General features: G+C 41.1%; 1 protein-coding gene and 1 long non-coding RNA gene across 2 annotated transcripts; one reads left to right on the top strand and one right to left on the bottom strand.

Moving 5' to 3' along the window:
• The first annotated feature begins 34650 nt into the window (after positions 1–34650).
• On the top strand, positions 34651–118212 carry LOC122464548. Its single transcript, XR_006288696.1, has 3 exons — positions 34651–34915; positions 95922–96022; positions 115677–118212. It is a non-coding gene; the product is annotated as an uncharacterized LOC122464548 (long non-coding RNA).
• Positions 53782–56260, bottom strand: LOC122464547. Its single transcript, XM_043540137.1, has 2 exons — positions 55856–56260; positions 53782–55304 (listed from the first exon to the last, which is right to left on the bottom strand). Exon 2 carries the CDS (start codon positions 55286–55288, stop codon positions 54485–54487), a length of 804 nt encoding a protein of 267 aa, XP_043396072.1. The 5' UTR covers positions 55289–55304; positions 55856–56260; the 3' UTR covers positions 53782–54484.
• Positions 118213–144179: the final 25967 nt, after the last annotated feature.

Here is a 144179-nt window from a genome sequence, read left to right as displayed (position 1 = left end):
TTAGGACTGAATAATTTATTTCTCAAGTGCTCTTGCACTGTCATTTGCAGAGAGCTAGACTGCTGTAACTTTAAAAGGTACAGTAGAGTTTGATAAGCCCTACTGTAGGCCCTTGCCATGCTCAGTCCAAGAATGGCTACCAAGTTTCAAAGCTCACACATATTTCTGAGGGGTCTGGCAGCAACCCAAAACAGCAGCCTCTACTAAATCAGCCTGGATTTGGCAAACATGGATTGATCCTTTCTTGTTATGTGTGAGAATCAGTTCCCCCAGCATGACCACTGCTTTAATCATGTACTTTAAACATAAACAGAATGACAGCTTTTACAGTATAATCTGGTAGGCACAGCAGCCTTTTAGAAGAATGGTTCATTAACCTAGAAGCTATGTTTAAGTAAAAAAAGACAGACAATAAGAAAGGGAGAGAGAGAGATTAGTTTTGTTCATGATTTAACACACAACTGTGATCCACTGAGCCACTCTCCTCTAGAATGTATTTCTGTGTCACAAAAACCGCTGCAAACAGTAAAGGGGGGGGGAAGGTTTAGCTAAGCTTGGGGAGAAAAGTGACTTTAAAAAGTCTCTCTCTCTGTTTCTAAGCTTAAACTCAATTTTTGAAATGAAAAATATTTGTTATAAAGAGGAAACAAAAATGTTATTTTCTCTCTGTGTTGAAGTAAACTGGAGCTCAGTTATTAAAACAAAACTTCATATTCTTAAAATAGTTCATTTTTGATGGGGGGAATTACCATAGCTAACACTGATATATTAATCAACTTGCATTGAGAGTTTCTGGGCCATGTTTTCATTTACACTAAGGCTATGTTTACTGATGCAGCTGCGTTGTTGTAAGATCCCTCGATGCAGCTTTCCTTCTCCTTGATTGCAACTAGGAAGATGTTAAATTGACCCATTGTCATTATTCAGGGTTTGTGCTAACAGCTGCATTTCAAAGTTTGAGCTCCTGAAAAGAAAGCCTGGAGAAATATGGACCTGGACTTAATTTTCAGAAGTGTAATTGAAATGCCTAGTGCCACAGAACATAGAGGATTTGTGCTGCCTAGTTGTTTACTACAAAGTTGGTGCTCCCAATTGCAGATACAAGCTATGGGATCAGCACATTTTCAGCCAATTCAGGAAAGTGACTTTACACTCCCCTGTCACCAGCAATGGTTAAAGTAGATCAAAGTAGGGTGGAGGGGGAGTTCACCCATTTTGGTGACAACTGTCGCGTGTCTAACGCTATGTTAAATCATCTTAGGCTGTCTTACCGTAAATGCTGCCGTGGGACAAGCGCAGCGCTGCAGCTGCACTGCTGTAGCTCTTGAGTCTGGAGACCACTACAGCAACAGGAGGGATTCTCCCATTGCTGTAGTTCATCCACCTCCTTGAGAGGTGTTACCGAGGTTGACAGAAGAATTCTTCTGTCAGCCTAGCACTGTCTACACCAGGGGTTAGGTCAGCTTAACTACGTCACTCAGGGGTTTAGATTTTTCACACTCCTAAGAAACGTAACTGGGTCAACCTAACTTTTTAGCCTAGCCCTGCCTAAGAGTGAGAGGATCCAGCAAAAGGAAGAGAACAGTCTGGAGGGAATTCACATTCCCAAATAGGCTTAGAGAGAGCCAAACAAACCTATGTGTGAAAGGCTGTCTTAGGAGAAACACCTGGTGCTTCCTACACATGTCTATAAAGGGTATCATTTAGATTTGACTAGAATGGATGACCTGCCTATCAGCATCACTGAAGTTTTCCATTTGGTCTATGACTAACGGCTCCTTTTACTTCTTAATTCAAACTATGGCATTTGTTTAAAAAAAAAAAAAAAGAAGATTTTGTACCAGTTAGAAACTTATTTTTAATAATTCAGTGACCAGATTGTTATTTAACCCCTTCACCTGGAGGCACCACACATCAGGAAACTTCCAAGTTGGTTAATGTTTGCACTGCGCCTGGAAACTGTAAAGTGGTAATTATTTTTATTTTTTCCTGTTCTCCCTTTGACCTATAGCTGCTTGTCTCCCAGTTGTTAAACACGGCGCTCTAAATGGATCCACCACACCCCAGGCACTAGAAGTCTTATCCATTGTACACATAACTTCACCTTGCATACCTCCCTACTTTTCTTCTAAACAACCTCGCCCATGCCCCCAAAGAATTGCAGGGTAAAAGAATTAACCTAAAAAAAGGATTTTTTCACCCACTGAATATTCTTTAATTCCTTACAGGTATTTGTTATATTTTGTCACACCTGTGCTTCTGAGAGGCTTGCTGCTCTGAAGGCATTCAACAGCTAGCCCTTTCCTGTAGCAAGGTAAAGATGCTTTCCTTCCTTTATTCTCATTTTCTCAAACATCTGCTGAAAACCTAGCAGAATCCTGGGCCTATAAATTAAATTCAGGTGTCTGTCTTTTTAGAATAAAGTGTTATCTGAATAAGTAAGTATTGGTTGGTCAGGCACAGGTAAGATGCCTGTGTTATAAAGACTGTTAGGCAGGACTTCCATTTCTTTTGTCTTGATTTTATATAGTTCACTTTTATTATTTAGGGTTTTTCCCCCCCTTTATAGATGTTGTCATACATGACCATGCTTTTGTTTGTAAGCCTTCAATTCAAAGGAAGTATTCCAAGACAAAAAAACCCCTATCTAACCCTATCCCAAATAAACAAAAAAAATGTTATTAAAAAGGTGGAGTTAAAAACTAAAATGTGCATAAAGGCCTCAAGCAGCAAAGCACTTAAACATATGCTTAACTTTAAGCATATGGATAGTCTCCCCTTAAAATCTGTGGCTGGGAACCATATTTGAAATAATTTAAAAAACACTCTTGTGACCAAAGAGGTTTGCAACAAAATTTTCATTCAAGCACATGATTAACAACCATTTTAAAAAACCAAGCTAAAGACTTGTTCTGGGTTGCCTAGAGAAGGGATTTAAAAATATTTTTTTTTAAAGGAAAAAAAATCCCTTTCCAAATTGGGTAAATCATGCTAAGAGTATGTAAGCTAAGAACCCAGAAATATGTTAGGAAATAGCTGTCTGGTATTTATAATTCTCACGGAACCATACTTGACAACTATTTCTGAACACAACCATTATAGCTAATATGGCTCTGCTGACACTGTGGACAAGACCTGAAAGGCTAGAAGGAAAGGAAAGACCTTAGTACTATAGCTTGTAGTAAACTATAATCAACCTCGGTCTGGCTGTTTTCTTATCTTAATTTCCTTTCGAATTAAATCACAACTGACAGAATAAGGAAAAGATTAACACATTTGGAGTTCGGGAGCAGAAAGTCTGACTCATTCCTATTTATGGCGCCTTCCTGAGTTGTGAATTGGAACAAAAGAAAAAATATCCCCTTCGATTTTTCAGGCACATACGAAGCACAAAGGGCGATCTGACTTAAACCATCCTCTGTGACATCATTCTGAACGACTCTGTAAAGTTCCCTGCAGCAAAATATCTACAAAGGTCATGGCAGTTTGGTTAGGCAGTTGAAATCTGTTTGCTGTCCTCGGCATAGGCTATTTGGATGAGAGTTTACTGTAATTTTCTGACTTCAGAATTGGAAAAGTTCTCAAACTAAGAGCTGAAACTTGATAAACATTGAAGAGGGATCGCTAGGAAGATTCAAACAAACCTGCAATGTAACGTTGGTTGGATTGCTGAGCCCAATGATGGTTTTCTTTCTTCCAAAAGGACTTGTGATCTGTTAGAAAAAACATGCCCGTGATCAAAAAGAGAGTACATAAAAATGGCATCTTTACACTCCACACAGATCTATCTGCTCCCTCTGTGCCCCACGCTCAGAATTATATTGTATCTGCTTACTTTTCTGAACTACATATATTTATTTCTATTGGTGTTGCAGAGCCAGTGCACCTACCAAGTGGGAGTGGGAACTTGATTCTTTACCATCTTGCGGATCAGCAAACTGTAAACTAAATTCCAAATGCAGAGCCTTTCATATTATTGATGATGCATATGCCTGGGGACGTGTTCTGCTATGTCACTTAGATGCCTTTGCAAATCCTAACAGTGATTAAAATAAAATGTTAATACTTTGTACTTCTCTAGCACCTTCCACCCAAGGATCTCAAACACTTAAAAGTGGGAGGGGGGAAAAATGCACATTTTCTTACTGAGCTTTATCAAATCACTTTGTTGTTGTTGATAAGGACTCTTTTTTAAAAATACAAACTTATGGTAATAGCAACTATACTCCATGGCAGGTACAAAGAGGTTTACACAAACATATATAAAAGCGCTTTATGCGCTGTGCTGAGAGTTGTTTTCCTTAGAACATCTTATAGAATACTGGCAATTGTCATTTACTGTTTCCAACATAAAAATATATAGAGATACCTATTCCTTCAAATTTCTGACGGTGACTAATATTTAGCTACATTCTGGGTTAAGTATTCCTACAAACATTCTTTTGACTTGCAGATACAAGTTAGGTTAAATAATGAGGAGAAAGCATTTTCTCACACTGCTTTTTTTTTCCAAGTGTCATCCAAAATGGTGTTGCCATTATCCGCTACAGTGAATTTCCTCATATGTTCATAGTGCACAGTGGGAATCTCTAAAATTGTCCCCCATAGGTTCAGGTTCAGATTCAGCCCCTGAAGGTTCACTTGAGTTTAATTTCACCAATCACACAGGGATAGTTATTTTTGTTCTTGCTCAGCCTCTTTTTCACTCTCTGACCATTGCACTTAAGTCCACATTAGCTCTGACCGTTCCTGCAAGCACAGAGCAACACAAACACCACAATCCGTAAGACCTTAGGTGGGTCGCTTGTTTCAAGCCAATTTATTCACATTTGCAATGGTAAGATTGATTTTTATCCTGCACTTCCTAGTTTATTTAACTGATTTCAGTAACTGCCACAGACATGGGGGCTGAGAACGTCTTCAAGGTTGCTGTCATTTGGAATTTTATGTCCTTCATTTTCTTTCACTCTGTATGCCTGTCACATCAGCTTAACTGTGAGTAGCATACTAGCCAGTACCTCTGGCATACTGTATATTAATAGAATATTGATATAACCCAAATACTGTTGAGGGATTCATCATTTGGTAAATCCTCTGCCGTCTGCAGTTTTACAGAGTCATTTAATTAGCAATTTTACAACCTCCTATTCTGTCATTAAATTAATTAATAATTAAGTTCAAATATAGGCATCTTTAATGTCATAATTATATTTCAGTTTTATGGTCACCAGAGTTTAGCTCATTAGGCTGGGTACTCATAAACCATAGCTCTGTTTAGGGGCTGAGGCACTGCTACCCAGGTAGACGGCTTCCATTTGGTATTTTATTCTCTTTCCCCTCCCTCTCCTCCTTACTCCCACGCACTATAGCGGCAATGGTATTTTCCTGTGACAGTTCTGTCTTTTTTCCGTTCATATATAAGGTTTTGGAGTTTTTTTTAAAGCCAACCACTAACAATACACACGTCCTCAGAGGCCCCCTATTACTCATCATTGGAACAGCAGTTTGATGATGTCCTATAGTTCCTCTGCTCCCTTGTAGGCATGAGGGACTACCACGTTCAATCTTTGGCATTTAACACACACAAAATATCTATAGCATACTATCTAGCGTATAGTACTTCCCATTTGACTGTATGATTTACAAAGGCAAAGGCCTTAGTAATGGCATTTCACACAGTATGATATGTTGCACATCGTTTTATATGTAGTGGATTTATTTCAGTCATTATCACTGATTAAACCAGCTTAGTTGAAAAGGCAAAGAAAAACTTGGCTTTGAAATTGTTCTTATTTAATTTTGTTTGCCTTCACATAACCCAGGACAACACTAATTATCTCTTTAGTGTAGCTCATATTTCTAATGTAATTCATATGTAAATTGTAATTTAATTCATATGGGAATGTTTGTGTTCCTTGCATATTCTCAGTGAAGAGCACAACAGTGAATTAAAACTGTCTGGAAATGAAAACTTTATGCTGCCTTTTTTGTACTGTCATTGATTTGTTTCAGTTTGCTGTTTCTGTAACAGATCTCATTTCAAATCGGCCAGTTAAGGCCAACACTTTCAAACTCCAATGCCTAAAGTTAGGTGCCCAACTCCATATTTAGACACCTTGCCCTGCTTCTCAAAAGGCACTTAGAACTGTGGGTCTTCTCTGCCTCTAAACATCAGGTCACTTTCATTTAGGAACCTTACCAAGTTGCGTTTAAAATCTTGACTGACATTTTCAATCTAGTAGTTTTTACTCCCTTAAAAAACAAACCAAAAAACAAAAACACCTTTTTTGAAACTGTGAAAGTGATCTCTGGACCAATCCTATTTGCAGTCCTGTAAAATCCTATCCTTCCTAAAGCAAAATGATCTTTTTGATGGACAAGTAAAATCTCATTCATGTTTTCATTATCAGAGAAAGGGCAGGCAAGAAGATATTGTGCTTGGACTGATACATTTTGATGGCAATTTTGCAATGCTGCCCTATTAAACCATACATTTAACTCCATTGTATCTTCCTCTAGTACTCACCGAAAACCCTTCTGTTTTAAATAAACTCAGACTCACAAAGAAGAACTTCAAAACATTTTAAGTATGTTGACCAATATATGCGGACTAGCATATATACATATTAATATGAGATATGTATTATCCATATCATATATATGCATTCAGCATCAACAACATTCAGCACAAATATTGTAGCAGCAATATATAGCCTAAACTAGCCTATACCATAATCCTGTTCACTAACATAAGAACGGCCATACTGGGTCAGACCAATGTTCCATCTAGCCCAGTATCCTGTCTTCTGACAGGAGCCAATGCCGGGTGCTTCAGAGGGAATGAACAGAACAGGACATTTTATCAAGTAATTTATGCTAAGTATCCCAGAACTCTTTGCATTTGCTGAAATAAACATTTGACATAAGCAGATACGAACCTTGTCAAAAATCAAGCTACATTATGAGATAGGGAAGTACCTTTATGGACCACTACCTGAAATTTAGTATCCAAAACAAAGATAAGGAAGGAACAGAACAAGTTAAGAAACTGGGACAAAATGATAGGTTGGATTTTAATGATGTGTAAAGAGAGGTGTTGCCTGTAAAAGCATCATATAAATGATACCAGCTGCAATGTGTAACTCTGGGGAGCCCACCTTTTGCATGAGGTGAACGTAGCAGTGTGCACAAGATGGCTTCCTGGATACTGGTACTGTATAGAACCTTTTCTCCTGCACTATATTAATAAACCTGACTGACATTGGTTCATTATGAAATATACCCAATGGACCAAATAACCAATGCGTGGTCAAACAACTGACTATACAATTTATCAGGAAGCAATATAGATTAAGTACACATGCAGCCATCGGCTAACGTAACTGGTAAGATCAGGCACAGAAGCATGAAAGGCACAGCTAGACTTTCGAGCTCAAATTAAAGAGTAGTTTACATTGAACGGAGGAGTTGCCATGAGTTCATCTAATTTACAATGTCCAAGGTAAAAGTTAAAGCTGAAATTGCCCTTCATAGTCCACAAGCAAAGCCTCACTTACTCGATCAACAAATTAATCAAGGAAGATATCTGGTTTGTACCCTCAGTGAAAGTCCTTCATGTCTGCACCAGCACTGCCCCCCACCCCAGAGCAACCACAGCTATGGAGGAAGGAGAGAGGTTAGATCAGAATAATTACTTTGCCCTACTGAGTTGTCATAAGAGCTGCCGGGGGGCTGCACAGGAATGTATGTGGGGTGCCTCATCTCCTGTTAGGGCCCACATTGCTGAAGAGTGTGGTATTCATGGCAATGTGAAATGAGAGGCTATAGAAAACTATGCTAGAAGCCACATAAAAAAGAGGCCTGTTGAGAGTGATCTGCTACCCAGGACAATACTAAAACCTTTCCTGGTGGAAATTCTTTAATTCGTCTGTTTGCTCTTTGCTGATCTCATATGGTGTTGCAGCTAGGAAAGAGGGGAATTTTTTATATATTAAATATTGGTTTATTGCTCTCTAGTGGTCATCAGTGGTTATATACATGAGTTCTTGGTCAGTTAACCATAACCACGGGGAGAAAACACGCGTCCCTCATTGAGGCAAGTCCAAGGCTTGTAGTTATGGATGGACACATCAATCCCCAACCACCACTACTCTCTTTATGTTTTTAATGCAATATCTAGTCACATAAGATTTCTTTACTCTTTTCTCTGATGCTGAGACACTTTTATAGGAATGCAAAGAAACTCAGACCAGGAAGGCCAAACAGCATAGGATTGTTTAAAAAATAAACCAGAGAATGCACAAATGCAAAGGGGAGGAGGTGGAAAGGAAAAGCAGCTGATCAGGTTTTTGCTGCAGTCAGAAGGGACTTCATAAGTGGTGTACCCTACACAGACTGACATTGTAACATCTCGGGCATAATTGCACTTATATTAAATATGCACGCACACACATCATGACGACATAAGAGCTGTCCGAAACTATTTTCAATAATTGATTTGCTGTTTAATTGAACAGCATGACTGACTAACATAGCTCATTACTTTACTCATTAGTTAATTATCGAAGAAAGTAGGACAAGTCAATAAAACAGAAGGCTGTAAATTCCAATACTAATTAGCACCATTTCCTCAGAGACATATTTAAGGGCAGATTGGCTACTCAAATGTCCCAGGACCTTGTAGATGAAGGGAAAGGGTAGATTTACCATAAATCTAGATTACAGGCAAGTAGAGTAGTAGGCAGTAAGCAGACAAGCAAACAGGTGCCAAGCTACTGCTTAGTTTCCTGTTTAAACTAAAATATTGGAATGTATTCCAAGTATGATTTTTAGTTTAAAGGAATAGAGTGAGGATCCATATTTAAAAATGAACTATCCAAATTAATCTACTGCAGAGCACGTTTGTCTCTCCTAAGCTCTCCCTCTCTTCATTTTTCCAGTTCAAAGTTTTGGAGCATCTTTATATTCATTAGAAAACTTTGTATATGTCTGGATTCTAAAAGTAAAGTATTTTATGGAAAATGGTAAGCTAGTCCATTGATGGCAAATGTATCCAGTCCCCTTATTATTTATTTGTACTGCTCTTATAAAAAGTCTGAAAAACTTTTTGGGGCATAATTTTATGATTCAAGTAGATCTTCAGTTAAACCAAAAAAAGTGATATAACCCCCACTCCCCCCCCACACAAACACAAGTAGTTCAAAGAGACTATTGTTTGCTCACTAAAAAAAGTTAAGTCTCAACAGTTGCCTTTTAAAAACCAGTTAGAAAACAGGGATTACAAAAAGGTTCTCTTGATATACTACAGTTGGAAAGTTTGGGCAAATTTGATTACAAGCAACTTACAGTCATTGAGGGATAAAGAAGCATGACTGTTTTTCTTTTGTGTTCCACAGGTAACAACATGTCTTGTGGGTATTCCTTGAAGAGGCTATGTTTGAAAATCTGATTTTCTAGTTAGATAATGCTTTTGCTATCCATTTTTATATATCTAAGATTAACTAAACAAAAATCACCTTTTAAACAAAGCTTTCATTTTAGATCTTCACTTTAAACTGTTAGCATTTCATTACTCATTGTAAAACCACAACAAACTTCTGTTCTTTGACATACTGGGTTTTTGCCTGCAATACTTATTTTCAAGATACAAGCTGTGATTTTTTTAAAAAAAGTACGAGTACCAAGCCAAAATATTCTCGAGATTGTGTGTTTTTTTTTTTTAAATCAGCATACTTGAGAATCAGGCCTCTGGTGCTAATAAACTAAGACTGAAACTTTTGGGAGAGGTGGGGGGAATGCAGTTGTGTTGTTTAATGGAAAGCTCCTGGTTAGAATAATAAAACAAAAATTCTCTAATGATTTCAGTAAAACTTTAAAAAAAAGAATTGTGGTATTTTATTATTCATGTTTGTATGGCTGTGTGTGTGTGTATGTTTCAATGTGGTGTTCATGTTAGCGAAGTGGTGAAGTTACCCATGCAACATAAAACCGACCTGGGAGAGAATTGAGAGAAAAACGTTCCACAATTAGAAGCTTTCTTAATGTAAGCAAGCGCCACCGTCTGCTGTTCCCAGGCATTCAGAAATAGAAATACAGTGCAGATGAAGTGGGAATATGTAATGCGCACCAGCAACATTTGAAAGTTATAAACGGGAAAACAAAGAAAAAGAGGGATATGCTTTCTACCTCTGCTTGACCAGGAACAATACAGGACAACTGTACAAATATTTACTTAAAAAAATAGAAGGCAAAGATTTTCAAAAGCGATTAGTGATTTTGGGTGCCAAACATGACATACCTTAAAGGGGCCTGATTTCCATAAAGTGCTGAGCATTCATCCTGTTATAATCTGGTCCCTTCAGAAATATCCAAAGTTGCCTCACTTTTTGAGAAGCTACCTATATCAGTAGTCACTTGTGAAAATCTTGGACTGGACAAAATAGGAAATAGGAAAGAAAAAAAATGGAACATGCACTGTACTGAAAATCCTAGTGTCATCTAAGGCTATGACTACAGTGCAGTGGGAGGTATGGTTGCACATGTGTAGACATACCTGAGCTAGCTTTAATCTAGCTAGTGCAAATACCAATAGCAATGAAGCCATGGCAGCACAGAATAGCCACCCGAGTAAGGGTCCCAGTCAGGCTTATATGGACAGACACTGAAGCACTGGCTAAGAACAGGCTATTGGTACTTGCATGAACTAGATTAAAGCTAACTCAAGTAGGTCTACATCTGCTGGAATCACACTGCTTTTGCAGTGTGGACATACTCCAAGTGTGCAGTCCTGCTGGCTGCACTCACTCAGGTGAAGCCACCTCTGACAGTAGGGTTGGTAGGATTCTGCAAACAATTATGCACGGAGATCTCCTTACTCAAGAGGGTAGTCCTACTGCTGTCAGTGGGATTACTCATGAGTAAAGTTACCCCTGAGCATACATGTTGGGTAGGAGAAGGTTAGTACTATAGGGTGCCCTATGTTTTTTGGAAATTGAAGCAGTCTGGTGGTTGCTGATCTTTTCTCAAGCTCTGATGGCCTATTTCCTCATGATTGCCTGAGTTCTACTCTCCTTAGTGTAAGCGGGGGGAATAGTCCCGCTATTGTGGGGAACTTTCCTGGCTTCTGCACTACCCCGGTGAAGTGGGCTAGCAAAAGGATCTGAGTCCTCGCTCCCACTTCCTTTACCCAGTGGCCTCCCTGCCCTTGAGGACTCCCCTTCCACTCTCCTGTCTGGCAGAGTCCTCGTAACCCCAACAAGGCTGGGCCCAGGATTCCTGGGGGACTCGAACCCCAACCCTGCTGTGGTCACCTAGGACAGGGGCTAGGGTGTCCCCACTCCAGGGTACTCTCTCTGCACTGGGTACTTCTCTGACCCACTTACCATTACATACAAGTTAAAGCAAATGCAAGTTATTTAATCAACAATAAATTTTAAAAAGAATAAGAAAAAATGGGAAAGGTTAAAGGAAACACATCAACCCGCTCTGTGGCAGGGAACATCACAAACAGTGTCTCTGGAATGTCAGGGCAGTTCACAGTCTGTTCCTTGTAACTCCCAGGCCTTCTTCTCAGGCCCTGGCTGTGCTGCAGGGACGCTGTGGGTTGGACACTTGCTCTGGTGGTGGCCTCAGGCTCTCAGTGGTAGGACCCTTCTTCCCAGTGTCTCTCCCGCCCTGTCGGGGTTATGATCCAAGCCTGGCCTGCAGAGACTCTTGGCTGAGGCGTCTCCCTGTGCTGGGCCCGCTGCCCAGGGTCCCCCTCACTGTCCCCAGCTGCTCACCGCACCCAGCTCCGGACTGCTCCAGCCCCAGCTCCACCATTCTGTCACAGCACTGCTGTTGCTCTGCCTCCAGCTCCCTGGGCTGCTTCTTTGGCCCCTCTGCCTCTGGTTGCTACAGCTCTGCTCCCAGGACAGGGCCTGCTCTCTCTGGGCTGCTTTCCTGGTCCCTCTGGATCTGGCACAGCTCTGCTCCCCAGCTTAGCTTGGGCCCCTGCTTTCTCCTTAGCTCGGCCCACTCCGTCTGTCCCAGGCAAATCCAGGGCCCGTGGAGGACGGGACCTCCCTGGCCTCCTGACTCCCTGATTAGCCTGCCCGCCCTGTCAATCAGGCTGACCTGGAGCATTGGCCTCTCTCCATTGTTCCTGGGGACTGTCAGTCTCAGGGTCTTGATTTCCCATAGACCCTTCCCCTTTTAGTACGGGGAGCTAGCCAACCAAAACACCCCACTGAATGTTAGTAAGGGGGCAACAGTCCCCTTACATTAGCACTGGCGTGTGTGTGTGGTCTTTCTGTTGTTTGTCCAGTTTTGACCTGCGTGGTGTTTTGTCAGTGACTCGTATTTAAGGGTTTGTATTCTGATGACAACTGTATATGATCTTTATTTTATGCTCTGATTATAATCACATATGAATTAAATTGTATAGAATGTTTTACATGTATGTTGCTTCAGTATGTTTTTCTGCTGTTAATTACAGATTTAATTACAGATAGGAGCTGTTATGATATGAGCTGTATAGAAGTGATAACCCAACAGTGGGCCACACTGTATTACAATAATCACTAAGACTTACAGTGAGGATTTGCTAAAAATACTGTACAACTATAAATAATGCAGTGTTGTTTGTTTCACTTACCATTCCAACACATCTATAAGACTTTTCCTTTTGTGACTTTCATATACATTTAACAAGCATAATTTTTTTCTCATTTTAAACGCTTCCAGTACTGGATACACAGCTGATTACCTAATACAATAACTAGAGTGTTCCACTCCAGCCTATGTACACGACATACGCAGGCTTGAAATGCTTAGGTGAATTTTCAGTGGTCCTCGTTTAGAGATGGGGCCCTCAGGCCTCTGCAGCCTTTAATCAGCTGTAACTGGAGTGAAGCTGTCAACTCCTGCTTGTACTCTGTCAGCTTTAGTACCATTTAAGCATCACTGACAAACATACAGCACAAATTTAACAGTCAACCTGTGAGCTAGCAAAGCAGCTTGTGGACCAAACTTTTTAGAGTTACAAGCCATCCATTGTAGACGGTGTATGTTCTTAAAGAGTAAAATGAAGCACAACATTTTCTATTTGAAGAAAAAAATTGTTGCCATTATTTCCTACCGATAAGATTAGAATTCTGTATGTTGGTCCAGAGTCTTTCATGCATCAAATCCCTCTCAGCACAGGACACTCACCTCCCGGATTCCATGGACTGATCGGTGCTAGTCACAGCATAAATTAGAACAGCCTATTATTGTGGTCATGTCAATTATTCATTCTGAGACATTTGCTCAGCTCTAGACTCTGCCAAAGTTTCCCATTCAGAATTTAAAATTTCAAAAAAATAAAAATAAATTTCACAAAATGATGGCAAAGAATATTTCTGGCACTGGATTTCAAAAATAAATCCCTCCCCCTCTCCTCCCTATTTTAAAAAATCTGTTTAAAAATGCTTACCCATTTATTTCCTTCAAAGTTTTCTGGGGCAGCTACTGATGACACTGGGTCTGCTGTCCCTGTTGTAAATGCATTGCCATTTTAGGTAAAGGTGAGAAAAATAAGGTGGATCACATTGTATGTGTATGTCAGAAGGGTGTAGGGGAAGAGACAAGTAAAGCTTCTTGTCAAGTCAAAGCAATCTCTAGCACTCAGTTTACTCACACTCTCTAGGATAATGTCATTGTAGTAGGGAAAATATTGTAACATTACAACACTGAGCTCCAGTAACTGCACTGACTCTTTGGGACTTCATTGCTTGCTGCCCATAATGCAGAAGACTCACTGAGCAGGGTTCCTCCCTAACTGCTGCAAACAACTTTCTCAGGCAAAGGGGAGGAGCTTCCTGAAGGTCACTCCAGGTGACAACCATAATATTTTAAGCTTTACTGTGCCTTGGTTCCTAATCTGTAAAATGGGACTACTACTCCTTCTCTCCCTCGCGGGGGTCTTCTGAGGATCATGGAAACCATAAAAGAGTATCCAGATAGACATTTAGTATTTCTTTAGCACTTAAATAGGTTCAAGGTGCTGTATAAATATTAATAGTTGATTATTAGTATTGAGATAAAGCCTCATGGACCAGCAGCTCATTGTGATAGGTGCTGTACAAACTCAGAACAAAAAAGATGGTCTCTGCCGCCAAATAATTAATGACCAGGGGCCAGGTTTACAAAAGTTTCTGTGCCTAGAGATGCAGAAAGTTGCGCTTGTGAATTGCAGTAGGTGCCTCGGCGAATTAGGGGCCTACCTCCCATTAAAATCTATGGGGGTTAGGTGCTTAACCTGCTCAGGTGCTTTTGAAAAATCCCACCGTGCACCCATCTGCACATTTAGGCACCAAAATACTCTTATAAATCTGGCTCTGTTACTATAATGATTAATGACAAGGGATGTTGACCAGCAAACTCACTATTCTATGGAGTGAAGCACAGTTTCAGAAAAGCCAGGGAGAAACATTTACAAACTTCAAAGTGCGAATATTTCAGGAAATGTTTACAAAGAGAACGTTTAAAACATGCACATGGTGCCATGCCCACCAATTTTCAGAAGAACAAGGAAATGGTCGAGTGGGGTGCCAGAAGAAGAGCCAGTGATGGCCCTACCCACAGCCACTACTCACAGAACATAGGAGAGCTAAATGAGGAAGAAATAAACATTCATATATATTTCCATTTTGGAAAGCTTTATATTCTGCACCTAAGGATCATAAATTCTTACTGTCTCTCCCAATCAATTCTCCCCCTCAATTAGCTAATAAATCAATCAATCAGAAGAAAAAAATAAAGTCAATCACTCTATAAAAAATTAACCACCTCACAATCAAATCAGTTCGTCCTTCTCTCCCCACTATCCAATCAATATGCCCTCCTTCTGCATCTCTTCAATAGCCAGCAGATCCATAGGAAGAAGCCTGGAAGGCATCCTTCCTCTTCATTAACTCACCATGCCTGTGGGGAGCCACCATGCGGAACTTCAGTCCTTTCTCCCCATAGCTGGGGAGAGAAGCCCCAGTGAGAGCATCTCTTTTCTCTCTGTCTGTCTCTCTCTCACACACACACAGGCAGCCACTCTTCTCCTTCCTCTTAAGTGAGGAGGCAGGCAGTGGTGTTCTGTCTTGATACACATCCCAACCTGAAGGCAGTGTAGTAATGAGAGTTGTTCCCATCTCGTGTCAGATCTATTTGAATCCTGGGCCTAGGTCCAGGCCCACCTAGAACAAAAAGACCAGCACCCTCAACCAACAGGAGGGGTCAGAGACCCCTCAATACAACGAATTGCAGAGGATAATGAGTAAAAAGACAGGGGGGAAGGGTGATTGGTGCCCTTCTTTTGACTCAGAGGGACAACAAGCAAAAAACCACAGACAACACCCACTGTTCCACAAAGGAGTCAGAGGAGACAAATCGGTGCCACCCAGAGGAACACTGACCAGATACATGAGACAATAAAGGAATGAAATTAGGCCCCACAGTCTGAGAACAACTCCCCATCAAACTTCTCTGTCCTGGTGAATGGCAGTCTTGGTCAGTACCAGGAGGAAGTTGATTAGCAGGGCTTAAGACTTAGCGGGTCTGTGGAGGGGGTGTGCTAACTGGAACAAGTGTGGCAAAAATGCAGCCAGAACAGAGTCTGCAACCTGGGACACTAAATGACATGTGACAGAGGTTCCCTCTTGCTGCGAAGTGAGCAAGTATTGGGATACACTGAACTGTTCCAGCCACGCACCCCGCTCTGCAGCGGAACTACCAACTTATGTCCCTGGTTGTCTGTGGAACCAGGGTGTAATAAAGGCTAGCCTACCATGTGGCCTCAGAAAATGTGAAAAACAAGAATAAGAGAAGCATGTAGACAGCTCCTGCTACTGGTGCTGAAGTCGTGAGAGCGCTGATGAGGGACTGAGCAGTCTCCTTCCTCTTATCCATGGCAGCTGCAAGCACCAGTGGCTGGAGGGAAGAAGAGTGTGTTCTTCTGGCCTAGGCTCCATGTGCCTTTACATGGGGCACATTGCCATAGGACCAGGTCTGCTTGCATACTAGTACTTTATGAATATACAAGCCTGGAAAAGTCATTTCAAATGACGTATCTGGAGAATTATACCCTCAGACTGAAGATGGAAGGACCTGAATTCTACTGTCTTGGGTGCATCTACACTACGAGCTAGGGGTGTAATTTCCCTGCTCATATACTAATTCATACTAGCTGGGACAAGTGTGAAACACCTCCAGGACTTGTGAATTACAGCAGCCTCAGGAATATTCATGCATAATGACCCCATGATTATGTTGATTTGGACAATTCATTCACCAATGTATATATCAATCTGTTCTGTCATTATTTGATCCTCTCAACATAATAGTAGCACGTAGGGCTAGATTTTCAAAAGATATTTTGCAGATAGGCACCTGGTGGGATATTCAAAAGCACTCAATCAGTTTAGGCACCTTGCTCCCATTGAAATTAATGGAAATCCCACTAGGCACCTAACTGCAACTGCAGCTGCCTTAATACCTTTGAAAATTTGCCCCTTAGTCCCCAACTGCGTCAGGTTCCATGTTGCTAGGAACTGGGCAAACAGAAACTATTCCTTCCCCAAAGAGCTTACAGTGTAAGGTCCCAGTCCTGCAAAGATTTACGCATGCAGTTAGCTTTAATCCACTGTGAGTAGTTACCACAATGAGCTTTCAATGGGACTACTCCCAGCACATCAAGTTAGGCATGTTGATAAATCTTTGCAGCACCAAAGTATTCTAAAAGACAGCTTTCAATCTACAATGTAAATATACAGTTATATCATTCTTTTAGCTTTTTTGTATTATACATATACACACTCCCGTTATTCATTGCTTCTGACTCAGTTTTCTTTGAAATTACAATGAACAATTTAGAGACCTTAAACGTATCAAAACTGCTGTTTTTTAAAAGATATTAAAGAAACAGGAATAAGCAAACACAATGTTAAGACTGAAAACTGAGACACAGCTTTAACTATGATGTCCGTACTAGTCCGTCACATGTGTTTATTTTAAAATTACAACTAATGAGGATTCCCCAGTACCAGACTGACAGGGGTACCTCTCCTTGGTTCCGTCTTCATGACTGTTGAGCTGCACTGGGATTCCCTTGATGAGCCCCATTTTTCATACCAAGGACACAGTTTGGTAAGAAATGTAATGTTGGGGTGATATCCATAAACCAGTTAGCTGTGCGAATTAATCTGTTCACAAGGGTGAGATTGTGGTGGGGAGAGAAATCCATGACAATGGACGCAGCGTGAATGGGCTGGCAGATTTTAAGACACAAAATGCCTGTATCACACTCTTAATGCTCGTGCATGTGTTTTAAGGCAGACCCAAACACACAAAAGAAGATAGGAGATCTTAAGGCAAATTCATTTCAGTGCTGTGTGGTAACAAGGAACAACGCTGACATGTAAGTTGGCCAGAGAGATATTTTCACATTGTTCCCCTTGAGTTGCATATTTTCATCAACCATGGCATCTATGGCTCTTTCTTCCTCCCTCTCACCCCCCCCACCCCCACTTTCCATTCAGTTCAGGACAATAGGGCAGTCTCCTAGGCACCTTGTTTTGCAGGCCCCAGGGAGGAAGTGACAGAAGGCTTCCCTTATTTACCTTAGCCGTTCCCCGTGTAATCTGGTTAATCATGTGGCTAATCAACAACACAGAGGATCCCCCCACACTGTGCTCCACAATGACGACTTATTCATATTTTATACAATAGAGTGTTTAAGTCATTCCACGCTTTGACAAGAACATTGGGCTTGCTTTGTTTTGTTGCTCTGAGGAGGGTTTGCCTACCCCACCCTCTCTTTCATACAGGCATATATTCCAGCTCTCGCCTGCTGCAGCTGGACAAGGGAAGAGCTATTATTTTGTTTTGTTTTTTAAAACCAATGAATCAATTATTGTGGTGTGAAGCATGGGTTAAAACAGTCCCCACATGTATGCATATATTAGCCATTTGCTATTTCAAAGCAAGATGACCTAAGAGACCGCAGTGTTCTTGCTCTTCTTAGTTTGCCTGGACAATCTGTTGAGCACAAAAGAAAATACTAAATAAAAGGAAGTCAAAGACTGTCTGTATATATATATTTTTTCAAATGGTTTACTATTCTGCATCAAAGTTCTTCACATAGACAATATATCTATATCCCAATATACCGTAGTCATAAAGGTAGCTCATATCCTTGTTCTATGACTGAGGATGATGTATATCTGAATTCTATACAAAAGTATGTATTTAAAAATTGCCTCCAGACTATATTACTGGTATGCAGCCATGGGGCCGCATCTGTTGTGTTACACACATGCAACTGCCCTTGACATCTGTAACAGATTCACAATGTATTGATGTCAATAGAATTACATAGATGATACAGTGTGATCCTGTTCCCAGACAATTCAATGGCAAAACTCCTAATGTTCAGTGGTACAGGACCACGCCCTATTTGAAGGCACAGTTTTTGTTTTGAACATAGAAAAGAATTAGGGAATTGGAAGGTTCGTAGACGTCCGCTGTTAGGTCATAGGTTCTCCTCCAGTTATGGAAAAAAGTGAGCATGCTCCAGTATCCGTTTTGTAGCTTGTGTGAAATGGATTGGTGGTTCTAGATCATATTTATATACAATTTAAATGATTCATCACAGACAATCCCATCAGAAAGTGACGTTTGGTACGTCCGTTTGCAGACTCAAGCAGAAATGCCAAAGAATTAATAAAGCGGTAGGCTGCATAAACACTCACAACCCTAGAGATGCTCTGGTTTAAGGCACAGCGGTGGAACAATGTGGGCAAGCTTGTACTACTGCTAATCTGGTAGTTTTCACGAGCACTCAGTTCACTTCTTTTTTTAAGCTAAATGCATTTTACCGATGTTGGTTTTTTGAACTCAGGTTATAAACATGTCTGCTTAGCTTCAGGTGAGGAAACCACATTCACCACAGTTGGAAGCAGTGCTGCTCCACTCATTTAATGGTGGGGCTTATGCTTTACGGCAGCGACAGTGTCCCCAGAAATGCCTGAGCCATATTCTAGGACTTGAAATCACCCTTCTGAGGTTAGATAACACCTAGGCTCTGAAGAAAAATTCCTTTTAACTTTTACACCCAAAATAGAAACAGTGATTAGTATAGTTTGAATTTAAAGAAAAAAAGTGGCCCTTATCTAGGTGCTACTGCAATACAACTCATAATGTACAAGAAGATATAAACGTACGTTGTATGCTTTGTCATAGGACAGGTATACCAGAAATTAATTTCATTCTGTCCTAATTAGATGCAGAATGATTGGTTCTTAAAACATTTGTAGCTTGGTAAAGTGGTAGTAAGCAAATTTTATTTGCTTGTTTTATTTGAACTCCCTTAAAGGAATCATGCAAAAATATAATGATAAAACACAGCAGTTGTGACTATAAAATACAGCTTATACAGAGAAACTGAGATTCACCACTGACTTAATCAATATATAGATAGTAAATAAAGAAGCTTAGCTACCTCTTGTAACTAACAACTGCCTCTTCCAGGAAAGGCTCTGTTTGGGGGAAATAGTCTCCATGGTCACAGGGTTTTTTTGATTACCAAAAGAATCAGACAAATGAAGGCCATGATCCTGACTCCTACTGAAGTCAATGAGTCTCTAAACACAGGAAGCTCATGGCAGGTCCAGATAGAAAGTTTCCTTTTGCCTTCTAGCTGTGAGGAAACCCATCTCCTAACTCCACCACTTTATTAGCACCTTTCCAGCACATTATCCTTACCCTAATCCTCCTGGCACTTTAGGGATTCAGGGTCATTAGAGAACTTGAAGGGTTGATGTTATTGTGATGGAGGTGTGAATTGATCCCTAAGACGACAACCGGTGACAAGGGTACTTCATTAGTCTGCTGCTTTGCCTCTTAATTGCAATTGATTAGTCTGTCTGTTAGAAGAGGCAAATTGGCTGCTTTGGTTCTTGTCATGTACTACATAGCTCTCTATGGCCCCATCTTAGAACCCTCTCTCAGGCAAGTATTCTTTCCTCATATAAACAGACCCACTGAAGTCAGTGGGAATACTCATTTGAGTAAGGGTGACAGGATTGGGCCCTTTGTTGCCTTTATTTTGGAGTTTTGGCTACCTTTCCCTTTGGCAGAATTTCTCTTTAAAACCTTCCACTAATGAATGGGGGAAAAGAAGAAAAGGAAACAGGCAAGAATCAAATAATATCTTTATCCAACGATCTTTTTAAAGTCATGCCTTTAACTACTGCTTGAATGGATTTCCTGATGGATGAGTACTTGGTTCTCAAGTACTGCACACTGATAATAATATACATTTTAATCCCATCTGTCCCTGCCCGGATCATACATGCTACAAGACTGGATTGCTGTTGACCAAATACATGGAATATTGGGACATGCAAAGCATCTCTGCCAGCAATGAAGTAGTGAATGTGCTATCACAATTATAATATTTTAGTGCCTAACTTCTTTGTTTTTTCAAACGGGATGCTAAAATAGAACAATTTTATCCCAGCAGAGAATGTTCTATTGCATTTACTTATCTTTGACCACTGTTGGATTATCTTTATTTTCTAAAAAAGTAAATGTATCTATTAGCAAAAGTCCTTAGTAGAATAAAACAACATGATTGCTGATCTCTTGAGTCATCCACTCATTTTTATACATCTTATATCAAAACAAAGGAAAAGCAAAACAATTCTTTCCCCAAAACAAACAAACAGTACCTCAATTACGGTCAGTTTCAAAAGCAATTCTTTGATCTTAAGTTTGCAAAAGTATCGACCTCAACAAATATCCCCGCTTGGATTCTGTTTTAGAAACATCACCACTTGAATATAGACACTGTTTGAAATCCTGGCCCTATTGAGGTCAGTTGGAGTGTTCCCATCAAGTTCAACAAGGTCAGGATTTCACCCTTTAACTTGTTAAAATGGTATATGTCTCATGAAGCAAAGGTGTGCGTGCTGAATAAAAATTGAGTATCAGCACAGTCCTGATCAAATCATGGTGAAACCTTCTAACCACTGGTATAATATTCCCATCCCTCCCTTCCTGCTCTAACCCCTATTTAGATCTCTTGTGTGGGCTTTCTGCTTCCCTATTTCAAAAGTCTGAGGCTGTTGGAAAACTTTAATTATTTTTTTTTACTAACATTAATTAGAGAATAATAGACATTAGTAATGGAAAATACCCAAGGTATTAGTTCATCCCCTCCCAGTGCAAAATTATTCCCTACAGTATATTTTCTTGTACATGGTCCTATCCAACAGAAACAAGATTTCCTCCACTTCTTCTGAGACAATTCCATAATCTAATATAGTTCTCTATTTAGGTTTCTCCCTCCTGGTGTCTAGCCATACTAATTTGTGCTATGATCATATCATGTTTCACAAGCATTGGTCCTGCTTAATATTTGAATCATAGTCCTAAAGTTGTCTAAACTTAATTTGGTGTAGAAACCAAATTGGTTAAGTCAGTGAAACCCCTGGGTAGACATTCCTATTTCAGCTTAAGAGTGGCTTGTTTCAATGTAGCTTAAGACAAATTTAAGCTAAACTGAAATAAACTTGGTTTAAAACCAAAATAAAATAAAAGTGTCCATCCCAGCTATTGGAGGTGCTGTCATTGGGGAGATATTTTCAGCGGATGTCCTGACTACTTGCTGAAGAAGACGAAGGCAGTAAAGCACGTGCAGTATGTAGGTAGACCCAATCTATGGAAGGGAGAAGAGTATCATGTAAGTTAGAAGGGGGAGCCTCTCTGGGAAAGAAAGGGGACCTGTTTATAAGTCTCAAAGCTGTTTTCTAAATAAATCTTCTACATTCATTTTACATGTCCTGCTCCAGTATACAAGAAACAACCGCTTTTGGGAATAGAGGGAAGTTCATTCTGGGAAGTAGAAGATAGAAAATACTAGCAAAAGCATTGAGAGAAAGTTTCCATGACCAGGCTTGGTGGTGGGGTGGGAAGAGAGTGAGTGGGTGTAACCTGCCCTCACTATCTGTGGCATGATCACTCTGATGGGTCAGTATTCAATTCTGGCATTGACTTCTGGAGCTCAATCTAGTTAGCTTATGAAATAGATGGTTAAGGGATGATTTGATCACAGTCCATGTACAAGTCTATAGGTAACTGAAATTTGATATCAGAGGGCTCTTCAATCTAATAGACAAAGACATAACTAGATCCAATGGCTGGAAGTGGAAATTAGACAAATTAGACAAATTCAGGTCCCACAGATTTCATCCCATTCCCCTGATGGTTTCCTTAGTTTTCTCCCCTCCCATGTAGATTCTTGGTTTTTCACCTAGTCACTGGGGAGTCAGACTAGAACCCTGCGCTGGACTTTTTTTTAAATCCCGCTCCCACAATTAAGGCAGTGGGTCCTGCAGGACCCACAGGAGCCCAGGGCTCTATACTTGTCCTGCGCGCAGGGCTCTGACTCTCTGGTTCCCAAGAATACTGCCTTACTCTGCCCCAAATGCCAGACCACACCTCCTTGACCACTCCCAACTGACTACACATGATCTAATCAGGAGGCACTCTAGCAACTTTCCTAAGAAGGTAGCTGCATGTGATTGTACAGAGAAATGAAGCTTCTCTTCCCGTTGAAGTAGGCTGATGTGATGTACTGGTATTAGCAGGAATCAGGATTTCTCATCTGAGGGCTAGTCATTTGGATAGGCAAAGCTCAGGAAGTTCTGGTCAGATTGATAGTTCAGTTCAAAACTCTGACATTTGGATTAAAGCAGTACTGAAATGAATCTTGGATTTGACATTTAAAATACTTCCAGAAGGAACCTTTTCCACTGCCTGTAGTTTCCTAAATCATAGCAGAACGTATTGCCATGGCAGAATGGCATGAGAAATTACTCTCCAACTGCTTCTGTGTTTTCCCACATTATGACTAAAGACATGAGTCTCTGAATCATTATACATAATGCAAGAGCATCATGCATAATAAACCAATGATGCAATAGAAGAGTTTTGAAAATTCATTTGCCATGTACTTTGGCCAACATCCAGATTTTAAATATGGTATACAAGTGCTTCAACTGAGAAAGTGCTGTCTTTGGAAGGGACAGTCTGATGGCTAAGTCACAGGACACATAAAGTGTGACTTAGGAATTGTCTTCACAGTGCCACAGTCTGGACTACGGGGGTATGAATTGTAGAGTGCTCTAAAAAAATTGTATTCTAGCTGCCACATGTAGACTCTGCTAGGAAACTAAAAAGTACCTATTTCGCATTTCACAATAAATCATTGGTTTATGGTGCATGATGCTCTTGCATTATGTATAACGATTTAGAGACTCATGTCCTAAGTTTGAAATGTGACTGCATCAAAGTGAACTACGTATCTTTTAGTTCTTAGGCGAAATTAGCTCAGACACTTATCTCCTATTAACTCTATTCAGTCCTGCTGCCAAAGTCTTTGACTGTAGCAGGGAAAGGCTCCAGCAGTGGGGAGGCAGCAAGACTCTGTTAAAAATAACAATGTAGATAGGGGTAGCACAGCTTGGGGAGAAGAAAGCCACATAGGGCATATACCTAGGTACCTACCCACAGGGTTCAGACATGTCTTTGCTCACCTAAGCAGTCCCCTCACTGTCTACACTGCTATTTATACCTGTGTTGGGGGCATATAATGTCTGTACTCTACATGCCACCAAAAGGAGTGTGCAATGAAATGCACCTTCAATTTCCTTAGAATGATATTTTGTTTTCACCCATTGACAAGTTATCTCTGTCTCTCTGACTCAAAACACTGTGATCTTTTAGGGCAGGAAACTCCAGTATTGAAAGTGTAGGAGAGGAGAGGGAAGCCAGACCATGGTAACTATTTAAGCTTATACACAAACACGTTATAGGACCTTGGTGCAATGTACTACTGATTCATAGCTAGAGAGAAGAAGTAGTGTGGGGTCAATTGTTTTTAAAATGAACAATAATGATGTATTGGAGTCAATACTACCAAATGAGCAGGAAGAAATTTTTGCGTTGTTGTAACAATAGCCGCTGGAGTCAGTGAAGTGACCCTGGAAAAGCAAGTGTCTTTCCAGTACTCCCACATGACTTGCCTTATCAGGGATATACCCAGTATAATTCAAAGTGGAATAAGACCCAAATGAGCATCCTGGCCTTTGCCATCCCTAACCTTTCCTGGATCAGATCCTCAAATCAGCTTGAAGTAGGCACATCTCTATTGACTTTAACAAAGCTTATACAAGCTGAGGACATAGAGCCCTATGTGCTGGTTTTCTGTACTGTGACTTCGATAGTCATGAAAAATTGATTGAGAGCATGTAATGAATAAATAAATACTGCACCTCTCTCTAAGTGCCATAAAGATGGCAGGCAACTCAAATAATTACAACTGGAAGTCCAATTTTCCCATAGACTATATATTTATGCAGTTCTGGATTTCAGGGCCTTCTATAAGGCTGGTGACTTATTTTACCTCTGTATGGAGGGAAGGAAAAGGGAGGTCTTGCATTACTGGTCAGGGGACTGAACAGAGGAGGAGAAATAGTGGAAAAAATATTCACAACCATTTTTAACGTTCTCTAAATTTTCCTTCAGCATCTCACCCATTTTAACTTGCTTCTCACAAATATTAATGTGGGCAAAGTTTGTTCATATGAATCTCAGCAGACAGTGACTTTTTAGCTGAGATTAATTGGATCATGAAATGAAATTCATTTTGTGAAAAAGATTGTTTGAGGCAGAAATGGAAGTAGATTATAAAAATTGGGTCATTATCCAATCTGGGAACAACAACTATACTATGTGATTTAAGTAACCAGATTGCTTGAATATTGAATTCTCAGTGGAATATTTACAGCAAAGAATTTGGGAGCAATCCAGACCGAGTTTGTTTGCATTAGAGGTGAGAGTAATTTTTCATTCACAACAATGTTGTGGAGGGATAAAAATGGCTTTTGTTGAAATGGAAGTTTCTACAGCAGATGTCCTATATTCAAGAAAAGTTTTGTTTTTTCAATGAAAAACCAAATACTGGCAGCACCCAGACATGTTTTTGGCACCTGAAAGCTGAAAAGGTTGAGGGGTGAGGTAAGTTTTTGCTTTTGATGAAAACCCAAAAACTTGTGAGGAAAGTTTTTGATTAAGATGAACATGATATTATTTTCACTGAAATTTTTCAAAGGAACGAAAAAAAAAAAAGTATTTCCCAACTACCTCTAGCTTGCACAAATCATTTAATATAGGAAACACATTAATAATACTTCCACTATGTAGACAATTCATTAACTGAACAAATGGGCTAAGTGTGCCAAATACATTGTTTGTTATGATAAGTTGTACTGACTAAGGCGACTCCTGACATGATTTTTTTTTTAAATTAAGGTATTTTGTGGATTTCTGACCCTCAAGTTTTCATAAAAAGATGTGTGTTGATTTTTAGAGGAATGATAAGAAATAACTACAGACTGGATAAATAAGCCTGAGACAAACTCTTGATGAATGATCAATACAGTATCATGTGAAAGCTACAGACTCACCCTTCTATTTTTTCCTCCTGTTTGCCTTGCTTCCTTTCTAATTTGCCTGAATTCCCCTCATCAGCTTCAATCATGTTTCAGCTTCAATCATGTTTGAACTAGGAACTTCTGCTAATATCTCTGAGATCATCTGCCTGAACTCTACACCAAAGATGACCATTCAGTTTGGGAGTTTTTGATTTTTTGTTGTTCTTATTTTTGTGAAATGAAACTGTTTTGGGGTGTATCATGGGGTCCATTCACCACAGTGGTGCCTCTTGCTGTCCAGTCTGGGGATTAGCTCTGCCTGTTGGTGCACCGTCTTCAGGTGGTGTATCTCCCATCGTCCTCTCACCCTGCGGACCGGCCTCACTCCAGGAACTGCAGCATCCTCTTCATGACTCAGCCCTGTGTCCAGGTCACCATCTGTGCTCCCCCCTTGAGGGGTTACCCAAAGTCCTTGTATGGAAACAGTCCCAGGTGGTTTTCTCCTGTGCTTCTCTGATGATGCCACTTCCTCAGTGGCCAGTAGGGAAACCTGCAACCGCCCACTGTCTACTTTGAATTCCAGTTCAGGCAGAGGGAAAGTAAGCCAGTACGAGCCGGTACACTGTGCCAGACTGTACTGGCTTCGCCAGGCTGGTGATTTAAAGGGCCCGGGGCTCCCTGCAGCGGCCGGAGCCCCGAGCCCTTTAAATCACCCCTGAGCCCCAGGGCTCCTAGCCGCTTCTGCAGCTGGTAGCTCCAGGGGTGATTTAAAGGCCCCGGGGCTCCCAGCTGCAGCCGGAGCCCCAGGGCCTTTAAATCTTGATTTAAAGGCCCCGCCTCTTCTGGTTGAGGCCACGCCCCTTCTGGTTGAGGCCACACTCCTGCTCAGGACTCCAGCGTACGATTAAGTCCTTTAAGTTACTTTCACCCCTGAGTCCAGGGACCCTCAGCTAAGCAGTTCTGGGCTTTACCCTCTCAGCCCTCACCACTCCTTCCCTCAACTGCTTCCTACTCTTCCCTGCCCCCCTCTGGGAGTACCAGCTCCAAACCAAGTCCCTCTTTCCAGGAATGGACTGCTGATTTAGGCATATGCAGCTGCGTAGGCACCCGGAAATTTGGGGGACCCCTGGGTCTTAGTGTCCACCCCCCACCTCTTTTTAATCCTGTTCTGACTCTTCCTGCAGGCTCCCACCACAGCTGGCTGCTGCAGCCTGGTGAGTCTTCCTCCGGAGGGGATCTAGTACTTAAAAGTGAAAAAGCCTGCCAGCCTGCCAGACCTATTAGCACAACACTGGAACTGTTAAAGAGCCATTCAAGTGGTGATGAAGCCATTTAACAGGCATTTGCCAACCCCCAGGTATATACTGTCAGTTTCTGAATTTACTGACAAAAATAGTTGCGCATTACTGTAATATTTATTCAGAACATGTTAGTCTATAGGACCTTAGTTTAAAATTTGCTTTAAAAATATTTCATTGGTGTGTTGCTGAAGATTATAAAATCACATCTCTAAAAGATCCTTGCATAGATTTTTAGATGCACCATCTGAGTATTCATCTTTAGCCTTAAATGCTTGGTTCTTCATACATATAGTTTTTTTAAATAAATCCTTCAATAGACCACCCTTATCTAAAATACACATGCGAGCCCTTTGGGCATATGGGCACCAGTTTAATAATACTGCATAGGGCTCCATAAATCCTAAGGACAGCCATGTGACTGACTACTGTCTGCCTTCCTGCAGCCTTTCTCAGCAGCCTCCTTCTCCTTTCAGCTCCTGGACTTTATAGGACCTGCCTATCCCTGCTCATCTGAGTCTCATTTAATCCACTCCCCAGTCCCTGGCTCCTCCTCCAGGTGCAGCCTGAGCAACTAATTGGCCTACCTGGCCAACTTAACCCCTGGGGTGGACACTCCATCTCAGGGTGGCAAAGAGGAAACATGTTTTTTATTTCAGACCTAGATCCCAACCTGAACACACTTAAATTTTTGGACAGCTCCATTGTTCTCGTTCAAGTCCATCTATATGCTAGATGCTTTCATTAAATCCTGGTTCCAATTGGAAATTGGAAGAGATTCCATACGCAGATGCTAGGGGAATGGAATATGGAAAAGATTTTAATTTTAAATGTATTTGTTGTTTCACTGCTAAACATGGAAATTGAGCTGGATCTAGTGATAGCAAGCCACAGTAAGTTTAGATGTTCCATTTATATAAGCTTGCGAAGACTGGATGGTTATCCAGAGTTTATCAGGTTGAAATCTCTTGAGAATTCTCTTGTCAGGTCACCAGTTATAGCTTCCAGCCAAACTCATGTTAGTCCTTCAGCTTCTGGGTGAAACCAGAAACTGTTGCCAACAAAAAAAGGTAACTAGATACTTTCAAATTTCAGAAAGATTCAGTTCAGAGTGGTAAACCTTGAACTTTGGACAAAGATTCAGATTCATTCTCATTTCAGCTGAATTGGGATTTCTGTCTGAACAGCAGCTGCAAGATCAGACTCTTGATTATATTGGCCCAGAAAGCAGCTATCAATGCACGGAAAGCAAATTAATTTTAAATTAAACTCTACTTAATCTTGGCATTTTTTTAAAAAAGATAAATCCTTGTAAAAATTAGTAAGGCCATTACATTATGGGGGAGGGATAGCTCAATGGTTTGAGCTTTGGCCTGCTAAACCCAGGGTTGTGAGTTCAATCCTTGAGGGGGCCAGTTAGGGATACAGGGCAAAAATTGGGGATTGGTCCTGCTTTGAGCAGTGGGTTGGACTAGATGACCTCCTGAGGTCGCTGCCAACCCTGATAGTCTATGATTATGCTTCTTTAACTGTCTACTTAAAAAAAACAAAACAAAAAACCCCCAAAACCCAGCTACGTCATAATGCCCACAAAATAGTAGACAGTGGTTGGGTAGCTGGTGTACTGTAACTGCCACTTATTATAGTCTCACTGTGACGTTGTGCTTCCCTAGTCTATTTATTGTATTTACCTATTGTCTCATCTTTGAATATAAGCTCCTTGAGGCAGGGACCATCTTTTCATTATGGTGTTTGTACAGTGCCTAGCATAATGGGACCTTGAGCCTTGATTGCAGTTCTAGGCACTACCACAATACAAATAATTGAGACTAATAGTAAGAGTTATAAGCATTCACCCAAAAGCAGGTTTTCCCAGCCTCTTCCAGTTTAAACTTCTTTACTACTCAAGCTAAAATTTAAAGAATTAGAACACAACCTATGGATAAAAAAGCTGATATGACGTTCCCCTTAACTTCACAAGGTTGGAAAGTTAATGCTAGGTTTTGTCAAGACGGTATTCCAAACACTCAGAACCTCTATTCATTACTAAAGAGATCTCACACTTTCCTTCCGTGTCAAATATGTTATACAATTTGCTTAGTCGGGGTCAGACACTAAAATGAAAAGAGGAGGGGCTGGGGGACTGCACAGGATTCAAGGTCTTTCAAATGGTATTTATTCAGGATATTAAATCAGTTTTCCACTCCGGATTTTGTTTTTACTGTTATTCTCACTTAACCAATTTGGAATCAATGCCTGATCTTACATGTCTCCTGCAGCTTGCCTTCAGAATCGTCTCCTTAAGGAAATTATGCATGGAAATTCCTTTTTACCAGCTTTTACTGAAACCACAAGTCCGTATCTGAAACATATACTGCTGCAAATTTTGCCCAAAGCTTTGTCTTGGCTATATAAAGAAATTATAGGTGTGGACCAATTTTTGAATTAGCATGAAAACTCCTTTTATGTGCATATGAGAAATGCCTTTGAAACATTTTGCCAAAGGCTTTTTCGTCTTCTGGTTGTTATAAGAAAACATGGTTGCCCAAAAGAAAAAACCTGATCACGGTTCCACCTTAATCAGATTCACAATCGTGTCCTAATGCAATTTGTCCTAATCCATTTCTGAGGAAGACAACCATTTATGATTCAGGGAGACATGTGGGAATAAATGTGGCTATATGGAAATCCCCTGAGTCATTTATGTACTATATTTTACCAGTTCATAAAAAAAACCTAATTACATTTCTGGGAAGAAGGCATTGTGGATGCAATGTATATTCTAATAAAACACCACACACATACACACACACCCACACCCACACACACACCCCACTACCTGGGTATCCTGTAGTCATATTGTTCTCAGTTTGCAACATGGACAATTCATTTCATATCTCAGTAGCTGGTTTTAGAATAGCAATACTGTGCTTAACATATTTAACACCGATCACAGATATCAGTAGGCGACTGGAAATGCTGCTGTCTTTGCTTTTGTTCAGTAAAAGACTGCTGTCTGTTCAGCATGGTAGAAAATGGCTCCTCAGCAGGAGTGCTGGAAGCTCCTGAGAAGTGGGGGAGGCCACCAGCCCCTGAATGCCCCCCCTTCGCCTTGAGGCCCCACCCACCGCTCATTCCTCTCCATCACTTGCCCCTCCCCCCCACCAGCCACTCACCCTTAAGGCAGGAAAATAAGTGGGAGGGCATAGCCCCCTGATCTCCTCTGTCCCTCAGTAATATAGACTACTTGGTGCGCCAGAAATAAATGCATATACATACCTCTCTATATACAAACAGGCAGAATGATATGTCCTGGAGAACAAAAAGATACCGAAATATTTTCAAAAAAGGGGTCACGCACATATCTAGCCATCCACCCCCACACACAGCCCCACCCATCATTGGAAGTACTAAGGTCCTCATCTTGCAATCACTTACATAGAGGGGCTTAACTTTAGTCATGTTGAGTAGCCCCTTTGGAGTCACATGGGTAAAATTAAGCATGTGCCTATGTGTTTTCAGGATTGTGGCCTAAAATACTAGAGCAAGAGTTCCAAATGTAGACAGCTCCAAGTTTATTTACACTGACATTCTTTCCTGCAAAAGTCCTCCCCTCCCCAATATTAAAATGTTATTGTAAAAGAAAGTTTTGCTATAAACAAAATTGACTATAATAGATGGCATACAACTGGGACAAGTCAGTAGTATAAATAATCAAAAGATTTCTATCTACCCATTTGTAATAATCAGAAGACCATGTAGCTCATGAAATTACAATTACCTAACGTTTCATCATTTATTTTTTACTTAAATGGTTTGTGAATGATTGTTTTTCTTTGGCACATGTGTGAGAGTGAATGATTTCTTGTGCTTCGGCTGCTGCAAATTTAGGGTCTGATTGTTTCATGCACTGAAGGATGAAGTTGGTGTTCATGTGGAAAGAGTCATTTTGCATGTGACTATTGAGAACATTTTAAATGTCCTGGTTTGGAAACAACTGGGTGAAACACAGTGAAAAAAATTAAATAGTGCTTCTGAAAAAACCTGAGCACGAAATTAGTCTCAAACTCGCCCCCTACCTCTTAAATTAAATGCTTTAGGGTAGGTCTACACTGCAAGGTGTGATTGTAGCATGTGTAGGCATTCCCATGCTATCTTTAATCTATGCAATAGTAGTGTAGATGTGGTGCAGGTTTCACACAGCAATCAGAACACAAGACCTCCAAAGATCCCAGGTATGTATTCTGCTCACTAGCCCACACCATCACATCTATGCTGCTGCTGTTACCCATGCTAGGTAGATCAAAACTAGCATGAGATGCCTACCCTCCTAAAAAACCCACACCTTTCAGTCACAGTGTAGGCATACTCTTGGTATGAAATGCAACATCCCCAATTATCCTTCCTATAATTCCCTCTATGATGTATGGATGAGCAACTGGTTGACAAATGTCTACCATACTGAAGCTTGCATTCAAAGGCCCTGCCAGAGTGCAGCTCACTTGGCATTCAGAAAAATCAGCATATGGACAGCAGCATCAGCAATGAAAGATTCAGTGCAGGTTTTAGGAGGAGAGAGTGCATTATATAGCAATTACTCAGTTGGCCTGATTTCTGGCAGTCTCTCACAGGAAACAGCAAGGAAGCCAACCGTTCTTCAATGCATCAGCAGCACCTAGAATTACTCATAATGACTCACTGATATTTAGATCCTAAGACAATCAAGTCTTTGGTAGATGCTCATCTTTCACTATAAAGTGAAACCCAACAAACGTATCACAGAATCTCAGGGTTGGAAGGGACCTCAGGAGATCATCTAGTCCAACCCCCTGCTCAAAGCAAGACCAATCCCCATTTTTTGCCCCAGATCAACTTAACAGCCCCCTTAAGGATTGAACTCACAACCCTGGGTTTAAGCAGGCCAATGCTCAAACCACTGAGCTATCCCACCTCCGAATGTTTGTTTGTGCAGTTTGTAAATATACTCCTACTTCTACAAAATGTATGAAACAAGGTTTGTTGCAGGTGGAGCCCAGATATTTTACCTGTACAGTGTAGGGAAGAAAGAAAAATAAATGGAGCTGTTCTCCATTACCTGAAATGGATTGTATTATATGGTATCTTGCTACTTTAGGCATTCACAAATCATTCATCTCCGCTGTACGTAGACACTCCTATAAACTCAATAAACAAATATGGAAGTAAATATGTGCCTATTACACAATACCTAGGTGTGGACACAAACATGAAGATGGACCAGACAAACAATACTGCCACATAACTTAACAGTTCCCCATGTCTTACGTTTCAGAAAATTAGAACTAAAATGGATTGACATGTGTCATAAATATAAAGGCAAGGGTAACCACCTTTCCACATACAGTGCTATAAAATCCCTCCTGGCCAGAGGCAAAGTCCTTTTACCTGTAAAGGGTTAAGAAGCTAAGATAACTTCACTGGCACCTGACCAAAATGACCAATGAGGAGACAAGTTACTTTCAAAGCTGGAGGGAGGGCGGAGAAACAAAGGGTCCTGTCTGTCTGTGTGATGCTTTTGCCAGGACCAGAGCAGGAATGCAGGTCAGAACTCCTGTAAAGAGTTAGTAAGCAATCTAGTTAGATATGTGTTAGATTCTGTTTTGTTTAAATGGCTGATAAAATAAGTTGTGCTGAATGGAACGTATGTTCCTGTTTTTGTGTCTTTTGTAACTTAAGGTTTTGCCTAGAGGGATTCTCTATGTTTTGAATCTGATTACCCTGTAAGGTATTTACCGTCCTGATTTTACAGAGGTGATTCTTTTACCTTTTTCTTTAATTAAAATTCTTCTTTTATGAACCTGATTGCTTTTTCATTGTTCTTAAGATCCAAGGGTTTGGGTGGGTGTTCACCTATGCAAATTGGTGAGGATTTTTTTCAAGCCTTCCCCAGGAAAGGGGGTGTAGTGCTTGGGGGGATATTTGCGGGGGGGGGGTGACGTTTCCAAGTGGGCACTTCCCCTGTTATTTTTCTTAGACATTTTGGTGGTGGCAGCATAAGGTCCAAGGACAAAAGGTAAAAAAGTTTGTACCTTGGGGAAGTTTTAACCTAAGCTGGTAAAAATAAGCTTAGGGGGTCTTTCATGCAGGTCCCCACATCTGTACCCTAGAGTTCAGAGTGGGGAAGGAACCTTGACAACATGGAACAAACATTCAAAGCAATTAATGATATCAAGGGCCTCTGTTATTGGGTGTCCAACGTGAGACCTCTTGAAGGGTCCCAATGGCTAGAGCAGGGGTGCTCAGTACTTTCTGAAAATCAGCCTCCTTTCAAGGTGTCCCAAGCTGGGCACTAAAAATAGAAGTACCCCCAAATCATTAATCACTTTTGAAAAATTTGGACATCTCAGCCATCGTCCTTTCATAGTCAGCCTGCTCCGAACACAATATTTTTCTGCTGGGAAGATTACATTTCTCGTCACTGTTACTGTGTGCATACCGGCATGCATTACCTTGTAATACATGAAGCAGAAGCCACCACATGTAACCACTATTATAAACAGCGTATGGTGTGAAACTCACAGTGACTCAAATCCTCTTAATGGTTTTCCACTGAAAATTCAACATCTGCCAACACCACACAAATCTTGATAACTGATGTCAGCATGAATGCATTAAGCCATAGTTTTTAACATGTTAGGAAAACAAAGGGTTTATGGAATGCTGCTAACAAAGGGCTAAATCCTGTAGTCCTCACTCTGCAGTAATACTGGTCCCTGAGTAAGGACTGAGAAAGGCCAAAGCCTAGAGTGCCCTAATGAGAACAATGTTTTGTGCCATATGAGTAAAATGACATAAGATAGAAAAATCTACCATGGTAAATCACTGATGCTGGCACCTTTCATCGCCAAACGTTATTTGTGAATGCATGTCCTGCTGCACCAGCCACTGGCTTTGATGTGTAGCAGCTGCAAAATGAAGGCAGTACTCAGTGCAGGAAGGCTGTTCAAATGAGAGGAAGGAGTGGAGGAGTAAGGTTTCCCCTCAAGGATTTGAAATTCCTCAGTGGAACCCAGCCAAAGAAAGATATAGAATATAAGGGACTTGGATTAATGTGTGATAATGATGCTGCCCTGCAGATTTACTAGGACTCTTTCATTGCAGAGGAAAATGTGAATCTCATAGCAGCAGCAGGGAGCATCTATTCAGATAATAGGGAATGCCAGGAGGTTAACTCGAGCAGTTGTAGACCTACAAAATTGACATGCCTACCTACGAGTGGCTTGGTTCTTGTGCACAGAAGTGGTTAATCAAAGTTTCAGCATACGGCCTGAAAAACAGCCATTTAATTAATGTGCCAGATATCCGTGCCAAAGCTTTTGCCTAGATTAGGTTCAGACTGTAAAGAAATCTCCAAGAGAAGGGTAATTCTCAACACCTGTGGGCATTTTTATTAGCTGCTTGCACAAGAATGAAAAACCTTATGTTAAAGTGCTTGCCTCTCCCCTGCCAAACTGACCTCGTGTGCTTTTACCTGAGCATAACCATACGCAGGTTTTAAAGCAGACTCAGAAATAGACTGCTAATGGGCAAGTGCTCTGTGGCAAATCCACTTGACTCAAATGTAATCTGGATGGAAGCAATCATACATGGTCTGTTTAAACAGCTCTCTAGCAAGATATAGAGATAAACACGGTTTTAATATTATGGAGCAAATTCATGGGAAGTTATAAGGAAGAACAGTTTTTGAACAGAGGGGGAGAGAAAGAAAAATCAATGCATGCATTGTGAAGCAGCATTCATTTAACACAGTGCTATTGTTGCTGGATTTGGATAAAGGCTCAGGGAGTAAAATCCTGGCTCTGTCGAAAATCAATGACATCATGGGTGTTTTGCCAATTGGGTCAGTATTTCACCTGGGCAGTAGAAACACACTTAAGGTTTATTTCTGAAAGCTTTGTTTTTGTACCCAGATGCAACTCTTTATTCTGGTTCTACAACATTGTACAGAATGACGTGCAAAAGCTGCAAGCACAAATTCATTTCTTTTTAAAAAACAGCTGTTAAAGAGCTGCCATGCTCTTTCCCAGAGGTGGCTACATTTTGGTACTGGATGACATTTCCCTATATGAAAAGGTAAGTGAATAATTTCCTAACCTAATTTATTCAATTAATGTAACTTTATTTCTCATGTTCAGGGCAGATGAATTTCAATACTAAATTTTTGAGGCAACCAATATTAAAAATGGGTCTATGGTGAACTAGTTTGTGGCACATTAGAAATTTGAGCTGTGTTCTTTTGTTGTGATTGGTCAGCTATAGAATGTGAAATTGTTTCCATTCCTTGAGAGAATATGCATGCAAGCACTTCCAGCATGAATACTCTCAAAGGCACATGACCGTATATAACTTGGTTTCGGTAAACATTTATGGCAATTAAACTTGATCTCTCAAATGTCTGAGCCTTGGGCAAGGCACTTCAACTCTTTGTGCTTCTATTTCTCCTCCCCTCCTTTAGCTGTTTTGTATGTTTAGATTGCTGGATCTTTGGGGCAAAGACTTCACTCAGCACCTACGTTTTTGATGTAAAAGTAAAAGGTGCCTACGTTTTTGCCTCTGGGCATGCACACTCCTGCCACACTCTAGGTGCCCAGACACCTAGCTCATACCTAAGCCCCAGTGCAATCCACAAACTGGGAGAAGATAGATGCAGGAGCACCAATCTTGCCTGCAAGGTTTGGTCTGGTAGGGATGCTCAAAGGCCACCTAACTCCATTTAAAAAAAAAAAAAAAGAACAACAAGGGAATGAGGATGCTTCCCTTTTAACATTTAGCCCAATGGTTAAGGTACTCACCCAGGATGTACGAGTTCCTAGTTCAGGTCCACCCATTGTACCTGATGAGGGGGAACAGGCATCTCCCACCTTTCAGGTGAGTATCTTAACCACAGGACCACAGTGTGAGTCTCATGTTTTTCTCTGGCTCAATTAATATTATTCAATTATTTAAAATGGAAGAGGAGAACTAGATTATTCAACCCTCACTCATCTTGCTTTTGGGAGTCAAAGTGGTAGAATCTAGCCCACAGAGAGCAAGTTTTGCACTAATGGTCCAATCAGATCACCATTTGCCTCTTTAGTTGTTGACAATATTCACTGAAGTTGTGCATGCCTAAAGGTTTAGTTCTTTGCAACGTCTCCCACCCACTTGCAAAATCCCTTTTGTTCTGTACATTACACCTTAAGCAAAATAGAGACATAACTGGATGATTAGTACTTCAAATATGATTGTCCCGACACAATGAAACCAAATATTCTCAGCACCTCTGTCCTCATCTTTCTCCCAACACACACCCTAAATATTGATTACTTGACTCTTTTAACTGGGTTGTATAACTTATAGCACTTATCACTTAGTGCTGGCAATGTCCCATGCCACAAAAGGTTCTATGAGGTGCTAAAAATGGCGCTGTTCTAGTGCCCTGTCATTTGCAATCATGAGCAGCAGTGGAAAAGTAATGAATTTGGGGGAATCAAATCCTGATGTCATACTCCTAAAACTTAATGAAGGAGACGAGAGATAGCAAATGTTCACCTGTTAGCCTCATACACACATACACAAAGCATCTTCCCTAGTATGAAGATTTGTTTCATCTCGAAGACTGCCTTTCCCCCCTTAATTTTCATAATTACAACTCTGTTCAAATTGCTCACACACTCCATACAACCCAAGTTGGTTTGTTTCAGGTAGACCAGTGTAAAAAAGAAAAAGAAAAAAAAAAAACCTATTTCTAGCTCAAGTCTGGACGTTCATGCTGAGAATCGGCTTCTGATTCAGGAATGAAATCACAGTACGTAGCTTCTGTTTTTGACAGAAAAGAGTGCTTGATATTCTAGGATTTTTTCTTAGTTTTTCCTCAGAAGTAGCTGAGCCATATTTCTCGCAATTAAACGTTTGTATTAATGCAGAGCTAGAATTTTACAACACTTGCCGTGCAGTATTTCAACAGGATAGGGAACACACACAACCTCTCAGCTACCATGGTATGGTAACTGTTGGGACATATTTATCTTGTTAAGAATCACCACTGTAAGTTTCTTGAGTAGTTTATATCTATGAATAGTCCCACTAGTCTCAATGGGATTATTCACATACTTATTCTCATCCTTGAAATTACGTACCTGCAGGATCAGGGTCATAATAATGAAAACAAAGCACTCCAAAGGAGCACCAGATTATCTTCCCTTCAGAAAACCATGCAAGCTACAGTTAAGTCACCATAATGGGGTAAAATCACTGTCAGGTTGTCTGTCTGCAGTTTTTCTATAATAAACATAAACTATTCCTCAGACCTTCTCACTAATATATCATTCAGCTTTTTTGTGTTCAAAACATTCAAAATAGAAAAGCAAAGCTGGTTTCTTTCCATGAAAAAGAAATCTAAGTATTTCTTTATTGGGCCAGATTGTGACATTTATTTATAAGAAGATATCCCCTTTGTGGTTATCTATGAAAGCTAGAGAAAGCTTGAGTACTATGACTGTTGTAATGAATGGACTCAACCTGTAATACAATTTTGGTTTACTCTCTTTCACATTAAAATCATTAGAAATAATCTAATGTCTTTTTCATATTGGGATGCATTCAGATAAATATGTAAACAAACATGTTTGATTACTGGTCTTGAATCTTTGAAGCTAACTGCCATATGATTATTTGCTATTACTTACCATCTTCTTCACAGCTATCTGTATAAGCCTTTCCCTCCAAACCCCTCATTTCCACCTCCAGTGTTTCTAACCCCTTTTTCTGGAACTTAAGGGCCACAAAGGAACATTCTTTTGAAAAGCAGTAACAATGGTCATTTGACCAAACACTGATTTCATTTTCCTCTTCCATGGTGTTTCACAGAATTGAAGTCTAGATAAAATGTAGCCCATAATGTTTACAGCTGAGTGAGAGTTGTCCCCATAGCCTAAAGAAGCACCATAAACAAGGGAACTGGGCAGTTTTCCATTATCATCAGGTTAAGATTAGATCCTGTGTTTGACTGTAGCATGAAAAAAAGGTTGAGAAACATCAGATTAGATCATTTTAACGAGGGAAAAATTGCTGCTTTCCCAGGTCGTCCAGGAAACACAGGTGGACAATCCACTTTGAAATGGGCAGAGGAAGGTTCAGACTTCAAAGTGATTATCCGGAGAAGTTCACACCCTCCTTTCCAAAACAATCAATATACCGGTTAACAATTAAAAGCTGTGATTCATGGAGCAATTATAAGGCCATATCCTGTCATCAGTTTTTACATAAAACTCCTAGTGTCTTCAATAAAAAGAACAGGAGTACTTGTGGCACCTTAGAGACTTACAATTTTATTTGAGCATAAGCTTTCATGAGCTACAGCTCACTTCATCGGATGCATGCAATGGAAAATACAGTCTGGAGATTTTATATACACAGAGAACATGAAACAATGGGTGTTACCATACATACTGTAACAAGATTCAGAGTAGCAGCCGTGTTAGTCAGTATTCGCAAAAAGAACAGGAGGACTTGTGGCACCTTAGAGACTAACAAATTTATTTGAGCATAAGCTTTCAATCCGATGAAAGCTTATGCTCAAATAAATTTGTTAGTCTCTAAGGTGCCACAAGTCCTCCTGTTCTTTTTACTGTGACAAGAGTGATCAGGTAAGGTGAGCTATTACCAGCAGGACAGATTATGACAGATTGTACCACACACTCTCAAAGAAACTGCGGAACCACCTCATCAACATCCTCTACAGCAAACAGGGAAAGATTAAGAATGAGCTCTCAAAATTGGGTACTCTCATAAAAAACCAACCCTCCACACAAACTTCCTCGTGGCTGGACTTTACAAAAACTAGACAAGCCATTTACAACACACACTTGGCTTCTCTACAAAAGAAAAAGGACACTAAACTATCTAAATTACTACATGCCACAAGGGGCCACAACAGTGGTTCCCTTAACCCACCCAGCAATATTGTTAATCTATTCAGCTATACTCTTAGCCCAGCAGAAGAATCAGTCCTATCTTGGGGCCTCTCCTTCTGCCCCTCCACCCTCATGAACATGATACAGTTCTCTGGTGACCTAGAATCCTATTTTCGACGCCTCCGACTCAAGGAATATTTCCAACACACCTCTGAACAGCATACTAACCCACAGAGACCTTCCTATCAACACTACAAAAAGAAGGATTCTGGGTGGACTCCTCCTGAAGGTCGAAACAACAGACTGGACTTCTACATAGAGTGCTTCCGCCAATGTGCATGGGCTGAAATTGTGGAAAAGCACCATCACTTGCCCCATAACCTCAGTCGTGCAGAACACAATGCCATCCACAGCCTCAGAAACAACTCTGACATCATAATCAAAAAGGCTGACAAAGGAGGTGCTGTTGTCATCATGAATAGGTCGGAATATGAACAAAAGGCTGCTAGGCAGCTCTCCAACACCAAATTCTACAAGCCATTACCCTCTGATCCCACTGAGGGTTACCAAAAGAAACTACACCATCTGCTCAAGAAACTCCCTGAAAAAGCACAAGAACAAATCGGCACAGACACACCCCTAGAACTCCGACCAGGGGTATTCTATCTGCTACCCAAGGTCCATAAACCTGGAAATGCTGGATGCCCCATCATCTCAGGCATTGGCACCTTGACAGCAGGATTGTCTGGCTAGGTAGACTCCCTCCTAAGGCCCTATGCTACCAGCACTCCCAGCTATCTTCGAGACACCACTGACTTCCTGAGGAAACTACAATCCATTGGTGATCTTCCTGAAAACACCATCCTAGCCACTATGGATGTAGAAGCCCTCTACACCAACATTCCACACAAAGATGGACTACAAGCCATCAGGAACAGTATCCCCAATAATGTCACGGCAAACCTGGTGGCTGAACTTTGTGACTTTGTCCTCACCCATAACTATTTCACATTTGGGGATAATGTATACCTTCAAGTCAGCAGCACTGCTATGGGTACCCGCATGGCCCCACAGTATGCCAACATTTTTATGGCTAACTTAGAACAGTGCTTCCTCAGCTCTCGTCCCCTAATGCCCCTACTCTACTTGCGCTACATTGATGACATCTTCATCATCTGGACCCATGGATAAGAAGCCCTTGAGGAATTCCACCATGATTTCAACAATTTCCATCCCACCATCAACCTCAGCCTGGACCAGTCCACACAAGAGATCCACTCCCTGGACACTACGGCGCTAATAAGCGATGGTCACATAAACAACCACCCTATACCGGAAACCTACTGACCGCTATCCTTACCTACATGCCTCCAGCTTTGATCCAGACCACACCACACAATCCATTGTCTACAGCCAAGCTCTACGATACAACCGCATTTGCTCCAACCCTTCAGACAGGGACAAACACCTACAAGAGCTCTATCAAGCGTTCTTACAACTACAATACCCACCTGCTGAAGTGAAGAAACAGATTGACAGAGCCAGAAGAGTACCCAGAAGTTACCGACTACAGGACAGGCCCAACAAAGAAAATAACAGAACGCCACTAGCCATCACCTTCAGCCCCCAACTAAAACCTCTCCAGCGCTTCATCAAGGATCTACAACCTATCCTGAAGGACGACCCATCACTCTCACAGATCTTGGGAGACAGGCCAGTCTTTGCTTACAGACAGCCCCCCAACCTGAAGCAAATACTCACCAGCAACCACACACCACACAACAAAAACACTAACCCAGGAACCTATCCTTGCCACAAAGCCCATTGCCAACTGTGTCCACATATCTATTCAGGGGAAAAAGAAAAGGAGTACTTGCGGCACCTTAGAGACTAACAAATTTATTTGAGCATAAGCTTTCATGAGCTACAGCTACGCCCATTGTTTCATGTTCTCTGTGTATATAAAATCTCCCCCCTGTATTTTCCACTGCAGGCATCCGATGAAGTGAGCTGTAGCTCACAAAAGCTTATGCTCAAATAAATTTGTTAGTCTCTAAGGTGCCACAAATACTCTTTTTCTTTTTGCGGATACAGACTAACACGACTGCTACTCTGACACAAGTGACTTCAATGGGTCTTCCAGATGAGGGAGGATATGGGTCTATAACCCCAATAATAAAAGAAAAACTCTTTTCTTTTATAAAACTTCTGGTTCTCCCAGAGTTGTACCTTCCTATCCATCCTGTTATTAAATAAACATTACCTGTATTTTCAGGCTGTGCAATCTCCAGTGATGTGTAGAGAAGGGATTTGGCCACTCATATCACCATTGTTCAAGATACTTTGGAAATTAAATTCTTGTTCAGTTGCACTTGTGCAATCTTACTGATGTCCATGTGCAACTAAACACAACATTTGGCAGTGCCCATTAAGTATAACTTATGCCAAAGATTCAGCAAATCCACTGAGCATTTTTTTAAACTGCATGATACGTGCCTGTAAGGACTAGGGCCCTGGTCTAGCAATTGGCTGCATGTAGGCAGACCTCTGTGCCTATGCTGAGCCAGTTGCAGGACTGGGACAAAAACATCCAATAACAAGTTTCTGATTTCTGAAGGATTAGACCTGCTTCCAGAAGCTATAAATCATGACATCAAACACAGAATGGGGCTAATTCTACTTTTGGTTACACATGCGCAACTCTATGGGGCAACTTCAAAGGCACCTTGCCTCCACTCCTCCCATACTAAGATGGAGATTGCCTTTTTGCCTGTGTTTCTCCATTGCTGAGAGGCCGCTCTGCATAGTATACTCAAAGTAGTAATTTCCTTCAGTAAAACAGATCCATAAGGGTGTAATATATACTATGAACCCCCCCCCCCCCTTTATTCTCCTACCTCTGGAAAAGTCTTGGCTGGTAACGGGTTAAAAATCTGCTGGCAAGATTTGGCCATTTGAAGGTGTATTCCTCTCCCCTGCTGATTTCCTCTTTGACCTTTTGGGGGCCAGGGCAGTTCCAGACTTCATTCTTACTCTATTTCCTGGTCTCTTTCTGGCTGTGCACTCAATGTTTCCACAGCAGATTAATGACAGCTAATAATATCTGATATATCTGGACATTGCCACATAATGAGTTGCAGTCCCACTGGGTCCCTGAAGTGTCACTACTAACAAATTCACCAGAGCTGCACATAATTAGCATGTAAAGGGAGTGATCATGCAGTAAATCTGTAGGGGAAGATGGATAGCCCAGGAGGGGGAAAAATAAAGGAAAAATACTGTTCTTAACACTTCTTGCTAAATGTATGTTCCTTGGCATGAATATTTTCTTGATAACAAACTGTGGACAGGTTACCTTTACAGTAACATTATTCCTTCCATGGCTGATAGGCAGAATTTCATTATGCCACTGCTAATGTTACAATATTTCTGCAAAATGTCACCATATGTAAATGAGGAGAGGTTAGGGTTTCCTTCTTAGTTTTCTTTCAGGATGCACTGTCCCTTTTTGCTGTGGCCTGATTCTCTCCCCTGGTCGTTTACAGATTTGCTAACCGTGAGCTGACCCTTGCGAACTCAAGCAAGTAGTGGTGGAACCTCTTCCTTATCTTAGCACAGCCAAAGTAGAGTGAAGAAACTGATTTCAGAGTGAAGAAACTGAGTAGATGATAGAGCAGTCACATAAAGACGGATTGGAAGGTAGAATTTTAAACGGAAAGCCTGATCCAAAGCCCATTAAAGTCACTGGAAAGTCTCTCGTTGATTTCCATAGACTTTGGGTCAGTCCCTGATTGGTCACACTGATAAAGGCAAAGAAGCAAGTGAGCATTTCCTCATACTGTATTGGCATTTGGGTGACCAGATAGCAAGTGTAAAAAATTGGGACAGAGGGTGGGGGGTAATAGGTTCCTATATAAGAAAAAGCCCCCCAAAATTGGGACTGTCCCTATAAAATCGGGACATCTGGTCACCCTAATCGGCATTTATATCAATACCTGAGTATTTCACAAATAAAACTAAAGCTGAAAGGTCAGTCTTCCTTTCAGTTGTTTTAAGGTCTGAAGAATCTCTCTTTGACCTCAGCATCCAAGATTAGGGAGGTTGGTTTAGTGGCTATAGAACCAGGCTGCAACTCAAAAAACCTATGTTCAACTCGTGACTCAGCCACAAACTTCCCGTATGACTACGGGCATGTCACTTAATCTATCCTGTGTCTCAGTTCGCCGTGTGTGAAACAGGGATAATAGTACTTCTTTACCTCACAGGGGTGTTGTGATGATAAAATCCATTAATGATTGTGAGGCCGTCAAATCTCTATGTAAGTACCTAGATAGATAATTGTTTTCAGTGTTGTTGTAGCTGTGTTGGTCCCAGGATGTGAGAGAGACAAAGTAGGTGAGGTAATATCTCTTATTGGACCAACTTCCGTTGGTGGAAGGTACAAGCTTTCAAACTACACAGAGCTCGTCTTCAGGAAGGAAGGAAGGAAGCAGAGTGTCTGAGCTAACTACAAGTTGGGACAGATTGTTAAGCAGAAGGGGTAATGCATGTTGGAGGTGGCCACTTGAAGTGCACAAATGGGGATTAGATTGTTATACATAAAGGGTTTGAGGTAGGCAATTAAGGGTAGCAGGCAGTGTGATGTGCAGAGCCATCCCTTGGGTAGGGCGAATCGGGGTGACAGCTCCGGGCCCCGTGCTTTGAGGAGCCCCACAGGCCGGTGCAACTGGCCGGCACAGTCGGCCCTGGAAGAGACAAATCCATCACTTCCGCCCCGGGCCCCGAACCCCCCCAGGGACAGCCCTGGTGATTGTGTTACAAATTATTGTAATGAGCCATAAAATTAGCGTCCCTGTTAAGTCCATGGTTTTTGGTGTCTAGCAGAGTTATGAATTTAAGTTCCCAGGTTTGCCTTTTGAAAGTATTGTGCAGCTTTCCTTTGAGGACTAGAATTGAGAGATCGGATATGGGGTGAGAGCTTGGTGTTTCTGTCTACTATTATTTTGCTGAGTGAGGTCATTTGAGAGCAAAGTGATTGTCTGGTTTCACCCACACATAGTTATTATTGTATAGGTAGATAATGGTGACCCATACAGGGACTTTAGTAACTAGAATATTCTTCTCAAACCACACACATTATTGCCATCTTTCCAGCCAATGCCCAAGGACTGTTTTTCATTTTAAGTTTATACCATTTATGGGACTTTTAGTTTGTTTTACACTGAGGATGGAATGTTGGCGTTTATGTTACTCCTGTTCTTGAGTTTATTTGGCCAACTGGCAAATGTGTGGTTAATTCACTTTTTAGTTGATTTTATTATGTAATTAGTATTAGCATTATTATGCTGAAGAGAGGCCTTTGGGGACAGACACTTACGATTTTACAATTAATTATTATTGTTTATGAGTCAGTTTACCATCATTTGTGATAAAACATGGGTAACAAGGAAGCTGACTTTAGCAAAAAAACAAGTATTTACTGAAGAAGTTTATCAGAAAGAAACTATTAACTAGAGGCGAACAAAATTCACAAGGGTTCATTCAAACAATTTCTTCAGCCTTGATCTGTATAGGGTCTGGTCATGAGGGACTGGAGGTTCAAGTTGGAGCAATCACAAATGGACTCAGTCAAAACCAAGTCCATACATGACCAGGTTCATACAGGTTCACAAAGCTATCACCAAACCTGTGAACCAGAAGAGTTTATAACATAGTCTAAAGCAGAGCAGTGCAGGAAGGCACACTGGAGAGAAAGAACGGCTGCTGCCTCTTCCGAGTTTTGCTTTCATGCTTCAGCCCCCACTAAGACGTCAGTAGCAGCAACACTGTGCAGACACCTTAAACCAGTTAGTGGGCTCTGCCTTTTTCAGCATTGCCAGGTTTCCCAATTTTATCATGCATCTCATGATAGTTGGTGTTTTTTTCATGCACCAACTTCTTGAGTCATGTGATTTCATTCGACTCTCAGCTTTCATTGTTTTAAAAAATGAAGTTTCTAGCCTCATGGTTGTGGGCGGCGGGGGGGAGGGGGAAGCTTGAATATGCAAACTGGAGAGTCTCAAAATGCAGAAAGTAAATAAAAAGAAAATCCAAACTGAATTATTTTTAGAATGTCATGATTTGGCAGGGTTTGACTCATGATTTGTGAATGCTTGGGGTTGGCAATGCTGCTTTTTTCCAAACCGAAGAGAAATCACAAAATCCACACACTCCCCAAGACAAACCACTAGTTTTATTTATAAGAGCATGTGTTCTCTCTGAGCTTCCCATGCAGCCCCAATTTTAACTTGGTAGCTCCCAAATTTCTCAGTGCAATTGTTAATTCAAAGATTTGCCAACCTCAAAACTATATCCCTGCACCCAAAAATCTCCAAATGAAAAAAAAGCCATGTTTGTTTTGTTTCTTTGTTTTTAATGAAAGTCACAGAATCCCTGACTCCCACAAGGACATTGTTAAAAAACGTGGCCTTAGTGATAATTAACTGACAGTGGATTGATAGCCAATAACGAGATAGTAGAAGCTAGAACTGTGCCATTTTTTTCATTCTTTCCCTCCCCCACTGAGTTTTTGCTTTTGTAATTAAATATGAAAAGTATTATTCACTGAACATGAATTTTGTACTGTAGGATCACCTAATATGTATTTGCACCAGAAATTCTGCCAGCTTGTTATCTGTGATTTTACATCCCTAAATTTTACTATTGATAAAATAGCTGCTTTTGTATCTGAAACATCTGAAAAACACATTTCCACAAGTTTTCAGTGTAAAGTCATCTCTGTTTCAAAACAAGCCAAAAACATTGGGGCCATTAGGAACTGAAAAATGTGTGTATCTGAGTTTTAGAGGGTAGAGAAGGGGACATGGACCTTTTCAAGTTCATATGAAAATAAAAAAAGACTTAGATTTCAATATGCTTTTCACTTTTTTTTTCCTTTGGTAATTTTGCACATCTAATGGTAACCTTGCATTAATTATTTTGTCATAAAAATTATCTTTGCTGAAAAACAAGTCCGGTATTGAATTTCACTTTTGTCCCTCAACATTTTATCTATCAGCAGGAATTGTTAAATTTTGCACACCAAATTCACTATTTTAAATAATTTTTCCCCATTATTCTCAGATGTAATTTTGTGTCAGATTTAAGCTTTTTACGTCGTTATTTTTGAAAGCTTTTTGACCAGGTCTATTCCTTTGCTAGGGAAATGGTCCAGTCTGAAGTACATATGGTGCACAGAAGACCTTGTGTTTTAGATCTGTTCCTCTGACAGGTGAATGCTTTGTATTTTACCACTCGCTGCACTAAATTATATAATTTAGACTGCTTTTCTGAAATTCTCTCTCTTTCTTTCATTCTTTCTTGTTGGTATAAGGAAAAATAAATTCTTTTTAGGCACCCAGACGTCCTTTAACAGATTCATTACCTTTTCATTGGTGTCATTATATATAACAATATGTACACATAATAAGCCTCTTTGGAGCTGAAGTATTTCACCATGCATGCTCTCAAACTGAGTGTTTTAACCATTTGGCACACTGATGACATGTGAGGTGACAGCACTGATCTCCCAGGAGACACAGCACCAGTCTCTTTGATGAAGAAATTAGTCAATTTTATTTTGTAAATTCTGCCAGCCTTTTTCCTATAAGGCAGGGGTTGTGGTAAGTCTACATCTGCTGGGGCTTTGAAGAATGCTTAGTTTTCACCCCCTTTTTATGCTGTCCTACATGAGAAAAACAAATTAATTCAAGAATGCAATATTCATGGATCCTGTATGAAGCCAATCATTGTTTTGTCCATGGTAGACTGGATAGGAGTCTTTTGAAGGCCTAGCAACAGTTTTGAATTATCCAGGACTGTTGAGGGACAAGAAGCACTTCTTCAATGCAGGAGCTACGAACTGCCTCTGTAGCACATTTTTCCACTAAAATCAGTGACATAGAGAAGTTGCAAAATTGGGTCAATATTCCTTTCTCAGGATGAAAGTTGTAGCATTCATGCAAGGTTCATGCACTTGGCAACATTCAGGGCACACCCGGAGAGTTGTGTAGGAGCAGTGCACACTCGGATCCTCTCAAGGGCATGAACCTTGGAATCTCGCCCCGATGACATGAACCGTGGGAAGCCTCCCAGGACTGGGCTTAAGGCCCGAGAGCAAGGAATGCGGTAGATAGAAATTGGTAAATAAGAATATTATACAAAGCCAGTGTATTCCTTTTATCTGTTGGAGTATGTAATGCGCGGGGGGAGAGAGAGAAATAAAGGAGAGGGTGGAAAAGCTGACAGGCAGACCAGCCCGTTGGCAGACCAGCCTGCTTGCTTGCTTAAAGCCTTGTCCTGTCTTGTATTTGAACTGCAACAGAACGTGGCAACCGAGGGCTCCAACTCATACCATTTTTAAGTAGAGGCTACAGAAGTTGGGACATGGATGAACACAAGCTTGCCTACAATTTTATTTTTAAGAATACATTCATGAGGAATAGGTTTCTTGGACTTTTAAAAAAGGTTACCATGAAAATAATTAATATATTGTTTATCTTGTGTGCAAAATAATGTTCCCTATTGAGTTCTTGATGTGATTGAATTGTGTGGCATTTGTTGCACATAGGGTTGACTGTGATAAAGATGTGCCTTTATGATAAGGTTTTTGCTGTGTGTGTGTGGCAGGGGGTGGGAGGGTGGGGAGATGGAGGGTTATGGCTATGTTGGTCTTGAAAAACAAAATTATTTCGGTCAGTTAGGGCCCATAGAAGTCAATGGAAGGACTCCCATTGATTGTTTCATTACCATTCAACAGGTAATGGAACAGGTCCTTAATTTTCATCTGGTGGTCTATCATGAGGATGGACTGACTCTGGGCCCAGTCTTCCAAGTCCTGTGTGTTGAATTGTCATTGACCTCAATAAGAGTTCTGTGGTCAGAGAACACAGAAGGCAAATAGTATACATCTGAAATGCTCACATGATGGAATTACCTTTGTGGTTTGTGAACTTCTTCTGATTTCAATAGCCTCAATGGCCAAATGTGTTTTTGGCTTGCCACTTTATTTACCAAGGATTTGGTGCTAAATGGGTTGCACAAGTTGTGAGATAGAACAGAATGTGTTCAAACTGAAAACTGATTATTTATAAATGGAGCCTTTTACTCACCAGACCTGCTCCCTGTGTGTATGTGGAGTCATAGTTCCTGACTTCAGTGACAAAAATAAGTTTTTACGGTGCTCTTCTCCCAGTAGAAATGAGGTTGCATAGGTGTCAATTAGAGTCTAATTTGCAGGAGACAAAAGATTTAATCCTCATGCAGATCCCAGGTTGAGTTTGCAGAATCAGGAGTTATGGAAAACCCTCACATTTTACTTGCTGATTGTACAATTGATACAGAAATCAGAGAGAGACACAATGAACCTATATTCCCATAATAACGTTCTTACAGAGTCCTTTTTCAAAACAGAACCATCTATTTAAACATATTTTCCCTTCTCTTCTTCAGACAGCAAGACTCTGTCCACCTTTGGAACAGAGCTTGTGTTTTTAAACTGGGATGTTATAAGAATGGTTTTCCTCTTCAGCCAGGGCAGAGTTTATTTCGGAAACACATCCGACCTCCCTTTCCAACTAGTTTATGGTATGATTTCCTAATGCATTTTGAACATTCTTCTCAGGCAAACAACCCAACCCTGTCCACAGTAGAGAGATTAACTCTACCAGCATCAATGGTATGTAAACACACTTCTAGTCCCATTGTGAATGGTGCTGTTTGAATCCTATATCACTTTGCAGTCTCCTTACATAGCAGAAAAAACGGCACATAGTAAGGTTGGTGGTTCATCTAAACAAGTTTAGTTTCATGTAAAGAACAATTTGTGCCAGCTTGCATCCCAATTATGTTGGACAAATCTGCCACAATTTGTAATTACATTATTATTTTAAATGAATCCATCCATGAATTAAAGTTGTCTTTTGTTTATTCACTGTAGTCTACAGACTGGTCGAAAAAACGAGCAAGGCTTTCAGCCATTTATAATAAAAGCAGAATGACTAAAAAGACCTGCTATTTTTTTTAACTCTGCATTAATGAGTTCATCCCACAATACATATGCAATAATACAGGAAATTAAGTTATAAATGTGGGGATGTGCTCCAAGTCACCATGAAAATCTGCATGCAAATGCATAATAATCACAAATCTACAATATTACAATATTAAAAAATACCTACAATTAAATTATCATGTGGAAATAATCATAATGTTATTGGAAACTCAATTATTGTGGCAACCCTTGTCGGGGAATTAGCAGGCTATGGCAAAAGCAAGTCAGACCTGAATTCATCAAATATATATTATCACAATATTACATGTTCACTTCGATTCCATGCAAAGACAAACATCCTCACTCACTAGTATCTGCTCAATGCATTTGTATTATTCATGAACAACTCTGTGATCTATTATACATACAAAACTGATTGTACACTGCTTGCCGCAGGCTACAATGCAGAGACACAGAATTAATTTTATTATATACACATGCATGATAATTGTGTAGGATTCGGTCAAATATCAAACCCTGCTCCTGTGCTCCATTATTTTACTTTCCAAAAAGGGGTCTAAGGTCAGCAGCAATTTCTCTTTGGCGACAGTGAACCTCTTTGTCATTTAGAGTAGAAAGTTCCTGGTTACTAATGAGCCTGGAGCTGTGATGAATGGTCACACACTCCCCTTCTCCTCAACCCCCACCCACCAAAGGAAAAAATATAACTTTTATTGAGACTGTCAACAATTCCTTCTCTCTCGCTCACACACACATAAGTCACTTTGGGCTGCAGATTCAGACTCAACATTCTACAGCTACAAATCATCACAGATGGGACCTTCCTATAATTCTTTAAGCAGATGGTCAGAACACTCAGGGAAACTTCTTTCCAGATAATGAAGGTTTTACTTCTGAGATTCAACTTCAGGATCTATTGTTATTTCCGTGATGTTTTAGTAATCCCTTTAGAAGCACTTACATGGGGCTATTTTCCCTGGGACAAGTTCTTCTTAAAAAACCCTAATAATAATGAAATGCTCTGAGTGTTGGTATGATGGCAGCAATCTACCTCTTTTTGGTAAAACTAATGGATTCATAACCAGTTGCAGGGGCAGGAGAAAAGTTGCTCTTATGGGGAAAATTCATCACAGTTCAGAGGGGACCTGAACAAGGCCCAATGCCCCCCTTGAAAGTCCTGGTCCAGAGCTCATTGAAGTCAATGGGAGACTGGTGACTTCAGTAGGCTTTGGATTAAGCTAAATCACTCAACGGAAGGCGTAAGCTGAGCAAGCAGTACAGGGGCCCTTGTGAATTTAACCAACAATATATTTATTATTTATACAGCACCATAAATGTGTATTGTATCCCAAATGTGAAGGTACACAAGACTCCTCAGAACACATTTTAGCCCAATGATCCTAGACTTCTGCTTTGTCAAAAATTTTATATATATATCAACTGTAGAACTCTCTCTTCTTACCCTATCCTACCCTACCCTCCAGCATCCATCTTGCCTTTCTCATTTCTTGGATGCCATTTGTTCCCTGGATTTCTCCAGGAGCATTTTCATTCGAAAGTCTCCATGAATAATACCAACAGCCCAAATAGGATGGAAAAAATTTAGGACCTATTGAAGTTGGATATTTTGTTATTTTTTATTATTCCTGAGCAACAGCCACCCCACTTTGAAATGGGTGTAGATTAAAGTGCAGTAGGGAAATTTTAGTGCATGGCAGCAGGGTCCAGACAGACACAGTGTGCAGCAGGCTAGTGAGGGGTAGATTTATACTCCAGCTTGCTGAGAACTATGGCTACGTCTATGCTGGGGCATTATTCCCAGCTTGCGTACATGTACTTGCTCCAGCTTATTGAGAACTAGTGAGAGTATAAATAGCAGAGTAGCCAGGGTAGCGCAGCTAGAGACTGCATAGCTTAGCCATGCTGAATATATACCCCTAGGGTTCAGGAGGGTTTGTTCTCAACACAGCTATGTCATGGCCCTGCTGCTGCAGCCTAAATTACTGATGCCTACATGACTATTTATCCTTGTGCTAGCTCAGGTATGTGTACCTGGGCTGGGAATGACATCCCCGAGGTCATAGCTTAGCTGTAGCCTAAGTGTTGGGACAGAATAATGGATAGATGAAATTTCAGCAGTTCATGTTTGCATTTGTTGTTAGTGCTAACAGCGTGGCAAAGTTCAGATATTTCTTTGAAATTTGTGTAAACTCTCTTGAATACACAAGGGGAGTGAAAATCTTGCAAAGACAGCATCTCATGAGATCTCTAGTCCGTCCCTTCCCTAGTCAGGCTGAAAATACACCAAGAATAATTTCTCATGGTATTTTGGCCTTTCCTCTCCCAGCCAAAATTGCAAACATATATGGCAGGGGAGGGGAAGCTGGACATTTAGCCACATTTTCCAACATTAGAAAAAGATTCAGTTCAAATTCCGGAGAAAGGTTGAATTAGTTCTTATTTGATCTGAATTGATTCACCCAGCTCTAATCATTAGAAGTCACAAATTAGAATCACAGCAAGGATGGTCATATGGAAAGTAGCTACAAAAACAAGGGTTCTTGTTATAACTCGATTAACGTTTATTTTGTGAGTGTTCATAAAGGCAATACATGGATAAAAGTGCACACATACAAAGCAAGGCTTAGCTTCAATTCCTTGCCAGCTATTAGACAGTATCTATTTTACATTATTATTTTGCATTATTTAATATTTTTATTACAGAAGCATCCAAAGGTCCCAATTAGGATCAAAGAACCATTGTGTTAGGTGTTGCACAAACACAAAGGTAAACAGTCCCTGCCCACAAAGGGCTCACAGTTGAATTGTTTGATACTTAGTACATTTACCTAATAGTGTGCTGTGGGTTAGGTACCAAGGAGTTTATCTGTTGTTGTTTTGCTAGACAGCTTCAAGTAGATAATTTTAAAACCAATTTAGCACAGTTTTAATGAAGGGCTCCATTAGGAAGGAAGCACTGTAATAACGTATGACTAAGGCTGCTTTAGTAACATAGCCTTTGCTCTAGTGCAGTGGTGGGCAACCTGCAGCCGATGGGCCGCACGTGGCCCATCAGGGTAATCTGCTGGCGGGCTGCCAGACTGTTTGTTTACATTCGCACAGCCACCCGCAGCTCCCAGTGGCCACGATTCGCTGTTCCCGGCCAATGGCAGCTGCGGGAAGTGACACAGGCCAGCAGATTACCCCGACAGGCTGCGTGCGGCCCACGGGGCCACAGGTTGTTCACCACTGCTCTAGTGACTGCAGCAGAGCCAGTGCATTGCAATAGAGACTGCTGTCCCCTCTGTTGAGGCACATGCAGGATGTCAGCACATTTCAGCAGCCATTGAGGTAAACTGGCCAATGAGGAAAGTGCTGAATACCTTGAAGGTGTGCTAGGCATTTAAAGATAAATATTCCCATTTCGAAGGGCTGAAGCATAGATAGGAGTGATTTCCCCAAGGTTACATAGAGAGTTAGTGGCAAGATGAGATTAGAACTCCCTGTCCTGTCCCTGTCCAGTACTCTGGGCACTAGACAGCACCATCTAGCACTGAGATCCCGAATTATACAGGATGAAAGCAATCCCTGCTGTGGCCCATTCAAAGCCCTCTGTATTGCAAAAGTCCTAGACTGAGGCTGTGTGGGGTACTGCTGATGTGTGCTGCCAAGGAAGCTTCCACATCAGCTTTTCATAGGTTTGTGTATAAAGAGGGTACAAGAGTGGCCATCAGACTCATGATTATTATGGAGATCCTGGGGGCCACAACCCCCATAAATAGATATAGAGTGGCAGCAGCTATTAGTCCAGCCTATGCTCTGGAACGTACTGTATTTCCACAGCTAATCTCAGATAGAATTCACACACACCTATCATCCAAAATATTTGCAGCTATCGGTGGACCAAATGGTTTTGGGTAGCAGACTTCCTGTTTCTTCCACAGAGGTTGGAAGACAACCTTGACCGCCTTGGAAGTGAACGTGTCAGAAATTCTATGAGGAAAAACTTGTGGAGTTTCCCAGCCTGTGTGTGACCATAGTCTATCTGGATAACAATATGCTTCACTGGCAATTATCTCTCCCCTTCATGCTAAATACTACTAGTAACAGTAATAATAAAAAACAGTTCAGTGTTCTCAAAACTTAACATTTAGAAAAGGGAATGGTTAGAGATGAAAGAAGGTAGCATGATCAGGAGCGAAATCTTCTGGAGGAAATTATGCATTTTGGAAGGTTATTTTAAACCGGGGTGTGCAAACTACGGCCCGCGGGCCAGATCCAGCCCCTCAGGGCTTTGATCCAGCTCACGGATTTGCCACCCCTGTGGTACCATGGGCCCTGCGCCGCTCCAGGAAGCGGCCGGCACAACGTCCCTGCAGCCCCTGGAGAAGGGCGGGGCAGAGGGCTCTGCACTCCCTCCTGCACCTCAACCCCCTGTCCCAACCCGACATTCATGGCCCTGCAAACAATTTCCCCACCCCAATGTGGCCCTCGGGCCAAAAAATTTGCCCACCCCTGTTTTAAACACTGAACAAGGCAACATGTTGATTTCTGGTATTTCTTTTTGATAATTTCTGCTTCAGACTCAACAAAAGCCAGTCCCAGCTACTCAATTTAGTAATGAATACTCAATAATGGGGCTCATTTTGCTTATTTCTAAACATATACATTTATGTTTTTCTTTCATTGCCCCTGGGCTTGTTTGTAGCTCCCTTAAAGACATCAGATTCCCCACAAGGATCCCAGCCTCACAGTATGAGGAATGTTGCCCTAGACTTTCCTACATGTCTGATGGACCTGGATAAAAGCACTAACTGTCACAACCTCATAAGAACGGCCATACTGGGTCAGACCAAAGGTCAATCTAGTCCAGTATCCTGTCTTCCGACAGCAGACAATGCCAGGTGACCTAGGGGGAATGAACAGAACAGGTAATCATCAAGTGATCCATCCAATGCCGCCCACTCCCAGCCTCTGGCAAATAGAGGCTAGGGACACCATCCTTGCCCATCTTGGCTATTAGTCACTGATGGACCTATCCTCCATGAATTTATCTAGTTCTTTTTTGACCTCCCTTTTAATAACAGAGTTAAGGCACAAAGTATGCTGCACTTGTGGCTACTCATGACACCAGAAGCTAGCAACAGATCAGTCACTGTGTACACTTCGGATGGTTCCCTGGCACTGCCAGTCTGGGCTGCATATATAATGCCAGATTATGATGACTTTTTATATAAATGTCCTAGCTTTCAAGAAGGTGGATAGTCTGAGGCTAAACTAACAAGATTTCTATTCAAGTTTTAGCAATATAATTGGCAGATTTTCTGCATTACATTTTCTGCAGGAAGGATACATGACATCTGATCATGCTGGCCAGGCATAAACTTGGATTCTCCATTTTCTCTTCTTGAATACCTTTGTCCCAAAGATCCCTTGAATTTTTGGGCTGGAGGTCTTACGTTTTGGGGCTTGCATGTGCAGTGGTAGATTTTCTGGATTTTTACAGAGAAAAGTACTATTCAAGTTTCTTCCAAATAAATTTGTAGGAGTCAACATTTAAATATCCAAATGTTTCATTTGCTGTTAGTACGGTGGTGCATTTCCCCTTTATTAATAATGGTGTCATCTATGCCATATGCTAGCTTGCTGTAAGCTCCAGTGATATAACATAGCTCGGCTCTACATGCAGCAACATGACTATGAGGAGGGTGAAGCTGAGGTGGAGCAAATGTGCTTCAACACTTCTTTCTTTGTATTTATTACTGTTCCATAGCATTCCTGCAACCTGGCCTGCTGCTGCTCGAGCTGCTTATGTAAACTCCTAATTGAGCGCAGCAGCAGAAGCCTCCGATACATAGCTACCTGGAGTTGATACCTCTCCTTTTCTTCCAGTTTTCTCTTTTCTATGATCTCCTTTACTTTTGTGGTCTTCATCCACGTAGTTTGGCCAACGCTACAAGGGGCCACATCTTCCTTTGTGTTATTCCAAGTGAGCGCAGTACTGGAACTCCACGTGTGACAGCAGCTGAGTCCACTTACTAGCAGGGAAGCAACATTTGGGGGGGCCTCAGATTCTTTAGCAGCACCTGCAGGCTGTAACTCTTCAGAATACTTATTGCAGTCACAGTGAAGGCTTTCTGGGCATGGAGATGATATGGCTACAGGCTTCAGTGTACAGATTGCCTCAGGATAAGATGATCCAGCTAGTGATATATTTGCATCTGTTGAATGATATTCAGTGAACCCAGGGGCTATGTTTTGTGCCTTATTATGAGTAATAAATTGTTGTTCAATGAGGGTTTTTTTACACTCTATGGCCTTGCTAGATGAAATAGACAATCTTTCCCTCTCTTCATTAGGGCTGCTAAGCAAATCATTTGCAGAGCAGCAGTCTGCTGTGGTGAGAGCGTAACAAGCTTGAAATGGATATTTTTCATCATTATTTTGCATCTCCTCTTCATCTCCGGACATCAAATCTACCTTTTCAGCCATTTGCTGCATGAACTACAGAATGATTCTGTGAACAGAGTGGAAACAAGAGGATTTAATTTCCACACAAAACCAACGCAAAATGACATTTGAAGAAAGAAAATCTCTTTATATTTAAGCAACAGAACTATTACTTTTCTAATAAAGCACAGCCCTTGGGTCACTTCAGGCCATTTCTTGTGATTTGCATTTGATGTTCTTTGAGACACAACATTAATCCAATAATAATTAAAATGATATACTGTACTATTAACATTCTCAAATCTTTAAAGCAAAGTGATCTATGCCTGCAGCACTGTGCGTGCTGACTAATTAAACAGAATACAGTTGTAAATGGCTATTGTAAGTACTTCCCCCATTTAAAAATACAGTGTCATTTATAGTGATGGGAGAGTTAGCAGGATTGATCAGCTTTAAACAGAGGCCAATGTAGCACAGACAGCAGGTTTTGCTTAAATGCCCTCCTAAGTGAATCTGTCTCCTAACATTTTGTTTACGGTGGTATTCGTTTTCCCTGTTAATTCTCTTTAACGCTACAGCTATATGCCAGCTAGTGATAGACAGGAAAAGAGCACTTACCGAGGTTGGTGGGGAAAACAGTTACTGTGCTCTGGGTCTGTGCATCATGCTTGCTCCTATATGAGTCAGCAAAATCTGACACAGGAACACATCACAATGCAGAATCATCAGCAGCAGAATTCTTCTGTTCCACCCAGCAACAACAGATTCTTGCAGAAGAGCCCCACTGGCCACAAGATTAGAGCTGTTTTACTAAAAGACTATTCTGCTCTAATATATTTGTAAAGAAATGTGAGTATCTAACTAAAAAGTCAGGGCTGGTGATCACTTTACACAGCTTCCCTCTTTCTCTCTCCATTGTAGTTGTTAGCTCATTCTAAAATAAATCAATAATGCTGCACCTGCTAGTCCCTGGGAGACAGCTAAGAGTGTATATTTAGCTCCACACAAAAGAGGGTGAGGCATTTCTGACTCTTATGTACACATCATTTCCTTCTTTAAAGGAAATAAACATAGATAAACTGTGCCTGCACTAACCAATTAAATCTGAAAATGAAACTAAAGTAAAAACAGGAGTTGTGAGTGCACACCACCCCCGAAAATTAGGCTTGGTTGCTTAGATATGGATATAACCACCAAGTTTCCAAAATATTGGCCTCAATTTTATGAGCAAGATTAGCAGTTGCATTTAAGTAAACTACAACAGAGGATAAGCCTTTCTTTGTTGCTCTGATTGTATGAAAACCACCTACATGCCATGTCAGGTTCTTTTTCCATTTGAAAAGCAAGGGGTCAAATTAATCTCTCTCGCAGAACTGCTCTGACTTCAGGAAATTTATACCAAGGATGAATTTGTCCCAAGCCTGTCTTCCCTACATCCTGCCATCTTCATTATGGTAATACAAGTAAAATAAAGGACCAACCCAAACTTCCATCTAGAAAACAAAATGAATCTTTCTAGAGTTAGAAAACAGTGATGTTTAATCTTTTCCCCACTTTTTCCCATCTTCTCTAATGCCCGCTATATAATCACTATGATTTTTCTTCTGCACTGAATATATTGCTTGCTGATTAATCTGTTACACAGTATACCAGTGAACCATGATCATCTGAACACCAGTTAGCAGAAATTCAGATGGGAACCCTAAGGTCTGACTTGAGCCCAGTTTTTTTCTATGCAGAAAATGTTCTGTGCTGAAAAGGGAAACTAACTAAACCTGCTGCTTTTATGTGCCAGAGCCTCAGCTGGTGTAAATATGTGCAGCTCCATTGACTTCAATGGAGCTACACTGCTTTACAAGAGCTAATGCTTTAGCCATATACGTTCTGCTGGGTAATGCTGCAGAGTTTATAAACTCTGCTAGAGAAAGTTATTATCTGGGAAGCTAATAAACTCAGACTTACGTCTCAGTGCCTCCCATTTATCTGCCTCTTCAGTTATCAAACTGACTGTAATGGCAGTATATGGAATTTGGATAACAGATTTTATTGTAGTACACAAAATCAGGTAACAGAGCTTTTGCTGCATTATACAAAAAGGTTCATTACAGTTCAGTTATCTGTTTGGGTTTTTTTAAACTTCTGGCTGCTCTCAAACACCTCTCTAGGGGACAGGTCTCTGTGAAATGTGGGTGGGGGGTGGGGTGGGTGTCAGGTATCAGGTCTTTTCAAATTGACATGTCAGTATTTTTCTGTCATTTAGCCGGGTTCCATATTCTGTCCATCCTGTTTTCCTTTGTAGCAACTTGCTGGAAAAATGATTTTCATGCAGTTAAAAATAGCCTCCTCCACAGCTGCTGGACCACACAAAAGCTGGAGCTTTCTTTAAAAAACAACAACAACAAAACAGCAACATTTTGCAGACAATTTTTCCTGTTTTGAATAAAATGTACAATGAAAAGCTGTATCAATGGGTTTTAGATATACCAGTCTGTCTGGAAAATGAGCGGCAGCTGATACAGGCAGAAAACTTAGCCTGTTCCAATAAAAAAACCCAAACAAAACACTAACTAGTTGACTATGATGGCTTTTCACAGCATATTATGATGACTTCAGTTGTAATCTATTGAGCTTAACTGCAAAAAGATTTAGTCCAATGGATTAACAAATTCAGCACACACCAAATGTATAGGGACAATATGGATAGGGAAATGTGGATACTATTATGGCTGAAATGTTAATGGTGTCTGTAAATAAGGCTGTATGAGTATTTCCATGATTAAACCATTTTCAGTTGCTCGTAACTCTCTAAAACTAATTTCCCCAATTATAAAACACATTTCTGACTATTTTTGAAGACTATTAATTCTATCATGGTGGGGGTGTCAATACAAGGAGATAACCCTGAATAAAAAGATGTACCCTTTAAGTGTTTCTGTGAAAAATGCTTTTGATTTAGACTCATCTCTCCCAGCTTGGACATGATTCTTAGAGGATCAGACATAGCTGTCCAGGTCTCTGGTTACCATGTCACTGCACTGGCCAAGGCTGGTTTAGCCCCTAAACACAATAGACCAAACCAGGTCAAAACAAACAAATGTATATGTGCCTATATAAGAGCTAGGTAGTATTAGTGTTATTATTCAAACATTAAAACCTTCGTTGTGTGTTTCTATAAACTGCATGGACCACTGGGTAGAATTAGATTGTAAGCTCTGTGAGGAAAGCACCATGCCTTATTACATGCTTATTCAACACCGCACACCCTGTTGAATATCAGTAAACAATACAAAAAGCATAAATTAATGCATGGGAGATGAAAAATCAAGTACATCCAGTTCAGATGGTATTCAGAGAGTTGTGATGGTTAAAGCATGAGGTTGCTACCTCACAACTAAAGGTCAAGTCTGGTGTTTTGAGAATCTGGGAGTCTCTTAATAACCTTTAAGAAGGATCACTTATGGAAATTTGTAAATTCTTACTTCCAGCTGAGGAATCATCTCTGTTTTCCAGTGGGTGTTACTTTAAACAACATGCCTCCTACAATCCTCATCACTTTTAGTTGCAATTCACCAGCCTTATCACTGTACCTGAGGAGAGCTTAAGCTTTTTGCTTTTATGAGAAATATACTGTGGCATTTCACCCCATCTTGAATACTGTGTGCAGAGGTAGTCACCCCATCTCAAAAAAGATATATTGGACTTGGAAAAGGTTCAGAAAAGGGCAACAAAAGTGATTAGGGGTATGGAACAGCTGCCGAATGAGGAGAGATTAATAAAACAGGGACTTTTCAGCTTGGAAAAGAGATGACTAAGCGGGGATGTGATTGAGGTCTATAAAATCATGACTGGTGTAAAGTAAATAAGGAAGTGCTATTTACTCCTTCTCATAACACAAGAACTAGGGGACACCAAATGAAATTAATAGGCAGCAGGTTTAAAACAAACAAAAGGAAGTTTTTTTCATACAATGCACAGTCGACCTGTGGAACTCCTTTCCATTAGATGTTGTGAAGGCCAAAACTATAAAAGGGTTCAAAAAAGAACTTGATTAATTTATGTAGGATAGGTCAAGCAATGGCTATTAGCCAGGATGGGCAGGGATGCAATGCCATGCTCTGGGTGTCCCTAGCCTATGCTTGCCAGAAGCTGAGAGTGGATGACAGGGGATGGATCATGCGATGATTGCCTGTTGTTAATTCCTTCTGAAGCACCTGGCACTGGCCTGTGTCGGAAGACAGATACTGGGCTAGATGGACCATTTGTCTGACCCAGTTTGGCCTTTCCTATGTTCTTATCCTAGCGTGTCACATGGGAAGAGTTAGTAATAGCAAAGACAGGACGTCACATAAGAATCATTCTAGTTAGCCTTTGCAGTTACCTCCCCCCCCATTATAATACCCTTCCTTAGGGGTTATTTTGTCCCCTCCTGCTTCCTGGGGGTGTTGATCTTGTTTTTTATTAAATACAAACATATTATTGACATTTATAGTGTAAATCAAATTTATATTTATGTATATAAACAGCACTGCAAAGTAATAGAAATGGATGGGGATGGGAATAATTATATTACAAGACATCTGGAAAGCTGTGAGGTTTTTTTTCTTGTGTTTGGGTTGCAGGATGCTATTAACTTGGTTGGGCTGACACTGTGAAGAATATGTAGTGTTTTGTAGCTGTGTTGGTGCCAGACCTAAAAAGCTCTTTGGACGTTTGAAAGCTTGTCTCTCTCACCAACAGAAGTTGGTACAGTAAAAGATATTACCTCACCCACCTGGTCTCTCTAGTGAAAAATATCTTATTAGATGGTACTGTAATTCCATAACTTATGCTAATTAATCTTAAAGATCAAAAGTCAAATTTTATTCCTCAATGTACAAACTCACATGGTTCCAAATGAAATCAACGAGAGCCACATGTGTTGCATCTAAGGACTGAATTTTTCCCTAAAGATTTTTTTAAATCTTTTACTGAGCAGTAAATCATTTGTAGGGTGAAAAAAGTCAGACTTCCCACTCTCCCCCTGCCCAAATAGCCAGGAGCTACTAGGGGCTGCTCTAAAATATGGTGCAACAACCCCCAAGGGACCATCTGCCAGTCAGGGATTGCCAAAGCACAATGCATTCTGGATGTATGCCTCTCCACTGAGGGAGATCTGGTAGCTTTGTATCATCAACAATGTAAACGGGGCAGCTCACATCCCAGAATCCGGCCCTTTATTTATGTAATGCAGTTTTCTGGATTTTTCAGCAGTTGACAGAAGCATCATGGGAACTCTTCACAGAAATAAATTGTGTGCCGTATAGGTAATATGTGTGCTTTTAACAAAAATCCCCCAGCATCGACGAGAAATGTTCAGTGACCTATAATAAATATGTATGATGTTTGCAGTCAAACTCCTAAAAAGGGGGCTTGACATAAAACAAAACAAAATTAAAAAACACCCTGTTTCATTTGGCACACATTAGCACTTTTATTGGCAGTCTCAAGCATTTATTTGGCACGGGGGGCCAGGGATGGGAAAACCTCCCAAGGTGTGCCTATAAGTCAATTTTGGAAATTCAGAGAGGTATACAAATTGTCTGAAACATTTGAGTTTACAAACCTGGATTGTTAGTCTTGTGAGAATAGGCTTATCCAAGAGATGTCCATTATTTCCTTTTGGCCAGAGGTCCAGAGGCCTCAAATACACCTTTCCTTGTGATGTTTCCACACCTCCATGTCTGACTGCAGTTGGATTCAGATTACACAGAATTAAAAACCTATTTGTGGGGTACCATTAACCTGGTCTGTAAATGTAAGAGGGTGAGCTCCTCATGGCAAGGATCTTTCTTGTCTTTCTGGAAAATACCTGCCATAAAATGTGCACTACCAAAACAGATAGTGAGCACTAAATAAAGAAACAACATCACTGCCCAAAGGCTCTTACAATATGAGGCCACAATCCTGCAATCCAAGGGTCATATCTTTACAGAGCTTGCATGAAATCAGTGAGACTTGATATGGGCTCAGTGGTCCGCCTACATAGATCAGATTGCAGGATCAAGGAGGTGAGGAAATGGGCAACTAAAATCAATGGTACTTTTTTTTTTAAACGTAAAAATGGTCTGGGTTTGTATTTGGTTTCAGTTGTGAGCAAAAAGGTTTGGATTGATTCTTACTTTATCCAACTCAGCTTACCCTCTCCTAATGCAGAGTGAACTCTCATTAGCTCTAGACTGGCTCTTCCTGGGTCCGGAATGAAGCACTGAGGCGTAAAATGAGGGTGCTTGCTCGATCTCTGCGATACCTGTTCTGTGGATCAACAGGGGATGGAAGGGACTCTTTCCATGGACTCCAGTGGGTTTTTGGATCACTCGGGCTGCCAACTCGACACCATTCATCAATATTTATTTTTTCCTTCTGATATTTGGAAACAGAGTAGGATGGAATATAATGTGTTTGCTGGAAAGGGAAATCTGGTTCAATGCTGAAAAACTGCTGGGTGAAAAATATTAGTGTTGCTTCAATGGTAGATGAAAAACAGAAGCTAAGACATCAGTGAAAGCTTATCTTCCCCCCCTCCCCCAGAGTAAAAGATTGTAGTTTATGGATAGAAAAATTAAATATGACCCTCACCAGTGTGACAGTCCTGCCTCATTTATTCTTTAGCTTAATCTTGCTGGGTGAATATCATTTTGTTCAGTGAAAAGGAAAATGGGGTAGCGGGGACACGGAATGGAAAATCGTTTAAAATAGGAAAATCGTGTAGACCTAGTTGTTATCATCTATTTCTTAGGAAGAGAAGATGAAGGAGATATTTCCTCTAAAAAGATTGATACTTACAAAATACATGAATGATCTCCAGTAATAAAAAGTTAAATATATTGCTCAAAATAGCAACCCCGTTCCTGGCAAATTAAAACTGGAAATGACTATAGTTTCCCCAACCTGGTGATTAGATTCAGGACATGACATATCGTTTGTGGACAACTCACATGTCAAGCTATTCTTCACATCCAGTAAGTGTTGAGAGAAAAATCCTTGCTGCTAAGGAATATGTAAACACATGATATATATTTTGATAGTTCAGTCTTATGTTTACTTTTATATTGACTCTTGACCATGATTGACCAGCTGATGGACAGACAAGGAGAAAATTCTAAGCAGTAAGAATAATAAACAGACCACTGTCAGAGATGTGAAAAAGAAAAATGTGTAGGAGAAAACTCAGGAAACGGGGCTAAACCAGGGATGGACAAATGAGTTGGAGTGAAATAAGAAATGGAAATACACGGAAGTTTCATCTCAACTTAAAATAAACCTCACAGATCGTTTTAAAAACCTTTGTTACTTGGTTCTGCATTTTCTGCTTTGGCCAATAAACCAGAAAGGCACAAAGTAGTGAGTTGTCACAATATTTCTGACCCTACCTCAGAGCCTAGCCTAGTGCACAATGAAGTCAATGGCAGCCTTTCTGTTGATTTGAATGGGTGCGAGGTCAGGCAACATATAAGAAAATGGTGTTTAAAAAAAACAACAACAACACAGTTGTTGAACAATATTCCAGTTCTAGTGCCTGATGAAAGAGTTTTGGATAAACTCAAGATACATATCTGAGCCAAACTGAAGCAGCAAACCTTTTGAGGTTTCCTCATCACTAGCTAAAATTCTACAAATCACTATGGTCAAGGATTAAAATCCTGATCAGAGGATTAGAACCTGTGATTTGAAAAGTTTATTATTATTCTAATTGCAATCCACAGCTGCTCCTGACATGGCATAGTTTACATACCACACCTTGCTCAGGGCTATGCTTCAAGTAACCCACAATAACAGCTTGTGTCTTTGTCCTCCCCGCCATTAGCTAGTCCACATATATAGGTTTAGGTGACCACCATAGCCTTAGAGTTAAGGAAGCTGGTTCTTTAGCTCAGACGGTAGAGGCTCTTGTTCAGACACCCCACATTCAATCCCTGCCAATGACTCATCCAGTTGGTTTATTACCTGTTAAATGCCTATGACAGTCTGGGGTGCAATCCAGACCAGTGAGGAGTTGTCCCACCCTTGCCTTGCAAGCCAGGGTGCCTCACAATGCTTTACTGCTGTAGCTCCCAACCTGGACTCCTCACAAACAGCCAAACAGCATGCAGGTCAAACCCTGAGTGTCTGTGTATAGCAACAGCCCTGTGATCCAGCAGCCTGTTAGCAAACACCAACCACACTCTGGCTTCCAGCAGCCTTGGTTACTACTTGCAGAGTGAGCCCAACACTCTCCCAGTCCTGGATTTCCCCCCAAAAGTGAGTTCTGCACTGTCCAGCCTGGATAGTCCAGATGTATCAGGTCCATTGCCCCTCTCAGGGGATCAACATACAACAGTCTGCTATCTTAAATGGAGTTACCCAAACAATTCACAACACTGGATTAGTTTAATTAAAGAATAAAACAAGTTTATTTAACTACAAAGAGAGATTTTAGGTGAGTACAAGCATAACTGGTCAGAAATGATTACAAGAGAAAAAGATAAAAAGCTTTCTAAACTTAACAAACTAGACTTGGGTCAAGGGGAAGTTCTTACCACAAGCTTCCAGCAACAGGGGTGACCAAATTTCAGGTCAGGATCTGCTCCCATAGGCCGTAGGTTTTTTTTTTTTTCTTGTTAGGTGAAAAAGAAAGAGATGGATAGGGAGAAATAACTTGGGAGTGTTTTTGCCCCTCACTTTTATAGTTCAGTCACCTTTTGAAATGCACTTTCCTGAGGGTTGTCCCTAGTTAAAATTTATTCAAACAGTAAAGAAGGCAACATGATGTCTCTTGGTGAAAGAGGTTGCATGCTGTTTCTTGTCACCTCTGTTTACTGAAATGCAGATTTTCCCTGTCTTCTATCCTCCCTGCTCCCTGACTGAGGACCCTATTTACAACTTATATGTACATTGAGGTAAACACACATTCCAGAACCAGTCCTGACTAATAGGGGCTACATAGGTTTGAACAAGTGCTACCAACATCATTCAGAGGGAATTCATAATTTTACCTATAACGTTGCGACACACATTTCATCATGATATTATTGAGCAATGGGTTATTAATTGTCAAATGATACCTCACAAGGTATATTTTGTACAAAGATTATCACAATAGTGTGTCGGGTGTGAATACAGGGGTGCGTTTGGTCACAATACCCCAGGACTTTTCCATAAGGTCTATTTTGATGAGGTTTGTCAGTAACAGTGAGAGGAGATGCTGTATACAATTAATGAAAGACAAATCTCAAAGTTTGGAAGTTCATTTAAGGTAAATTTCCATAATTACTGATATTTATTAGGGAAAGAATATGGCTGGAATCCAAACTTGATTTAGATTAGAACAAAGAACATGCTTAGAAATATAGGAGAGGAAATTGAGACAGTGCTGATAATTGTTGGGTTTATAAAGTAAAATGGTCAATTGGTATCATAAGCACAAACACTTAACCATTTCCATATTCTGGAAGTCATATATGATGCAACAGAACAATGTCCTACCAGTGTTGTGTCCTATTAGTTTGTTAGGATAACTAAGATGGAGAACTGGCAGAAATGTAGTTTGCAGCGCAGAAAAAATGAACGTATCTGGGTTCTAGCTGCCAACTTCAGATGTTGTTTACTTACACCATTGATTTTCCCCACAGCCATGCCCACTTGAGACACTATATAAGAACAAGGTCTGCTACAATATAGTTTGTACATTCCGTTAACAAATCTTTGTCCCATATAGAAGTCAGTGGCAAACTCCCATTGATTTCAGTGATATCAGATCAGAATCTGTTCCTAATGCTTTTAAAGACACATTGGGCTCCATTTGAAAAGTGCTATCTGAAATCAGTATAAAATCATTGCCAGGTATCAGTTTGTCCATTAATATTTTTATGTCTCAAGATGGCTAACAGCTCAGCGATGCAACGTCAGCGTGGTACAGCCCATTCCATTGGTCACGTTAGAGCAGACCGTTGAACTTGGCTCTGGAGCAAGTACTGTAATAATTAAGGTTTTGAGCTAGATTTGAACTCATACTTGGCAAACTTACTCATGGTTCCCTGCTTCATTTAACTGAAGATACTACTGATAACAACCGTGGCCAGTAGGGATTTGTAAAAATGTGTTGTTGTTATTGCTTTTTGTTTGTTTTACATAAATATGTTAACTCCATTTCCTTAGGCAAAAATAATAAGAAAAATCAAATGAGTGAAAAACATTTCCTTCTGCTTGCTTAGGTTCAGTAGTTATGTTTGTTACTGAGCAAGAAACCTTGGGAGATAACATTTCCATTGAAGGCTATTCTGTCATCACTTATGCAACATTTAGCTCAGATTACAGAGTTATTAATTTAAGGGGCTAAGTTAATCAGTGGGGAGACTTACACAACCATTCTATTGTCACTCTGAAAGGATCGCACATCTCTGAAACTTCAGTTTGTGCGTGGAGTGGAGAAGAGGTGCACATCATAGTGCAAAGAATTAAAGTTTCAAACCAAAAGGATATGGACTTGACCAAATTGAGCAACTTGAACATATCACGCACTTGGAAAAAAAGCAAGCAAAAGTAAAATAACCCACTGCATACTTTAAACCTGAACATCACCTGCACAGGACATTGTTCAGAAATCACTTGCTTTCTCCAGAACAGCAAGCAATCCCTTTAGATTTAATACCATGGCTATCCACAAAGTCATACAGCCACAGTCAGTCACAACTTTTTAATAGAAAATACAAGCCACACAAGAAGCACACAACACATACACAGCATTGTTCGGTTCAAAAGAGTTGTTACACATCCTGAGATATGCAGTACCATATGTATTTCATATAGAAAGTGTGAAATGCCAGTTTTAAACTAAACCGAGAAGGAATTAGTTGCTTATAGAAAGTGCAGTTACAATTTAGTGCATTAAGAGAATATTTAGTACATGTCACATTTATGGCTTCCTGTACACACTTTATGGGCCAAATTCTCCTCTCATTTATTCTGCTCCCTTTGAACTCAACAGTCCTCACCACTATAGAGCACTGGTGGAAGTGCAGGCTACACCTTTTCAAAGATCCTGACCTCCCTATGCTCTCCTCAATGCTTTTGGTGCCTTTATACCTAATATAGGCAGAATAACTCCAGGCAATGGTACTAAAAGGCACTTCTTTCTTCCATCCCTATGCAACTATACCATGTAGAGGTATCATTTAGCCCTTTCATTTTTAATAATCTCATGTACTATCAGTAACACAAGTAGGGATTTTAATTTTTTTAATCTTAACGCTTCCTTAAAATAAGGCGTGTCAAAGGGATAAACCTGTTAAAAAATTTGTTCAGGAGCATTTATGTAAACATGGTCTCTGAACGACAAGATACTCTACAAGAATTTCCAAAATGCCAATTGCCAGAACGTGAAGAGAGTTTGTGAACTCAAGCGACTTTTTAAGAGCATGTATCTCTTCCAAAACTCCATTTTGCCAGTGAGCTATAATGAAGTCAGACATATACTGATGTAATGGGATGCACATGTCAACTTCAAGGAGGCAGTCCCTGTTCAGACGGCATCAGAACAGGCACACATAAGCATGGTGGCTTGCCAGAGCAAATGCTTTAGTATGCAAAGCGATGCAATATATTTTAACTACAATTGTTACCTTATGTTTTGTTTTTGAGTTGGGTTTGACATGACTAACTGTGAACACAATGATCAGAATTCTTTGCCTTCCCTCGCAGAGGCTGGTGATGTGATCAAATGTTTAAAGCAAGCAAATTGTTGCCAAGATTCAGTAAGATAGATGTGCCAGAAAAGGCAGTTGGTGTTTGAAGTAATTGGGGCTAACAGCTCAACCTGGAATTTTCAGAAGAATACTTTTTTTTTTAAATGAACCATCATACATACTGACTAGAAATTCAGTCTTAGTGTAATGTTCATATTGATTGGAATTCACTCTTTGGGAAAAAACTCACAGGTGGTCCTCCCTGCATAGGAAAAAACATGTCTTTCTGTGCAGAGCAGATGCAGATGGAATAGCTTGACTGTAGGCCTCCCTGCCCTCTGTATGCCAAAAAAAGTGTACAGAGCACTGGTTCCAAACAGGCCAGAGCAGAGTAAGAGTCATAGGCCATGGAAGGGGCCACAGCAGTGACAGGGAACCTCAGCATAGAGCATTGAAAGGGCCAGTCGAACAAAAACGGGGGCCCAATTCATGGAGTACGGATATATTGTTACAGATTCTTCTATGAGAGGGGAATGTGCATTGGATTGGAGGCCCCATTGGACCAGACACAGCATTAAAAGATGGGTTTTGTCCCAAATTGCTCATACTCTGTGCTTTATTCTCCTATCCCAATCATGTCTTATACAGTCACAAAATACATACGATATTAGTCCAGGTTGCAATATTTTTGCTACGGTAACAAAGAATATGTTGCTCAGTGAAACACCTTGTGTCCACAGTCAGTCTACCACCAAAAAAGCTTATGTTGGCAAAAAGGGTCACAGAGTTGTTAAGTAAAGGATTATCAATATTAACTGCATACATGTACTTTGGTTAATCTTCTAGAAAGGTTCCACATTCAAATAAAAATCCATTAAGAAAATAGCCACATGTTTGTGAAATGGCCAGTGGGGCTCCAGAGAATATGATGAAAACATTTCCCAAACAGATACTGAAATACCAAGCAATGAATTAGTTTCATAGCTTGTGCAGTGGACCTTGGCCAGAAGACCATGTGAGCACATAAGAATATTTTGAAAACATTGCTTGAATATTTTCATTCAAGCCTTGTTGGCTGACAGTAAAGTATATGTTCTAACACCAAGAGAAGGAATCTACTGGGCCTGCAGAGAGTCCTTTGAAATATAACATATCTTGTATACATGTCCAGTGAAATATCTCTGCAACAAAATGTATAAGCAAGAACCCAACTTTGATTGTGTCTAGGAGAATGTATTTCCAGTTAATGATTATGTAGACGGAATCCAGACATTCTTGGAACAATAATTTCAGAGAACGCAGACAGAAGCTTTTGTCCAGTAACTGTACTGTACTGGTACAGCAACATCTATTAATATTCACCTATGGAAAACCTGTTTGTTGACCTAACATGCGACTGCCTCCTAGTCTCTTCTTGCAAAATTATTTAGGTCCTGTGGGATAACTGTACTACGCTTTTGACACAAATATTAAAATTCTATTTAGATGTACAATGTTTTAATGCAAATTTTTACCATAAAACCAAATGCTCCATTCAGTTAAATTAATAGAATTACAAAAAGATGTAATGATAGCAATTAAGTCTTGAAAATGCAAATTTTATAGTCAAGGACAATTACCTCATTTATAGTATATTGGAATGATGCCAGATGAAGGTAATTTAGATCCCCCTAGCTCACTGTTATATCATGAAGGATATCTTAATTTCATTAGTACAACAAAGATGGGTGAGAAGTTAGACAATACTAAAAATAATAATAATAATAATAATAATAAAAAGAGACGAGAGAGAGAATTTGACCTTTCTTCTTTCACTGCAGCTAGGATACATACATCTTAGTAAAGTATAAGTAATATTTCTTTCTATTCCCATCTCTGGAAAAAATGCTTTTTTTTATTAGCAGCTATGGAACATTAGTATGTAAAAGGTCAGCTTCATTCAAATACTTGCAGCCACTGTGAGTGCCATGATAGTTAAGGGCCACTCGTTATTTCAGCTGTAATGATGCATACTGAGCTCATATGTGGCAGACACGGTCTCAGATCTCAGCTCAGAAACATATTGTTGTGACCCAAATTTGATTTAAAACAGGCTTTCAAAATTCTCCTTGTTCACATGCAAATACTTTTTTTTTAAAATGGGTAAGTAAATTTGTTTTTCATTAACGTGGTAAAGGGTGGGCTAACTAGCTTAGGCTGGTATATTTACGCTACTAATTGCAAAGCTGCTTTTAAAATGTCTTGTCTGTTTTTGTCAGATTTTTATTTTGTTTTAACGAAAAACTTTAAATCTCTCCATTTTAAAACAGAAATGCTGAAATTTGGGAGTCTGAAAGGCAACAGGAATGTATGTTCTCTTCCTATTGGGGAGGCTGAGTTTAGAGTGACAGAGGATGAGGTTTAAAAAGCTTTGCATCTTCAGAATTTTCATACCTTGCGATGGACCAATGTGCCACTGAAGAGAAAGTCCAAGTGAGAGCAACGGAAGGGTTAGTTAAAAGAATATCTTATTTACATCAACCCCCTTTCCTAAAACCTAATATGGAGTCTCTAGGGAGAGATAGGAGAGAAGGGATCAGCTTCAGAATACACACTGCAAAACTGTTTGCCTCCCGTCTCTTACCCAATACGCTACAGATAGACAGCATGGGAAACACACTTACCTAAGGCAAGTACTTGTCCCATTCTGGTTCTGCTCTAGGTCAAGGTAGGGTGACCATATTTCCCAAAGGGAAAATGGGTCACCACAAGGAGCTAGCCCTCCTCCCTGCCCTAGCAGAGGGCCAGCCCAAGTGCCCCCCCCCCACCCATGGGGCTGTCCCAAGCTGTTCGTCCAAGCCCCCCGTCCCTGTGCGGGACTCAGTTCGCTGCTTGCCCAAGCCCTGCTTGCCCCCACCCCCCGCCCAAGCCATGCCTCCCCCCTGTGTGGATCTGGCATCACCGCTTGCCCCCCAACATGTTCGTTCACACCCCACTTTTTTGACAAAAGTGGGCATTTGTCTTGTTTGTTTTTGCAACTGATTAAGTTGGCAAGAGCAAATGGGACAAATACCCACTTTTGACGAAAAAGTTGGGACAACTGGGACAGGGACTGTCCCAGCCAAAACAAGACATATGGTTACCCTTGGTCAAGGAGAAGTCAGTAGGGCTTGTTTCATATTGGAAGACCTCATCTTGGAGTCACATGATAGGCTGGAAGTCCTGCTGATTTATGGCTTCAAACAGTACCACATAGTGGTAGGAATACAGCACTGACGTTTCCCATTGAGAATACCAGGATTGGGTCCCATACCAGTTTATATTCCCAATTCTATAATCACTGGGATTGCTGCTGTGAGTAAAGATATCTCATGAGGATACACCATATATATTGTGCTGGATATTTGTCCTTTTTCTTGATTTTTTATTTTGCTTTCTCATTCTGTTTTTACAGGGTGGATGGCTTTGGTGTCTCTTGCTTTCTGTTGGACAGATGAGGCTGAAGGGGCAGTTTAATATATTTATTTTTAGAAAGGGCATACACACATATATATGCACACAACCTTTAGATGAGACGAGCAAGAAGAGGTAAAGGTGGCTGATTAGCTCAGGACTACCTGAACCAGAGGCCCATGAAATTGATTGCTAGGCTGTAGGCAAGATGGGCCAGGCCAGAGTGCTCCAGCAAAAACTGGCTTCTTGGTAAGGAGCAACTATTAGCTGTGGTGATTCAATCCACTTTTATTTATGGGATATTAAATAAATGATACTGTCTATGACATCAGAGAACATCCTTACCAGTCTCTGTTCTTGTTCTCCACAGCTTTGATCTAATCTGCTACTGGGGAGTACTGTGGTGTAGGGACATGCTAGCCACACCATCCTATTTCTTGATGCGATGGGTACCCAGAACTGAGAGTCACCTTGTTGCTCCCCTGCCTCCAGTAAGAGAGACACTTGAGCTTTGCTGACAGGTTTCAGAGTAGCAGCCATGTTAGTCTGTATCCGCAAAAAGAAAAGGAGGACTTGTGGCACCTTAGAGACTAACACATTTATTTGAGCATAAGCTTTCGTGATGCATCCGATGAAGTGAGCTGTAGCTCACGAAAGCTTATGCTCAAATAAATATGTTAGTCTCTAAGGTGCCACAAGTCCTCCTTTTCTTTTTGAGCTTTACTGAGTGTCAGCTCTCTGATACCTCCAGTCTGTTAGCCACATAAGCAATCACTCTTAGGGCTAAGCCAGCCCTTCCTTTGCTTTTGCAGGTTAACAATAGGTACACCCAGTCCCCAATCCCCTTCAAAGTGTTCCCCTGTAGTGTCCAGCCCTTTCTCCATTGAACACTCACAGCTATACCAAGTCAGCTGTCCCCAAGGGAACAGTGCGCACACCAGTTTGTTTAATTCAAATCAGGATAATCACATGTATAATACCACCGAAATGAGCTATATTTATACTGAAAACAACAATTGATTTATTAAGAGGTAGTAAGGATAATAGAAACAACAACAGGTGATGTTTAAAACAAAAACATAACACACTTTCTAGATACGAAACTTAGCAGGTTAACCCGTCTAAAGAAGTTTCTCTCACCCCAAATGTCCTTTGCAGTATTTCAACCAGGCCTGTTTCATGAATGTAATCACACTGCCTGATTACTTCCTAGGTAAAGGATAAATGGGAGTCTTTTTGCCTTTTCCTTATTTTCCCCAAAGTTCAGTGTCTCCTCCAGAGATAGAACAACACTCTATGGTTATTGCGCTGATGTCCTGTCTCCCTGTTGACTTCACATCCCCCTTTTTCCTTTGTACGTAAATAAGGCTCCAGGCTGTTGCCCAGAACATGGGATCCTCGACAGACAGGTGAACATACATCCTTTGTCTGGCAAAACCTGTTTGTCAATCCTTCTTGATTCAGACTTCAGAAACATATTTTCAATATAACAATGTAACTCTTTACATAGTATCTTTATATGATTCACAATGACATCAATGAATCTCGAAACATAAGGTCTCTACAGAAAGCGCATAATGTTACTCTTTATGGATAAATATCCCGCAAGAGGTGTTTAGTGTAATGAGTTTGTCAGGTCTGATTTGAGAGTTGTTTGCAAAGACCAGGGGATCTTTTGCCAAGGCGTGCCTGTATCACACCTGGACACACATCAGACACTGAGGACTGTGAGATGGGTGGCGGGTGAGTAGGAGTTGCTGCAGCAGCTCTACATCACTCAAGGAATCTTCCATAGTGGAGCAACACAAAGCTACCAGAGAAGGGCTCATAGCCTTGAGGGGTATTGGTGCAATGCAGTCAGCAATGGCATTTGCTACACGTGTATAAAAGGGACAGCAGATGTTTTCTCCAATGGAGAGTAGCTGGTGAGTGGGGGACACAGACCTCTGGCCACGTTCCCAACCTTCCAGACTTGCCCCCTTTGTGATGTGTAGAGCTGCCATGACCCCTATTTGACTCCCCTTACAATCAGGAATGCTAGTCCCAATAGTATGGCTGCTTCCTGCATAGTTGTCTCTGGGAGGGGGGGTGGGTGGGTGTTCTTGTGCTCTTTTCCCCTCCTCACCCACACCCCTGTTCAGGGACAGCTACAATTTGTCCCTTATTATGCACTGATCTCACAGGCAAAATCCTGGCCCCTCTGAAGTCAGTGGAAGTGCTGCCACAGATTTCAATGAGGGTAGGAGTTCACTTCTTCAATGGTCCAGCAAAGGAGGTTGTAACAGCAACCACTCACCACTGGAGTAATTGGGAATAAACTCCCATATCAACAAAGTCCATGGCAAAACTCCCATTGACTTCAAATTTCACCTGGTGGGTACTGTCTCCTGGCACCCAAGAAAGACTTTGCCTGTGTACCCCTATCACACTTTCCCTAGCATTCCAGTATGTAGCATCAATTTTACACTCCATTCTCTCTCTCTCTCTCATACACACACACACACACACACACACACAGAGATGTCACTAGGCTTTTCGCCTGAATAATGAATACAAGAGAGGGCACAGATTGTATATATTTATATGATACTACAGAATATTGTTTAAAACTTCTTTGCCACTTTATAAAAAAAAAGGACAAACTTAACAAGCATATTGTGTGAATCTATTGACTCTGTCGGAAGGAAGGAAGGCTGCAGAGGAAAATATATTGTCCAGACTATTCCCAGTATGTGTCAGCTGTAAAAACCCAGGTTGTGATCATAATAGGATATTGATTAGTCTGGATCCCATACAAAACAGAACTAGATTCTCTGGTGGACCACTAAAGGTCATATTGCTTGATTGCACCATAACTTCTAAAATACAGACAATATTGAACGAAGTTCTGATTTCATTTACACCCATGTTACTTGGCTGAGGTCAGTGGGCATAACTGAAGGCAGAATTTGGCCCATTGTGTTAAAAAATGTGGTTGATTCTTAGGGGTTTATTTTAAAAATCAGCAGATGTGAAAACCAAGCTCTGGCTATGATGAGAGATAGTCCCGTTGGGCTAAATTCAGCCCTGATGTAAGTAGCTGAAAATCTGTTAAGTCAGTGGAGTTACATTTGGACCAAGTTTGAGCAGTTGCTGTTAAATAGCTTTATGTTTCCTTTTATGGAAAATTATTGTGGCTTTAGTTCAAGTTTATTTTTACCCCAATTTATACATTTACAGGCCTATCACTGCAGTGCTCATCCTTTAGAACTGCTTGTGTATCACAGATCTCAAAATCCCTAGTCTGCCCTGATTATAGCAATGAGTTTAGGTTTGGCATTAAACTCATGACTTGCTGGTAAACAAGGTTAATCACAAAAGCATTTGGTCATCAAAATGTATTAGCATTCTGTGTTGCTAAAGAACCACCACAGAAATTACATTGCTTGGCCAAATACATGTTTAAAAAGAGATCATGGGTGTCTAATTCAACCCTCCATTACACCCATGTGTTACTGACTTCATAGGGGGTGGATTTCGAGAAAGTTTCACAAGCAGAATGGTGGCAGAATTATGGTCCAGTCTATCTTTTTTCAGGGAATTCAGGAAATCAGTGTTCCCCCCCTTTTTCGAATGAATAGTATGCATTTTATTTACTGTCTCCAATCCAACTCACGGCAGTTGCTGACCTGCAGTGAATGGAAAGATTTTCTAACATCAAGCAAATTGCATAGTCAAAATTATTTCAAAAGCTGCTTCATAACTATGGCTTGAATTTAACTTGATGTCAATTCCATTAATTCCATACAGAGATACCGAAAACAGGTGAACTTTAGATCGATCCTCAACTCACCTGGCTTGTCATTTAAGTTCGATAGCCTGGAAAGCAACTCTACCTATCGAATAGTCATGCCAACGAATTGCAACATGGCTACACATTTTTTTTGCCATTTCAGAATACTGAGCCAATATTTTTTGTGGCTCTATGTGGCCCTCTGGAATGCCATCGACTATTATCTCCTTGACTAGTCTCCTGGGTGCTGTTTGGATGGAGCGGGATAGTTTCTCCATCATCTCTACTTCTCTGTTGGGTGCTTGAAGAGAGGGCATGTTTCTGCTATCTTTCCATTTTTCCAACTTTCTGGATGCCGTAAGGGAGTTTTCTGAGAGAGGAAAAATGGTCCAGTATTTGGGCTACTAGTTTAAGACTTGGGAGCTTACATTTTCAAAAAGCGGCCTCTAATTTTGGAAGTCTTGGTTTTTGAGTGTCCAAGTTTAGACAACAAGAGCCTGGTTTTCTACTAATTCACCAACCCGGTTGAGAAGGAGCTGCAGGTGCTCAGCACCTCTGAAAAATCAGTCATGAGTTGTCTAAAGTTCAGCACCCACTTTTGAAATGTTTTGCTTTTAATGACTTCCACAAGGCCAGGCAGTGAGTCAATGGCAGAGCCACGAGTAGAATTCAGGTTTCCTGATTCCCAATCTCATGCTCAAACCGACTAGACTACATGGCTTCTCAGTGCTGCCCTCTATAGAATTCAATCAACTGCTAGAATGGCGAACAATTTTCTGGGTAATAGACAGCTGGCCTTCTGAAGTACTGTCTTTCTGAAAAACAATACAGGCAGGTTAATACAAAAAATGTATTTCCCCCTGTTCTTTCTATATGACAAAAGAAATCATATTTTATGAAAGTTAGCCATCTTAAGAGAAAATTCAGACACAATGTTCAAATACAGGGTAAAAACAAAGCAAAAGAACAAGAGAACGCTGTAAACAGATTTAATGAAAAAGACTACCAATCCATTGAATGCATCCTCTTTGTGGTGGCACATCAAGTAATGCCATAAAAAAGGCTTTTAATTTTCTCATTTCAAATTCTTTTAATAAAGCATCTAAATAGTAACAATACAGTACCTTGCCAGTGCTCTCATGCTTTCCAATATAGTTTTCTGATTGGAAATATTAGCTGATGCAGCAGGATAAATAAGGAAATGTCTAGCTTACTGTGATTCCCAAAGGTCGTTTTCATGAAAAGATCAGGAAATATATTCCATTGAAATTAAAAGTAAAACCATATCAAGTTTAATAACATTGTTACTATAATGACATAAAATTCAGCTAGATGGTGTAATGTTTAATACGTGGCTGTCAAGTCTCCTCAATGAAGTTCAGCTGCATTGAAGCTTTTAAACTTGCTAAACACCACTTGCTTGCTATTTTATTACTGTTCCATTACCCATTTCACTTTTTTCTTTTGTCATAGTGCTCAATGTTTCTTTTTTGTAACAGGTGTTAGTAGAGCACAGCACATATATGCAGAGGACCAGATCTTTGTGTCCAATAAGGCATGGTGCAAAACAGCCCTACAAGTGGCCTAAAAGGAATCCCCAGATTTTGTAAAGCTGGCGTACCACCCTCTTATTGAGCTCAGCAGGGTAGGTGTTAGACCGTGGCATGGGGAAAGGAGTGCTGCCAGAGCACAGCTGTATTCCAGCTATTTCCAGATATGGAATGGCCCCTAGGTTGCTCTAACTTATGCCAGAAGCCAAACTGGCCCCCAGCAACCGAGTGGGTCTGGTGAAAGGAGGAATAAAGCCCCTTTTGACCAACGCTTTGCTTCAGTCAGACCTGAGGGTCAAGGCCAGAGACTACAAGATTAGAGCGGTCTTTGGAAGCACACATACTCGTATCTGAAAAAAAGTGTAGTAAGGGTTGCATTGGAAGGGTTGAAAAGCCCAGGGTTCTGCCCACATCTATAAAATATGGATCTTTAGATCCTTCACCAAAATTGAGTTTATGCCTCTAAAATAGAGATGTGGAGGGAGGTGGTAGCCTCTTGCCCACCCTCTACTAGAACACCTGTAGAATAAGTGATGTCTGATGGCCATTCTGGAGCTGTCCATCTACAGCAGTTTTTACTAGGGTTTCAGTTAAAAATCAAAGATCCAGCAATAAAATCCAGCACTTAGGGAGATCAGCTGCTTTTGTGACCATCCCTGGAGAACGGTCTACAAATGGCTCAATGGATTGCACTGACCTGTACATAACAGGCAGTTTTTGCTGTGCTCAGCAAAACAGGAAGGGGGAATATCAGAGATCCAGTTATGTCTCCATAATCATTTGCCCCAGTGCTAGACCTGCTGTAGAACAGAGCAGCCTGAGGGCTGCTCTAACTTGCACTAGTTGACAATGCTCCTTAATGGATCATCTACCAGCAGGGAATAATGGAAGCACATTGAGCTCTGGCCATTACATCAACCTGCCTTGATATGCCCCATTGCTATCCTCCCCCATGCCCTGCAGGCCTCCTGTGCCAGAGGCTGCACGAAGGAAGGTACAGGAGCCAGTCATGCTGGCTTTATGTTCATTAGGGACTTCCCTATTCCAGAAGTACCAGTAGCAGGATTGTTAAAATATGTCTCCACTCCCTTTATAATTAATAATACCACCTAGTACTTACATAGTGCTTTTCAACCATAGAGATTGCAGCATTTTACAGACAAGTTTTACAGATGAGAAAACAGAGAGAGAGAGGTGAAGTAACTGACCAAAGGCACTTAGCGGGTCAGTGCCAGCGCTGCAAATAGAATTCAAGTCTTGACACCTAATCCACTGCACTCTCCACTAGGCTACACGGCCTTTGTGCTCCTCAGATGAGTGAAGGAACTTAAGGAAGCAGAAATATGCCCACTTTGGGGGGTAGGAGGTGGGAGTTTGTTCTGTACAAAGCATAGTGACAGCTATCAAACAGACACTTGGTAATAACAGTCACATTCGTTGTTGCAGCGCGTACCTATGGGTGAGCTATAACATATTCTGTTGCTTAGCCCAGAGATGTGGCACAGCTATTTGGTGACTCTGCCTGCCCGGCAGAGCTATTTTGGATTTTACAAGCGCTACGGCGTATTAGTATCATCTCTGAAATCTTACATGAAGACTATTTCCTATGAATATTTTTGTAGTGCACGGAAGCATACATCTCAGCTGCACACAGTTATGTTTGTCACTCATTCTTTGACCAGAATTTAGCTCTCTCCCGCAGAAGCCTGGGATTAGGACTGAGCTATACGAATATTTCATTCTGAAATCTGAAACTATGAGATATTTGCTCACGTTTGGGTTTGCGCATGAAGATGAAACTAGAATGGATCCATGCCCAAACTTCAGGAGGGAAAGCGCAGATTCTCCTTGCAGCTGTTCCTATAGAGAAACTGTATTCAGATTATAGCTAATTCCATTTTCCAAAAGCACAAAAGACGAAGGGGAAAAAAAGTACAATGTATTTCACAGTGTTTGGGCCACATTCTGTGCTGAGATATGCCTCTTGCAACCCCACTGATTGAAATAGGTCCCAAATTGCTCTCACTGTGCAGGGAGGTAGAGACTGGAAGAAGAGTGGTTTTCATTTTTTGCCCCTCCCTTTCCCCTGGCTTTTGGCAATAATTCCACATTATAGTAATTAACGTTTGCAAGGCACTTTGAGTTCATGGACGAAAGGCCTGATGTACTTTAATTGCAAAGTATTCCCTTATGGAAATTCCTATAGAATTAATAGTTAACCTTTCTATAGGTATTTTGAACTAGCCTGTAGAATTTAATAGAGAATTATATCCCTGATACAGAGGTCTACAAAATGAATGAATCAATAAATCTATACAATGGCTATCATTCTTTATTAAATTCTATGGGTGAAGCTGGCAGTTTTTCTATGGATTTCAATGAAGTCAGGACCAAATAGGTTTTAAGAGTCATTTATATAGAACACTATTGCATCTTATCCCTATTAAATCCTACAGATCTTTAAGTTTTTTATAAGGGAATTATCTGGTATTACTGAGGCCTATGCATTCAATACAGGCCTAATAAAGTTTAATGTTTCAGTTTCCTAAAGTGGATATGTAACAAACAATAACTCAGGCAGAGAGAATGGAAAATGCTAGCAGCGGGAGGAACAGCCTCCACATGCAACTACACAATGCATTCCTCAGAAGGAGACAGCAGTTTTAGGGGGACACAATCACTCTGGGGCAAGAGGGAGCCAGGACAAAAAAGTTTCTTCATCACACTGCACATCCTGTCAGACAGTTCTCTTGAACTAGCAAAGAGCTGTTGCAGAGAGCTGGTGACAAGGGCCAAGCTTTCAGGGAAACAGAGGTTAAATACTGAGGCAGTGATTGAGACACTGATATTGATTCTCATGACATTACAGTGTCCCCTAATAATGTTTTGGGTCCACCCATGGTGGGTGGATAAGAAGGGCAACTACAAGTGTGATAATGAGGAAACCATTCACACCAGATTTTCATACAATTTCATATAGTTTTCCCCATAGGCTAGGGGTTTTCAGACCCTCCAAAGGGTCTGCTGAGAAAATACATCCATCTATGGGGAAAACTATCTGATTTCCCACATTCCCCCACCAATCAGATGTGGCAGTCAGAGCTCTGCCCGCTCTCTCTGGAGCCAAGAAGAGTTTTGGGGGAGGGGAGAGCAGGAGAGAGAGAAACACCAGCTGAGGCCATTTTCCCAAGAGGAGGGATTTGGAGGAAGCAAGGAGGACGCAACTGGTTAGGGTGCTCTGCTCCCCCCTCCTCCCCTTTGAAAAATGGTGTGACTCCTCTTTGCTCTGTTCCTTCTCTCCTCCCTGCAACTCCAGGCCTGGGAGAAATAGGGAGGGGTCTGGAGCGGAGAATTTTTTGCAAACATATTTCATTGTTTTTTCACAGGTTGTTGTGTGTGTTTTATTTATTTGCATTTTTCAAACAAACTTTAAAAATGGTTGCAATTTTTATTGAAGAGTCAAAATGGACAAAAAAAAATAGTAGAAAATTAAGATTTTTTCCCCCCTAAAAAATTTTCAGCATTTTTTTGCTCAGCTCTAGAGGATCAAGTGACAAATACAAACAGGTGGTTTAGTGACCTTTTCATTCACACAGACAGAGGTGCCAGATACCACACTGAATGTACATAGCCACAAAGGCTGTCCTAGACCAATTCCAACCATTGTGGGCAGTAGTTCAATGTTCCAGGGACGAAGCTTAAGGCAAGGCAATTCTCCTCAACACAAACAAGAGGATTCAGAGTTCAAGTCATGAAACCCATGTCTGGGTGCCGACTGGGTCTGTTTTAATGAGGAAAAATGCCTGGGGAAATGGGGGCCATGCTGGCTTTGACATTCAATACATTTTGAAAACAAAAGTGGATAATTTGGCATAAATGTGGTATTTTTATAAACCATGCATAAACCCAGGTGGAGCCAGGGCCGGTGCAACCGCTAGGCGAACTAGGCAACCGCCTAGGGCACAAAGTGGTTGTGGGTGCCAAAAAGTGGTGCCCTGGCTTGGCAGGGAGGAGCCGCCTTCCAGAGGCACCGGAGAGCCAGAGCGTCGTGCTTGCGGCGGCGGCGAGCCCCAGCCATGGAGGAGCCAGCACGGCGCAGGGGGGCAGCACAGGGGCCACCGCCCGCATGCATCTGCTGCAGGAGCCCCTGTGGGGGTGCCGGGCTGCAGCCCGGGCAGGCGCGCCCCTCAGTTCCCCCCTCGCCGTGCTTGGGCTCTGTGGCTCCCGGGCGTGTGAGCTGCCACTGCCCTTCTGGAGCAGGCTCAGGGCCCCGTGCCCTGGAGGTGACTCCGACACCCGGGAGCCACAGAGCCCAAGTACAGGGAGGGAGGAGCTGGGGACGCACAGGGGCCAGCGCTCACATGCATCTGCTGCAGCCTGCAGGAGCCCCTGGGGTGGGGGGGCACCAGGCCGCAGCCCAGGCAGGAGGGGCAGGTGGCATGGTTGCTTCCCGCTGGCGGCGTTGCCTCCTTTGCAGGGCTGCTGCCCCCCTGTGCTGTGTCGGCTCCTCCATGGCTGGGGCTTGCTGCCACGGCAAGCATGATGCTTTGGCTCTCCGGTGCCTCCGGAAGGCGGCTCCTCCCTGCCGAGTTGCTGCAGTGGCCCAGCAAAGCCAGTGAGTGGACCCACAGCTTGGGGTGGAGGGCCCCTGGGGTGGGGTGGGGAGGGCAGGGCTTGTGGGGGGGGCTGTGCACCCTCCAGGGGAGTTCAGTGGGTGGGGAGGGAAGTACCTGGTTTGGGGAGCAGCCTCTGGGCACGGCTGGCCCCTGGGGTCTATAAAGGCTCATTGGGATTTGCCCCTCAATGAACTGAAGCGCAAGGGGCGGGCAGGGGGTGGGGTGGGGGGCTCAAGGTGGAAGTTTCGCCTAGGGCTCAAAATATCCTTGCACCGGCCCTGGGTGGAGCCTGTGGTAAGATGAGTAACTGCAGAAAGAGGGTCAGTTTTCAGGTGAGATCCATATTAATGAGGGATCAGATGCTCAAGAATGCAAGCCTAGATTTGGCTCTTGGGAGTACCTGGAAGACAAACCACAGAGGCACAGCGTGTAAGAAACAGAGGCCATCTAATGTAATCCTAGGAGGAAAGAACAGAAGGATGACAGTTCACTGAACCTCCTCCCATAGAGTTTTAAATCCACCAGAGTAGCTAATTTGAATAACAGAATGAATTTATAGGGGGTTTGCTTCCAAACCCTGCAAACTGAAAAGCCAGATTTATTTTGCAGATGCATTCAAACCTGCTAGTTCTGGACTGCCCAGTTTAATCAGCAGCAGTAGCACTGGCCGCATGCCACGCTGTGTATGTGCCGTTTTGAGAATCACAAGCTATACTGAATCTGCTACAGAAGCTGCAGTAGCAACAGGTACTTATCAGCCTCTCTCTTTTCCCTGGGTTCACAGCATTAGCCAATGGTACCAATATGCTGCATGCAGGCTTGATTTGTTTGTGCGTCAACTCAGCCACTGCCCATATTTAATAGTGAATATAATTTACTGAAAAAGATTGAGGACTTAGCAGGATGTTATGAATTTTTAAAGAATGGGGACACTTTTGGCATGTCACATGCTCAAGAAGCTAGATGTGAAGAATATTCCTGTTTGCATATGTCTACGCTACAACTGGAGGTGTGATTGCAACTCAAGTAGACGTAAGTGCCCTAGCTTTAATTGAGCTAGATTGGCTAAAAATAGCAGTGAAAACGTGGTGGCATGCTTCAGCTTGGGCTAGCAACGTGAGTCCATGCCCAGAGTGCCAGATGGTCTCGTATATCCTGTGGTGAAGTCCATGCTGCAGCATCTTCATTGTTATTTTAGCCTACCCAAACTCCAATCACACCTCTGATTGCAGTGTAAACATAGCCTTTGGATCAAAGTGGGGAGGGAGGTGTAATTCTTGTAGCAGCGTACCATAAATAGTGTTATTTACATTGTCTGGTGTGGATGGGTGATGGGAACTAAATACTAGGTATGCTTTCTCATCATCATTCATGTGACTGATTTTATACTATGCAAATCAGTAATGCTGGCTTGGAGTCTGATAGAACAAAATCTTAGCCAACATTACTGGTACGTACAGGTGGCTACTATAACATGCATAGAATAATAGAAACGTATCAACAGAGCACTACAGAGTGCAAGCAGCATGCAACACTTCAAAATGAGACCAAAAGCTATGTTTCTGATCATTCCTTCTTCAACGAGCAGAGTATTATGCTTAATTAGGTTACTGATCAGTATAGCGGGGAATAAACTGTGATGCTCTGTACCCCTCTATTCACCCATTACACACTGTTATAACAGTCTTTGTACAAGTATGCCTTGAGAGGTATCATCTGAAAACTCATAACTTGCTGGTCAATATTGTACTGATAAAATGTGTGTGGCAACATGGTATAAAAGAGTCCATTGTATGGTGTTACTAGAACATACCCCAAATCTGGGGAGTGGCTAAACCAGTTTCTCAGAGACAAAAGATAAGTTGACACCTCAGCCAGATGTAAACAGGCCAAATGGGCCATCAAATGTTAAATGGTTATTCACTGGCAGGAAAAGGGACATGGGTGAAAAATCTACTTAAAAAGAAACAACTTTGGCTTCCCATCCACACAGACTTTCTGTCTCCTGAACCCCAGTTGGAGATGCTTCTTGAAGAAGCGAAAGAAATATAGGAAGGGAGGGCAGATACCCCAAATCATTGCTCCCTTTCTTTCTGCCCATGACATCCATGGCACCTGAAGAATAATTGGACTTGGGGAGGACCCTGACTGAAAGAAGTTCAGTCAGCAGGACTGCTGAAACATGTGGTGAGAGAGACCTTTGCTTTGAATTCACTGTAGTTTGTTTAGCTAGGAATTAGTTATGTTTTACTTTTTTCGTGTAACCAGTTCTAATTGTTATGCCTCATTACCAGAGATCCTAGAAATCCAATCCTAGAACCTGGTCAGGCTCCTGCTGGCAGCCTCGGGCAGTGGGGCTCCCACTGACAGATTTAATTTTAATTTTGGAAAAACAGGGATTTTTATGTTTTTTTAAATCAGAATTTTGGGTTTGTTTTAATCACAGAAAATTAGGATCCATGCTCATTAATTATATTCACTTAAAATCTATCCTTTTGTAGTTAATAAACTTTTTATTGTTTTATCTGAATCAGTGTGTTTGGGAAGCTCCATTTGGGAAAACAGGATTTGTCCACAGCATTTTCTATTAATAAAATGATGGACTTTATTGGACCTTATATTGTCCAGGAGAAATCTGGGCAGTACAAGACACATTTCTGGGGAAAATCTGGAACTGGGAATTTGCTGGTGTTACTCTGCCCTGTAACGCAAGAGTGGCTGGCTGTAGCACTCATAAAATAAAAGTGGGAGTAATTTACGTGCTGGAGACTGTGTGAGAGCAGACCAGGGGTGGTAGCGCTCACGGCAACGCAGCGTAAATAGTACCCCAGGTGAGAGAGCAGAGGGGACACAGATGTTCGTCAATCCAGATTGTACCCTGGTTATGGCACATATAAATATAAGCAAATATGACAAATAATCTCACACCTTCTAATCAGAGTACAGCAATTACACCACAAACAGAATGCAGTTGTGGTTGAATGAGGGAGAGGGGGAGGGGCAATTAAATGTTTTCTTTAACACACACGCCAGTGAAAATATTTTAGAAAATAACTTTTTAATAATCTGTAGAACTGTTAAAATGGCTGTCTCCTAATGGTTTTAGAGTGTACCTTCAGTAAGAATTAACTGTAACCCCTTGGCAGAGCAGAGGAATACTTCCATGAAAGCTGTGTACTTGAAACTTATTTTTCATCACATCCACTCTTTCACACATCTCAAAGGAATGAACAGCAATTGTAAACACATTTCCCTCTTCTGCAGAGGAACACAAATTCAAGGAGGTGTAACTTTTGCAGGGAACAGATCAAGTACAGTGAACTACCAGGAAGGAATAACATTACAAGGTTCAGAGCTCAAAGGAGGCTAAAGATTGAAAACCAAGTGCTTCCACAACCTAAGCAGTGCGAGGTTTCAGAGTAGCAGCCGTGTTAGTCTGTATTCGCAAAAAGAAAAGGAGGACTTGTGGCACCTTAGAGACTAACAAATTTATTTGAGCATAAGCTTTCATGAGCTACAGCTCACTTCATCGGATGCATTCAGTGGATGCATCCGATGAAGTGAGCTGTAGCTCACGAAAGCTTATGCTCAAATAAATTTGTTAGTCTCTAAGGTGCCACAAGTACTCCTTTTTTTTAAGCAGTGCGATTGTCTCAAGTTACTGCACTTCCCTGTATTATTGTATTTGGAAAACAGGAGATCTCAACCTTTGGGCCAGACCCTGAATGATACCCTTACCTATACTGAGCAGTACAATACTCAAGGAATAGTTCCATGGTTTCAGGATTCTATCCCTTTGAATAAAAGGAAAATAGTACACTGGTTCTAAGCCATAATTTAACTGATTACCATGTTCATTAGCCAAACAGATTACTTACAGTCTTGTCTGTTTCCTAACGTATCATTATATGAAATTGCATCTGCAAATATATGATTAAAGATGGCTTCATGTACTCTGAGTAAGAAGCTAATTGGTTTTGACATTATAAGTATGAGGATATCACAGTTTGGCCATTAATACTGAGTAGTACCTTATTCCATGTGAAGACAATTCCATTGAAGACAATGAGATTAATAGCAGAGTAAGTTTGTGACCAAATGTGAGTGAGGTTATAACAGTCTGGTCCTGTATGAGAAAAGAGCCTTATAAATTATAACCTTAAGAATGACCCCGCCCAAACACATAGTACATGTATGATATCTACTCCTTTACTTTAATTTCTTTTTTTTAAGTTTTACTTTTAGAAGAGTTAGGACACCTGAATTCAGTCCTCAGCTCTGCAAGATTCAATGTGTGACCTTGGGTAAATCATTTAACCTGACCATGCCTAGAGTGGGCTGAAAAATAGGAACATTTCCCATGCACATTTGCATGAAAACAAAAACGTTTCTTTTTCCCCACTGAAAAACTGCAACATTTAAATCATTTGAGTACCTCTCATCATACCTCATTTTCTCCATCTGTAAAATGGAGATAATTATGCTTATCCACCTTTGTGAAGTATTTGTTTCTGGGTGAATGTAATAATACATTCCTCCAGAGATCAAATTTCTCTTTCCTAGCAAGAGTTACGGTTTAAATCGTTGGAAGCTCCTTAATAACTAGGAATTAGATTTAACTCCCATTGAAATCAGTGAGAACTGAATTATGTCCTGTATCTGAGTGAAGGTTTAGTCCAAAAAATCAGCAAATATTTGTGCCCTAGACAATCACCATTTCTGCCAGCACAATAGCCTTGCACACGTATGGCAAGAAACTGCTTTATTGTCTCTGTCCCATTTCTCTGAGCAATATATAACAATTTCAAGGTACTTCCAGGTCCCAACCTTTCTAAGATAGCTCTGAGAAGCTAAACTTAAGATCACCATATGTAAACAATGCTACAGATCTGCAAGTGCCCAAGTTGAAGAGGTAAAAAGAGAAAAGTTTCCCCATCTGTTCTCTATAGCTTCTATCAATATTGGATACACTTATTCTATTTCTTTCTCTGTTTTATTCTGATTTAGCTTTAGGTTTTCAAAGAGCAGGTCCTTAAAAAAAGGAAAAGAGAGAGAGAACTGGTTTAAATAATTGAAATGACAGTACAATTCTTATTCCTGATTTAGTTTGTTTCTGTGAGATGGTGGCTTCTTCCTCCATAACCAAAAAGAATAGTCTCTATAATAACTCTGTGGACCTGATCTTGTGAGATATTGAGAGCCTTCAGTTCTCATTGAAGAGGAGAGATGAGGGGCTCAGCCTCTCATAGGATCAGACCATTAAAAAAAAAAAAAGAGAGAGAGAGAGACACTGACTCACCAGTGAAGATTTGTATTCATAGTACTGCACCATAGAGGGTTAATGCGCTCAAACGGCCAACCTGAGCCAAGTGAGTCAGCACTGTGTGTTCTCTAGTTCCAGGCATAGTAGGATTCTGGAAGGCAGCACAGATTCATAGGAGGAAATATATTTTCCATTACACCTCCTCAAGTAATGTTGAAAGGAGTCAAGTAACAACTCAGGGTTTAAAATATGATCAGTAGTTAAAAGAGAAATGGATTGTAATGGAATTACTGGCCAGGGAGTCTCCCTAACCCCACCACTCCCAACTGGCAATCGATAGAGAAGAAATGACAAACGTGTGTATGGGGCGGCCTTTGGAAAAAGAAAATTTATTACTGCCAGTTTACTGATGAATGAAGGCATTAGAATAGCAGCTGTAGAGTATAAGGGGTTAGAAAGTGAAAAGCTAAGTGTTGCCTTAGAGCACCAGGAAATGGAGCCAGCATTGAAAGCCATCAAGCTGCCTGTACATTAAAGAAAACGTAGAGCACAATGAGGTGCTTTGATAGCCAGTTTCAAAAGCTCCCAAACGGTAAGTGCTTCCTGCAAGCATCCTTGAAATAAGTTTAGCAACTAACACAGTGGAAGGTAGTTGTTACTGGGAAAGAGAAAGGAGTTTTGAGGGCAATACTGCATGCTGGAATTAGGGCTATGATAAGAAGCATGGGATTATTACTTAGAACATCGAGAAGAGCTAGAAGGAACCAGGAAGGATGCAGTTTTAACTCTTTGGTAATGGAGAATCCAGAAACAGCTGTTTCTCTTCCTCATTTTTTTTTACCCAACGGCCACAGGAGACCTCTTTCCACCCTGAGCTCAGTTATTCTTCAACTCCAACTTCTCAACACAACTTTGGCTTTCACAAGTAATCTGTTGGACAGATTAGGAAACCTGTGCTGAATTCCCCAGCCTGCAGCATTTAGCTTAGATGTGGAGGAAGCTTGCCCCAAGACTAAACATATGTAATGTTAACACAATTTTCCTTTACCGTCTTGTATATGCTCATAAACTTAATTTATGTACCATATTGTGTGGGAGAGTGGGAGATAAACCCAAACAGGAACTGCAGCTCTGAAAACTCCTGAAATTTGGATTCTGATGCAAATCTGGATATGGCCTATTTTGACTATGTATAACATGGTCACTTAATGTAAAGGTACAATTGCATTTTTTTGCGGGGGAGGAATCTGATTAAGGGACACAGTTGTAGTTTACATGCATTTTACTTTCATAACTCCTGCAGATGAAATCACAATGCGGAGTAGGTAAAGAGACTGACTCACATCTACTGTAAAGGTGAAAAAATTCTGGGGAGCATTTTGTCATGTTTTCCATTTGAAGTGTGAGCTGAGGAAACTCAAAGTTATAACATTAATATTTTGTCATATATTGATTTGCTGTCATGTTTTCTGGGGACAAACTTGTCAAGTTTGAGGGTTTTTTCCCCTTCTTTTCCCGATATCCAGAAAATATGCACACATTTGAATTATGATTTTCCTACAGGAACTAACAGCTGTATGTGCAAATCATGCATATAAATCAATTACCAAGGCCTATGTACTATAAATGCACCCATTAATTAAGCAATGTCAGATGCTATGAACCATGAAGTTCATTACATCTTTAGCATTCAAACCAAGGATTATTTGAAGAAGCAATACTACGTTTACCTAATAGTTAATGAAATTAAGACGGGTTGTTGCCAACATTCTTATTTTATGCCTAATTCAGTGTTTAAATGTTTATGAATAAAACACTAACTGCTGAAAGCAGAAATGTTGAAATGTAATTACTGGTAAGTTATAATGCACTTGAGGACTCATTATACCAGACTTGGGAGTTTTAAGATCACCAGTGTAACACTCTCCAAAAACACAGAATTTTTATGGGCTAAAAGCTGGAAAGACATAAATGCTGTTGAATTTGTCCTGGCTCAGTGGAAATTTTGATGATTGTGGTAGTATGATTTATGGGTATAACATTTTCCACTCATTACGTGGTTACATTGCAGCATTGTGACATGATTTGCATACGAGAATATCCCTGCAAATTAACTTCTGATGAGTGCTACATCTGCCTGGATAAAGAAGCTCCTATCTTAAAACCAATCGAGCTGCTACCACAAAGGACTTACTTGGAAAAAAGAGGATCTGCCATTTCATCATTTGTTTTCGGCAGCAATAATCTGCATTTTTAATAATTTAGGGTTAAATATATACTTAATATGTCAGTATAAATTACTTTGTCAGAGGTCATTTTGACAGTAAATGGGCATTCAAAGTTGTATCATGAATATCTATGGCACATATTACATCTAGCTTACCTATATACAGATAAGTATTATCAAAAGCCCTTTAGATCTAGAGTAACTCAGGAATTCATTAATATTCAGGATGATTATTATTCAGATGAATAGTCAAATATAAAAAAAGACATTACTTTCAAAAAAGGAAATATAGTGGGATAGGTGAACAACAAAGAACTTACTAATATAGGGATAAACCTTCACAGATGCTGAGCATCTGCATCTCCCTTTGACTTCAGTAGGAGCTTAGCATTTCCCAGCATCAGGCACTTAATCTGGATATCAATTCAAATTTCTCTACAACCTGATTTTGCCTACAAAGGCCACAAGAGCAATTTTCTTCCTGACTCTGGATATTGTGAGTTGTACTTCTAATCTTAACCAAAGCCAGGGCATTGAGGGACATGTGTAAAGCAAACAACAAGGTTAACCAAAAACTTTAAGCGTTAATTAGGATACAGGTTTTAGTTTTGCTTGAGTTTTGGTAAAAAAAAAAAAAAAAAAAAAGAATAAAAACAAAAAACAAACCATCTCAGTTCTATTTTATAGGAAATGTTTCAGGAAGGGTTTTCCCCAGCCCACCCCCTCTGTTTTTTTTTTTGGGTGGGGGGGGGGGGCAGAAGAGAAGTGGGGATTGGTCTCCTTCCTGTGAAGCATTAGAGATGGCCACGGCTGGAGATGGGACTTTGGGCGGGGTGGGCCAGAGATGTGAGGGGTCACTGAACATTCTTTCAGGGGTGTGGCTGGCTGGTTCTTGCTCACATGCTCAGGGTCTAACTGATTGCCATGTGTGGGATCAGGAAGGAATTCTCCCTCTGGTCAGTGACCTTGAGGAGGTTTTGTTTTCCTATGCCATGTGTGGGTTCAGGTCATTTGCCAGGATTATTGGGATATATTTCACTTAATCATTTCTCTGCCATTGCAGGGGCCTCAGTCCCTCCTATTCTCTTCTTATGGGACAAATCGTGGACTGTAATACTTTAATCTAATTTCAGTTGCTGGGTTTAGCGTGTAGGTGCTTGTGGCCTGTGATATAAAGGAGGTCAGACTAATTGATCAGGTGGTCCCTTCCAGCCTTAAATTTTATCACTATTTCTAGTAACAAATTTGAAAGGTCAGGAGCAGTTACTGTGTGGACTTAAAACCCTGTCCTCTTCCCTACGCCCTGTATTCAGCTGAACTTCTGTTGCCCATTTGCTTCCGCTGCAATAGCGCTCACGTTGCTGTACTCCAGAGTTCTTAGCAATTTAGTTAAAATTTTAAAGTTGTGACTACATCAGCAGCACTATAAGGAATTTCACTATGAATGTGGAATGACATTTTGGCCCCATTCAACTCAATGGCAAAACTCTCATTGACTTTCATAGGAACAGGATTTCATCCTTGGTGGTGACTGGAGGCTATGTGTTCTCTCTCTTCACTTGCAGAGGCTTAAATATTTAGAAATGTGAGATTGTTGTCTATAAACTCCATTCTAAGATGATACAAATACTGTATTTTTTTTTTAAGCAATAAGATTGTGAAGAAAAAAATAGAAAAGAAACAACAGGGCACTGGAGCAATTTTTGTAGTGGGGGTGCTGAGAGCCATTGAACCAAACTGTAAACCCTGGATATGATGGAACCCACTTGAAGCCAGTGTGCGCGGCAGCACCCACAGCACCCCCAGTTCCAGCACCTATGAGGAACAAAAACCTTTGTGTAGAATTCAAAAGAGAAGAAAACGGCAGCTGGCAAGTTTAAAAGAGCTAACAGGTGCTACTCTAGTGGTAGCACAAAGCCAAGAAGACAAAATGAGCTTCACAAAACGGTTAGCAAAATATCTATAGGGGGAAGTGTGAATATGCTACGTTGTTCGTGCTAAATGACAAGGCCATATTCTGCACCCATGCTCAGGCTGAATAATAGGAGTGGTCCTATTGGGAGTGAGGAAGGGGAGCAGAATCTAAGCCATCCTTGGCCAAACCTGCTGAAGGCCTCAAAATCCCCAATGCAGCAAAAGCATTTATTCATGTATCTAACTTCAAGTGAATGCTTAATAGAGTTGATTGGAAGATAGATTTTCCAGCCTAGATCAACAACAACTTCTAAATCTTGATGAAAGACCAAACTTTCAAAGTTTTCCATGAAATAAAATATATATTAAAAAAAAAAGGGTCTGGGCAATCAAAATGTTGTTTTGATTTTTGAACTTTTAAATTTATTTTATAGAAAGTTGCAATACAAACAGGTGTTTCAAAATGAAAAGTTAAAATTTCTCATGTCAAGTATCACTTTTCCCAAGTTTTTCTAGATTTTTTAAAAAAGGAATTTCATCAAAAATCCATAAGATTTGAGACAAGAGGGTGTGTCAAAATGGCATTTTCCGCCATGGGGAGGGGTTGGAGTTTCAATAAATTGTTGCCTACCAGCTGTAGTGCTTAAATCTATTCTTCTTCAGCTTAAATGCTTTGCTGAATCAGGGCCTATGAGATTAGTGACGAGTGAGGAGGAGCTGAATTCTTAACCTTGCCAACACTCCTGAGCAATGGAAAAAAACAAAACAAAACCCTAGACATTCATTTCAAGAAACTTTTTAATCCTGTACTTAGACATTTCTGACACTAAGAACTACACTACTAAGCAGCGAGATTATAATAGGCTTGTTGTGGCGAAAGGCAACTGGGCTGTAAATAAAAACAACAGCTGAGTGCCTCAGAGAGGTACTCTGATGAAGTGCCCATTTCTTCAATCCTTACACTGAGGTTTACTTACTCATGCAAGTAGCCTCTGAGCTCCAGAGCGTTAAGTTTGCAGTTTTGGGTTAGAAGCAATTCCATTGTTCAGCTGTAAATTTCTTCTTGTTAGAGAATTAATTTTTAATCACATTTCAAGATAATCGGAGCTATATTTCTGAAAAGATTTTTCCATTGGTATTACGCTGATGACAAAATCATTTCCTGGTAGATCACACTCCAAATACAACTATCTGCTTCTTGTGTTCTACCCAGTTTGACAGGCAACATGCAAATGTAATCTCCACGCTGCCCCCATGAAACAGTTCATAGTGTATGTATTCCCCAAGCAGCTAACAGGATAAACACTTGTCCAACAACAGCTTTTTCTGTGTCTTACAGTTGCAGGTTCAGAGCTCCCTGCTTGATTGACCCCTCTCTTCAAAACACACACACTTTCTGAAATGATGGCAGAAGAGGAGGGAGCTAGGGTAGTGACACCTATTGTCTCAAGTTATAGGAAGATAGCTTGTGTTTCTTTTGGCAGCAGTAGTTACTGTCCATCTTCCCTTTAAAAGGGGATAATGCAAGGTAGCGTGCAGTCTTATGGGAGGGGTGACAAGGTAACGTGTACATTAAGCATCAGGTGCTCATTTTAACTAGTAATTTGTAAAGTCCAAATGTTGGGATGCTTATTTAAACCTCTTGAATATGCACAATTAGACAGATAATCCCATGAAAGGAGGATGAGACTGGACCCAACTGGAAGAAAGAAGCATTAGCAAATACCATAAGAATGCCCTTTGATGTGGGCACACTGGCAAAATGAAGTCAGACCCATGCATGGAATTAAGTGGGAGGCCACAACTTTTATTAAATTTTAAAACAGGGGCAGGGCACTATCTTCCCATCATTCATACTCTCCTATACCAAACATTTGTTTTCAGTGTAGTGGGGGGTTATAGAGCTCCTTACCATAGAACCCAGATTGCAAGATAGGTTGAGGAGAGTCTATCCCCCAGGACTCAGCTCTGAGTCCTAGCACCGTTCCCCCTGTGAGGGCCACAAGGTCTCACCCCTATTGCCAAAATGCCAGGGTTTTTACTGATGGGAGCCGTTAATTTTATTCTCTTAACTGCACTGGAAACTGGCCACAAGTTGCAACACGTAAACACCACCACCCCAGTAAGCAACTAAAAGCGTTCCTACTTAATCAACTGTGGCTTGAAGATTCTGTAAGGGAGGCAAAAAAACCGCCCTGGTCTCCCACCAATTGGCCCATGGGAGCAAAAATTCTTTCCTGCCCCTCTAAATAGGCTATTGGCTAGACCCACAACATCTGTCAGTGCGGGTTCCCATTCCAAGTTCTGGTGGGTAGGGTGGGCTGCTGGAACAGAGCCAAAAGAGGCTCCACATGGCCCCTGCACTGGGTTAAGTCTTGGGAGCTGGCTAATTAGCACCCCTCTCTCCCCATTGGCAAATGGGTGCTAGACTCCCACTGGGAGGAGCTACCTATGTTGTTTGCTGAGTGTCTCCCTCCCTTACCACTGGGATGATCCTCCTTTCACTTCTTGCCCCATCAAGTTCCCCCACCCATTAATGCAGGTGAGTGGCATTTCATGTGGTATTTTAGCACTTCCACTTCCCAGCTGAAAAAAGAATGAAGGGCAGAGGTGCATGTGTGACATACCAGGGTACAATCCCAGTGAGTGAGTGAGTGAATGTGTCACCCCGTCCTGTAACCTTGGGTGTCTTGCAACGCTTTTCTGCTGTAGCCTCCAACCTGGATTGTTCTCAGCCACCAGCATGTTGGTCACTCCTGGATGCTTGTGTGTACTACAGTCTACCAACCACACCTTGGCTCTCACCAGGTTTGATTACTACAGGGTGACCCCAACACAGTCCCAATCAGGGTGGGCCTGAGTGGGCCATAGCCCACCCACTTAGCATCCAGGCCCACCCCTCAGTCCCAGCTCTGGCCCCGCTCCACCCACCTGCCCGGCGCTTCTGCCTGGGAGCGGGGTTGGGACACGAAGGCCTGCCCCGCTCTGCCCACCTGCTTGGTGCTCCTGCTGGGGCCAAGTGGGTGGAGCGGGACAAGCCCCCATGCTCCTATTCCGGTCCCTGGCAGGAGCGCCAGGTGGGCGGAGGAGCTGCCATTTTTCTGGCACCTGAGGAGGGCGAGCGAGCGGCCGGCCGGCGGTGGTAGAGCAGATCTTCAAAAAAGGTAGGACCGCCTCTTGGTGGAGCCAGGCCTGGTGTGGGGCAGCGGGATGTAGAAGGGAGCCGTGTGCCCTGGAGAGCAGTTTCTCCTCCTGGAACTGGGTGCATGCCCAGGGAGTCCCTGGGCAGTGGGTCCATCCATTGCAGTTTGCAAGGCTGGCTGCAGGGGGTGGACCCACCATCTCTCTTGACCTCCCAGCTCCCCTGAAGTTGGGACCCACCTAAATATCCCATGCTGGCTACGCCACTGCTCCCAATGCCAGACTTTCCCCCAGAAATGTATATCCTGTACTGTTCAGCCCTCCCAGATACTCCAGAAATATTAATTCTGTTATTCCTTTAAGGGAACACTATACACCAGCTTATGATAAATGAAGTTACCCAGACACTAGCTTAAACATACTGGCTTATGTGAAACAATAAAAACAAGACTATTAGCTACAAAGAGATAGACTTTAAGTGAGTTCAAGCCAAGGTTACAAGAAAAATGATGAAATGCATTCTAGTGCCTAACTATATTAGATTTAAAGCAAAAGTTTACCACATGCTTCCAAACAACATTACTGATTGAACTTGAAGGTCAGGACCCCTCACCCAGAGTCCAACAGCTGCTTCTTTTGTCTTCTCAGGTGCAAAGAGTGAGAGGAGGTGGGTCTTAGTGTTTGCACATCCTTTTTATAGTTTCAGTCCCTCTCCTGGAAAGCACTTCCAGTTGAGAACTAGGAAACAGAGTCTGTGCATAAGGATGTTCCCTGCTAGGTTTTTTCACCTGTGGGAACTCTTTTTTCCCTTCCTTCTTTCTGGTTGATGATTTTACTGCTTTAATGCAAATTAAGACAGGCATACACTCCTTTGTTCAAGACAGGTCTGTTTTTACCAGTTCGATGCTATGTGTGTCAGAACATGTAATTTTAACATTGTACAAGGGAAATTTGTAACGTTACCATGAAGATACCCCACACATTTTACCATGATACACGTTAGTCAGCAAGTTATATGTTTTGAAATGATACCTCACAAGTCATGCTTTGTACAAAGATTACAACAATAGAATTTAGGGCATGAATACACAGGTGCATTCCATCACAGCATGAAAATATGTTATTTACCTTGATTATTACTCTACAACATTTACACATTTTTTGAAAGGTTTGATTTGGGATTATTTCATTTTAGATTTTATTTAAATTGGTTCACTCATCTTTAAATCTAACCACATCATAGTAATAAGACATCACTTGTAAGTGTTTAAACTAGTCCCTGAACGGGGGGAGGGGGGAGCATATTAAGGGCCTAATTCTGCAAGGTGCTGAGCACCTCCTGCTCAGCCCATATTAAGATCAGACCATTACTATTTGAAATCATTTTCCAGTTTAGGCCTACATTTTCAAGAGAGTTACCAGTGATTTTAGGTTGGTCATCCAAAATCTGAGACACCTAACACACCTTAACTTCTGAAAAAAACAAAAAAAACAAAACAAAAACCAGACTCCTAAAAGAAGTTTCAAGTTGGGCACCCAAAAAATGAGGCCCTCAAAATCACCAGTCACATTTGTAAACGTAGGCCATAATTTTCTTACAGTAGTATACTATGTCATTTATCTTGCTTTTGAATCCAACAAACATTGAGACTTATCACTTTAAAAAAAAAAAAAACACCACACATTTTTGTCACAGTAAAACATTTGCAGGAAAATGTTTATTTCACATAGTTGCTTTAGAAGCCAGACAAATCCATTACAGAATAAATGGAAGCTTAAACTAAAAAAATCTTTGGAATATTAAATCGTTCAGTAGTTGAAATACCTTACAAGTTCAACTAAAGGGCCTAATTTGAAGCCCATTGAAATACTCCCTTTGGTTTCAATGGGTATTGGGTTAGGCCAGTGTAAAATGAATTGGTAGGCTTTATCTCATTCCTGGGACATAAGTGTTCATGACACAAAACCATCACCACCGCCACATTTGTCAATAACTGGCAGTCTCAGCAGAGCAGTCAAGGATTAAATGGAAGGAGAGACTGCATGGTCATCTCACCTTTAAAGGAGCCTCCACATTGGCAGAGGAAAGATTACAAGGAAAATCAAAACAAAACATAAGTCTGTCAAGAATAGTGTGTTCTAGATGTCCCTGCTCTCTCCTTACATTGACTAGGGATAGAAGAATGGATTCACTTAAAACAACCAACCCAAGAATCTTGTCCAGAACTTAAACCAAGATGCAAATTAATTTTTTTAAAATGTTTGCAAATGGAAAATATATTCACCTCTGCACTTTCTGGTTTCTGTTTGGACCAAAAGTGGACATGTCATAACTCTTGCTCTGGCATTCCCCATCCAGTTTTACAGACTTGAGAGGATCGGATAACTCAAATATGATTCAGATGAGTGTCCAAACATTCAGGAGCTTATCCAAACTAAGCTTTTCTTTTATTCAGTGGGTGCAATTAACAATCCTGTGTATTTTAACAGTACACTGCAGGCCATGTCTTACTCATCTTAATGACATGATTAGTTTAACTGAGGTCATTGGGACTACTTGATGAGTGAGAAGAACAGGATTTAGCCCTACATTAGTGCCTGTATTGTCACAGTTTTTAAAACATTCTGTTTATTATTTCTTTCAAATTTTCATTTAAATTTGGCTGTGACAATATCAGCACTGCCACAATATACATAGGGTGAAATTCTGGTCCCACTGAAACCAATGGAAAAACTCCCATTGACTTTAATGAGGACACTATTTCACCCATACTGTCCAGAATCCTTTCAGTGCATTGCAATGTGCAAATTGCAGTCCTGGTGGGAGTCAACTTTTGTTTAGGCTGCCAGATCTTGAAGTCAACAGGAGTTTACCTGATTAAAGACTGAGTAACAACCAAGGGCCCAGTTAATCCCTCCCTACATTCTCTTTCTGTGGGAGGCAAAGTCTCTGCAAAGTTTTCCTGGTGGAGATTTCTCCTGAATTGTTGTGCTGGGGGGTGGGAAGTGAAGTCTGTTCTCTGTGGAAGAGGCTGTGGAGCTGGCTCACTTATTCTGTGTTTTTTCCCAGGATCTGCATAAAGACCAGTGCCATATATGTAGAAGCTCTGTGCCTCCAAGCCAGCTTTGTGTTCTTGGAAGACCTTCAATTCCACTCTCCACATTAGAAAGGTGATGTTAAAAACAAGTGTCAATTATGTAGACAGAGGCTGCCAATTTTCCTAGATATCTCTGAGGGGCCACTGTGTGGGATAACACATGTCATGGGTGCTTGGGCCCCACCATCTCCACATCACCCCTCCTCCTTAGGCCAAACCACTCCCTGCCATGTCATGCAGTGCTCTCTGCAAGATCCATGTATGGGATGTGGATATGGAGATAGTTGACTCATCTTTCTGAGAAAGGTCTACATCTGTGCAAGAAACATAGGGGAGACAGGCAGGACCTCAGTTAGGAATTCAGGATATGGCCCACAGTTAACTTGTTCTGTAGAAAAGTCACTTCTGCATAGGGTGGGGCTGGGGGGAGCCTACTGCAACTGATCTATTAACAGGGACAACCTGAATATGAGAAGCCTGAGTCCACACAGTTTGTGGCTTTTCTGGAAAGACTGTAGTAACAAAAAAGCATAACAACTTAACAGAAATACTTATCACACTATGTCATGAAAAGCCTCATTAGTTTCTTTGATAATTAGCTATAACTGTGTTAAAATTATTAGCTAAAATGAAACAAAGGGACTTTTCAAAGAGAACCAGCATGAATACTTCTAGTGAGTAAATTAAATTGAAAAAGCCTTGATTAAGCAATATACACCTAATTTCACATAAAAGTGCTGATTTCTCCCTGAAGATTAACTGTGAACTCCATTAATGTGAGGGAAGTTTGATATGAATATCAATTAAAGCACCAAAAAGTATATTCATATACCATAATAGGGAAGGTTTGAACGAAAATCTTTCACATACAGAATGCAGCTTGGAGTTAAGGGTGTCGCTATGTTTTTATGACACATTCAGGTGTCTAGTGCGACACATGAAGTCACACAGTGTTTGGAACTCCTGCCTTGCACAGGGCTAAGGTCATGTCTATGGAATGCTGGCATGGAGTCAGTTGAAGCACAAGAGGATGACAGTATTAAGTCAAAATGGTGGCCTGCTTCTTCATGGCCTTGCACGTTGTATGGTCATTTCCACCTGTGCAAAGTGGATGCAAAATGCTACCGAATCAATATTCTTGACTCACACTAGTGGTTGTATTCTACACCAGTTGTGCACTTATTTAGCATGTGTGTAAATAAGTAGACAAGGGGCAAAACTGAGGAGAATCTGGGTCGATCTGACTCCAGGAGTACTGGAGGGCAGAGGAGAAGCATGCTTAGCCACAGTACTTACTGTAGCTGGGCCAGAGCTTCATTTGTTGCCAACTGACAGCTCTATTGACTTCCCAGGTCTGGTCTCTGGAATTCACAACTGCATCACTCCAGTTTTATGTCAGTGTCAAATAAATCTGGAAGTAACAATGGTGAATCAATCCCATATAGTGTACCCTTCTACCAGTGCTGCCCCGATAGGTGCTAGCTGATAGACATCCTCTTGTGGTTTGCAGTGTGGCCAGAAATACTGGTTGGCCCTCCCTCCTGAACTCCTTACTCAGGTAAACCTACACTTCTTTCCCTGGGATGTTTGGCTGAGTAAGGAGTGAAGAGGATCCATCATAGACCTTGCATTATTATAACGTGTATGATTAACACGTGTTTCTGCTATGCACTGTGCCATGCAGAAAAAAAATGCACATAAGTCCAACACATCCCTTAATGTTTATACTTAGTTCATTATTTCATGGACTACTGGAGCCACTATATTTTATTCTGGGAATTAGTATCAAGAATACATTTTAAAAAGGTCTTTTGGGTTTATTACTTAATTTTTTGTATTGTGGTAGCAACTAGGGAGCCCCAGTCATGAACTCCCTAGTTGCTACCACAATAGTTTTTGCATGTTGTGTAGACATAGCCTCAGGCCCACACCGCAAGTGCAGACCCCATGTCTGAAACCTCTCTTGGCAGTGGGACCCTGTAATCTGGCTGCCTAGACCCTGAAACCTGTGCTTCAGTCCTTCTGAGCCCCCCCAGTTGCCTGGACATGATCTCCCCCAGAATTCACCTAGCTGTATGAGCTCTGGTTTCTCTAGTTACACTCTGCAGGGGTCATGTGGTAGTAAAGCAAGGAGGCACAGGCTTTGCAAAAGGAGTTGTTTGTTTTGTTTTTTTAAACACATACTTTACTTTCCTTAAAAAAAAAAAAAAGTATGAGAGTTACAAATCTATGGGGAAAAAAAAAAATGAACTCCTGAATGCCCCCTCAATCTGATGGGTCTTCCAGTGCTGCTGATGAAATCGCACTTCTTGCTGGGAAAGCCACACCTTTTAAAACAGTCTGTCCTTCTTTGGTCAGGTGGAGAATACCACCACTCATGCTTTTAGGGGGCTGGGGAGGGGAGGATTCCAGCCCATCCCACACACACACTTTCTGTGAAGAGATAACCCATTCAGAAGGGGAGGCTCTGCTGGTAGAAACCCCATTGTTCAAGCAGGTAAGAGTCTTTCAGTACTTATGGCTCCTTGGTTATTCTGTCACTCCTTTCCAGTGCTTGCTACATGGGAGGTTCCTGCTACCAAATGGATGTTTTAATTTACAATGACTGTTACACAAGTACAAATAGAAATAATAGACAGACATATGCCCCCAAACTCCCAGTCACAACAAACCAACCCAACTCTCTCCATTTGCTGCTTCCGGCACCTGGGGGGCAGCCACACTACTGAGGATTCCCGACAAGGAATATTACCAGACAAGGCACAGTAAGTGGGGACCCACAGAGGGAGGGAGAAAGGGAGAGGAGGTACCTATGTCAGAATCCATGATTTCAGAGGAATATAAAGAAATCCTTTTATTTGTTATTTTTACTTTTTTTTAAAATCAGATTAGGAGTAAGGCCCAGATTCTCAAAGGGATTTAGGCATCTAACTCCCATTGATTCCAGTTGGAGTTAGACACCAGAATACCTTTGAGAACCTGGGCCTAAGCCTATAAAACATAATGTAAAAATAAACGAAACAAGAGGACCCCCGGAAAAAATAAATTCTGAAACTGGTTATATTCTGTTGACTTTTACATCTGTAACCTAAAAACAGCAACAGACTGTAGATTTTTCTTTTAATTGTTAAAAATGTTCTCTCCCAATTTAAGACCTTCTATTCCAAGTTTGAGCCTGGAGCAAATTTTTACAGTGGAGTTGTAAACCCATGAAAATGGAGGTTTATAATGGAAACACTGGCACAATCTTAACTAATGGTGCTATGCTACTGGGGTGCTGCTATAATAATAAAAATAGAGATTTTATGTTGGGCATAGTGGTGTACACCACCCAGAAAAAGAAGGGAAAACAGGTGAAGAATCAGTAGCACTGGGTTTCTTAAATAAAAGAAATACAGCAGGTCCTGTGCTGTAAAGAATATAAATAAATACTTGGCCAGAATAGTGCATAAATACAGAACATGAACCATTCTTTGCAAAAATGATGGGTTATTAGGTATGGAATTTAATATCATTGTCAATCTATAAAACTTTTACAACCTAGTCTTATTTGCACAGAGATTACATCCCCAAAGCTCAGTGCCAAAGACACATGTTAATAAGCTCACAACTTTTAATTAAGCAATATGTATAAGTAGATTCCCATTAAGCTGTGATTTGTGGGCTAGTTCATTACAGTGGGTTCCAGCCACCAGACACATATTCAATACAAATCAAGCAGCCTGCATATTATCCAGCTTAATGTGAGCCTACTTGTGATATTTTATCACCAGTTCAGATTGGTGGTTCAGAGAACTATATTTTTTCTAAGATTGGGGGCAGCAACCAGAACCTTATAATGACCCCATGTCGCTTGCTTAATGAAGCTATCCATCTGCATTGTTTTCTTGTAATTGGTAATTATTCATATAGTTAGTCATAATTCGATAATAAACTTTATACACAGCAGAGAGTCCAGACATATTCCCTTTAATTTGAATTAGATAATAAAATAATGAATAAAAAAGTAAATATGGATTTCAAAGACATGGAATAATAAAATTAAGTAATAGGTTTTACCCCCAGGGTATTGGTGACTATATCTGCTAGCCATTTGAAATGAATAAGCCTAATTTGGATTCCTAACTAATCTTGAAATCTGGCCCTGACTTTGTGCCATTGGCTGTTAAGTGGTACTTTTTTAGTCTCCTTAAAAACTGGTGGCAGAATATGGTGTACTCAGACAAAAAATTCCCATTGATTTCACTGGAAGTGAAGACTGCAAAGACTGAAGCCCTAGTCTTGAGAGCCATATGGACATGCTGCTGTACCTATCCTAGTTTTCAGTTCAGGATTTGGGCTTGAGCAAGGACTTTCATCCAAAGGGTCCATATCCTAAAGTCTGGGAAAAGTTCTAGGAAAATCCTATCAACCACAATTATATCTTCCATCCTAATAGTGATGTATCAATCTTCACAGAAATGTCATAAGTAATAAACATGCTTTGCTAATAATGAACCAGTTAGTAACACTATTTTTCCTGAGGTTTTTTAGCACCCTCCTAGTGCTTTATCCAAATATAGTAAGCGATACATTTTATAAAATGTAGGGCACATCTCTCCACCAGTTTCTCTCCTCACTTATAAAAATGAGCACATTAAAACTATCATACCCCTTTACTTTAAATTTTTTTCCCCATAATTTACATCATATTTAATCAAGTGTTTTAATCATTGTTAGTATGCATTTAAAATAGTGGAAGGTTTGGAGGGCTAAGACCATCAAAGACTCACCAGGAAACCAGAATTTGCCATGGTGCACCAAATTATTGGTGCACCAAGTTTAGTGATCTTGCTACCAGCAGTGATTTATACACATTTTATGGAACTTAAGAGTGGGAATGGAGTTCCCTACAAGGGTATTTTTTGGGTTGGCAAAAAAGGAATGAGCTCATGCAGAAGGAAACTTGATCTACAAATCAAAAAAGCAAGGAGTAGGGAATGATCATAATTAGCTGTGGCTTTAAATGTAGTAAGAACAAAATTTTAAATCAATATGATGAGCTGCTTGTAGCCAATTAGAAGATCTATATATGGGATCATCCTTCTGTCAATTAGGCTTGTCTGATAACTAGAGCCTTAAAGCAGCATTCCATAGTTCATCAATTGATTTTGCTGGAAGGCCACTGAAAACTGAACTGCAGTAATCCAGACAGTAGTAACAAAGGAGGGCATCTGCGGGAACTACACGTCCACCTGCTGCAAATGATGCATTCAAATGGGCTTCATTCACCACTTCATTACTCCATGATCATACCAATAGAATTATTTCATAGCACCGGCCTAAGACTGCAGCAACTCAAGCCTAGTGCTCCTCCATTGCATAGTACACAGGGCAAACTACACCCGACCTGACATGTTTCAAAGGCATCACCACTGAAATCCAGCGTTCCATCTTGGGCGCGTTCTCAGAATACACGGTGTTCTACAAATCACAAACATTACATGAGCTGCCAGCAGCTGAGGAGTTAAAATCACGCTCCTGCGGCCTGTCAAGATAGCTTGGAGTCAAGAAAAAACACCCAGATGTTTAACTGTTGAAATGGGAACAACATTACAGCCACTGAAATCAAATGCCAAAGAAGGAACGGTGCCTATCAACTTTTAGAAAGCAAAAAAGGATAGTTCAGCATGAGCAAACAAATGATGTGCTATCAAATTAACTTCTAAGGGCTGTGTCAGTTTTGAATTTGCACCACCAAGTCTCTGGATGAGGAAAAAAGGATCCGTTTCATCCCCATAGCAATGAGAAAAGAAATCCAAACTATTATAATTCTGGCCTAATTACCAAGACAAACTGCTCCTATTTCAGAACCCTTGGCACAGAGATTTAAAAAAAAAAAACCAAACAAAAAAAATCACTGCAGCCCTCTGCATACACCACCCTACTTTTCAGCTCTTAATTGGATAGTGCTCTGACATCCTATACGGCCATGTCTCTCCAGTTCAGGTCCCATGTAATCAAAGAGCTCAGAAGACTCCATAGACTATCAGGGTTGGAAGGGACCTCAGGAGGTCATCTAGTCCAACCCCCCCAGCTCAAGGCAGGGCCAATCCCCAGTTTTTGCCCCAGATCCCTAAATGGCCCCCTCAAGGATTGAACTCACAACCCTGGGTTTAGCAGGCCAATGCTCAAACCACTGAGCTATCCCTCCCCTCCCCCCATCACGATTTCTCAGCCAAATCAGCACCACCACCAGTCATAGAATCTCTTTACTTCACACAGGGATGTGGGGGCTGAAAAAGGCTGCAGTACAGAAGCAGCACAATATTTCTGCTGCATAGGGAATGAGTAGCTGCAGAGGGAGTGCTTAAGGGACTCCCCAGACTTTGTGTCAGCTCCATAAAGACAAGCACGGAGGGGCTACTGTGGAAAGTAAGGGGCATGGCCACTGGGCTCATGCGGATCCAGTGTTTACAGAAGTATTCAGAGAAGATGTATGCTGGAGTTTCAACTCCTATTTCTGCACAGGGCTAGAATAGAGGCTGTGAAGGGCTTCAGAGCTGCCACTCACCTGCATGTGCATCAGGCTTGGATTCTATCCCTAACCACAGTCCTTGTTCCCCATCCAAAGCACATTTACTTGGGCGTCAGGTTGGATGCTGGTAAAATGTCAGACAAAAGGAATCATGTGGAAACAGCAGCAACAAAATCTGTCAGCAAAAGACTTTAAAATATAAAATGCACTGAAGGTTTTTTGTGTTTTTAAACTTCATGTGTTTTTACGTGTTTTGCTATCACATATATGAGCCGAGGTGAGTTAAAGGATGAAGAGGTGAATGTTACAAATACAAAAGGCATACAACAAAGGAACTTCAAATGGGACTACTCATGTGCTTAAAGTTAGGCATGTGCTTAACTACCTTGCTGAACAGAGGCCTAGAGGAGTGGGAAATACAAACTGTTACAGCCCAGGCTGAGTCCCCCGGTAGAAAGTCACCAGTCTGCTGTATTGAACTCAACCACTGGACCCCACATGGCCCCAAGCCAACTGGGTCTGCACCGTGTCCAGACACTGCTTCTAGTTTTGGCCTCCTAGGCACGCTCCTGGGGTACAGACTCCTTGTTTGGAACCCCGACTTGGGATGCTGAATTCCTTGAAACCAGGGCTGAACCTCCCAAGCCTCCACAGTCAGTTATGCACCTCCGTCTCCAGAGCGCCACCCCCGTGGGCACTCTGATTTATAATTAACTCTTCAGGGACATGTGGCAGGTAAAGTAAGGAAAACGAGATTTGCAAAGGAACCTCTTAAATACAAACACACTGTACTGTTAGCCCAAGAGCATTGAAGGTCTAGGCAAAAAAAAACCAAACAAACCTGAATGCAATCCCATTTTAGACTGATTTCACCCATCCATTTGGGTCCAAGCTATATCCTTGCTCAGGCTAGGTGGAGACTTCCTCATCTCCCCTGCAGCAAGTCCTTGCTGCTAGCAGTGGTTGGCCTCTTGCACACAGAAGCCCCCAGTTTAAAAAACTACAGTCCCGACCATCAGTCCCCACATAAAACCTCACGCCCTAGTTATGCTGGGTTCACATGCAAAACACTTGTTCCCTAGTGGGCGGACCAGCAGATAAGAGTCATAGTCAGGACAAATACTCCTTGGTAGTCAACTTGATAACACAACAATAGAGTGCTAACACAGGAAGAGAAACTCCCACTCCTTGGGGTTTTACTATACATCACAATCCGGTTATGCATATGCTAGTCTAAACTGCATCTCACCACAAGGCACAAAGTATGATCAGATACAAAATGGATCACATAAATGGGTACAGGCCTACCCAAATCCATCACATGGGCAACAGAAAAGAATGAGATTAAGCCATTAAAATTCCACATAGTACCTGGGAGGTGGGGTAGGATGGATTACACTAAAAAACATATTATGGATATTTGGAAAGCACAAATTCTGAAACAGATTCTTTACTGAGGAAACTAAATTAGACAAGAGGTTGCAATGAGATATGGTGGGAAAAAAAAAAAAAAAAAAGAAAAAAAAAAGGTAGTAGAAAGAGCGAACAATGCAATGTGAGAATAGTAGCAAATGACTTCACACACAGCCCCTCCCCAGCAACCTAACAATCTTGAGGAGGGATTTGGAGGACGAGTGGACATATAGGCAGCCAAAACTGGCAGGGAACACTGGGATTGAATGGTTCTAGCTGCACAAAAAGGTTTCATTTCAAAGAGCCTGATTTTCCAGCTTGAGTGAAACAATGATGTATTAACTTTAATGAGAAAACTAAACAGTACTTTCTAATAGATTTAACAAATGGATTAAATACTAAAATTGCATCTAAACAAGCTTTCCATTAACTCTGGCATATTATTCTAACTTCTTTAAATGCCTTTCCACCTGTTTGAGAAGATTTATGCCTTGGTCCTGCGAAGTGCTGGGGACCGGCGGGACCTCAGAACCTCAAAGAATTACTCAGAATCTTGCAGGACTGAGTCTTGAATTAGATATTTGTATTTGGGATTCTCAGAGAGGAAAATTAACTGTGGCAACACATCCCTTCCTTTAGGTGGGAAGCATCTCCTTAGGCCTGTATACGGGGAGTCTTCACAATGACTAACGGGGAACATGACAACAGTGTACAAGTATTTGATGGGTGTGAAAACCAAGGAAGTTATTTAGAGTGGGACAAGGAGGGTTAATTAACAGTAAGGGGATGAAATTATGCAAAGACTAATGTAGACTGACTGCATGGGAACTCCAGACTATATTAGAGTATGAAATAGTCTCCAAAGGGAAGTGATGGAAACCCTATCATCTGAGTTATTTAAAAGGGGACTAAGCAAAGTACTGGAAGATATACTTGAGGAAGCCATCTTGTGCTGGCCTCGTGGGATAGAATAGATGATTTAATCAGGCTTTTCCCATCTCTAGTTTCAAAGATTCTATAAAAAGAAATTTACGTCCCTAACTAGTTTATAGCAAAGAGCAGCACCTCTATGCTATTCACAGATCTAGAGCTAACTTTCAGAAACCTTTAACAAACAGACAAAGTTATTCAAAACGGTTTTTAAAAGATTATAGGTAAAAGAAACCATAGCAATAGAAATACAGAACTCCCTCATTATAACATTGCATTGACAGCTAATTATTTTGTTTTAATTGGTAAAGGCCACGTTCTCCCCTACTTTCAGGACATTTTGCCCCACACTGCCAGTGGAAACCTATCATAAAACTGGCATAGTTGCCCCTGGGAGGTACAGTCCATTGAAGCAGGATTTTCCTGTGGTAGTAAGCCAGTGGTGTAGTAAGACCAACAATAAGAACATGCAAATTGAGAGCCAACAAGGGAATTAGGCCCCCTTAAAAAGAATAAATCAAAGATGCTGCAGGAGCACCACAATAGGAGCTGCAAAGGGACACAACTTAATATCAAAGTGATGGAAGAAGAGGTGCACACGTTAACATCTGTTCTCTAACCACGCAATGACCACTATACACATCTCCCTTTGTTCTTATTCCCTACGTGCGAAGATTACACCTACTCTTATTGGCCTCAATCTGGCAAGGCACTTAAGCACGTGCATGACTTCCAGCACATGAGTTGACTTTCAGGGAACTACTCACATGCTTAAAGTTGAGCGCAAGTTTAAGCAAATTTCAGGCTCAGGAAGGGTGGTCCACCAACATACCTATACATATTAAACATCACACGCACACAAACTGCTTCTTAGAAAAAAGTCTTCTGTTACAGGCAACAAATACCATCTTAAAAAAAATTGGTCCAAATTCATTCATGGTGTGTCTCCGTTGCATCTTGATGTTTCGGGCTGTTGAAATAATTTGGGCCTCCAAGTTTAGCCTAATTGTGAGTTCACTTGTGGAAGAGAGGATAAAAGTTTACAAAATGTTGCAATCACATTATCAGTGTTGAGGGGAAAGGGTGCAAAAGGGAGACAGTGACTGAATTAGTCCAAAAAGACCTACTGAAAACCCAGGGACTGTGTTAAGCCCATGACTGGTAAACAACAGAAATCAATGAACCAAAATTGGTGTGTCAGAAATTAGCTTAACTGGTGAACAAAATAATGAGGATGGGTTTTTCCAGCCATCACTCCTTTTGGGGTCCTTAAAGAAAGAAGTTGGGGGTGAGGGATAAACAGAAGCAGCAGCAGTCTGTTAACAGACACTGCAGTAAGATTTACCAACATGGCTGCCATCCCCACCATCTCCTGGGACCCCAGGTTCTTTCTTAACGCCGTCAGACCCTCTTCATCCTAAGAAAGGTCCTGACCAGCCTGGGCCAGAAAGAGGGACTTAAATGACATTGGGATTAGGCTGGTGGAAATGGCAAACACCATCTGTGATATAGGTGTGTGAGACACACGCAGTATGTCCTTTTCCTTCCCTACTGAGATAGACTGGGCCTTTTTAGCTCCCATTTGGGAATTTGCAGAGATCCTTGCCCTTTAGAAGTCCTTCCAATTATGAAGACATTCAATCTCCAAGTGCTTCACAGAGTTTAATACAGGTCTGGCTTGTCTATGAAGGTTAAGCACCACTAGACCCTAGGTCAGGGTTTATCTTTAACTCCTTGCTGCTGCAATTGGCTGGCACCTGACCAATCAGGCTCTTCTGGGAGGCCGAGGTTTGAAAGCTATCTTCCTCTTGGTGGCTGCTGCCCAATTCAGTGAACTCTGAGGCACAACACACTCCCTCCTGGTTGAAACCCCCTTCCTGTGATAAACTCTCCCTTTTAAGCTCATTGCCTGAAAGTGGAGCAGGCTCTGCAGGTGTGTCTATGTAGTACAGGCTGAACCCTGAGGAACTCATTTTAGCCTTTCTTGGCTGGGATGGAGTGAGCGCTATCACGCCCACACTATTTATTCTCTTTCCTATCCCTCTTCTTTTGTCTTCTGTTTAATGAGAGTATGGCTTAGCTGGCCAAGATTGGATATTTTGCAACACTGCTGTAAGCCTGTGACCAAACAAGCTTTTAAAAATCAATGCCCTGAACAGCCTGATGCTGTTACAAGTTTGCCATGTCTCAGAGTGGCTGATAAAGCCATGTGCTATGCGGTGTTTTTCCAGCACTGAGACTGCAAGTGATAGTCATCAGAAACAGAAACTGCATTTTCTTCTTTTCTCTCCCCTCTTGTGTCTGTTTTTTCTTACTTTGCCTTCAAGAAAACAGGATCTGACTTTAACAAAAACATAGGGTTGCCAGCCATGTAATCACACAAACTTAAACACCCTTGCCCCGCCCCTTTCCCAAGCCCCGTCCCTGCCCCTCCTCTTATCTGAGGCCCCTGCCCCCACTCACTCCAGCCCCCCTCCCTCCGCCGCATGCTCTCCCCGACCCTCACTCACTTTCATTGGGCTTGGGTAGAGGGTTGGGGTGGGGGCTCTGGGAGGGAGTTTGAGTGAGGGAGGAGGCTGGGACAAGTGACTGGGGAGGGGGTTCAGGGTGCAGGCTCCAGCCAGGTGGTGCTCACCTCAGGTGGATCCTGGAAGCGGAAGCATGTCTGGCAGCAGTTCCTAGGCTCAGGGGTGGGCAGGCGGCTCTGTGCACTGCTTCTGCCTGCAGGCACCACCCCTGCACCTCCCATTGGCTGCAGTTCCCTGTTCCCAGCCAATGGGAGCTGCGGAGTTGGCGCTTGGGGCGGGGGGCAGTACATGGAGACCCCCTGGCCACGCCTCCACCTAGGAGTCACTGCCAGACATGCCAGCCGCTTCTGGGAGCAGTGCAGAGCCAGGGCAGGTAGAGAGCCTGACTTAGCCCCACTGCGCTGCTGGACTTTTAGCAGCCTAAAATCTCCCAGATTGGTAGTAGCATCTGGGAGATGGAGCCCAACTCCAGGAAATTCCTGGCCAAACCAGGATAGTTAGCAACCCTACAAAAACAGTAGGTCTAGCCCAGCTCAACTAATTTTTTCTCTTTTTCCTCAAAAAGGAAACTGCCTAAGAAACTGTCAAAGAAGAGGGTTTTCCTTCTAAATGTAAGGGGACTGTTGCCCCCTTACTAACATTCAGTGGGGGTGTTTTAGTTGCTAGCTCCCAGTACTAAAAGGGGAAGGGTCTATGGGAAAATCAGGACCCTGAGACTGACAGCCCTCAGGAACAATGGGGAGACGCCAATGCTCCAGGTCAGCCTGAATGACAGGGCGGGCAGGCTAATCAGGGAGTCAGGAGGCCAGGGAGGTCCCGTCCTCCACGTGTGCTGGATTTGCCTGGTCAGACAGAGTGGGGCCAAGCTAAGGAGAAAGCAGGGCTTAAGCTAAGCTGGGGAGCAGAGCTGTGCCAGATCCAGAGGGACCAGAAATGCAGCCCAGAGAGAGCAGACCCTATCCTGGGAGCAGAGCTGCAGCCCCAAAGCCAGAGACACAGCCCAGAGAGAGCAGACTTGCCCTGGGAGGAGAGCTGTAGCAACCAGAGGCAGAGGGGCCAAAGACGCAGCCCAGGGAGCTGGAGGCAGAGCAGCAGCAGCGCAGAGACAGAGTGGTGGAGCTGGGGCTGGAGCAGTCCGGAGCTGGGTGCGGTGAGCAGCTGGAAAGACCGAGGGGGACCCTGGGCAGCCGGTCCAGCACAGGGAGACGCCTCAGCCAAGAGGCTCTGCAGGCCAGGCTTGGATCGTAACCACAACAGGGCGGGGGCGACACTGGGAAGAAGGGTCCTACCACTGAGAGCCTGAGAGCGTGTGGCCACCACCAGAGCAAGTGTCCAACCCACAGCGTCCCTGCAGCACAGCCAGGGCCTGAGAAGAAGGCCTGGGTCTTACAAGGAACAGACTGTGAGCTGCCCTGACATTCCAGAGACACTGTTTGTGATGTTCCCTGCCACAGAGCGGGGTGATGTGTTTCCTTTAACCTTTCCCATTTTTCCCTATTCTTGTTAAAATTAATTGTTGATTAAATAACTTGCATTTGCTTTAACTTGTATGTAATGGTCAGTGGGTCAGAGATGTGCCCAGTGCAGAGAGAGTACCCCGGAGTGGGGATACCCTAGCCCCTGTCCTAGATGACCACAGCAGGGTTGGGGGTCGAGCCCCCCAGGAATCCTGGGTCCAGCCTTGTTGGGGTTACGAGGACTCTGCGAGACAGGAGAGTGGAAGGGGAGTCCTCAAGGGCAGGGAGGCCACTGGGTAAAGGAAGTGGGAGCGAGGACTCAGATCCTTTCACTAGCCCACTTCACCGGGGTAGTGCAGAAGCCAGGAAAGTTCCCCACAAGAGCGGGACTATTCCCCCCGCTTACATAAAGATTCTGTCCAGCTAAAAGAAAAGGGAAGATGGATTGTGTTAAAAAAAGCCTTATTTAATATTTTACATTTAAAATGCTTTAACTGTTTTTCTCTTTTTTCCTGTATCTTAAAAAAAAAAAATATAGAAAGGGTTTTTAAATCGTGTGTTTGCCACGGTACTAAACAGCCTGAGTTCTCTGTATACCAAACCTCAAACCTTGTTTAAGACTGTTTAATATTGGACAGCGACGCGGTCTTGGTAACAGCTTTGACACTTGGGCCCATTGCATTTAAATTAATACAACAGGGCTTTATTCAAACAATGTGTAATTTAGGAATCACTTTTTATGTACTAAGGGATTATGTGATTTTGCATTTGTCGAGGCAGATATTTTAAACATATGCAGTAGTGAAAGCCACACAAATGAGGAACATCAACAATTTCCTTAACAAGTAGCACAATGTGCACACTTACCTCCCATCCAGTCTTTTTAAAATGCACCCTATTAGGTCAAGTTAAGTCAGCCTCATATCATTACTTTATATTAGTGTATGTGACAGAATTGGCATAGCCAGACAAGATGCCTCAGAACAATTACCTCAGCCAGGAAAACTGTAAAAAGGGAATATTATATTTTGAAAATTGAGTTAAAATAACATTTTCCCCCTAATGCTTGTTTTTTTAATAGGGAAAAGTATATCTTGATGCCTAAAACAAACAAAAAATGGTTAAATTTTGAGCATCAGACGCTTTTTAGGACACAGATCTTGTAAAACAATACAAACAAATATCAGTATGAATATATAAATAGTTCCCTGACAGCAAGAGAGACAACATAAAAAAAGAAATACTGTTCTCTGCAGTAAGCAACAGGAACACCATTTTACTGTAGTGTTTAGGTCATTATTATGGACTACTATAGCTTTTCTCCCACAAGGAGAAATTTTGAAGCAAGCAAAAAAGTGCTCAACATGATCCTTTAAGTCTAAGGCCCTGTCACAGCACTGTCTACTCACTGTTGAGGCACCTCCTTGTGGCTACATGTGTGGAATAGTTCTGGCCATGTTGACACCCCCTTCTGTCTCTAATTCAAGCTGATGCCCTCTCCTGCTGCAGGAGTTGCCGTGCTTCCTGTTTGTGAGTTGGGATGCTCCCACTTCATGGCTGGTGTCTCCAGCCAGGTCACTGTAGTTTTCCCCTTCTGGGGTATCAAAGTATCTCCATACAAACGGTCTCAGACGGTCTTCTAATTCACTACCCCAGCCAGAGCTACTTCCCCTGTGGCTGGTAGAGGAACCCAGGCCCATCCTCTACTCCAGGTTCCAGCTCAGAAACCTTCAAATCAGCAGCCAACAGTCTCACAGTCCCAAATTTTGCTACCATTTCCCTGAACCTTTTTCTACTCCACCTGTACTAGGCTTCTGCTCTATCACCTTCTGGATAAACCCTTCCTTCAGGGTGAGGATCCCAGGACTCTCCCTCTAGAGCTCCTCCTTTTTCTCTCTAAGCTCAGCAAATACCTGGAGACTTCCATACTGCAGCCACCTTTCTACTGCATACTTCTGGCTTTATACTAGCCACAGGTGCTCCTGCTCAGCTGGGCTCCATCCCCAGTCAGAGCTTGCTTATCAAGTCTAATTCTCCCTCTGGGGTGGCCTAATCAGGTTACTTAACCCATCCACATTAACACTTCCCAGACTAGTGTGGGGTGAACACCCCATCACAGGCCCTAGTATTGTACTGAGCTCCAGGTGGGAGGTGTGATGGTTCTCAGGACACGCAGGATACATTGTTATCCCTCTGCCTCCACCATGACAGAGACTTGCTTGTGCTTAACTGGGTGTCAGCTCCCTGATACCACCAGCCTGTGATCCACCCAAGCACTCTCCTCTGGGCTATGCCAGCCCTTCCCTTGCCTTGCAGGTTAACAACAATACGTGCACCCCAGTCCCCAAGCCCCTGTGAAGCATTCCCCTGTAGTGTCCATTCCCTTATTCACTGAAAAGTCACAGAAATACCAGGTCTAATGTACCCAAATTCAGGGAACAGTGCACACACTCAGGATCTTCAATTTACTTAATATCACAGAACTGAGATATATTTATAGTGAAAACAACAGCAAGTTTATTATCAAAGATTCAAGAGAGAGTGAGTAAGCATAATAGAAACAAAAGGGTTACATTTAAAACAAAAGCAGAATACACTTTCTAAAGATTAAACTTAACTATTAGCTCAGTCTCCTGTCTAATGAAGTTCATCTCACCCAAAGCACTTTGCAGTGTCATCAACCAAGGCTGGCTGTGCCCTGTTTTCATAAATGTAAATGTACTATCCATTTACTTCCTAAGTGCAGGAAGATGTGGTATCTTCTTGGTTCCCCTAGTATAGGCCAGAAAACCTTTGAAGTGTATTGCAAGACAAGGATCTCTTCCTCCGCTGTGATTCTCTAAAGATCAGTATAGCCAACTTCAAGAGATCAAAAATCATGAGTCAGACTCCCAAAAATCATGAGATTTTTTTTTAAAAAGATGATATTGTGTTTGTTAGGTCAGTCTCTTGAGTTTTGAACTCCATCTGCCCATCCCAAGGGAGTGTGCATGTGACAGTTAGTGTTGCCCGCTCTCCCACATGTACTGGATAAGGTGATTTTGGCCTCTGCTGCAGGAGCTCTCACCCCCACAGCTGCCCATCTCCTGCCTAGTAATTAATTCTGTCTCCCACTCCCCCATCAGTTCTGTCTCCACCCAACCCCCCTCAATTCAGCTCCCACTCAGTTCAGTCCCCCAGCCATCATCATCACCACCCCGTCAGTTCAGCCCCCCCTACCCATCGATCCCCACCTCCCTCAGGTCCCCCCTCCCACCACTTACCCCATCTGCTCAGAACCCACCATCAATCAGCCCCCACCCTCCTCATTCAGCCCCCCTCCATCTTCCAGCTCATAGTTCAGCACTCCCAGCCTCACCTCTGCTACTCTTAGGGTTCATCACGCTCCCCAGGCCTGGGGGAGCTGCAGGAGGAGCCCCAGCTGCCTGGGCCTGACAGTGATTTCTAAGTAAAATTATTAAGCCTGCCTCATGATCTTGGGGTAGAACTCTCAAATGTCAGGATTTCTTTTTTCAGCCACAGCTGGAAAAAAATAATCCTGATAGTTGAGAGTTCTATCACGAGACTATGAGTCAGGCTTAATTTTACTTAGAAATAGCGTCTCTCGCAATTAATTGGTGAGAGTTGGCATGTCTGATACCTGTTAGTCCCTTTCTGAAATTCTGACAATCTTTCACTGGCATTCAGTTTAGAGGGATGATGGAAGAGAATTGTGAATGAGACAACACTTAATTTACATTTCAATAGAGAGGTGAGTAAACATCATTTGTCTGACTGGAAACCTCTTCTTCCACCTCTGGTTTGATAGAGAATCTAAGAACATATTTTCAGTATACGTACACAACACCTTACCTAGTATCTCAAGATACATTTCACAACAATGACAATGACCAGGCTTTCATTTAAGCACTCTGGTGAACCAGAATGTACATAGCAGAATCAGGATAATTATGTAACCCAATTGCCAGTTGGCACTGCGGGGTCCTTGGTTCACAAGAAGACCTTCATTGTGCAGAGCCCCATTTTGACAAGCAATAGGGTTTTGCATAGGTGGACGGGTCCCCTCTTTGGCCAACTCGTATGATTTTATTGTGATTCTTATGATATTTAGAGTTTCTCTGAAACCCTGAGATCCTGGAGTTAGCGGATTACATGAGAATCTCAACTTTCACTTTTTAGCTCTCTTAGTTATGGAGGAAAGCTTGAAACCATGATCCCTAAACACTGACAGGAACCACAAGACAAATAAAAGAACCCAGATTTACTATTTCCCCAAATCTCATAATTTTAAAGCCAATGATTATTTTTTGAGACACAACCTGTGATATGTTAATGCTTGGGTGTAGCAACACTGGGTCCTTCTGGTGTGGAGTCAGTTGCAGTATCAGGGCCTGGGTCATTCCCTCTGTAAATTCCCAACTGTTCTGAGTCATGGAGTTTCCACTATATTTGTTCTACTAGGACCAAATTGGCAGCAGCTGTGGCCCTCCAAACCTACTGATTTATAGAGATTGGTGAAGTCCCTACACTTCATCCTGTCTTCCCCTCCTGATGCCCTACCAGCACATCTCTTGTAAGAGCCATTTCCCCATGGACTCCCCATTGGTCATTGTCCAACAAACCCTAGTGGTAGGGAGAGAGTGGCATTGCAGTTAGGCACAAAGAGAACACATGGGGCCAAGATCCTCAGCTCATGTAAAATATCATATCTCCATTGACTTCAACTGAGTTATAACAATTTAAGTTATTACATGTTAAGACTGGGACCCTAGTCTTTAGACTGTACTGGATAATGCTATCTTAGTACAAATCAGAGAGATGGTGGGGTATAGAAAAAAGAGCTCATCAATTTGTTCAGTGCGGGAGTAGAAGATTTATAGGTGAAGAGGACTGAACTGAAAAGTTGTTTTTTGAAAGGCATATTCATTTGAGAAAAAGAGAAAAAACCTGAAGAAAACACAGAAGATGATGCAAGGATTCCAGGCCTTTGTTGTTTGGGAATTTTGTTGGGGGGTGTGTGTGTCATGGTTGGGGGCTTTTTTTTTTTTTAGTGTAGAGAATTAAAATAAGATATTTTTAAAAAATAATTATCATTTTACTTTTTATTATTTTAGCAATATGCCTTCAGCTACTTCTCTAAGCATTAAAAGTGATTTATTTAATAAAACTGAGGACTGCGCATCTCAGAAAATACTGCGTCCAATGGAATACTCCCGTGCTGTGATTGGTGAAGTGCTAAGTAATTTGCTTTTAATGCTAGCACATATCACTTAGCACCATATTTAACTGAATGATGAAAATCACTCATTTTTCATCCACTTGCTTAACTGGCTCTCACTGTAATATATCTACTGTAGTGTGAGCCTAGCCCCAGATACATTTTAATTGTCCACACTCTCTAAACTACAAGCATTTTAATTTTTAATTCATACTTATGTCTTTATCCTTTAATAGAACAGAACTACAGATGGGGGAGTATGTTTTAGATAATAAGAGCAAAATCGGTACCTAGGGAAACTACATCACTAAAGGGATTCTTTATTTACACTTTTCAGTAATGACTACATATATATAGCTACACAGGAGAAAACTGTTGTAAAGAAACACCATATAGGCAGGCAATTACTATCTATCACTAAGTGACACGGATGATGTTGCTGATAAGGCAAAGGACATGCCTAAATATACCAAATGAAATCAATGTGGTCACACAGAATTAAAATTAAAGCAAGATCTGATGCCAAATTTGTAGTCAAATAAAAATTATTTTCAACAAATTTAAAAAAAAACAAAAAAAAACCCCTCAACTTTTAAGAATTTTTAATGTTTCAAAATTGTAAAGTACAGGTTGGACTAAAACCAATGGAATTGCACCAGCATAAAACTGAGGTAATACAGCAGTGAATCAGATCCTGCATTTTTTAATTAAGAATTCAGAGCCAGATCCTCAGCTGGTATAAATCGATATAGCTCCATGGGAGTTTCTGGAGCTTTGCTGATTTACACTAATTGAGGATCTGACCCTCTATCTTCATACATTCCTGCTATCAGACAAAAGCAATATTTCCACTGTACTTAAATTGAAGTTGCAGGGGGTCACAGTCTGGCACATAAGAACTCCTGCTGTGTTGATGTACCTGTATAAGCCATGAATTGATATTGGTACATTAAGCACGAGAAGTGTTGCTCAGCTGAAGTTTAAGAATTCCATTGAAAAATCCGAGAACAGACAAAATTTCCTTCAACTTTCTCTAAAGAAACAGCATCCACAGGAATCAATTCCCACTTCAGAACTCTGAACCATAAGTTAAAGTGCCTTAGATTAAGTGAACCATAGAGTAAGTGAAAATTAAAGATGCAATTTCATTTCTATGGTCACTGAAAGAAGCCATCAAAGTGGTATTTAACAACTATACAATCCAAAACAAATTACATCACCATTTATAAATGTACAGGAGATTTATTTGTGTTCTTTGATCTTCTACTGGACTTTTAAAAAATCCAATTAGTAAAGAAAAGAAAGAAAACCTACAAGATATTTTGCAACCCCAGAAGACAATTTGTCTGTGGTACTGACATTTACATCAATGGGTTTCCATCTAATGTAATTTAATAATTTTCAGATATTTGAGAACCGAAGCTCTACATATCAAAATTAATCAATAGGCGTAAGACGTCAAGAAAAGTCCAACAGAAGGTCAATGCATCTAAAGTAATTTTACTACACCAATGTACACACAGCAACATCAACAAACACTATCTGTAAAAGAAGAGTAAAGCTCCCACTCAGAAATAAACGCATGCATCAAATAAATTAAAATATGAAAAGTGTTCTGCGTGAATGGTTCAAAATGCTGATCCAAAATATTTTCTTCACTACAGGCACATTGTACCTCTTCAGGGCGCAGAGGGATTGTAAAGTCGCATTGATCAGGAGACAGGGCAAAGGATTAGGACTCAGAAGACCTGGGTTCTATCTCCACCTCTGTCATAGAGCTGCTGTGTGACCTGGGGCACGTCACTTCACTTCTCTGTGCCTCTCCTTCCTTTGTTGTCTAATCATATTGTAGCCTATTGGGGGCATGGAGTCTCTTCCTATGTGTTTGTACAGTGCTTGCCACAAAGGGCCCCTTATTAAGTTGGAGCTTTTGGGATATTGCAATACAAATAAAATAAATAAATAAATAAATAAATAATAAAGCCTGCAGGTGGTAACTCCATCCCAGGGTAGCAGAGATGCTGTGGTTCCCAGTGCAGTAAGCATGAGGGAGAGAATGGCCCCTTTAGGGCTTCATGGACCGTAAAGTTGCTTGGAGGGTGGCCAACACACTAGAGGTGATTAAGGTGGAATGAAGCCACTTTGAATCTTACATCTTACAACAGTGATATTACAGTGCTTTGAACAATTACTGTTAAATACGGTAGTATTTTATTCATGAAGGTTGAAAGGCAAATCTATAAACCTTTCCCCACCTTTACAATGAAAGCACATACAAATAAAGCCTCTGAAGTCTAAAGTCCCTGTAGGAATAGCGTGGTATTTTGGGAGAAAGTCAAATGCAATATTTATATCTGCAGTTTATACATGTGACCTGATGCACCACCTGTCTCATGGGAGCATTCATTTAAGTTAATTAGCGGTCTGTGCACACAGCACTTGCTGTACAAAGCAGCTATAGTTCCATACACATGGACATGTGAATAACAGAAGCAGATGTCTATTGGATGAGGATGCAGATTTTGGAGATGACTCAGGATGCAAAAAGTGCTGTGAACTAAACATTCTTCCTGATGACTTAGCTCTTGCAGGAGACAAAATGAGCTCCTAAAGTTAAAAACAGACATCTAATGTAATCAGATGATTGACACCATACCAACTACCATGTTTTCTTTCTTCATCAACAAGAAACCTGTTTGAGCAACTGGCTATATATCAATCTCCATTATTTTCACTAAAAATTCCCTGTATATCTTTTAGTTGTTCATCTGAACTGAAATGTTGAACCTTTTAAGGTTCAACCATCAGTAATCTGGATATGATACAGATAACAACACATGGAACTTCTATCCAAACCTGGGCACTGGTAGTGCATCAAAATCTCTGTATATGTGGAGTACCACTGAAATCTAGAGGGCCTTAGCAGAAGTGTAGAGTGCTTGTGGATTCTGATGCAGGACTGAGGTTTTGTATATGGGAATAAAAATAAATATATAGTTCATGTTACTGACAAGGTTTAAGTAACACATTATGATCACTCTGTACAATTTAATACTTTGATACCACTTTGTCATGGGCTGCTACTACTACAGTTATTACTGGAGAGACATATACAGACATCACTCCAGGCAAAGACTTACACATGCATTTAACTTTACACATTGTGAGTAGTTCAGTGTCTGTCAGTGCATAAAGTTAAATGCAGCATAAGTCCTTGTATATATATGCATGTGTACACACACACACACACGTAGACACACACACACACACACACACACTGTATTTACCTAATTAGAAATCAAGCAGCTGATTTATGTCTGCAGCACATTTTAAATGTTGATTTTTGTTCAAAATCTATTTCTCTCAATTGCATTACAGCTGTACCAAATTCCAGTGTTGAAAGCATTATGATCTTTGGTGTTCACCACTGAAACAGTGACAGCTGTTCTCTCTTCATGATGTACACTTGTGACAGACTAACGATGCCATACTGTGGTGAACAACAATTGGAAACACCACTACTCAAATGCAGACAAAAATGATTGGGGCCTATTCTTTCCAGGAGAAACTGTGCTTTGAAATAATCTGTTCCCTTTTATAGCACATGCTGCTTCACATGTAAATACTGGCATTTTCTTTAAGTCAGTTGGGGTCACTGAAAATAATACCTTTCCACCTTGCTGTATTCTTTTTTCTTTCCCTCCGCTTGATAACTGAAGAGGCTCCCAGCACATTGTCCATTTCGCTTACATGTTCCTGAATGGTCGTGCTCACTTCATCATATAAAAGACTAACCCCACTAATGTCATCAAATGCCTGAAAAACAGAATGTATAAAACCCAGACACATTACTGTGGCCCAGTTCAGTGAAATATTAAGTTAGAAGCAACCAACGTGAGTTTGCTTTCACTTCCTTTCCTCTTCGCCTTTTTAAAATATTATAGCTTGAAAGTCTCTTTGTATTTGAAATTTTGTACTGTCATACTAATAACCCAGCTCAGCAGCAGCTTACAATTTGGGTTTCATGGTTCAGTTCCATGCCGAGACTTTATACAATTTTTATAACAGTACTGCCAAAACATTATAGAGTAAGAGTTCTTGGAAATATATTCACTAATACAGATAACAGTGGCGGGATTAGCAATTTAAACACATGTGAAATGTGAATTCGCCTAATTTTGCTCAGAACCTAAAATGCTCAAATAAAACAATAGAATGGAAATTGTTGTTATTGTTGTTGCTTTTAATAATTTCATTTTATGTTATTCTTCATACATGGAGAAAATGTAACTGAATACAGAATTGTCCCTTAAATTAAGAAAATCAGGGCCACTTGGGGGAGTTGATGGATTATTATGAGACTGGTAATAGGATATAGCAATTCCAGGTCATTGATTCAAATCTAACCCAACTCAGCAGCAGCTACCACATTATAGGTCAGAGTCTCAACTTGTGTAATGTATATAGCTCTTCACACAATGGTGCCCAGGCCCTGATTTTGTTCGCTTTTTGTGAGCATTCATATGAAAGAAGTTTTGCTCACTTCAGTGTTAGCAGAAAGCAAATTTCAGACTCATATTTCAGGCAGATGTATGATGTGAGGTCATCCAATCCCGGAACAGTTCCTGCAAGATGCAGTTTCATCCCTCAAAAGCTGTGATTCAAAACGAATAAAAATGTTTGCAAATATTTTCTCCCATTATTTGCCCAGTCTAGATAGCCACTGCACACACTGATACACTCCAGTAGGAACAGACTCACACATTAGCTCTGATTGTTGGCTGAGGAGCACTCAGGTGTCCCAATATAGAGAACATAGGCTCCGACTCTGTGGGTGCTCCAGGGCTGGAGCACCCATGGAAAAAAATTAGCTTAGCGCACACACCAGCAGCCAGTATCCCTCCCCCCCCCATGTCTCCCATCTGCCTGCAGCCCCACCAATCAACCCTTCCCTCTCCCTCCCTCCCAGCACCCCCTGCCATGATTAGCTGATCCGCGGTGTGCAGGAGGCACTGTGGGGGGGGGGAGACAGGGTGCACTTCGGGGAGGGGGCAGAACTGGGAGGGAAGAGGCAGGGCGGGGTGGAGCAGAAGCAGGAAGAGGCGGGGTGGGCTGAGGTGCAGACTGGGGCAGGGGGCTGAATACTCCCGGGGCCCGGAGGAAGCCAGCGCTTGTGATGGAGAAAAGTAGTTTTCAATTATTACTAAATCTTTAAAATATTGTGATCAATGCACGGACAACTGAAATAGAAAAATTGGCAAAATTTAGCAAATACATTGTTTAAACAAATAATACCTAGCTTTTATATAACACCGATCATCTATAGATCTGAAAGTGGTTCACCAAGGACGTAAGAATTATTAACCCCATTTTACAGATGTGGACACCAAAACTAACCCAACGTCATACAGGCGCTCAGAGTCAAAACTGCAACTAGAACTCAGGTTGCCTCAGTTACACCCCAGTGCTCTATCTTCTACTACACCAGCTCTAGTGGTGGTATAAGTAAGCTTCTCTGGTAATAAGTCAACATTTTTTAAATGCACTTCACAAATCTTAGTGGCTTACCATGGCTATAAGTTGCTGCAATCAATCAGACAACACTTGTTTAGGAAGGGGACTAAATAAAACACTGAAAGTAGGTTTCCCCCCATTCTCATCTATCTTAGGTACTTATAAAGCTCTCATTATCTGATCACCTTACAGTCTTTAATGTAGCGATGCTCGCAACACCCCTGTGAGATACAGCAGTACTATTATACCCATTCCATTTAAAGATGCAAAGTGCAATATAAGAGGTAAGTATTATTAGTATTAATTTCCAATGGGACACAGGCACAGAAAGACTAAAACCCAGATCCTCAAAAGTATAAGTTCTTAACTTTCATTGATTTAGGAGTCTAAATAACTTTGAAGATCTGGGCCCAAGCAACTTTCACAAGATCAGACAAGACATCTGAAGAGGAAAAAAAGAATTGACTCCAGGTCTCCAGAGTCCCAGATTAGCACCCTAATCACTGGACTATCTTTCCTCTCCTAGATAATTGTCCATTGGCAGTTGCCACCAATAGGGTTACCAATGGCACCTACTGTTTATATATTGTATATTACCCTAATGGATGGGATGGATTTGGATAGTCCTATTCTATGTTCCACAGGGAATGAAGAAACTTCAGGGCCGATACATATGGGATACAATGTCATGACATTGCTTTGCATCAATATTGTCTCAGAAAAAACTTCAAGAAGGCAAAAGCCCTATCCCTGCACTTGTTCAAATGCTAGGGCCCGTATTGGTATTATTGTGAGCCAAAGGGAGGGTCACAGTGTCATTTTACTAGTAAATAGAAACTGAAAGAATTACGTAAAATAGCAAAATTTCCCCCTGTATGATAACTTGAAGAAAATGGAAACAACATTTGTGTGTATATACAGGCCCTGTTCCAAATTCTCTGTAGTGCAGATTACACCTATGAGTTTTTTATTTCCAAGTATACATGCAAATGAGTGGAAATAGGAACTATTTGGAATTCACTGCAAAAGCCTTTTTGTAAGTGAGAAGGTGGATAATGGGGGAATCCCATGCTCTCTCCAGTCTGATTAGTAGGGTATTATTAAGCTTGCATAGCTCAGTTATCAACAAGCTTGTCCAAGGTAAGGGAAACTGCTGTATCACACTTTAGATGTCACATATTTACAAACTCAAAATTGCAGCTTGTATTCATAGTACAAATTTTGGATTTGATCAGATGTTGTGTAAAGTTGTGATATTAAATTAATTAAAGCCCAAGTTGTTATTTCTGAAAGTGACTTAATGGCAGTAACATTATAATTAATCAACCATGGACTAAAGTTCACTTTACAGTTACTACAGCGTAATTATAAAGTGAGCAAAAATATAATTGATGAATTTTGTCAATTTGTGTAGCTGCGAGGTACTTTTTCAAAGGTTTTTTTATTATTATTTAGGTAAAATAAGCTAATACAGTTTTGGCACTTATCCTTTGATTTCACAGATTTTACTGCTGATTCAAGTAAAAATATATGATAAATGAATAAAGATTATAAACATTTAAGAGTTCAAAATACAGCTGACAGCAGTAAGTTACACTGTTCTTACACCATAAAGTCAGTCACAAAACACTCATTCAGAACAAATCTGTATATTTGAAAATGTGTTGGAAGAGGGAGGGAAGTTGAGAAAAATGGTTCAGTAGTGCACTTTTAAAATGTGTCTTTATTAGGAGTATTAAAGTTTATAATAAAGTAGAGTGGTGCACATATCACAACATTTTCCCCATGACTTTTTGCTCACATTACATGAATTCACTTTGGCAGAGGTTGCATCCATGTTGTATTTCCTTTCCATGAACAGTCAAGTAATAAGAGTTTTAACTCCCCAGCTCTTCATGGAAAACAAATTTGAATTCACATGCTCAAATACTCATAGATCTGTGTGTCTCTCTCTTTCTTCTAAGCCTGCAGTAAAGAAGCCAATATATTTTAAAAATGGGGGTCCATTTACATTGCTAGGATACAATGCTGTTGTGCACATATTCCTCTGATTTGTTAGTTACCTTACAGCACTCACATCATGCCAGGAGCCCATGGTGGACTTACCTCATCTGTAGTTCTGACTCAAAGATACAACTCAGTTTTAAAACATGATTCATCCTAAGTAATCAAACACATAAAATGGGCAACCCTTTTCACAAACGAACACAAGAAGTTAAAAGTTAATGCTATTTATAAAGCTTATAGGATAAAAGAAGGGGTAATGAAAGACGATGAAATTACTTGGAAAAAAAACTTTCGTTTTATTGAATTCCTTTTAAGTAGAACCAGTTCATGCTGTATGCATCATATCATCCTTTATGCTGATACCTATTCTGAATTGAATGATTTTTAATCATTATCGCCATATATTGTTCTAATTTGAATTTGAACACATATTGTGATGGAATGATTAGGATACAGTACAGTCTGATCATACACACTTGAATCCAACGGAAAAAATTCCCATTTCCTCTGCTGGAGTAAATTGGCAGAGCTCCATTGAAGACAACGGACCTGCATCTATTTACACCAGAAGATAACTTGGCCCAATATCACGCTCCAACCCATGAGTTTTGTCATGGCCCTTAATTTAACAGTTTAGGTTGAGGTAGCTTACTAGGCACATTTTCTCTTGCTCTTTCTGCACTGTTTTTAGGGCCACTGAAGTCATATAACTGTGAATCCATTAGCCTGTACCTTCAGGCCCTATTTGGGATGGCATACAGGCTCCCCATCACCTCCATGGCTGCTGCATCCAGCCCCCTAATGAAGGTGAAATATGGCTTTTTTGTCATGCAGATAGGATGACCAGATAGCAAGGGTGAGAAATGTGGACAGGGCAGGGGAGGGGCAGGAGGTAATAGATGCCTATATAAGACAAAGCCGCAAAGCTGGTCACCCTACGTGCGGAAGGCCTCAAAAGACCTTCTGCACATGGACAAATGTATCCCTTAATATAGCTACAGAGACACAATCTGCCCTCAGTTACGTGCATACATCCTCAATGGAATTAACAGCATTGGTTATGTGCCACAGGGAAAAAAAAATTGGCCCACAGCATTCACAGTAACATTTCATCTGTAAAAAGGTTATGCTGCATGAAGAATAAAACACGAGGTAAAAACATGAGGTAATCTGTTTATTTGCTCAGGGAGTATATAGACGCAACCCAGTGTGTAGATTATTCTAGGGTTGTTTTTTTATGTCATTATCAGATCCAAGTACTGTATACACAAGCATACAGTCCTATGCTTTATAAAAGTATAGTTTGCTCAAACAATTGTAAAATATTCAGTATTCTTAAGATTAAATATCTGAATATTGCTTTTGAAGGAACAGCTGTCAGCTTAAATCTAAAGTCTAGTTTGTTTACTGGCTGTATTTTATATCTGTTAGAAAATGACACCAAATGGCAATAAAATTGTTGTAAGTATTCTACTGGGGAATATAAATGCCCTTTGGTTACAGTGTACATATCTTTATACATCATTCCAGTATATTTTCCCTAGTATTATGTTAAATATGTAAAAAGCCTTTTCTCATAAAGGTAAAAATGCTAGATGTTTCCAAGCTGTAATTTAGCATTAGTGTCAAGATTGCTTCAGAAAATAAGCTACAGTTACTGTTTCATTCTTTTTAAGTGTCACTCAACATACTATATCTGATCTCGTATTCAAAATAAACTTACATGATTTTATTCACTTTTCCAGAAGTGCAAGAGAGTTTAAACATAATTCATAGCATATGGATGGATGTAAATATCTTACACTAAGTAATTGGTTAGTTACCTATACTGTCTTATCCTATTACCAGTAGGTATATTTCAAGTAATTAGGGAAAACATATCTCTTTTATCCAGTATGTTTAAATTGGATGAATCCTTGACATTTGTTTAGGTTTATTTGATAGATAAAATTATACTATGAAAAATTTCTCTATGGTGTTGAGGTTTACTAGGTCTACAATAAGAAACTGATTTTTTTTGCTGAGTTAATGTGACTTATCTTTGCCCTTTTAATAAGAAATCAACTTCAGTCACCAGAAGAAGTCAAGATAAAAATCACTGAGATGGTGTTATCACAGTGCAGACTGCACACACTTATCTTCAGCATTAACTTTTTTTTGTGCATGGATTTCAAATACATTTTAAATTATAAAACTCAATAATTTTCCATATATTACAATAACATAAGATAAATGAATGAGGAAAGGCATGAAAAATGATTTTTGGAAGGTCATTCCATGGGTAACCAGAATCTTAATTGAGTACTATAAAGGGGAAATACATGATAAGTAAAAAGGAAAATGGGTTTTATTGCAAGTGAATTCTGAGTTTTACAATGCTTGTGATACAAGGATTGCATTTAAAAGTTTAACCTCTATAATCTTCATGCCACACATTTTTAAAAAGTATTTTTATTTAACATTTGTAAAGTAATTTATTCATGTCATCTTGTACTTAATGTGCCTTTTAAAACAGTGGGCTTTTTTTGTTTTTTTGTTTTTTGCCTCATGCTTATGAAGTTTATGAAACTACTTTTCATACCAGACATCAAATTTCTGGTCATACTAGTAAAGTTCATATTTAATGGGAAAAACATATCTAGAACAATATAAGAGTTCTGAACAAAGTGTTGCCTATATAGACATTTATTCTGAGTTGATGTAAACTCTGATTCAGCAAAGCACTTAAACACATGCTTCTCTTTAATGGGGCTTTTCAATTTTCACTTTAAGTCAATGGGGTTAGGCTCCTGCTTAAAGTGAAGAATACATTTAAGTGCTTTGCTGAATTGGGGCCAGGGGGCCAATGCTGCTCCCACTGAAGTGAATCGGAGCAGGGTACAACTGATAATATAATAAAATCACAAGTGGCTAAGAACTTCCTAATAGGTTTATGCAAAACCACCTTATGTAAGCCAAATTATTCCTTCATATACACAGACATAACTCCAGTTGAATGCAATGGGAACTGAGGATGTGTATTTGAGGGCAGAATTTTTGCTCAGCAAATTAAATACATTTTGCATGACTGTGCTCACATCAGTATATTGATAACAAATATGAACGGAGACTAGGTGCTAGTGATCTCATTAAATTTATGGAAAATAAAGCTATGTGAGCATTTTTATTTTGTCATATTCAGAACTAGTTGTTATTACACAAAAGGCATGCAGAATTTCTAAAATATCAGTGAACAAATACATATAACATTTATCATCTCTTCACACTTTCACCCATGGAGGTTCAAGTTGGTTTTGATTTGCTTAGTTCCCATGTGGATCTGTTACTTTGTTCTTTTCTTTGTTGAGCCATGGGCTAAGAGATATATTGCAGTGTACACTCCCCCAGAAATGTTGCGAGAGATATGGGGGCTCAAGATATCCAGGATCAGGCCCTCTGTCATTTCAACAAGCTTAGTGGGACACGTTTTGATTGTGAAGAATGATGTTTGTGTGTTTGAAGACAGCGAGGAGCCTGTGACTGTTAAGGGAATTGTGTAAAGTTCTTTTAAAAAATTAATGCAAGGGAAGGAAATATGGCCAATAAAGTCATGAAGCAATCCACATCAACAGAATAGCTAAGGCAGTTCAGGAGCCAATGATGGTATATGGAAAAACTGCGTCCACACCACCATTAGGGGGCAAATGCTCAGAGAAGCTAATTTGTTTTTATTATTATAAGCACCAGAGGATGAGTTGGGCAGTTATAAATCTTGTAAACCGGTGACCCATAGACTGTTTATTAACTATCAAAGTCTGTCCTGTGTTGCACAAGTGCCCTGGGAAGGGAGAAAGAGGAGGAAATAAAGAACTTCTTCACCCACTATGGAGCAACAGGACAGGATACCCAACTATAGCTCAACCCATCAGCAGGAGAGAAGGTCATTACAGCTGGTGCTCCACAGATCCCAAGGGACAAGTGTTCTGTCATTAGGAAGTTTCATTCAAGTCCTCAATGTCTGTCCTCTGATTTAGAGCACTTGCTAGCCGGGGCAGAGAAGTGTAGTCCTCGTTCTCTACTAGTCCTTGCAAAAATGGAAGCATGTGCTGGCCCCAACCCATGCTGCCTAACTCCACTAATTTGGTGAGAGGGCTGGAACATGACTGTGCCTCCAACTCTGCTGGCCTCACCTGCTGTGCGGCAAGACCAGTCATCAGACAAGTCAACTGAGCTCACATCCCAGTGCTTAGGGAAACACTGGGGTTACCACGTGGCTGTTTCCTGTGTGGGTTTAGAGAAGAGATTCCTTTACCCTCTTCTCCACACAGATGAATCTGTGTGGTTTAGCTGTGATTTAGTCCTTAGCTTAAAAGGATAATTTTAGTCATGCTTCAATATACTTCCCGAGGGGATTGCTACTGGGGAGTATCTTCTCAGACTCTGCAATAAAGAGTGTCTCACCTTGGATGAGTGTGCTGTGTGGGAAGAAGGGGCAAGCAAGCAACCCCACTTTCCCTGATGGCACCGGACCTCTGGTCAATGACAACTGGTTCTTGCATTCCTCTCCCAACTCTGGAGCAAGCGCTGTTGCCAGATCAGTGCCAACCGAGGCAAGGTGAAAAGGAACGTGGTTGGAACTCTGGCCATATGCATCCTTCAGTTCACACCAGCCAGTGGAGCCAAATTAAGGCATAGCTACCACAGGCCTGTACCTAGGGCCCCAGCTCTTTGAATCATGAGATTACATCAGAATCTCAACATTCACTGAAAAAAAATAGCAATATTCTCGCCCACATTGTTGTGAAGAAAAGCTTGACAAAGTAATCCGAGTGTAACCAGAGCAGACAGAACTACGGACAGCTTGGAACAATAACTCTGAGATGTGTGAACTACATGTACCTCAGCTGGGTATTCACTCCGAGACCCAATGCTCTGCAGGCCTAGGCAAATGTCACTCCTGCAGGGGATTAGAGTTACGGCAGGAGGGGAAGAGTGAAACAGACCTGGCCCACCCACATAAACAGATAAACCCCAGCTGCTGGGGTAAGTACTAGGGAGTTTCCTGCTGCCACCCTGGCCTTTCTTAAGGAGAAGGTGGTCACTGCTGATCACAAACAGAGAGAAAAAACTGTTGCCACTCTTGAAAGAGAGAAGGGACCCCATGTCTGTGCACAAGACTCTCTGGAAGAAAAAGACACCTTCCCATTCCTGCTGCTGCCACTGTATGGGGCCCCAGATGGCCTTACTCCATCCCTGAGAATCCAGTGGGATTCTATAGAAATTATATTCTGAAAAGGTATGGCTCATAATAGAAAATAGAGCCTTTCTAAAGGGATTTTGACACAACTACGAAAGGTGGGGGAAGCTCTTTGGGTGCCTCCTGGGCACCTGCACAAGGGCTAGTCATTATTTGGCTTATAGTTTTAAAAGTTCACTTAATCCCAGAGCGTTCGGAGGATTCCTAACTTGGGAACTGAAGAAGGCAGCCCTGGCCTTCAAAATGTAAAAAGGATTATCAGTGTCCTTCATCAGGAAACTCTAAGGTCTGGAGATAAATAATGACTTTTGTACAGCTTAAGTCCTATTTAAGTCCTTTTTTATAAATAATTCTTATTAGATCCTTGGATAACAAAAGAGTATGTTTAGTGCCCTTAAATTGGGGATGTGGCTTTACTGGTCACATAGGTTCTTCCCACATTGATTTCAGGGATGGACTCTATGCTCATGGCATGGGAAGACAAAATTGCATTATATATAAAATCATGTACTCTCATTCCTCTCTTATTAATGTAAAAACATTAGTGAACTGGGAACGCTGCACTAAGTTAGGGTTGTTTATTGTGTTTGAAACCCCTTCAACTCTATATCCTAATTGAAGTTCAGTGAAAACTCATAGGCGAAAGGCTGATTTTTCAATTTCAACTAGAAGAATCAATTCTAGACATAGTTATTGCTGGCATCAAAAGCAAAAATCAAAATGGGGCTGGAAGAGGACTAAATCACTGACTCCAAAAAGAGTAGTGAAAAAATACTTCCTAGTAAAAATCCAACCAAAGTTTCGTACAAAGATCCTCTGCTTTCTGGCAGATTCATGCATGGATCTAGATTTCGTTGTTTTATTCATCATGTAGACCACGTTTCCTCTTGTTTTCTTCGGCTGGCTGTAAATTTCAAGAGATCAGGAAGCATGGGTTCCTAGGACACAGGGCTATGTTTGGATTCCTTGAAGGAAACTGTCCATTTCCTTCAGTTTTAATTTTCTTTTAAACGCCAAATAGGGCAAAGACATTCCAAATGAAATATTTTAATTGCAGAAAACAGCCTTCAGAGAGTGATCAAAAGGAGCAGAAACAATGATTTTTCCAGTTCAGAGAGAGAGAGATCTGAACCACAACCCTGGAACTGAGCAACTCTAAACTTTGTAGTTTGGATTCACCTATCGTCTTTATATCATAAACAGATCACAATGACGACATTTTCACTTGTCAAATGGGTAGTGAAGACAGTGTTCTTTCACTCCTTAATTTGGCCTGTGCATTCCAGGTTTTGTTTTTGTTTTTGTTTTTAAAAGATGCTTTGCCTGTCTGTTCTAGGGGATAGTTTATCTAGGTCTACTGACATATGACCAAAAGCAATGAGGAAATACATCACTACATGATGGCTCAAAAGAGAAAGCCATAAAATTACAATGTGACTGAGCAAATGCAAGATATGAAATGAGTCACAGCTAGTGAGACAGCTAATGAGATGTAGGTACATGGATACTTGGTGCAGAATGGTGGTACTTGGATAGGTCCACAGGGGTTATTTATTCAGGCTATATGAGTCACTAAGCTTTCTTAATATAATGTGATTTAATTTTATGTTGGGCCGCTCTTTGTCATGTTTTTGCATATTACAAGTAGCTCATATGATAAAAACCCAACACTCCTCCAACTGAAGAAAAATTTAATCTATCTAGGTCTACTGACATATAACCAAAAGCAATGAGGAAATACATCACCACATGATGGCTCAAAAGAGAAACCCATGCAATTACAATGTGACTGAGCAAATGCAAGATATTAAATGAGTCACAGCTTGGAATTTTTCTTCAGTTAGAGAGGTGTTGGGTTTTTATCATATAAGCTACTTGTAATATACAAAAAACATGACAAAGAGTGGCCCAACATAAAATTAAATCACATTATATTAAGAAAGTTTAGTGACTCAAATAGCCTGCATAAATAACCTCTGTGGACCTATCCAAGGACCACCATTCTGCATCAAATATCCATGTCCCTAAATCTGTAGAAAAACTCTGTATCACCTACAGTACAGATCTACCAATGTATAATATTGTATGAAATACCTATATTGTATATTTGTGGAGGACAATCCTGTACCAGGTTCATGTGGATTTTACATGGCATGCATGTAAAGTCATACCCATACAGTTTGCATGTATATTTTTACATACACTTACTTTTAAATAGATCTATAAAACACTGATAAGTTGTTACTTTTATAAAGTGTTTTCATTCCAAATGTACAAAATGTTTTATTTTATCCTAAATTATCAAAGAGCAAAGTCTTACTTTGGAAGAGCTCTGGATATATTTGTGAGCGGTCAGGCCAGACCCATTGTCTTGTTGTGATATCCTAATGATCCCATGACACTGACTTATTTATGAAGTGTGTTTGTATGTGTAAACACCACATGTAAAAGATTTAGTTGGACCTACCTCAACAATAGCCCCATCAGGCAGTCTGAAGAAATGTCTATAGAGATCTTGGAAGCCACTGAGGTGAACCGTGTATATAGACACATGAACAGTGATCTCTCCTGAGCGAGCTTCACATTCAGAGATTTCATCCTGATGCTGGAGGTCACAGCTGGAGACACCAGACTTGCTGGTATTGTCCTTCCAGATGTAATCATACACTGCCACCTAGTGAGACAGAAAGCCCCCCCAACCCCCACCACCACAAAATAAATATATTTAATTAACCTGTGGCAAGAGCTTAAAACCAATTTAAAATGATTTTACAATAAATCTGCAAAGTCTCTGCCATGTGTAGTGCCTGAACACTTTTCTACTACATATATTTTATGACACAGATCTAAATAGAGAAGATAGACAAATCCCCAGCGTGCATTCCATAAAGTTAATTCTGCCCAGATGAAGCTGTAATTGACTCCTGTATTAACCAAAAGTAGGGAGATCAAGCAGGGTAAGTTAAACAATAAAATGGAAATGCTGATTAAAAAATTATATATTTGGTGCGAGTTTTGGGAATGAGTATTTGCATTTCTCTCTTTTTCAGAAACCTTACCCTTTTGCCCACTAGCATGTTTCAGTCTGTGATCTCTCAATGTTATTAATGTAAGCTTGTGCTTCTAACTGAATTGTAGATGAGGAAGAATAACTAAGGTGTATCTTAGTGCGTTGTATGAGAGCAAGTTTCTTGACTTAGTTACATATTTTCTTGTTGTTGCTATAAACATATTTGCTTGTGTTGACTACTCTGTGCTTTTTTATTTCAGTCAGAATTCCTATTTAACCATTTTCACGTTATTTCTGATTACAGGCTGTACAAAATTCAAGAATGCAGCTGGAAAACAACATATAGTTTCAGAGTCTCTTACCCTTAACTAGAATTGATGTTGAGCAGCATTATTTTTATAATACCACTGAAATGGGATCTTTTTAACCCTCCACTACTGCCGAGACTTTAAAGTGAACAGGCTTTCCCATGAGATTCCTAGTATTGTATGTCTTAGGCCTTGTCTTCACTGCAAAGGGTTTGCTGGTTTAGAGTACCAGTACAGCTGTATCAGCAAACCCTCCGACTCGAGGCACAGCTTGTACAACAAAAAGGTACTTTTGTCTGTACGGCTTATATCAGTTCCCAGCACAAAACACCAGTACTACAGTGCTGGCATAGTGGGGTGATTATTTTTATTTATTTATTTATTGTCATTCTGATGTCAACTGTTCTAAACAAGGAAAAGCCATTTTAAAATGACAGTAAAATGCACAAAGGGTCTGGGGTTAAAAGGCTTTTCATTTAGCATAGCTTGTTAGGAACTAGCAGCAACAGTCCTTGAGAAAGACAAACCCTGCATTTTCGCAAACCAAAGACACAGAACAAATGTGTTTTACCCTCCTGCCTACCCATGTATGAATTATTTCATAAGCATTAAGGCAGTTGAAGCTACCTGGAAAACAGAAATTAGCTTCTCGCAGGAGGGGTCACCCAGCAAAGAACTGGCAGGAACAGAGACAAGCAGCTGCGGCAGGTATTGGCACCATGGGGGGTGGGGGGATGGGGAGGGGAGCTGATATCCAGCCCAGGTTACCCATTCTCCTGAACCCACAACTTTGCAGGAGAGAGGCCCCCTCCACCACTGGGGGCACCAGGAACCACCCCAGTCATATGAGCTCAGGGAAGAAAAATTGCACCCAGAAACTCAAGAGATGCAAGTAGCTATAGCAAGGACCGTCAGATGCTGATGTCATCTGGTTTTTACAGCTGCTGCTCTGGACAGTCTTCCCCCGTGCTGATTGGCTGTTTGCTGCAGCTTACTCCCTCCCAGTCTCTTCTCTTCAGCCTCACTGCACCTGCCTTCCATGCTCCCCTTCTTCCCTCCTCTTCTCCTTTTCCTTGTCCTCCCTCCTTTCAAAGCCCTTCCACCTTCCTTTGTCTCTAATTCCCTCCCAACAAAACCCTACCCCAAAATAATTTTTAAAAAGAAACCAACAAAAAATTGTGGCACTAACCTGCCATTTGCAAACCAACATTTTTGTTCCCCTCTGCTTGGGCATTATATCCCTTCCCTCAATCCTTCTCTGTTGCTTCGAGTTAGGTTTTAAACTCTTTGGGGCTGATACTGGCTCTTACTGTGTGTTTGTACAGAACCTGGCACAGAGGAGTCCCAGTCTCATTTGGGGTCCCATAATACAAATAAATAATTATACTAACTTGATCGGTTAAGTACGGGTACAATGGAAGTACAAGTTGTGCAGTACAAGTGTCAACTTTTACATAAATCAAATGTCAGAACTGAGGAGTTTGCTCTAAATACCCAGGTTTGTCCAAGTGAAGCTGAAAAGGAAAAGCTTTGAATAGGATCACAGAATATCAGGGTTGGAAGGGGCCTCAGGAGGTCATCTAGTCCAACCCACTGCTCAAAGCAGGACCAATCCCCAATTTTTGCCCCAGATCCCTAAATGGCCCCCTCAAAGATTGAACTCGCAACCCTGGGTTTAGCAGGCCAATACTCAAACCACTGAGCTATCCCTCCCCTGCTGTCCCTTCTCCAAAAACAGAGGCAGAAACCTCACTGATATGGATGATGCTAATGGTGACTTATACCAGCTGAAGTTCCTCCCAAGGACTGTGAAAAGGCAGTGGAGGAAAAGGATAAATTCCAATGATTGGGTTAGAGTCACAGAGTTTAAGTCCAGAAGAGACCACTCGATCATCTAGTCTGACCTCCTGGATATCACTGGCCACTGTCACCACTGAGCACCTGCACACTAAACCCAACAACTAAAATGAGACCAAAGTATTACTACTATCCACAGGAGACTAGACTATTATGTGCCTCAGGCAGAAGCTGGGAGGGACCAAGGTGCACCAGTGCTCAAGACCCCTGCAATGACAGGGAAATGATTAAATGAGATATACCCAGAGAATCCTGGCAAGTGACCCACGCGCTGCAGAAGAAGGGGAATCGCTGACTCCCCAAGGTCACTGCCAATCTGATATGGGGTAAAATTACTTCCCAACCCCACATATGATGATTAAGGCTAAGATTTTGTCATGGATATTTTTAGGAAAAGTCACGGACAGATCATGGGCAATAAAGAAAAATTCACGGAAGCCCGTAATCTGACTTTTATTAAAAATATCCATGACAAAATAGGAAGGGACTGGACAGCTATGGGGCAGCTGAGAGCTCCAGGGCCCTCACCACCCATGGGGGCTCAGAGCTCCACGGTCCCCCTGCCCTGCCACGGGGAGCTGCGGCAGTCCCCTGCCCCCCCTCACCTCCCCGCAGCAGTGGGGAGCGGCAGGGATTCCCCTGCCCCGGCAGCTGGGATGCTGCTCGGTCCCCCTGTCTCCCCCACCATGGTGGTTGGAGAGCTACAGGGTCCTCCTGTCCCCCACAGTGGCTGGGAGCTGCAGGGTACCCCTGCTCCCTGTGGTGTCTGGGAGCTTGGGGGCTTGCTGTCTCAGGCGGCGGGGGTACCTCACAGTTCCCTGCTGCTGTGGGAGGCAGCAGGACCCTGCAGCTCCCAGCCGCTGAGGCTGAAGTCATGGAGGTCTTTGGAAGTCACGGATTCCGTGACTTCTGTGACAAAATTGTAGCCTTAATGATGATCAGTTAGACACTGAGAATGTGAGCAAGAACCAGCCAGCCAAGCGACTGAGAAAGAGAATGTTCGGTGCCACCTCAGAGCCCTGGTTCATTCCGCCCAATGTCCCATCTCCAGCCATGGACATCTCTGATGCTTTATGGGAAGAAAATTTAAAGAAAAAAAAAACTCCCAGAAGGGAAACAAAATCCCTTTTTGACCTCTGCCAGTGGCAGGCTGAACCTTGAAGTATGAGCTTTAGGAACACAAGACATATACCAGAAGTGAGGCCCAGGGCTGAAGAGCCCTACTCCCTACATTCACGAGCAATTCTGTCATACAATTGCACCCATAAATTTGTCCAGCTTGCTCTTAAAACTAGGTAAGTTGTTTGCCCCCATAACTCCTAGTGGGAAGCTTTTCCAGAATCGTGTCCCCCCTATGATAGCTAGAGACCTTCTAATTTCCAGCCTCAATTTGTTCATGGCCATTGTCTATCCATTTGTTCTTGGGCCAGAAGATACACATGCTGGACACTGAAATAGTTGCATGACTATATCTGAGAGCAGATTCAGTATTTTTTCACTGTGTTTAGTGAGTCTGAGGTGACAGAATAGAAAAAGCTGAAAAACAAATTACAAAGAGAAAATTTGTTAGTCTCTAAGGTGCCACAAGTCCTCCTTTTCTTTTTGCGGATACAGACTAACACGGCTGCTACTCTGAAAGAGAAAGCAGGTATCATGATTCAAAGATAGAGGTGACATATCTGAGGACCAGATCTTCTGAATTTGGGTACACCAAATCTCACATATCCTGGAAAGTGCTTCCTTTTTAGCAAAATTTTAATGTATTTGGCAGACTAAGGTCCCTTCAGCACTGAAACTTTCAAAATGCATTTCTGTTAAGTGATAGGTCACTAGATATCTACTGTGCCCTACATAACCTGAAGTTAGCTCCAAAAGTAAACTCTACTGTCATCTGAAATCTCTATCATTAAGTTAATCTAAAATGTCCATTCATTTCTACCAGAACACAATATGAGTTAATAAATCCACTGAGACAGGGTAGTCAAGAGACTGTGCATATAGGACATGTCAGAAGAACTGAAGTTAGCTATGATCTAGATTCACAAGGGCTGACAAGAAACCACAAAATGCCAGAGCAGTGTACAGTAATCCTTAAGTGAAATTCATCTTTCAGCAGAGAAACAAATTAAAGATGGTAATTCAGTGATAAAAAGAGGCAGGCCAGAACAGGTTCAAATGCTGAATATTTCACAACATAGCTTAATTAAAACAGGAGTATGAGGCTGTTAATCGCTTTATAATAGTTCATCTGGAAATTAGGCCTGATGTGAATGCCCTTATAGTTGATTTGTTTATGTTATTATCATTACCAAGTGTTACATAGATTTAATGCAGAAATGCAGCTTTTACTGATCTTTACTGTGTTGCTTTTTCTTCTTCATCTGCCAGTGCACTCCTCTTTGTGCAAGTACACAACATGAAGGAGTGGGAGGCAGGGTCATAAATTTAGGTCAGATCAGATGATTTAGTAAGTCTCATGTGGATTTAAGTCTTATTAATAATTTTAATTCATTCTGCAACAATGATTTCAATCACTGCTTCTTGAACGTACAGTGTGACGTAAAAATTCATAGACTTTTACAGGATTGGAACACACTTCTCATAAAAAAAGAAGATAAGTTATATTTTATGTTAGAAATTACAATACATTGGCTATAGATCTGTGCCTGTGGATCTATATATAGTACACGAACGTACATTTATTTACGTTGCATGTATATTTCAACAAACACATATTCACACAAACATACATATGGTGAAGACAAAATGTACTAACATTTTTAATAAGACATATTACCCAATGTATATTACATACTACATATATGGCCATTTAATATTAATAATGACAGAAGTGTGGGAAAAGAAACTGCTATGCTAGCATAAAAATAAAGATTAATGAAAGGTTATCATGATCTGTTGTATAGCAGCTTTATAACTACAATAGGTTAGATATAAAACCATCATTAGCAACAGAGAAATAACTACTCAAGTTTATCTGCGATAAATTGGGAATAGTTGTATATTACCATATGAGAAAGTTGTGCTAAACTCCTAACACAATAATTTATGCTTATTGGACACAGGAAATTAGACGATTTCCCCCCCACTATGTACTATACCTGTTCTTAATTGCTTACCAGTATTATAATTAACAATGTCATGCTCATCAACTGCAGATGTAGCAAAAGAAAGCTTTCCAGCTACTGTATATTTAGTCTTTTCATCGACCCACAAAATATAAATATTGCAGAAAATTTAACGGAAAATAGCATTGCTACTTAGAGAAAATGTATAAAATGGGCAAAACAGACCAAAACCATCTACTTGGGTTTGAGTGGAGCTGCAATCTTGTTGTAGCAAATAGTTAGCAAATATTACAGACTGGTAACGGGGAAAGGGGCAAAAGTGGGAAAATTATAGTCAAATAACTTTCAGAACATCGCCAAAGCATGTTCTGTGGAAACAGTTGTCACCATGGGAATTGACATGCTGCAGGCAATCTTTGTAAAACCAATCCAGCTCTACAATTAAAAAAAACAAAACAAAAACAAGGCTAGTTTTACCCTCCAAGGGAAGCTCAGGACCTCTTGGGAATTAAAAGTTCCAGCTGAGTCCCTTGGTTATTTAAATTCCCTGACATGCTGTTGCTGAAATCCTTATTTTTAGTAGCCATTCCAGCAGTCCCGGGCGAGGAGTGATTCTATGGCCGTGCACGTGCGCACACAAACACACACACACATCGCCACACGAAGGCCAGAGGCAACCTGGCTCCATATTAGGTCAGCTCAGTTCAACACTGAAGCTTAACTCTGAGCCAGTTATGGAAATGGCTAAAGATTTCAGGCTCTTACTAGGGGGTATTTATAAGAAGCGAATATGAACTCACAGTTAAATAAAACAAGTGACGAAAGGGAATGTAAAGCATAAACAAAAGGGATTATTATGCCTTTTTAAAATACAGCTCCTCATATAAAAAAGAATGGCTGATGATGGTGTTTTGCTGTATTGAATTCCTTTATGTAGCATGATAAGAGCAAGAGTGTGCTCTGGAATGACAGGCTGTAATGGGGTTTATGTATGTGTAAGATCTGAAAGTGTAAGATCGTTGGCCTGGTATTACAGAAGGACATCTTCCAGATGTGCATAGATCCTATTATAACCAGTCTGTCACCTGTGGGCCCACAGAATATAATCTATTACAACTGCTTTCATAATCCATCCTAGACACTGTTAAATCAGCATGTAACCCCACCCACCCTTGTCCATAGTAACTTTGCAGAGAGATAACTTATTTCTAAATGGTTCTATTTATGAACAAAATGGGCCAATAATATCTGTGAATTGTTTAGTTCACTTGAATTTTGAATGCCTGAAGCAGTGTTGGTGCAGTCTTCTCTGATTTATTTAATAATATGACATTGACTGACTGGCTGATGAAATAAATATATACAGAGAGCATCCTCTTCTAAAATGATGGAAGAATAATCCTAGAATGGATTTTATGGTGAGCTGCCTTCCATGGTAACACAAGGGAATGATTGTTTTTTCCTTTACAAATATTAATAGCATTCTGCTTAAATATATATCCAAATGAACAAATAATTCAGACCTATTCTAAGTGATTTTTTGGTCTCTTGTTAAACCCAAGAGTGCATTTGTTATGTATTTCATAGTGCATGTATTGTGAACCTGTTACTTGGGCAACTTGCTATTTATTGTCTCATCATTTCTTGCTAGTTCAGAGCTACGTTTCTCTACAATTGCAACTCTCAATTTCTGAGTAATATGTAAATAAAATATAAACATGCAAACAGATTTATCTGATAAATTTGCATATACATATACGGCCATACCCTGAAGTCCTTGTTCACTTTTCACTTTGTACTTACTAAAGCAAAATACCCAATCAAGTCAATGAAAGTTTTGCTTGAGTAAGGAGGAGTGAGTACAAACTAAGGACCCAGGCCCCCTTCTGTTTCTCCTGGTGGAACAGAGACTTTGGACCTGGATCTAGCCTTGAGAAGTACAGAAGTTGGAATGTGGTTTTACTTTCCAATTTCATGAAAGCCATTTCATGGGATTCTTTCATGTCCCAGCTCCATGGGTGTGACAGGGTAGGGGAAGCCTGACTTAAATCCAGAGTAAGTTACTTAAAAGAAAGTCTGAAATAACTTCTTCTCCTCCCCCCCGCCCCACTGCTGTGTGGATCTCCACCTTCAGAGAATTCTCAGGCAACAGTGCTCAAATAGCCTGCACCAACACAGTTCCTGCAGGAGCTGTATTGTCCTGAGGCTCCTAGGAGCCAGATTTTGTCAGTTTCTTACACCAAGTAGTCTCATATGCCTCAAACTGTCCCATTGACGTTATTTGGCATATTTCATAGGTAGCATTTTTAATAAACATTATATGTTCACACACACACACACACACACACTAGAGCTGTCAAGTGATTAAAAAAATTATTGTGATTAAAAAACTTAATTGCGATTAATCGCACGATTAATCACACTTTTAAACAATAATAGAATACCATTTATTTAAATATTTTTGGGTATTTTCTATATTTGCAAATATATTGATTTCAATTATAACACAGAATACAAAGTGTACAGTACTCACTATATATTTATATTTGATTACAAGTATTTGCACTGTACAAATCAAAGAAATAGTATTTTTCAGTTCACCTAATACAAATATTGTAGTGCATTTCTTTATCATGAAAGTTAAATTTACAAATGTAGAATTATGTACAAAAACCCCTTGCATTCAAAAATAAAACAATGTAAAATTTTAGAGCTTGAAAGTCCACTCAGTCCTACTTCTTGTTCAGCCAATCGCTCAGACAAACAAGTTTGTTTACATTTGCAGGAGATAATGCTGATCGCTTCTTGTTTACAATATCACCTGAAAGTGAGAACAGATGTTCTCATTGCACTGTTGTAGCCGGCATCGCTAGATATTTATGTGCCAGATGCACTAAAGATTTATATGTCCCTTCATGCTTCAAACACAGTTCCAGGGGACGTGCATCCATGCTGATGATGGTTTCTGCTCAATAACAATCCAAAGCAGTATAGACGGACACATGTTCATTTTCATCATCTGAGTCAGATGCCACCAGCAGAAGATTGATTTTCTTTTTTGGTAATTCAGGTTCTGTAGTTTCCACATCAGAGTGTTGCTCTTTTAAGACTTCTGAAAGCATGCTCCACACCTCATCCCTCTCAGATTTTAGAAGGCACTTCAGATTTTTAAGTCTTGGGTTGAGTATTGTAGCTATCTTTAGAAATCTCACATTGGTACCTTCTTTGCATTTTGTGAAATCTGTAGTGAAAGTGTTCTTAAAATGAACATGTGCTGGGTCATCATCCGAGACTGTTATAACATGAAATATATGGCAGGATGTGAGTAAAACAGAGCAGGGGACATATAATTCTCTCCCAAGGAGTTTAGTCACAAATTTAATTAACACATTTTTTTAATCAGCGTCATCAGCATGGAAGCATATCCTCTGGAATGGTGGCTGAAGCATGAAGGGGCATGCGAATGTTTAGCATATCTGGCATGTAAAGACCTTGCAATGCCAACTACAAAAGTGCAATGCAAATGCCTATACTCATTTTCTGGTAACATTGTAAATAAGAAGAGGACAGCATTATCTCCTGCAAATGTAAACAAACTTGTTTGTGTTAGTGATTGGCTGAACAAGAAGTAAGACTGAGTGGACTTGTAGGCTCTAAAGTTTTACATTGTTTTGTTTTTGAGTGCAATTATGTAACCAAAAAAAATCTATATTTGTAAGTTGCACTTTCACGACAAAGAGATTGCACTACAGTACTTGTATGAGGTGAATTGAAAAATACTATTTCTTTTGTTTATCATTTTTGCAGAGCAGATATCTGTAGTCAAAAATAATATACACTTTGATTTCAATTACAATACAGAATACAGTCTATATGAAAATGAAAAAAAACATCCAAAATATTTAATAAATTACAATTAGTCTCTAAGGTGCCACAAGTACTCCTGTTCTTTTTAATTGGTATTCTGTTGTTTAATAGTGTGATTAAAACTGTGATTAATCGCGATGAATTTTTTTAATCACGATTAATTTTTTTGAGTTAGTCGCTTGAGTTAACTGTGATAAATCGACAGCCCTAATATACACACAAACACACACAACTGGAACATCACATCTGATACTCTGAGGCCTAGACTTGCCTAGATCCATATACACAACTCCCTAATTGTTTCAATGGGAGTTATTCTCCTCACTTGCCCAAGGGTTAGATCGAGACTTTGCATCTAGCCTTATGTAAGGGATAGAGCTCAGACTAAGTCACAATTCCTTCAATGGTCCCTGTGACCCTAAGAACCCCTTAATGCCAACTGGCAAAGGGTTCACTCTTCTTTAACAGCAACTTTAAAAGGCCTGACAAATTCATTATACTTAACACACTGCTTCCACAGTATTTATCCATAAAGAATATCATGTAAGTTCTCTAATAAAAGCTTATGTCACACCGATCCTCACAATGGGTATGAAATGTATGGACAGATGATATTTAGGGAGTTATGTCTATGTAACAAAATCTGTGTCCAAGGCAGAGCTGACAAACAGGCTTTAGGACATTGATTCACTTGTCTATCTGCCAGCTATGTAGCACTGTAAGCCAACACAAAGGACAGCAAATCTGCATATGGAATAAACAGGGGGATGGGAAGACACCAGAGATTAAACCACAGGGAGTTGTCCTGTCTTTGGGGTGCAAAAGACAATGAACTTTGAGGATATAAGTAGAAGGTAAAGAGGACACCATTTTATCATTCACTGATGAGACACAAAGGACAGTGCTTTTTCTATTCATGAAAGTTGGATCCTGTCCACCTTGGTTAATGATACTGAGAGTTTGCTTTATGTAAGGGGACTGTTGCCCCCTTACTAACATTCAGTGGGGGTGTTTTAGTTGCTAGCTCCCAATACTAAAAAGGGGGAAGGGTCAATGGGGAATCAGGACCCTGAGACTGACAGCCCCCAGGAACAATGGGGAGATGCCAATGCTCCAGGTCAGCCTGAATGACAGGGCGAGCAGGCTAATCAGGGAGTCAGGAGGCCAGGGAGGTCCAGTCCTCCATGTGCGCTGGATTTGCCTGGGACAGACGGAGTGGGGCAGAGCTAAGGAGAAAGCAGAGGCCCAAGCTAAACTGGGGAGCAGAGCAGGGCCAGATCCGGAGGGACCAGAAAAGCAGCCCATGAAGCAGGTCAGTGCTAGGAGCAGAGTCACAGAAGCAGCCTGCAGTGCAAACCTGTCCTGGGAGCAGAGCTGTAGCAACCAGAGCCAGAGGGGCCAAAGAAGCAGCCCAGGGAGCTGGAGGCAGAGCAGCAGCAGCGCAGAGACAGAGTGGTGGAGCTGGGGCTGGAGCAGTCCGGAGCTGGGTGCGGTGAGCAGCTGGGGAGATCGAGGGGGACCCTGGGCAGCGAGCCCAGCACAGGGAGACGCCTCAGCCAAGAGTCTCTGCAGGCCAGGCTTGGATCATAACCCCGACAGGGCAGGGGCGACACTGGGAAGAAGGGTCCTACCACTGAGAGCCTGAGAGCGTGTGGCCACCACCAGAGCAAGTGTCCAACCCACAGCATCCCGGCAGCACAGCCAGGGCCTCAGAAGGCGGCCTGGGATGTACAAGGAACAGACTGTGAGCTGCCCTGACATTCCAGAGACACTGTTTGTGATGTTCCCTGCCACAGAGCGGGTTGATGTGTTTCCTTTAACCTTTCCCATTTTTTCTTATTCTTTTTAAAATTAATTGTTGATTAAATAACTTGCATTTGCTTTAACTTGTATGTAATGGTCAGTGGGTCAGAGATGTGCCCAGGGCAGAGAGAGTACCCCGGAGTGGGGACACCCTAGCCCCTGTCCTAGATGACCACAGCAGGGTTGGGGGTTGAGCCCCCCAGGAATCCTGGGCCCAGCCTTCTTGGGGTTACGAGGACTCTGCGAGACAGGAGAGCGGAAGGGGAGTCCTGAAGGGCAGGGAGGCCACTTGGTAAAGGCAGTGGGAGCGAGGATTCAGATCCTTTCGCTAGCCCACTTCACCGGGGTAGTGCAGAAGCCAGGAAAGTTCCCCACAATAGCGGGACTATTCCCCCGCTTACATTTAGACCATGATTTTAGCCTGTTAAAGTTAAATTTAGATTCTAAGATACATGTTATGCCTTTTGTTTTATTTGTAACCATTTCTGTTCCTACTTGTTATCAATGCTCACTATCTCTTAGTCTTTAATAATATACTTCTGATTGTTTTCACTACAAGTATAGCTCAGTGTTGTGATGTAATAAAGTACTAGATCCTGAGTTATACCAGTCTCATTGTGTATACAGTTCCCCTGGGGCAGCAAATCTGGTAATTTGTGGGAGAGTTCAGTGGTTAATGGCTGGATGTTGCAGGGGGTTGCTTCAGATGAGTTTGGGGACTGGTGTGCATCTATGTTAACCTGAAAGGCAAATATAGGGCTGGCATAAGCCAGAGGAGAGCTCCTGAGTGGCTGAAGGCTGGCAGTATAGGGAGCCAACACCCACCTACTACAAGAAAGACTATCTTTTACTGGAAGCAGGAGGTAATAGGGGACTCCGTCCTGGGAACCCCAAGAAAGCATCATAGTCTCCCCTTGCTGAAGGGGGGAAGTTACAGTGCTCTTTACTGGGTGTTTACTTTCCTTCTTGTTTCAGCTCAGGCTGGTGTATTGGTGGGGAGAAGGGAACATAAGAATGGTCAAACCAATGGTCCACGTAACCCAATATCCTGTCTTCAGACAATGGCCAGTGCCAGATGATTCAGAGGGAATGGACAGAGCAGGGCAGTTTCAAGTGATCCATCCCCAGTTGTCCATCCCAGCTTCTTTTTTGAACCCAGTTATAGTTTTGGCCTTCCCAACATCCACCGGCAACAAATTCCACAGCCTGACCATGCATTGTGTGAAGATGTATTTCCTTTTGTTTTACACTTACTGCCTATTAATTTCATTGGGCGACCCCCTAGTTCTTGTATCCTGTGAGGGGGTAAATAACACTTTCCTATTCACTTTCTCCACACCATTCGTCATTTTATAGACCTCTATCATACCCCTCTTTAGTCATCTCTTGTCTAAGCTGAACAGTCCCAGTCTTTTTAATCTCTCCTCATAGGGAAGCTGCTTCATACCGCTGATCATTTTTATTGCCCTTCTCTGTACCTTTTCCAATTCTAATAAAGTTTGTTTGAGATGGGGCAACCAGAATTGCACACAGTATTCAAGATGTGGGCGTACCATGGATTTATGTAGTGGCATTATAATATTTTCTGTCTTATTATCTATCCGTTTTCTAATGGTTCCTCACATTCTGTTAGCTCTTTTGACTGCTGCTGCACATTGAGTGGAAGTTGTCAGAGCACTATCTATGATGACTCTAAGATCTCTTTCTTGAGTGGTAACAGCTAATTTAGACCCTATCGTTTTATATGTATAGTTGGGATTATTTTTCTCCATGTGTATTACTTTGTACTTATCAACATCGAATTTCATCTACCGTTTTGTTGCCCAGTCACCCAGTTTTGTGAGATCACTTTTGTAATTCTTCCCAGTCTGCTTTGGACTATCTTGAGTAATTTTGTGTTGTCTTCAAATTTTGCCACCCCACTGTTCATGCACTTTTCCAAATAATTGATAAATATGTTGAACAGTACAGGTCCCATCACAGATCCTTGGGAGACCCCACTATTTACGGCTCTCCATAGTAAAAACTGACCATTTATTCCTACCCTTTGTTTCCGATCTTTTCACCAGTTACTGAACCATGAGAGGACCTTACCTCTTTTCCCATGACTGCTTACTTTGCTTAAGCGCCTTTGGTGAAGGACTTTGTCAAAGGCTTTCTGAAAGTACAAGTACAATATATCAACTAAATCACTCTTGTCCACATGCTCGTTGCAATTCTAATAGATTGGTGAGGCGTGATTTTCCTTTACAAAAACCATGTTGACTCCTCTCCAACATACAGTGTTTATCTACATGTCTGATAATTCTGTTCTATACTATAGTTTCAACCAATTTGCCTGTGACTGAAGTTAGTCTTACCAGCCTGATCACCTCTCGAGCCTTTCTTTAAAAAAAAAAAAAAAATCGGCATTACATTAGCTGTCCTCCAGTCATCTGGCACAGAGCTAGTTTAAGTGATAGTATTTCTGCAATTTCATATTTGAGTTCCTTCAGAACTCTTGGGTGAATACCATCTGGTCCTGCTGACTTCTTATTGTTAATTTATCAATTTGTTCCAAAATTTTTATTGACATCTCAGTCTGGGACAGTTCCTCAGAACTGTCACCTAAAAAGAATGGCTCAGGTGTGGGGATCTTCCCCACATCCTCTGGAGTAAAAACTGACGCAAAGAACTCATTTAGCTTCTCCACAACAGCCTTGTCTTTCCTGAGTGTTTCTTTAGCACCTCAGTTGTCCAGTGGCCACACTGACTGTTTCTGATGTACTTAATTTTTTTTTTGCAGTTAGTTTTTGTATCTTTATCTAGATGCTCTTGAAATTCTTCTTGGCCTGCCTTCTTATATTTTTGTACTTGACTTGCCAGAGTTTATGCTCCTTATTAGGATGAAACTTCACATTTTTAAAGGATGCTTTTTTGCCTCCAGCTGCCTCTTTTACTCTGCTATTCAGCCATGGTGGCATTTTTGGTCCTCTTACTGTTTTCTATGTTTTTATTTGGGGTATACATTTAGTTTGAACCTCTGCTATGGAATTTTTAAATAGTCTCCATGCAGTCTGCAGGCATTTCACCCTTGTGACTGATCCTTTTAATTTCTGTTTAACTAGCATCCTCATTTTTGTGTAGTTCCCCTTTTTGAAGTTAAATGATACTGTGGTGGGTTTCTGTAGAAATTTTCCCTCTACGAGGATATTAAATGTAATTATGTTATGGTTGCTATTACTGAGCGGTTCAGCTATATTTACCTCTTGGACCAAATCCTGTCATCCACTTAGGACTAAAATAAGAATTCCCTCTCCTTTTGTGAGTTCCAGCATAAGCTGCTCAAGAAGCAGTCATTTTAGGTGTCTATAAGTTTTATCTCTGCATCACTTCCTGGGGTGACATATACCCGGTCATTATGAGCATAGTTGAGATCCCCTGTTATTATTGCATTTTCTGCTTTTGTAGCCTCTGAAATCTCCCTGAGCATTTCACAA

Source organism: Chelonia mydas, chromosome 2 (genome assembly GCF_015237465.2).
Source record: "Chelonia mydas isolate rCheMyd1 chromosome 2, rCheMyd1.pri.v2, whole genome shotgun sequence".
Classification (NCBI taxonomy): domain Eukaryota; kingdom Metazoa; phylum Chordata; order Testudines; family Cheloniidae; genus Chelonia; species Chelonia mydas.
The sequence above is the reverse complement of the archived record's forward strand: the minus strand, read 5'-3'. Positions and strand labels throughout refer to the sequence as shown.

What these genes read in the sequence shown, in the direction of transcription:
- LOC122464547 (XM_043540137.1), bottom strand. Translation starts at nt 55,288, where the DNA reads ATGCAGCAAATGGCTGAAAAGGTAGATTTGATGTCCGGAGATGAAGAG.